The sequence below is a fragment of the Heteronotia binoei genome, chromosome 17 (assembly GCF_032191835.1).
Source record: "Heteronotia binoei isolate CCM8104 ecotype False Entrance Well chromosome 17, APGP_CSIRO_Hbin_v1, whole genome shotgun sequence".
In the NCBI taxonomy this organism is placed as follows: domain Eukaryota; kingdom Metazoa; phylum Chordata; class Lepidosauria; order Squamata; family Gekkonidae; genus Heteronotia; species Heteronotia binoei.
The window spans coordinates 10,625,324-10,769,502 of NC_083239.1; the positions used below are offsets into that span (position 1 = coordinate 10,625,324).

The window sequence follows — 144,179 nt, forward strand, 5'->3', positions numbered from 1 at the left end:
TTACAAAAGAGCTGTTTGGCCAGAAGTGCCCTAACCCTGGGTATGCTTAAATCAAGACCAAAGGAACTTGAGGATCTACACAAGTCATAGACAATGGGAAATGTGCTGTATGGTGGCAGGACGCTTCACCATTATCTGGCAGTGTGTTGGTGCTGGTTGGTGGGGGGAAGCACACACCCCTCCTCAATCCAGGAACTCTTCCTTTGTTTGGTAGATGAGTTGCAGCACCAGCACTGCTAACTGTCAAGGAGTGTTCCAAAACACTCTCCCCTCTCCTCTGCCGCAAATACATCAACAGAGATACCAGGAAGCCGCCTGAGAATTCTATCCAGAGAGCAAGCACAGAAACAGCAGAACAGACTGACAGAAAAGAAGAATAAGATTTGGATTTATATCCCGCCCTCCACTCCGAAAAGACCCACAAATGCCTCTCATAACAATCGGGGGGGGGGGGGGCGGGGGAAGAGATAGAAAATAAACTTTAAGCAACTCAAATGTCCAGATCAAAAGCGCTGTTCCAGTATTCCTGGGAGCCAGTTTGGTGGAGTGGTTAAGAGCATGGCCTTTAATCTGGTAGAACCAGGTTTGATTCCCACTCCTCCACATGCAGCTGTGGGGTAACCCTGGACAAGCCACAGTTCTCTCAGAGCTGTTCTCTTAAGAGCAATTCTCTCAGAGCTCTCCCAGAGTTCTTTCAGCCCCACCGACCTCACATGGTGCCTGTTGTGGGGAGGGGAAGGGAAGCCGCTCTGAGACTCTAGGATGAAGGATGGGGTATAAATCTAACTCTTCTTCTTCTGGGACTGCAGGGCATGGGTAGGTGGGTAGGGTTGCCAGTCCGAGACTGGCAACTGGCAGGCCATATACAATAAACTAAACTGAACTGAATGTAACGTTATCATATCACTTCCAGGTAAAACTTGAAAGTCACAAAAGGTAGCTCTAGGAACCACCAGATAGAGTTTTCAGGAATTCTTAGAGCTGCTCTTGCTCACTAGCCTGGAAGTGATGTAACATTTGTGATGTTCCTGTTGTTGTTTTTCTTGGAGCAAAAGTGGGCGTCAGGGCTTGCTGGAAGGCTCCATAGCAGGAGGGCTAGCAAGCTTACTTGGGGGAGACTGTACTTTGGTCTGCCCTAGTTCTTTATTAACAAGTGGATGGGTAGAGGGCACAAGTATTGGAAACTGTCCCCCCTATGTTTACAGCTACCTGGATAAGCCACATCTGATTCCACAGCAGGGAACTGCCACCAACGGGCCCTTGGGAGTAGCCAATGGGTTACAGAGACAAGGGACAGAGAGTCACACATACGCTACCCCTTTTCTTTCCTCTCATAATGAAGCTACACATGGTAGCCCAAGCCTTCCCTCCCCAACTGAAACCAGTCAGGGAGTCACCAGCCTGGCTTCTCTATACCACCCCAGGATTTGTTACTCTCTTCTCGGAAAAAGAAAAGAGCATATTTCAGATGACTTTGGTCTCCCTCACAAGACACAGGTGCCATCTGCTGAGGATATTCCAATGGGAAAGGCAACTTAATACTGTAATGTTGTGTTAAGATGGAGCTACAGAATTTCCACAATATATGTAAACCAAAAAGGGTTCTTGAATAAATATATTCAAGGAACATTTTGTGACATAGATAAAAGACAAAAAAACCACCCAGTTATATATATATATATATATATATATATTTTAAAAGGATGTATTAAGTGTTGGAAGCTTTGGTCTGAAAAGTTGCTGGGTGTCACAAAAGAATCCAGTGGCACCAAGCATACTGCTTCTCCCCCAAGGGAACCCTCTCCAGTTAAATCACCCAGAATGCAGTGCATACAAAAGTCCACTTATGTTTAGTGGTTATTTAAACCCGAAAGCTCATTAGGAAAAAAGACAGAGGTCATCAGAAGCCAAAGAGGTTGTCGTCTTTTTCGGCCGTCGTGGAATCGACTTTGTTCCAGTCGGTGGGGGAGAGAATTTCAGTGGTCTGGATGTCCTGAGCGGTCAAGCCGATGTCAAGGACGTGAGGGTTCGTTCGAGACTCAGCCAACCTGAAAACGAAAAGGAAAGAAAAAAAAGAGAATTCGGAGGTGACTTGGTACAAAAGGAAAGGAAGAAGTGAGAAACAGACTCAAGACTGCTACTACATCCAAAAGTGGAAGAACATTGATTCTCTCCAAAAGGAGATGTGGACCCAGTAAAAAGAGAAAGACAGGGTGTGAACCCCAGGGGAAGGGGAAAGAAAAGAGACCAAATTTGGAAACGTACATTAGGTCTGGGAACTGAGGCCATGAAGGCCCAAAGAGCATCCTTGACATTTGGTTCTTTAAAAAAAGAACTTCTACTATTTCCTTTGTTTTTTGTTTCTTAAGGGAGTGTTGTAAGCCTGATGCTATAGCTCAGCCATGCATCTGCCAAAGAGGGCTTTTGCCTTCTCATAATCAGGGTCCCAGAAACATCTGGATGGCCACTGCTGAAAACAAGAGGGAGGATTGGAAGGACCCTCAATCTGATCCAATGTAACTCATGGCTGAGACAAAAATTTCAGTCTTAAACTCATTCTAAACCCATTTGGGAACATATTAATTTATAGTAAGGACATTTCTAGGGTGCTTTTCTAAGCGTTCAAAGTAATTCACATATTCTTGTGTTTGGGCTGAGGTACAAACTAGGAGATGCTCACAGTTATATTTGATGGTCTTCACTGTTAGCTCAAAGGAAGGTGTAACTGCTGAGCAGTTTTGCTCAATTACCAGCAGCCTGGTTCATGTCTTGGTTCATATACTGTAATCAGAGATTGGTTTGTTTGCCCATGCTGTTTGAATGCATCCAAATGAATTCAGTGGTGTATGTTTTTATAATTAGACTGCTTCCTTACAGCTGCCTCCCTTCTACCCATCTGCCCTGCCCTCCCACTGTTAAAAGACATACAATTAAAAGGGAGGGGGGAAACTGAGTTGAAACTTTCTACTTAGATGTCTCTGTGTGCCTTCAGTGTATGTCTGCCTGTGAACCTACCTATTCTTGCAATTGATTGTTGCGTTCGCCAACAGATGCCCTGCACTGCATAGGGGCAATGCAATATATCCAATTTTGCTCATTTAAAAGATGTACTACCCTGCACAGGCAAAAAGAGGGGATTCTATTCTTGATAAGTAGATCAAGATTGATAAACCCCAGCAGGTGAGAAAAATACAGGCAATGTGGCTGAGTTTATGCTGCCCTGAGCCCGCTTTGGCGGGGGAAGGCGGGATATAAGAATAAATTTATTATTATTATTATTATGCTCATTGAGATTAATATCAGCTTGGGGGAGATTCCTATGTCGAAAACAGCATGGGGGGAAGGGTTAAATGCTTCTCCCACCGTGGAAGTCCAAATTCCCCAACTCCACAGCTGCTTTTTAACATTAAAAAAAGAAAAGAAAATGCAGGAATGCTGATCACACATAGTTCAGCCTTGACATAGCAACTCTCCAGAGCATGGCTGAACAAATGGGCCAGTTCTAGGGAATTCTTAACAGCATCTCTCTGCTCGTTGTTATGATTAGAAAGAGACAGGAAGGTTATGTTAGTAGTGCCCCAAACACCAGAGAGTGGGGGAAATAAGTTATCTGTGCAAAATGGTACATTCCCCGCCCCCCCAGAGGAGGCTCCAAAGGCCACAGTGCATTTGTAGCACTTAAGCAACAAAAGGTTTGGCCCTGGGGGCTTCCAGGACAGAAGGCCTTCTGGGATATACATGTTAGAACACTGAGTGGAGTCTTGTGTTGAAAACTGCAGTGTCAACTGAAGCTACACTGTTTGTTTGGTGGGGGGGGGGGGTTTGCAGCAAACCCAGTGAGGAAAATAAATCACCTACTTGCTTCTTTAACACCCCAGCACACATGCCTAGGAAACCCCACCAACCCAGGGGAGGCTGCACATATGCAGCTACAGCAAAACCACATCCAAGCTATCTCCTGCTTTGGATTTCAAAGCTCTTTTCCACATCTCAATTAAGTCCCTGGACTGAAAGGGAGGGAGAAGGGTTCATATTTGCTGTTTGCCAATATTTGACGCCTGCTTTCCCAGGCCATTTATCAGGGTTTTCCAGGCAGGCAATACAGCCTGCTCATTCTGAAATCAGTCCCTCCTTTTACCAGCTGGTGGGCAAAATGCTGGCTTTTGCTAAAACAAAACTTCAAAATCCTTCATACGAATGTGTGTCAGGTACATCATTAGCAGCAGCCTGATATTACTGGCCTGCCCAAAAGCGGACCCTAGGGTGGGGGAGCAGATAGAGTGCCACATTGGAACATCTTAATTTTCCTTGACGGGACAACTCATGTAGACAAGCAGCTATGACTGCTCTTCACCACTGTCTGCATGAAAAGCTGGCTGCTCACAGCAGCACACAATGTTCCCAAAGACGCCTGGGATTTAACTCTTTAGGACAGCAGGGCAGTGGCACGGGGATTGGTGATGGCAGCAGCCTTCCTAATCGCTTAGCATCTAACAAGGTCATCCCAGACTTCAGTATTACCAGTGTTTTTCAGGAAACGTTCTCTTGTAGAGTCTTCAAGATTCCTTCATGGCAGTCCTGCTAACCGTAAGCCATGAAAATGCAGTAAGTGCTGAATGCAAACCAGAGGGAATTTAACTCTCTTGTGCCCAGGTGAGAGTCTTGTTTGAGTCAGAACACAGGCTGGATCCTGTCAATCCATTTGGCTAACAGCAGTATTTCCCTCCCTAGTGCAAACATCCTTCTCCAGATGCATGAGGCTTTTGGACAGCTGTTATTCCACTGGAGGAGCAGATCCGCAGGATACATTTGAGAGGAAGTTCAAATGAACCCAAGGAAGAGCCAAGGCTCAGAGCCAAACTGGATGCAATGGCAACGTATCTGGTGACCACCCCCCCCCCCCCCTTGCTATGTTTGGATTTAGGCCATGCAGGCCTTTCTTCATGAGCCATTTTTGCAGTCTGAACTGCCCTCTCGGGCTGCTATTTTTCCTGTAGCTGAGTGGGTGGGTGGGAGATAACTCAGGTGTCCATGCGGTATTTGTATTTTCCCTACCATGGGGAAAATGCCGGTGAATATTGCAAAAACAAGGTGTCAAATCCTTTTCCTACACACTACAGTCCTGATTGGAAGCAGAGCCCCACATGACTGCGGCTGAAAGTTCAAAAGCAGTGGGAGAAACTATACAGTTTGGGCCTCATTAGCAGAGAGAACCCTTTTCTTGGAAAAGGCCCCAGATTCAGTCGCAACATCTCTAGGTAAAAAGTTCCCCAGAAGGTGCTGCTGCAAAAAGACAATAAAGAAACCAGGATTGGACCACGTCAAGCTGGATGAGTCACTGATCCCACCTCTGCATCAACCCAGGATTACTGTTTAACGTCGTATAATGTAAGGGCCAAACCAGCGGTCATTTTGTAGAAAAAATAGGCGGTGGAGCTCATCCAGGAATTGTTATGCAGCTGCAACACTATTCAATGGACAAGGAGGTGGAGCTCTCAGAATGAGGAGGTGGAACTCTCAGAAAGGTTCAGGAGTTGCGCTCCCGTGAGCTCCCATTGAATCTGAGGCCTGGGTCAAACTATACATTGGGGTTATTGATGCGTTGTTCCTCAGATCCAATTGGGGCTTCCCACAGCCACACAGCAGCTGCAGGGAATGGCTCTTAAAAAATAAAGGGCAGTCGAAAAGGTTTGGAAAGTCACAGGAAGGGGAAGAGGCTCCTGCAAGCTTCCCCCCATTTCTGCTGCTCCACATGCACAGAAAACGCCACAGGGCACAGCAGAAACAAAGAAACGGTTCCCTCCCAGTGTCATTTTGGCACAGGAAATGGCTGGTCCTTAACACCTGTGTGAATTGTGCAAGCGTAACTGGAGGTGGGGGCAGAAGTGACACTTGGGTAGAAATAGAATCCCAAAGGGGAGAGTTGTCTTGGTATGGGAGGAGGCCATGAGGGTGGATGACTCACAGAGACTTTGTGGGGGTGAGGGGGGGGGGCTCATAAAATGCCACAGCCAGCTCTAAAGTTGTACACAAGCTCCTGTCAAAACCATCCCTTAAAACCTAACGACCACATTTTATAATACTGGAAAAGAGAATTCTGAAAGTTGAGCATCTAGTGAATTTCTGCCTGTCCTGTTTGCTGGGAAGACGGATGGTTTGTTCCACTGGGATTCATCTTGCGTATGTTTTTAATTTTATGCCACTGAGGAAGACTAGATAGATGTCCGGCAATCAACCTTCTCTAAAACAACAACAAAAACCACAAAAGCATAGCCAGCTTTAAGAGGGGATTGGATAAAAATATGGAGCAGAGGTCCATCAGTGGCTATTAGCCACAGTATATATGTGTGTGTGTATATGTGTGTATATGTATGTATGTGTGTGTGTGTATGTATATATACACACACACACACACACACATATATTGGCCACTGTGTGACACAGAGTGTTGGACTGGATGGGCCATTGGCCTGATCCAACATGGCTTCTCTTCTGTTCTTATGTGACAAAGACTGTTGGACTGGAGGGGCCATTAGCCTGATCCAACATGGCTTTTCTTATGTTCTTATGTGACACAGAGTGTTCGACTGGATGGGCCACTGGCTTGATCCAACATGGCTTCTCTTCTGTTCTTATGTGACACAGAGTGTTCGAATGGATGGGCCATTGGCCTGATCCAACATGGCTTCTCTTCTGTTCTTATGCGACACAGAGTGTTGGACTGGATGGGCCACTGGCTTGATCCAACAGGGCTTCTCTTATGTTCTTATGTGACACAGAGTGTTGGACTGGATGGGCCATTGGCCTGAACCAACATGGCTTCTCTTCTGTTCTTATGTGACACAGAGTGTTGGACTGGATGGGCCATTGGCTTGATCCAACATGGCTTCTCTTATGATCTTATGTTCAAAAACATGTTGATGATAAACACCATACTTTGAAAATGGATATCTGTACTGTCTAAAAAATGTTCATCATTACTTTGGCTTCAACAGAGGTTCTGAGCTTTAATTCAACACACTTGCCAACACTGTTAAAAACAAATATTTATAAAAATTGTTTTTAACAGCTCATTGTGGCTTTTAAATAAACTCCTATGTATGCAAACTTCTGAATTTCTTCCTTTAGGGTCTGGTTCTCTTACCTACATACAGTAATTAATATTTTAACACCCTCAAGACTAGACTACTGACAAATGCTCTTCATGTGGGAACCCTTGAAAAGTGTCTGAGAACAAAAATGGGTTCTGAAAATGGCTGCGCATGGATTGGAGTGGGGCCCTTTCAGTACAACAGTTAATTGTGCAACGACATTATTGGCTTCAAGTGAGTTTCCAGATCCAGTTTCCAAATGCTGGTTTGTACTCTGAAAAGCCCTAACAAAGGAATGGGTTCCCAGAATATCTAAGGGACTGCCAGCCCCTATAGAAACCACCTATGCCTCTGCTGAGAGTGCCAATACAGTGTACAGATACATCATTCAGGGGAGGGATGGTGGCTCAGTGGTAGAGCATATGCTTGGGAAGCAGAAGGTCCCAGGTTCAATCCCCGGCATCTCCAAAAAAGGGTCCAGGCAAAGAGGTGTGAAAAACCTCAGCTTGAGACCCTGGAGAGCCGCTGCCAGTCTGAGCAGACAAGACTGACTTTGATGGACCAAGTGTCTGATTCAGTATAAGGCAGCTTCATATGTTCATCATGGGGAGATCTCACATGAGATCTCGCCGTATGAACCCCAGAGAGCGCTGAGGTCAGCAGGGAAGAACCTGCTGACTATCCCCGGGCCAAAAGAGGTAAAACTCCAGAGTACCCGTACTTGGGCTTTCTCTGTTATGGCTCCACAGCTGTGGAATCAGCTCCCAGAAGAAATGCGGGCCCTTCGGGACTTCGAACAGTTCCACAGGGCCTGCAAGACCACCTTGTTCCGAATGGCCTTCACCAGCTGAAACTGCTAAACTGCTAAGCAAACTTGTTAGCAATCATAGCACCAAATACATTAATGTCTTTTTAGAATTTTAATAGATTTTAATCAATTGTAATTAAATTGTTATTTATTATTATTATTATTGTACAATGTATGCATTAAGTTTTGTTGTTAGCCGCCCTGAGCCGCTTCGGCGGGGAGGGCGGGATACAAATAAAATGTGACTGACTGACTGACTGAGTTTCACTTAAATCCCACTGCCACAATTACTGAAGTATCGACATGCACTAGCCGTCTTCCCACCCCACCCCTCAAGAGGAGGGAGCCTGTCCATCACTAAGCATCCAGAAATGACAACCTTGCAGATCAACAGTATTTTCACTTGTGAAAATGCCACGCAGTGCAGCACAAACACACAGTCTTTAAGAGCCGTCACCTTCCAAACAGATATTATAACAGTCTGCCATTCCCACTGGAAAATTTAATCAGCAAGGTAATCATTATCATCTTCTGGGGGGTTCTTTTGGAGAAAAGATATATCTGTGCAATTATTATTTTTTTTTTTAAAAAACGCTAGAAGGGATATTTTCAAGTTATCTGTATGGCAAGAAGCGCAACTGAAACATGACAACGGGGACAGCTCGAGTGAGAAAGTGACAGATTCTCAGCGCCTGAACGGAGAGTAATAAGAGGCTGCAGAGAAGAGATCCCAGATCTGAAAGTCATCTTAACATGCTTGAATGACGGACTCACATAGCATTGGAGGTGACAGCACCATTTTAAAGGAACATCCTTTGGGATCATGAGCTCGTCCTAATTCATGTTCACCTGCCTGCCATTTCGTTTCTGAATGGAATCTTTTTTTCAGGTCACAGCTAGCTGACCAGTCTGAAGGAGCAGGGTGTCCAAAATAATGCTCTTGAGGGTCCCCAGTATGGCCTACGGCAGCCTTGCTATACTATATTACTTAGGAACATACAAAGAGCCCTGCTGGATGAGACCAGTGGTTCATTTAGTCATAGCTGGTCTTGAGGACAAAAGGAGATTGAGGAAGAATCGCACTGCTACAGCACCAACCCCAAATCAGACTTTTCCCTGCAGCCACTGTGGCCGGATCTGCCTGTCCCGCATTGGTCTTGTCAGCCACCAGCGAGCCTGCAGCAGACGTGGACTACTGCATCCTTCTTAAATCTTCGTTCGCGAAGTCAAGCCGAGAGAGAGAGAGAGAGAGGAGGATCAACTAACAGGGCAGGGAGGCCAAAGTCTACCTCCTTGTCCTATAGATGTCAATCCCTTCCTTCTTCCATGGCGATCAGGAGGACAGCATACAAAGTTCTTCCCTCCTTCATTTTCCCTTCACACCCCTTCCTATCTTGTGAAGTACGTTAGGCTGAGAATGTGTGACCCAGGATGACCTAGTGAGCTTCACTAAACAGAACTGGAACCCAGGTCTTTCCGGACCTAGTCTGATGCCCTAATCACTGCTACACACTTCTTCTCACTGTCCAGTCAAGGTGCCATACGCAACTCGTAAGAGATCCACTACTGGAACAGCCTCCCTTTGCCAAGTATATCACCTCACGTGCTTACAGAAAGATTGTGTTTGCAGCAGGGAATCTCATCTATCGAGAAACGGACTCTGGTTCACTAACGGCTTCCCCCCACTTGTTATACCCTGTTCTCCCATCAACCCTTGCTTTGGGAACATGGTGCCCATTCTTTCCTTGCCTTCAAAATCACCTGCCTGGCTTGGTAAGAAGGCAGGCTCAAGTGATCCTTTCCTTACCAAGGTCAGAAGAAGAAGATATTGGATTTATATCCCGCCCTCCACTCCGAAGAGTCTCAGAGCGGCTCACAATCTCCTTTCCCTTCCTCCCCCACAACAGACACCCTGTGAGGTAGATGAAGATATTGGATTTATATCCCGCACTCCACTCTGAAGAGTCTCAGAGCGGCTCACAATCTCCTTTCCCTTCCCCCCCCCCCCCCCCCGCACAACAGACACCCTGTGAGGTAGATGAAGATATTGGATTTATATCCGGCCCTCCACTCCAAAGAGTCTCAGAGCGGCTCACAATCTCCTTTCCCTTCCTCCCCCACAACAGACACCCTGTGAGGTGGGTGGGGCTGGAGAGGGCTCTCACAGCAGCTGCCCTTTCAAGGACAACCTCTGCCAGAGCTATGGCTGACCCAAGGCCATGCTAGCAGGTGCAAGTGGAGGAGTGGGGAATCAAACCCGGTTCTCCCAGATAAGAGTCCGCACACTTAACCACTACACCAAACTGGCTCTCCACACCAAACTGGCTCAAGCATGCACTGCAGAGTTATGAGGGCCCAGGCGGTTGGAAGAGTTGGGTGGGGGGGGGCAAAGCGCAAACATTGGACAAGTTGTTACTCTATCTGCAGGTCCTCTAGCTGACCTCATTAAGAAAGAAGGAAGAGGCGTCGTGGCCTTCACTTCTTTCTCAGAGTGCGAGTGACCGCTGCTTGGATTTTCTGCAAAATGCCTCCCCCTGCAGGTGGGGAGATGAATATGCAAGAGGATAGTTTGGGGTGTCTGTAGTAAAAGCACCACATTTGAACCCAGTATTACCTTAAAGACCACCAAAAACCTTCCCCAGCTTTCATGAATCAAAGCTCATTTCATCAGATACCAAGACACTATCCGATGAAGTGAGCTTTGGCTCATGAAAGCTTATACCCTGGGAAACGTTCACGGTTTAAAGCGCTGCTAGACTTGAATTTTGTTCTAAAGTGCACCAAATGGTTCAAGCACACTGCAGAATAGCATTCCTTCCACCTATACCTGAGCACTGCCACACACAGGGATTGCTTCTACTGCCACTCGCTATTGCCCTGAGGTGACATTTTCAGCCAGCCTGCATTGTTTAGGGAGTTTAACTCCCCACCGTACACACAAATTAGATTCTGCCCTAAGAAGTTATCAAAATATTTGACTTCGTTGGGGCGGCTGCAAATCCCACCGTTCCATTAGCCAAACAGAGCAGCACTGACCAGGGATCAGGCTGCAGGAGCTGATTTAGATTAGAAGTAATTTTTTCCTTAAAATACACACACAAAACAAAAGCCCTCACTAATCAACTCTGGTTTCCTGGGGCAGGCCTCTAGCGGGAAGAAACTCGCGAAACAAATGATCATAATTACCTTGAAAAGGCTTCATCCAGTCCGTCGTCCATTGCCTTTAAAACAAAAGAATGGGGAGGGGGGGAACCAAGAGGCAATGAATGAGAGAGCTATGTAGTCAGCACACAAGCATTAAACAGCTTGCTTGCATTGATAACAAAGGGGGACCCTGAGCTTGCAAAACAGACTCATGGAGACCTTGGAGTTACTCAAAAGTTTTTGGGCCATCCCCTGAGATACGTACCAGAATAAAGTTCTCCCAGACAAACAGGCTGTCTGCTGCCAACATTCCTCTGCAATGTGCTAGGAGTGGTGGTGGGTATGTTTTAGGGCTCGCTAATTCAGGGCAATGGGAAAAAAAACCAATAGGCTTGGCCAGCCACCAGCACGAGCTGAGAGTATGCTAAAATATTCCCCAGAATCCCTTGCAAGGCACAGGGGAATCCTCGGCTGGTAATTTGGCTTTTCTTTTTAGAAAGGAAATTGGAAAGCTGCCAACCGGGAAGAGCACTTGCTTCCTAACTGGATTCAAAAATTGAGGAAATTGGAAACTTCTTTCAGCGTTTCCAAGGAACAGGGAATGGGGACGTGAGCACCAAACAAGTCTCCAAAGTTAGTCAAGAGTACCCTCCATGAAACATGTCCAAAGACCACAGTAAAGTGCTCTTTGTGGCTGATCACAGCTGTGAAACAATCCCACCCAGGTGGCATGGCATAATGGATAGACTAGAGTGTCAGACTGGGATCCTAGGAAAGCAGAGTTTGAATCCACATTCCACCATAGAAGCTGGCTGGGTGGCCTTGTACCATTTACATTCTCTCAGCCTAACCTATCTCACAGGCTACTGTGAGAAAAGAGAGGAAGGGAGAACAATCTTCTTAGCCGCTCTGAATCTCCACTGCAGAGAAAAGGAGGACATAAAACATATCCAAATGTATGCATCCACCCCAGGAGGCACATCAAAGTACTCATGACTATGTATTTTTCTTTTAAGACTTTCAAGTCCTTTTAATACCTTCATCTGGTTGCTTGAATTGAGGCAGCAGAGGGGGTGAAAGATCTGGGTACATCAAGTTGCAGTATCAACCAGAATTTTAAATGGAAAGCCACCTTGTACTGGAACTATTTGAACGTACTTATTTGCAGAAAGGATGCAACTAGGGGGCCACTCCCGCCTGCAACCTCTCCACCAAGGCCCTGGTCTTTGGAAGAAGAGGTGGCCGCTGCTCCAGTGCTGAGGTCAGTGCCTGGTCCAGCCCCGCCCCCACCCTCCTTCATGCACAGAGGGGTGCTGACAATTAGGAGAGAGGGCGGGTATTCAGCTGAGGAACCCACTAGATTAGCCCCTCTGTCAGGCCGTAGCAGAGAGATAGGTTGTATGGGTCAGAGTCCACCCCATCAGACACCTTCTCAGCCCAGACAGCTGTCCTGCCCACCCCCCAGTGAGCAGGTGTGCTCCCACCTAAGAGACATCCTCAGCCCCCACTGCTCATACCTGGATTCAGCCTTGGTCAACCTCCCCCTGCTAGGCTATCCCACTCTGGACCTTGGGCAGTAAAGGGACCTCTGTCTCCCTCTCTGTCCTGAATGTTTTATTTATTTATTTATTTCTCAGCGATATATCCCGCCCTCCCCGCCGAAGCAGGCTCGGGGCGGCTCACAACAGTCAAACTAAAACAATATAACAGTAAATAAATAATTAAAGTTTTAACAATTAATTAATACCGATTAGATCATTTTAAAACCGTTTAAAATGATTTAAAAACAATTTTGGTGCTAGTGTTGATTTCATTAAGTTCAGCGAGGTTGGCCATCTACTTATACTATAATTCCGCTAAAGGCAAGTTGAAATAGGACTGTTTTACAGGCCTTGCGGAACTGAGCAAGGTCCCGCAAGGCCCTTACTTCTTCTGGAAGTTGGTTCCACCAGCGGGGGGGGAGGGGGGCGCAATTGAGAAGGCTCTTTCTCTTTTGGGTTTCCGGGGGTGGGCTCCAGGGGTACCTGAGCCACCACTTGTCCTCCTTCTAAAGCCAGGCATGAGGTCTCACTAGGAGCTGGTTTCCTTAGCTGAAGAACCTCAACCCCCGCTGTGGGATATTTTAACACCCATGGGACTGAGGGGAAGGGTTGGCCACTCCCAGAATCCATCTTCACAACTGGGTGATCATCTCCTGGGCACAAAGGAGAGTGCCACCCTCTGAACCCGAGTCACCAGAGGGAGGCGAGTGGGTGGCTACCTTCCGAGCCAGAGGAGAAGGGTCAACTGTGATTCCCCAGAGAGCACTTTCCTGGAACTACCTGCCAATCCTCACCAAACTTAGAGGGCAGGAAGAGTGACGGCACAGGGAGATTCTCTGCAAATCTGATGCCTCTATCTTGTCGAGGGGTGTGTGTGTTCTGTTTGACACAGTCCTGAACTTGCAGCTGTCATTTCCCCAGAGTGTGCTTTCCTGGGGCACCCGCTTTTGGAGGGGCACAACTTGGCCGTCCCACAGCCAATCCTCACCAAACATGGAGGCATGTAGAAGAGCATCCCATGGAGGTACTCTGTGAGTTTGATGCCTCTCACTTGCAGGGAGTCTGTTTGACACAGTCATAAACCTGCGGCTGTGATTTCCCCAGAGAGTGCTTTTCTGGGTCACCTGCTTTGGGGGCAGAAATACTCAAAGCTTCCTATAGTCAATCTTCACCAAGCTTGGAGGACAGGTAGAGAGGCATCCCTGTGAGTTTGATGTCTCTAGTTTGCAGGGGATCCATCTGACACACTCCTAAATGAGCACTTTCCTGGGGGCATATGCTTTGGGTGGCTCCCTAAATCTAATTTTCACCAAACTTGAACAGCAGGTAGAAGAGAGTTGGCTAGATGCGCACTGCGAGTTTGGCATCTCTCGCCCGCAGGAGGGCCATTCTACCACATCCTGAAGTCACAAACCAGTTCGTTAAACTGAAAGGTTTGTGGAACCACCACTAACCACCGTTTTCCTGGTTCATGCCCATCCCTACTCAAAGCCACCACCGAGAACAACTTATGTCTCATTTAAACATCAAGTGAGAAACAATCATATGGATTGGGCCCAGCAGCTCACCAGCAACTGTCAGGGGAGGGACGGTAGCTCAGTGGTAGAGCATCTGCTTGGGAAGCAGAAGGTCCCAGGTTCAATCCCTGGCATTTCCAACTAAAAGGGTCCAGGCAAATAAGTGTGAAAAACCTCAGCTTGAGACGCTGGAGAGCCGCTGCCAGTCTGAGTAGACTAGACTGATTTTAGGGAGGGACGGTGGCTCAGTGGTAGAGCATCTGCTTGGGAAGCAGAAGGTCCCAGGTTCAATCCCTGGCATTTCCAACTAAAAAGGGTCCAGGCAAGTAGGTGTGAAAAACCTCAGCTTGAGACCCTGGAGAGCCGCTGCTAGTTTGAGTAGACAATACTGACTTTAGGGAGGGACAGTGGCTCAGCGGTAGAGCATCTGCTTGGGAAGCAGAAGGTCCCAGGTTCAATCCCTGGCATTTCCAACTAAAAAGGGTCCAGGCAAATAGGTGTGGAAAAAACCCCTCAGCTTGAGACCCTGGAGAGCCGCTGCCAGTCTGAGTAGACAAGACTGACTTTGATGGACCAAGGGTCTGATTCAGTGAAGGCAGCTTCATATGTAGGAGGGATGGTGGCTCAGTGGTAGAGCATCTGCTTGGGAAGCAGAAGGTCCCAGGTTCAATCCCTGGCATCTCCAAAAAAGGGTCCAGGCAAATAGGTGTGAAAAACCTCAGCTTGAGACCCTGGAGAACCGCTGCCAGTCTGAGAAGACAATACTGACTTTGATGGACCAAAGGTCTGATTCAGTAGAAGGCAGCTTCATATGTTCATATATGTTCACATGTGGCATTTTGCAAGAGATGTATCCAGCACACACTTACCCACACTATGTTGTTGTTTTTCAATGAAGGTGGCTGGAAGATGCCGTCATCTGAAGGCACAGAATTTGTGTTCACAGTCAAAGGAGTTTTAGCAACGTTCTCCAGGTCTAGCAGGTTCCCTGTGGTGACCACTGTGAATGGATGAAAGTCGGTTAGAATATTTATTGAGGCTCCTTTTCTTCTTAACAGAACGTGAAGCAGCTTATAAGAAGTAAAAATGCAGTCAAATACTATAACAGAAATCCAATTTAAATATCCAGGGGGGAAAAAGACAACAAAAACAAACCTTACCTTGGGGATAGTCTAGAATCCAATGGGCCAGTTTTCTGGGGCCGCGAGCCACAGGCTAAGAGCCAAAAGTGTCCTCACCAGCCATTCCCAGTATATATACTTTAAAAAATGAGGATGAAGTTAAATGAATTTTTATGGGCTGCAAGAGGAGCTGGCACAGAGCAGGGGGAGGTGGATGTTAATGAGATATGAGGTTACAGAGGCCAGCTTGCTAGGGTGCATGGTTGTAGCAGGAGAGAAGGAAGCAAGCAGGCAGGGATTCAAAACTGTGTTTGTCAGCTCACTACTGGTGAGCACAGTTTTTCAAGCTGGTGAGCCCTCACTGAGCTCTGAACAAGGTGAAGCCAAATCCAGACAAGAGAAAGGTGATGCTGGTCACCAAGACCAGCATGCTAGAACAGCCTGGCTCTTTGCTGCTCTTCATCATTTTCTCAAGTTGCCTTCCACCTCATAGAAACTTAATATTAGCATAAATGCCTTAAATAAATGCATGTAGCACTGGGATTTTGTAATTGTAACTCCCCCCAAAACAGTTAGAGGGAAGGCCAGTACAGATTGGAACACACTGCTAAGGAAAATAACTCTTCCCCTCCAGCCTCCTTTGCTAATCAAAAATATCCCTTTCAGCAGCTTTAAGCCTGGGGTGGGGGGAAGAGAGGCATATCCCCTCACAATTTTGGTCCACATAGCTTCAACCAAAGGTGTCATGACTGAAACATAATTTATTTTTATTTTTCGTGATGAATAAGAAATCCCTAAGAGTCATATTAGGACAACACATTTTTGCATTCAAGTCTCGAAAACGGCCTACTTTTTTCTTTTCTTCAATAAGCATACATTTGAATTGTAGAAATCCTCCGCAATGCAAGGAAGCTGAGAATTTTCACAGACAAGCAGAGGGGTTTATAGAAGCAACTTGATCAGAAACAGGAGGGGCATCTGGCTGCCCACCTTAGTCACCAAATTATCCTTAGTGAGCTCTACAGCCTTATTCTCAAGGTTTGAACTATCAAAAATTTGGGCAATTTTTAATCTTCTAACCTAAACCCAGAGAGAGAAAGTGGAGTTCCTAATCTTCAAATAGGAGACTAAAGCCACATTGCAAGTCTACGCTTGACCCTGGATTTGAATCCGGATCTTTCCGTGATCACCACACAGTCAACTGGCTCAGGGATCCTTAAAAATCAAAGCTGGCTTATACCGGAGGTGCAAGTGGAGACAGTGATGGGGAATAAGCAAAAAATCTGGCAGGCATGCTTTTCCTAAAGTACCTGAGCAGATGCTTTTTTTTTTGAAAATTTGTTACCCATTGCTGATGACCCAAATACTGTTTGGCAAAAAAGATACTCTACTGATGGATGTTTACCTCTTCCATGCTTCAAAAAATACAGATGTAGGATTTCTAAGAACCAAAAAAGCCAACACTTGAACATGGTCAAAACACACAAGTAAATTGCTGTTAATGATATCTGTGTGCCATAAACCATAAACCCCGGGACCATAGAGTTTTCAAGGCACGAGAGGAGCAGAGGTGGCTTGCCATTGCCTTCTCCCGCATAGCAACCCTAGTCTTCCTTGGTGGTCTCCCATCTCTCTGTAGCCAACCCTGCTTCACTTCCAAGCACTGATGAGAGTGGATTATTCAAGCTGCCAGGTTACTAAAAAGGTAAAGGTACATGTAGTTCCCTGCGCAAGCATCAGTCATTTCCAACTTTGGGGTGATGTTGCTTTCACAACATTTTCACGGCAGACTTTTTTTTTACGGGGTGGTTTGCTATTGCCTTTCCCAGTCATCTACGCTTTCCCCCCCCCAGCAAGCTGTGTACTCATTTTACCGACCTCGGAAGAATGGAAGGTTGAGTCAACCTTGAGCCAGCTATCTGAACCCCACTTCTGCCGGGATCGAACTCAGGTCGTGAGCAGAGTTTGGACTGCAGTACTGCAGCTTTACCACTCTGTGCCATGGGGCTCTTATTGCCAGGTTATTACTAGGGCTCAAACTGGATGAGAAGTAGTCATGGATCTCCTACTGCCTGTATTTTATATATCTGTGTACTTAATTTATAGTGCACCGTTCTCACTAAAATTCAAGGCACATTACAGGATATAAAGCAGTGCAATCAAACACCATAAGACAACCAAAGAACAATGTAGTAGGGCTAGGATTACAGAATCAGAGGACTACACAAGCAACAAACTTTCAGTGAGGCAAGGCATGCTACAAACAATACAGAAAGGAGATTAACATGGAAGACGACGATGCAGTTTCAGGTACATCTGCCCCAAATACAGATCGAGTGTGGGTCAGCATGGGACTGGGGAGACCAAGGTTCAAATTCTCACTGTGCCATGAATTTCATTGGGTGATCTTGGGCCAGTCACATACCCTCAGCTTCACCTGCCTCAAAAGGGTGTTGTGAGGATACAGAATAGAAGAGGGGAGAACAACGTATGCCATCCTGAACTCCTTGGAGGAAAAATGGAACAAAAACGTACAAGAAAAAAAGACTGGAGATGCAGAGGGAGTGGAGAGGGGGATCCATCCTTCCACCCCAGCACTGTTTTCCCATCAAAATTGCCTCCCCCCACTACTCACTCAGAAAAAAAGGGGGGGGGGGAAGGACAACATCTATTGCTTTCCAACCAGAGCTAACAGGAAGATGTAGGTGTGGTGAAAGGATGAGGCCATGGGAGGATTAAGTCTGCCTTTTCTTTGCAGTTCCAGCCCAAAATCAACACTATGCCTACCGCGTTGGAACACACAACAGTAAATTTCTTAGCACCTTACCTGCCTCGACCCCAAAGAATGATTTAATGGTCTCCTCCAAAAGAGGCTGGGTTTACAAGCCTGATATGGATGAGAAGGTTATTGGTCCTGGGCTTAAATTGATTATCAACTAAAGGTTTTTGTTGCGTCTATCCATAACTCCCCCGCCCCGCTTTCCTCCCAATCGGTGGACCTCAGCAAAAGAGGCACCGTTGTTTGGTTTTTTGGAGGGTATTTTCATTCTGGAGTGTTTCTGGAAGACTGGCCGTCCCTCCCAACGACAAATGGGAAGCATCGCTTTTTAATCTACAACTGTCAGTCTGCATTTGCAGAATCACATTCCGAGATCTCCGCCAGAGGCTGCTTACAGTCTATCTCCCTCCATAAATTTTAAGCAGCACGTATTTAGGCTTTTGTAACACGCATGTTTATTGCACTTGTTAATTACTAGGACAGGTTAATTATAAAGACAGATAATGGCCTCAGACCCTTATATCTGTAAGACTGTCTCTCTCTCATAAGCTACCGCGACAGCTTCGCTCTGAGCAGGGCCTTCTGCAGGTGCCACCCAAGATCAACAACTAGCCCCTACACGCACCACCTTCTCTGTAGCGGCCCCGCCCTGTGGTACGGCCTGCCCGACAAGTCAGGAAGCCTCCCATTTCTCAAACTGCATAAAACAGAATTGTTCAGGAGGGCATTTTTATGATGGAAATAGAGCTACAATGTAATAGATGGGCCCAGCAGCATTCTGTGCACTGTTTAACATGTCACGTTTAAGATCTATGCTTTGTTCAGATGACGGCTGTTTCAAGAAGAAGAAGATGAAGAAGATATTGGATTTATATCCCGCCTTCCACTCCGAAGAGTCTCAGAGCGGCTCACAATCTCCTTTCCCTTCCTCCCCCCCTCACAACAGGCACCCTGTGAGGTGGGTGGGGCTGGAGAGCGCTCTCAACAGCTGCCCTTTCAAGGACAACCTCTGCCAGAGCTATGGCTGACCCAAGGCCATTCCAGCAGGTGCAAGTGGAGGAGTGGGGAATCAAACCCGGTTCTCCCAGATAAGAGTCCGCACACTTAACCACTACACCAAACTGGCTCTCCTACACCAAACTGGCTCTCCTCCAAGATTCTGCAATTCCTGTCCCGTTGCATTCCTTATTAGTTGGATCATCCTGTGGACAGCATAGATTTACACTGTGTAGTCCACCTTGAGTCACATTGAAAAAGGCTTGTGATAACAATGTAAATAAAATAAAATAAATACAAACATTTTTTATAAATCTGTTAGCAGCTCTAGGGGGGAAAAATGGGATGAATATAAAAAGCGACTGCGAACTAGTATTTGGGGCTGTGGCACCATTTCTCTGTCCCAGATGTCTGTTACCTCATGAAGCCTTTTGGAATCAAGCAAGGCTTTGTTTGTTTACTTCATTTATACCATGCCTTTCTCTCCAACGGTGACCCAAAGTGGCTTACATCCTTCTCCCCACCTCCACTTTATCCTCACAACCGCCCAGTGAGGTTGGGTAGGCTGAGAGTGTATGACTTGACCCAAGGCCCCCCCAGCCAGCCTCCGTGGCAGAGTGGGGATTTGAACCTGAGTTTCCCAAATCCTGATCCAACACTCTAACCACTGCACCACATTGCTTACAGAGGATTCCTTTGCTATTATACCCCTGCATAACTCTATACGATCCAGCTTGGACAGGAGATTTATACGTAGAAACTTTCTTCTGTGCCATTTTCCAGGACTGTAATGGCTAGGAAAGTCCCCCCTCCCCCCCGCACCTTGTTCATTAAAGGCTATAGTATGTGCAATTATTACAGATCATTACTAAGAAGATATCACTTAAACAATACTCAGAAGGCTTGACCCCTTCCACACTCCTGATCGTTAAAAGAATTTTAATGGGCCCTGGTAGAGATCTTTGAGAAAACTGCTCTTGGGGAGCTTGCCGCATTTCCCCCTTCCTTCCTCCCAGAGGAATAGCCGGCAAATAGGATTCATTCCAAGGGAGCCGCGGAGGTCAAAAGGACAGTTAAGATCTTGATGGATTTCAATCAAGGGTCAACAACCTCTGTATACATGACATGCGGCTGAATTTCAGTAATAAGTAACTCTCACCTCCCTGGAAAGAAGGGGCTTCAGTGATTTGATAACCGAGAGTGTGCCTCCCATTTTGTTTCTAAGAGGCTTCTGCAGGCATGGGGATAACGGCAGCCGTGTGGGAATTGCACCCAAGTGGACGGCATTAGAAAGGCACTGCATATTTTTAGAGATACACACACTGCAGTCTCCCAGGCATATGCTTGTAATAGTACACAGAACCCTGCCCCAAGGTTAGTTGCACTCTTGTGTTTTTAAAGAAAGAGACCCTTCCCCTGGGGCATGCGCTGCCAGATTCTCCTCATTCATTTCCTCTCCAGAGAAGCATGCCTTTCAGTGCCGCTGCCATGGGTTACAAGCATGCTGCGTCCTCCAAACAGGGATTTGGGCTGGGCAGGGGGAGGTGTTACCTCCCTGTACTTATACTCTCTCTACTGCTTTAGGATCTAAAAATATTCTTTTATAAAAAGGGTAGGAAAAGGTAAGAAGCACAGGATCCTAGAATTTTACAGCAAGTTCCATGCTTGAAGGATAAAATCAGCCTTGCTCACACTACCTTGCTCACACTTTGGGGAGGGACGGTGGCTCAGTGGTAGAGCATCTGCTTGGGAAGCAGAAGGTCCCAGGTTCAATCCCTGGCATCTCCAAAACAGGGTCCAGGGCAAATAGGTGTGAAAAACCTCAGCTTGAGACCCTGGAGAGCCATGAATGGGGCTGTGGCTCCGTGGTAGAGCATCTGCTTGGGAAGCAGAAGGTCCCAGGTTCAATCCCTGGCATCTCCAAAAAAGGGTCCAGGCAAATAGGTGTGAGAAACCTCCGCTTGAGACCCTGGAGAGCCGCTGCCAGTCTGAGAAGACAATACTGACTTTGATGGACCCAGGGTCTGATTCAGTAGAAGGTAGCTTCATATGTAGGAGGGATGGTGGCTCAGTGGTAGAGCATCTGCTTGGGAAGCAGAAGGTCCCAGGGTTCAATCCCTGGCATCTCCAAAAAACGGTCCAGGCAAATAGGTGTGAAAAACCTCAGCTTGAGACCTTGGAGAGCCGCTGCCAGTCTGAGAAGACAATACTGACTTTGATGGACCAAGTGTCTGATTCAGTATAAGGTAGCTTCATATGTTCATATGTGCCCAATCAAGTGCCATGGAGTTCAGCCCAGGTTAGCCCCCTGCTGGTCCATATAGCTGCGGGTGAGGGAGGCACTCACTGAGACTTTGAACACTCCAGAAGTGCAATGGAAATGCTAAGTATTGTTATTAGCAGACACTTTGAATACAGAAGATCTCCTGTTCAGTCCCTGGACACGCCATTGAAAGGAGTCTCTGGAAGAAGGGCTGCGAATGATGTCCGAGTGCTACCTTGGGCAGCGATTCCCAGTTTTAGCAGACAGAATGTAGACTAGGATGGCCAAAGGTCTGACTCAGGGTGGCAGCTTCACAGATGAACCTACAAAGACCCCCTTTAACAGTCCCACGTGCTTGATCACTTACAGCCTTTCGGGGAGGCAGAGTGCTCTGAGTTTGGGCTGCTGGCCCCTTCTCCTTCCAACATGGCTCTTTCCCTCTTCTCCTTGTCTGCAACAGAGAGAGTCAGACAAATGTTGTTAGTTTACGGATTCCTGGGAAAAGTTAGTGCCAGTGTTCATTTCCCTAAGCCAGCAAACTTGCTGTGTAGCTTACAGTATCTCACTTAGAAATGAAAGCATTAGTTCTACGTAATTCTTGCTTTCTAGACAATTGCTTCCCGAAGAGGCTCATGTCAATCAAGAAAGACAGGTGCCACGCACAAGAGAAGTGGAGAGAAGGAGAAGGAAAAAAAGAGACCGACAAGCCTGACAATGCTGGTATAGCAAGCAGAGTGCTGAATTCAGATACGGGAGACCCTAGTTTGTACCTCCACTCTGACACGAAAGCTCCCTGGGTGACCCCACACCAGGGTCCAGGCACCATGAAGCCCACCAACACTTCTCCTGCTGCCTACTAAGTGCTTTACTTTGTGACCAACACTGAAGTCCTCAAGCGGGCGGAGGTTACAAGCATCGAGGCACTACTGTTGAAGACGCAGCTGCGCTGGGCAGGGCATATTTCCAGGATGGAAAACCACCGCCTTCCCAAGATTGCCCTGTATGGCGAACTTTCCACCGGCCATCGAAATAGAGGGGCACCAAAGAGGAGGTACAAGGACTCCTTGAAGAAATCCCTTGGCACCTGTCGCATCAACCATCACCAGTGGTCTGACCTAGCCTCAGATCGCAAAGCATGGAGGCACACCATCCGCCAGGCTGTCTCTTCCTTTGAGAACGCACGCATAGCTGGTCTTGAGGACAAAAGGAGATTGAGGAAGAATCGCCCTGCTACAGCACCAATCCCAAATCAGACTTTTCCCTGCAGCCACTGTGGCCGGATCTGCCTGTCCCTCATTGGTCTTGTCAGCTACCAGTGAGCCTGCAGCAGACGTGGACTACTGCACCCTTCTTAAATCTTCGTTCGCGAAGTCAAGCCGAGAGAGAGAGAGAGAGACTAAGTGCTTTTAGAAAGTGGGTGAGGCCAGGTGGGGCTTTTCCCAATAAAGCTTCTGACTGGAAATTTGACTGGCTTTGCAGATTTTTTTTTTAAATGCTGCTTTGGGAGCAGCTGACGCTGCAGCATGAGGATCTTCACTGTGTGACTGAAGGGAAGCTGTGTCGAAAAGATTCGAGAACCCCTGCCCCTAGATCATTCTCTCAGGCCAAACCACTTCCCAGGATTTTTGCTGTAAGGATAAAATGAAGAAGAAGAGGACAATGATGCAAGGTGCTTTGGAGAGAAGAGAGGGGTAGAAAGATCCAAAACAAGCAAAAAATGTATTCATATACAACTTGGGTCAAGCTACCTATGTATCCTGTCCTTCCTCAAAAAAAAATCAGGGCAGTGTGCCTGGCTATTTTGTTCCCTGCAACAACCCTGTAAGATAGCACAGAGCACAGAGGAAGCTTGATAACATAGTGGGGGCTTGAAACTTGGAACTTTACTGGTATTCTGGGCTCTATATAAAGAGCACAACCTCCTGGTAGATCTTCAGCCAGTGAAAGAGACCTCAGCATCCTTTCCCCCTGATTTCTGCAGTCTTGGGACACCTGGCATGAAATCAATCCCGATGTGAGAAACATGCACAACATCTGAGTACGTATGTTGGGAATCCAAAAGGCACAAAGGCCAACTGGGCAATAAGTAACGCCCCCCCCCCCCATCACAAGGCACCACAAAGGTGGCCCTTTTCCTACCTAGAAGCTGATCTCCACATAGCAAACTACAATGTTGGAAGGGTCCCAAGCTTTCGCAGCCCCTACACACCCAACATCTATTGCCTCATTTGGCCTGATGGCCCAAATGACAAAATGTACTCGTTCACATTAATGTTTTTTTAAACCCTCTCTTTTAGCCACGGAAAACAGTCCCTCCAAGATGGCTGACAGCACTTAACATGCAAAATTACAATACAGCTGAAATAAATAAAAAAACCCAGTTAAGTAAATAAGACCAGATCATTCCCCACCTACCAGATGCTGGTATCAAGGCAGCTGACAGTTTCTGATACGAGGTCTTTAAGTGTCCTTGATCCTTCACCAAGCACAGAGGCCATAAACTCACGGCAGTTTGTTTCTGCCAGCCTTCAGAATGGAAGGGGGGCAGAGGGGAAAAAGGGGGGCTCCCAGGCAGATCTATCTGCTCAACCTTTCACTGCTGCCAACAGCAGAACAGTTGTGGCAAACAGAAAAGGGCCTTCCATTTTGGCATGACCCCAAGACTTGCAAAGACCATCCAATCAAGCCTAAAGTCTGTTTTGGAATGCTGCCCAACCAGATGGCTGCTGCGCCTACCAGGCTGCCACTGACAAAAAGACAGATGGTCTCTTGCTGTCAATGTACCCTCCATTGGCACCTCACAGCTGGCTAGGGCTGGAAGATGCCTCTCGAAGCATTGGCTCAGGGATGGTGTGTGAGGAGAATGGATCACAGGGGGCAGAAGAAAGCACTTGGGTGGTCACTTAGCAACCAGACACACCCCTCAAAGTGCCAAAAGGCAGGAGTGGTTGCCATCCGACTGCCTGCATACTTCTGTTGGACAGACCTCCACTTCTTTCTGCCTCCCACTGGGGAGGATTATTATTTATGCAATGCTACCAATGTACTTAGAGCTTGTCAGAGTTGCCTAAGTAAAGACTCCAGCCCTCTGCAAACTGGAGATTATTATTTAAATTTAAAGCCGTGAGGGAGACAGCAAAGACATGGTATTGTCATCTTTATTTGCCGGCTGTGCTCCTAGAGTCGCTTGCAGAATTTCAGAGCAGGAGAAGGGCCTGGGGGAAAAAAGCTGGAAACCCAACTGGGATGACCACCAGAGAGAGAGGACATGGGTAGGGAAAAGGGCACCCTGGGCCTTCACTGCAATAGGGGGAAGAAGAATAGAAGGAAATTGGGTTTATACCCCACCCCTCACTTGGAGTCTCAGAGTGGCTTACCATCTCCTTCACTTTCTCTCCCCACAACAGACACAGGTTTCCTCAAAACGAAAGATGGCTTGGAAAAGGGATTTGGAGAGCAGCAGGCTGTCAGCCAGGGGTAAGATGGTGCTGCTCAGTTTAGCCCTGACCAGTGGCAACAGATGGAGTAATGTTCTCCAGAGCTGCTGTTAGTGGGCTCAGAGCCAGGGGCTCGGCCAGGCCAGGCGTAGTGTGGGAGGAAGTGATGGGAAACCTACACTGTTGCCATTGTTGCCTTGGCCCCCATCTGTGCAGAGTCTTTTTCTGATAGGGTCAAATTGGCTCAGCTTGTTCCTGGACGCTTTTAATGCCCCATTCCATTTTGTCTGCCATTTCTGCCAGCAGCTCCACAATTCATTATAAGACCGTCAGCTTCCACCAACAGTGACAACAAAAAGTGACCCCGAGCATCAAACACTGGCAAAAACAAAGGGAAAAGAAACACTTGGAGGGGGTCGGGGAGGCGGGGATGGAAGAGTTGCCTGGTACTCCATCACGAACTGGCTCCACTGCCTGCTGTCAGAGCCATTAGAAGCCTGTGGTTAGATTAGTAATGCAATCAGAATTTCATTCACTGTTCCTTCCTTCTTCTTTTTTTTATAAAGTTCTCCCTGTGGAGAAAGTGGGGAAGAAAAGAACTACACCCAAATTATTTGGAAAACCGAACAGGCACTGAGAGCCAGGCTCACACACTCACCTTCTTTGGATGCCTGCCAGAATTCAAACGCCACTTTGAACGCCTGAGCGACTGTGAGGGTGACGGCTTGGGCCTGGGGGAAAAAAAGGGAAAGATAGCGATTAAAAACGGTGCATGTTCCTCGTGTAGATTTAAATCATTTGGAGGTTCTGCTCAGCTGAGATATGTTAAACCAAGAAACTCGTTACTCCTTCTACGGTTTGACGAAGTCCCACACTGCTGGTCCAAGAATTAATTCAATATTCATGCCGGCATGCGCTGGTACAGAGAGACAGCTGGGTGAACTCCAGGGGTGAACTCACGCAATTCATTTTGAGGGTGCCTATACTCAATCTGTTATGAATGACCCTGTAACAAAGGAGTCATCTGAATGCTCCAGTGGGTACAAGCTTACACCCTGATGAACCGTACTTGTACAGATGGCCAATATGACGAATTTTCAACAACACAGAAAACCAATAGTGATGTACTGTGGACTAAATATTAATGTGCACATGGGGTAAAGAAGGCACAGACCACTAATTCCCCCCTCCCCTGCTATTACGCCGGTTCTGGAAGAAGACCAAGATCTCTTAAGGAAAAACTCTTAAGCCACCACAGGGTACCTTGACTTCAGGAGCACCGTGCTATTTCAGCACCGAAATGCTGAATTCATTATCTTCATGGGTGCAGCCTTAACTGAGTACAGAAGTGCTTATACGCTACCAGGTTTCCAAGATGTGCTGTCAACTGAGTTTGCCCCCCAACCCACAATATCATTCTCCTTTGGAGTGTCAAGAGCAGGGCTGACCCCACCCAGCAGGCCAACGTGCATTTGTCCGTGCACTTATTAATCTCTCAGAAGGGACATACGTCCTCTTTGTTTTATTTCTTATTTGGAATAATAGATTAGAATAGTAGATTGTAATGCATCATAGTGAATAGGAGAATGTAATGTAATTTGGAATAATAGATTGAATCGTATTTCTCTGGTCTGGGGACAGGGGAGATAACTCTACACAGGTAATCATCCCACTTCGATACTGTAAGGTTGCCTCCATGCTTGAGAGGAGCTGGATGGAGCTTAATGGCAGGGTCTCAGTTAATTACTCTCAGCATTCCACAATTAAGGATACATCTGCCCATCAATCTCCAATTTTGACATATTTATTTCCTTCACTGATTTCAGGTTTTCACGGCTGGTAACATCATTAGGGTTTGTAGAAACTTTCGGGCTCAAGTGCCGTGTTCTACTGTTCTACTGTTCGTTCTCGGCTGCGGAAAACATCCTCAGTGGCATTGCAGCCGGAGCAGGCGCTCTGACCTTCTTGGCTGCTCAATGCACAGCAGCCAAGAAGGTCAGAGCGCCTGCTCCGGCTGCAACGCCACTGAGAACGAAACGTCTGGAAGAAAAACTTTCTCCAGTAGAACACGGCACTTGAGCCCAAAAGATTCTACAAACCCTAATATTTCCCTCACTGTTTTCCCTCCCTGGAATTAAACCTATACAAATGGTAACCATGTAAATTAAGTTTCTATATGTGTGGACTGGTAATTTCCATTTCATTGTATCTGAAGAAGTGCACACAAAAGCTTATACCTTGAATAAAACTTTGTTAGTCTTAAAGGTGCCACGGGACTCAAACTTAGTTTTGCATTTGCCAAGGGAAATGGAGGGGACACATGTTAATATAGGAGCTTCTGTCTCAATCTTCATGCCCCAAACGTCAAAGCTGTCTCTCCTTGGAGTAGCGGAGTTGGTAGGGGTCTTGACATTGCCACCTTCTCCAAAGGAAATACACACAATGGGCATTTTCCCACAGAGCTTACCTCAGAGCGACGTCCCTCTTCACCGCGCAGCATCTGCGCGGATTTCCCACCAACTGCTCCGCATAACCAGGAAGAGCCGCGGCTTTTGCGTCGCTAACATAAACTGGTTTTTAGCGGTTTACATCTGCGACGCAATAGGTCTGGCACTTCCTGGTTATGCGGAGCAGTTGGTGGGAAATCTGCGCAGACGCTGCGCGGTGAAGAGGGACGTCGCTCCGAGGTAAGCTCTGTGGGAAAACGCCCAATGTGTTTCTTTGCTTTTGAGCCACAATGCAACAGGAAACAAAGACGAAGAAGATGACGATGAAGAAGAACTAGTAGTAGTAGTGAGGAAGGTGGGGCTGAGAGACCTCTGAGAAAACAGCGAGAGAAGTATGACTGACCCAAGGTCATCCAACTTGCTTCATGTGGAGGAGTGGGGAATCAAATCCAGTTCTCCAGCTTAGAGTCCACCAGTCATAACCACTACACCAAACAGACTCTCAGTTACAGCTACCTTGTCCTCATGAACATAAATATTTCTCCTAAGAACTCAAAATGCCTCATACAATTATCTCCAATCATCTTCACAACCACTTTACCAAGGTGGGGTTCTTCCTGTATAGCAAAAGATGATGCTCGCCCAAGGCTTGGCCAACTGGTCACTCACCAAACCAAATAAAGCTGGGCAGGTGAGGCCTGCCAGGTGCTTGGATACCCCTCCCCTAATTTTTCGCTGTGCAAGGTTGGTAGGAAGATGTCTCATTTTCCCAAGCTCCGGGCCACCATAAAAGGGCTGATTAGCTCACCTGGGCTAAAACCACAGGTGGGCAGAGACTCCTTGTGAGTTCTTGACTGAACTGAGCGTATATGAATACCATATATAGAAACACACCCACCACATTTCTACTGTGCTTCCATGTGTACATAAGAAGATTCCTGCCGGATCACAGCAGCCAAACAGTTACCCTGGATGGCCAACAAACAAGGCACAGAAGTTGCTTTCTCCAGATACTGCCTCCTAGCATGGGGTTTCAGAAGTTTATTGCCTCTGAATATGGAAGTTCCTTTTACTCACTATGGCTAGTAGCCATTGATAAATCTTTCCTCCTTAACTTTACCTCTCTTTTGAAGCCATCTATGATTGTAGCCATCACTGTGGCCGCTGGCAGTGAACCCCACAATTAAATTACCATATTTTTTGGACCATAAGACTCACTTTTTCCTCCCAAAAAAGTGGGGGGGAAGTGTGTGCGTCTTATGGAGCGAAGGTACCATACGTACCTTCCTCGGGGGGGGGGGGGTGATCCGCTGCCTCCGTCCTGGCGCTTCCCGCCCCTGCCTGCCTGGCTCCAGCTCTGACGCTTACAGCAAGCGCCAGGATCGCTCCCACCGCCCTCCGATCCCAGCGCTTGCTTTAAGCATCAGCGCTGAAGCCAGGCAGGCAAGCAGGGAGAAAGCACGCCGCCCCCTCCACAGCCAGGGCTTGCGAAGCGCTGGGTTTGCGGAGGGGGCGGGTGCTTCCTCTGTCCCTGTCTGCGTGGCTTCAGCTTGTGCTGATAGCAAGGGCTGGGTTCAGAGGCAGCTAAGCCTCGGATCCCAGCCCTTGCTATCAGCAGAAGCTGAAGCAAGGCAAAGAGGAAGCCCCCCCCCTCCGCAAACGCAGCGCTTTGCGAAGCACTGGGTTTGTGGAGGGGGGGGCTTCCTCTGTGCCTGTCTGCCAGGCTTCAGCTGCTGCTTCTAGCAAGGGCTGGGATCGGAGGCAGGATTGAGAGGGGGAAGGTGCCCAGATCTGGATGCACAGCTTCAAAAATTTTTTTCCTGTTTTCCTCCTCTAAAAACTAGATGCGTCTTATGGTCCGGTGCGTCTAATGGTCCGAAAAATAATATATTTAAAACACTGTTATCTATTTAGCACATTTCTATCCTGGCCTCCCTCTTCGAGGACCTCGGGCTGGCATTCGTGGCCCCCCCTCCCCTATTTTGTTCTCATAACAACCCCGTAAGGAAGTTAGACTGAAAGAAAGACACTGGCCCAAAGTCACCCGGCAAGCTTCACAAAAACTTCTACCTGACTAACATAAACAGTCCTGTAAGATAGACCAGTATTATTATACCCATACTGCTGATGGCAGGGAAGGGACTAAAGCCAAATGACAATATTATGTTTTCTCGCTTTTCTTAAATGTTGAAGAGACATACACAAGTTTGCAAAAATCATCACTGTCCTAAATATGAGATGAGGTTGAAAATGATGCTGCCTTAATAGCCTGCATACCATACCAGATGACACCCACCCATGGCTGGTTCCAGCATTCGTGATTGGGTGTTTAAATGTGATGCTGCAACAAACAGGCAGTCCATTTCCCCATGCTTCAAACTGATTTAAAGGGACCATGCTAGAAGAAGATGAAGAAGAAGATATTGGATTTATATCCCGCCCTCCACTCCGAAGAGTCTCAGAGCGGCTCACAATCTCCTTTACCTTCCTCCCCCACGACAGACACCCTGTGAGGTGGGCGGGGCTGGAGAGGGCTCTCACAGCAGCTGCCCTTTCAAGGACAACCTCTGCCAGGGCTATGGCTGACCCAAGGCCATGCTAGCAGGTGCAAGTGGAGGAGTGGGGAATCAAACCCGGTTCTCCCAGATAAGAGTCCGCACACTTAACCACTACACCAAACTGGCTCTCCTACCTGGTTAATACCTTCCTCTATAACCTCAGAATACCCTTTACTTCAATGCAGTTTCAAACCATCCCAACGGCTTTGCTAGCTGGATATTACTCCCAAATACCGCTGGCTTCTCTGCAGAGCTTCAGTTTCAGAGGACCTATCACACTGCATTTTATCCTGTCCTCCTTACATAGAACTCAGAACTAAATTTCTTACAGAGCTTTTAATGGGCTTAAAATTTTCATCAGACTCAGAGAAGTTGCTTTTTCTTCTCTCAAATTCTGATTGGTTTCTCTCCTATCCAGAGTCACTCTTTGCTTTAGCAGCCAAGAAAATTTGGGCTAGAGTTGCATCCAAAGAGGGCAATGTTTTTATTTGATCAGTTCTTTTTAGTAAGATCGTTTTAGTGTTGATATTTGCAATTACATGTGTCAGTCCATAGCAGTCTTTGGACACAGACAATAAACTTTTATCGTATCATATTGTAAATATAAACTCTTGCAAATACCCAAATGAGGCATTACCCATTTTTCTCCTTTCCAGAATGCATCCTGGCTTTTCCAAGACTTTTTACACAAGCTTGTGCATTTTAATTTTTCATTAACTGGTCTACAGATTAAATTTCACATAATTAAAACGATAAACCACAGTTGCCTAGCTCTTAGTCTTTAACTATTATGCTACGCCAGCCTGATGACACAGCTTGGCACTCTAGCATGGAGCCAATGCAGCTCAGCTCAGACACCAAATCAAGCCAACATCAGACTTGAACCAAATCCCTACTCTTTTGGAGAAGCTCACTGGATGATTCTTGGCCATTGCCATCGCAATCTCTCACTCTCTTCCCCCTCTCCCCTTTCTCCAAATTCACAGGGTGGTAGTTGAAAATCCAAAGCATGGAGGAGGGGACAGCCAAATTACATGCACTTATTTCAGGTAACTGGAAGTAAGTTTCAAGCCTGCTTTCCACACAACATTTTAAACCAACTCTCCCCAATTAAATAAGGTTTGCTTTTTAAAATCAAGGGAGTCCTCTTCACTCTATTTAACATCAGGAAGCGCTGCAGGGGAAGGTGACGTTCGACTGATTTGAGAACTATAATCCCCTCCAACTTAGAAACTCTCCTTGGTAAAATCAGCCTTGCATATGAATATAAATAATTACTAGTCTTCTCTCCGTACCGCCCCCCAAGCCCCATTACATTAGACAACACAAGTAGCTGTGCCGTTCATCTTCGGCACTGAAAGAAGCATCTTCCTTCCCAATTACTTTACAGAAGTCTTGTTGGGTAGGGCTGAGGGCAATTCTAATTGCTGAAGGGAAGTGGCATTTCTTAAGCCTGGGCCAAATTTCCCTTGCCCGTTCAACCTCACCAGGAAGGCAATCTGATCTGAACATCTGAGCTATTCCCATCTTTGGTGAAAGAATGCATGCTTTTTAAATGGGGTGTGTGTGTGGGGGGGGGGGTACACACACACAACCCCCCTGCCAGGCCTCCTTAAATATGGTAATTAAGTATGAAACTCTTTCCAGCTGTTTACAATTTAACTGTCACATCCCAATCAAGTTTAATCGAGCACACAGATACTGGTGAGAATTGCCCAGGCGCTAAAAATATAGACTAATTATACGCTGGGGAATGGAAGACAGGCAGTCAAGGTCCATGGCCCACCCCTAAGATAGGATGTGCCCCCCCCCCAAGTTTCTGTAATGTTAGGTTGGCATCCATGCATTCTTGCCCATGGATCAATCAAAAGCAAAGGCAAGACACGCAGTTCTTTTGTGTGACGAAAGGCCATTTTGAAAACGACAAGAGAGGCAGAAGCACATTGGGAGGGGCTTCCTCACAGGCAGAAGGGCAGGAGGGGCAGGAAGGAGGGGGTGCTTAGTTTTGCTCCCACCTACTGCTTTCCCCCTGCAAAAATCCGGATTCCCTGATCATCCACCTTCCCCACCCCAAGACGGGTTCTGAAACTGAAGTAAGCCTAGCAGGGAGAAAACCTGCGGAGAGGGAAGTGTTCGCAGAGGGGGGAAAGAATCAGCATGGCGCAGGGAATGGTCTTCCCATCAGTTCTCCCCTACAAATCCCAACCTCTGCATGAGTTCAGCAAATGTGGGATGTTTGGGAACCTGGAAGGAGAAAGGCTTTCAACGTTGATGGGAAGAGAGTGCTTTGCCGTATATTTATTTGTCGGAAGCCACCCTGAGCCCTGCACAGCTCGGAACGGAGCGAGATATAAATTGCATAAAATAAATAAGTTTATCAAGGCAGCAAGAAGAATACCTGCTCTACAAAAAAGAAGAAGTGACCACAGCTGCTTATGTGCCCTGATTCCAGTCCATCTGACATTTTGGAAAAAGGAGCAGAACTTTATCACCACAGTATAGTTGTTAGAGTGCTGGACTTGAGACTATGGAGACCAGGGTTCAAATCCCCACTCAGCCATGAAACTTGCTGGGTGACCCTGCACTGGTTATCCTCCCTTGACAGATGTAGTGATTGAAGTTTTGGAGTCAGATTTGGAAGACCCACATTCAGACCCACCCATTCTGCCATGGAAGCTTGTTAGTTTATCTTGGGCTAATCACACACACCCAGCCTAGGGTTGTTGTGAGGATGCAATGGAGGAGGGGAGAAAATTGTAAGCCACTTTGGATCCCCTGTTGCAGATAAAAAGAGGGGTACATAAAACAGTGTGGTTGCCAGCTTTCTGGAGGAAGGGCAGGGCTGCAGTGTAATAGAACTACAGGTTCAAGAGCTGTCTCCCTCTAGGTTGAGCACCCACCTTCCCAGGGTGAAACCCTTTAGGTTGGTTAATGACACCTCCCCATTCCAAGGGGCTCAGATCTTCCATCTTAGATGGAGAGCCAGTTTGGTGTAGTAGTTAAGTGTGCGGACTCTTATCCGGGAGAACCGGGTTTGATTCCCCACTCCTCCACTTGCACCTGCTAGCATGGCCTTGGGTCAGCCATAGCTCTGGCAGAGGTTGTCTTTGAAAGGGCAGCTGCTGTGAGAGCCCTCTCCAGCCCCACCCACTTCACAGGGTGTCTGCTATGGGGGAGGAAGGGAAAGGAGATTGTGAGCCACTCTCAGACTCTTCGGAGTGGAGGGCGGGATATAAATCCAATATCTTCATCTACCTCACAGGGTGTCTGTTGTGGGGGAGGAAGGTAAAGGAGATTGTGAACCGCTCTGAGACTCTTCGGAGTGGAGGGCGGGATATAAATCCAATATCTTCATCTACCTCACAGGGTATCTGTTGTGGGGGAGGAAGGGAAAGGAGATTGTGAGCCGCTCTGAGACTCTTCGGAGTGGAGGGCGGGATATAAATCCAATATCTTCATTTACCTCACAGGGTGTCTGTTGTGGGGGAGGAAGGGAAAAGAGATTGTGAGCCGCTCTGAGACTCTTCGGAGTGGAGAGCGGGATATGAATCCAATATCATCATCTTCTTACTGGAGACGTGGGTCAAACAGGGCAAGGAGAATCCCTGGCAGAATTGCTGAGGATGCTGTCCAGCCAGGGCAGGGAGAAATTCAAGCCAGTTGCTCAAGCTGCAGAGGTGTTGTCCAGCCAGGTAACCAGGACTAATGAGAGTTGTCTTGAAATGGTGCAGCAGCGAAGATCAGAGAGCTACTGAAAAGCTTTGCAGCAGACCCTAGAGTGTCCCTACTTTCCCAGTGTGTTTGCAGAGATGATCCTGGTCATAAGATAAATGAAGGATTCTTCCTCATGTGCACTCCCCATGGGAAGAATGAAGCCTCATACTACCACATGAATGTTCCACCTTCCAGTACAGGCTTCAGATTGGTTCTGCTACCTTTCTATTTTTAGGGTTTGGGGGATCCTGTGGACGGTCCTAAGCTCCTGCTAGAAGCCAAAGGGCATGACTCCTTCTCCCAGGAGTCAGCATGGTCCAAAGATGCTGCTTCTCTGGCTGCAGCGGGCGTACTCCTTCTGCACCCTGTTCCAGAACAGGAGTTTGGCATGGGGATACAAGAGGCCCTGCTCCTCTGCTGCCTACCAGGAGGAGAATCCCTCTCAGTCAGGGTGCAGGCAGTCATGGGACTCAACATCCATTTCTGTTACATATTGAGAGTTTCAGATTTTAAATGTACACCAGATGTTGGGTGAGAATATCACATGTATTTGCATAGGTTTTTTTAAAAAGAATTCAAACCTCTCAAGAGATGCAGATTTTGAGGGAGGACGCACAAAGTTGCCCATAATGTCAAAGAAGAAAAGCTCTAGTTTTATCTTACTCTGAATTCGGTACTCTTTTTTTAAAAAAACAAACAACTACAGCAACGATCTCTTTCCCATAATGGACTCAAGAGCCAATCAGTTCACGGACACCCACCCACAGATTATTTCCAGTCACCTATTTCCTTTCCTTTTGTACCTTGTACCAATAATTCCCCAGTGCAGAATTTCCATTTGCTGTGATTTAGGAACACTTATGATGAAAAGAAAACAAAACCATAATCAAACACAACAGACTTCTAGGTCTCAGACAGCATCTATGCTTCCCCAGGAGTAAGCACCAATGTACACAGTGGCACTTATCTAAGTAGACATGTCCAGGGTTATGGTTTAACAGTGTAACCCTCTAAGAGTCACTTTAGTCTAAGCCCACTGGATGAGATCCCACCATGCAGTAGTGGAAGAGAAGTGTTACTTAATGCAGTTCCATTGGAGAAAGACAGTGCACAAGAGCTAGCTTGAGCTACTGTAAGATAAAGTGCCAGTCTTACATTTCCAATTGATGTTGCTGTGTAGAAATGGTTCAGACTGGAGTAAATCTACCTACAATTGCACTGCAGTACAACCCTAGGCAGTTACTCCAGTTTGAGCCATTGGATCCTGTTGGATATTTCCACTTATTTTATTTATTTTATTTCATTCGATTTATATCCTGCCCTACCCCACCGAAGCGGGCTCAGGGCAGCTCACAACACAAAATTCTAACAATAAAAACAACATTTAAAATACATTAATAATTTACACAATAAAATAAACACAATTGTCAGCGTGCTATGCTACAGTCTTTCTTAAAATTCAGATATTCAGATATACAGATGCCGGTCAGTTGTATGCCAATCGGAAGAGGACTGTCTTTCAGGCCCTGCGGAACTGCCCAAGGTCCCGCAGGGCCCTCACCTCCTCCGGCAGTTGGTTCCACCAGCAAGGGGCTGTGATCGAAAAAGCCCTGTCCCTAGTTGACTTCAGATGGGCCTCCTTTGGCCCAGGGATTGTAAGGAGATTCTTGTAAGGAGACTTGCATAAGAGGTCTTGCTTAAGCAGACATGTAAGAAAGTCATTGAGCGTTTTCGCACTAGCGTTTACTCCAGCGTAGCACCCCATTTACCTCCGGATCTTTTCCTGGATTTCGCACCTGTTGCTCCGGCGCTGCGGTTTGCTCCGGCGCTTCAGGGGTTTCACGCCGGAGTATGTTTTTCAACATGCTTCCTGAGTTTTTGAAAACCTCCGGATCCACTCCGCGGAGTTTGCTGTGGGAAATCCATCCACGCCGGATCGACTGCTTTGTGGGCGTCACCCTCTCCCTTTCCGTCCTCCCATCCACCCCCTTGGCCAATCATAAGCCGTTCGCGGCGCTTCCCAAAAGTGCCCGCACGGCCATTTTTTTTTTAAACTTCATATTTCTTGCGTAATAGCGATATTTCGAAATTAACAAATTTTCGCTGTTGCGTTATTTCGCAACTACGGAATTGCATTATACATTTATATACATTATACATTATACATTGTTGGGGGGGGGGGAAATCTAGTGCCGGCGCAGGCAAAAGCGTTCATGTGTGTGTGTTTTAAAAAGGCAATGCCTCCCTCAGCTGTGCCACCAGCATTTCTGGACCTGCACAAAATCGCCATGTATAAAATGGGAAGTTGGAGTCCTGCATTCTCCTCCCTGGCTACATTCCGCTCGGTTAGAAACTAGACGCGAGCTCGCTCTTCACACGCGCCACAGAAGGGGAAGGAGAGAATGGGGTGGGGGGGGGGAGCTCTGGCAGCAGGAGTCGGTCAGGTCCCCGTTGCAGCTGCAAGCGCCAGCCGGGGAGGGGGAAGAGCGCGGAGGAAATCCCAGCTTCGCCACCCGGGAGGGAGCGAGGCTGGGAAAGGAAGAAGCTGCCACACACACACACACACAAACCCCTCGATTTCTCTCTCTTCGTTATTGCGATATTTCGCAACTCCGGAATTTGTGTGTGTGGTGGGGGGGAATATAGTGCTGGGATTCTCCACTGTGAATGCTTCTGTTAATACATAAAGGGCTGTGGAGGATACTACAGCTGCAGCCAATCCATAAGCAGAAGCGGCACACGTGATGCGGTTTCTCCACGAAAAGAAGGGGGAAGAACAGCTGTGACTGTTACGTTGTTACATTGTTACGTGGTTACGCAACCAGACTTGCGCTTAAAAAAAAAATGATTGACAGGGCATCGAACTCAAGTCGATGCCAGTGCGAAAACGATTTGAGCCGGGGCTTCATGGAAAGCGACTCCACTAAAGAGGCAATGTGCGAAAACGAGGAAAATGATCCGGACATAATTGCGCCGAGGAATAAGGGGAGCAAACGCTAAGTGCGAAAACGACCATTGTGAGTAGCCTCCACTTGACTGTATCCCATCTTGCATTTCTGTCTGTGTAAGATTTAGCACAAGTGTCACGTCTCAGAGCACAGGAAGGAGGGAGTCTAAAGTTGGTCTGAAGTCAAAGCTCAAGGAGTCAGTCAGAAGCCACCACAGCAAAATTGCAAACCAGAAGGAGAGGTCAGTGTCCAAAGCCAAAGGGTCAGGGTGCCAAGGAATTCAAACCGGTCAGGAACTGGAATCAGGAAGGAGTGTGGATGCAAGCCAGGGAATCGACTTGTTGCTTCCACAAGGTTGCCAAGTCCTGGGTTTGAGTTATACGGGAGCCTCAATCCGCTGGCTCCTTGGGTGACCGTAGTTCTCCTAGTATTCAGGGCTCATAGATCGGAAGCTTGGCGTGCTGCACGTCTGCGCTCTGCCAGTGTCCGTTGAAGATGGGTGCGCATTCTTGAGATGGGAGGGGAAGAGCCTGGAGGAGACTGATTGTCAACAGCTGGCGAGGGTGCCTGGAATGAGGAGGGTGTGATTGATGGGCCAGCTGCCGGCTCTTCCTGATCTGCTAACCCTTCCAGCTCCCCCTCCTCAGGGCTCATGACAACAAGGTATATTCCAGAAACACCCCCCCGGATCAAATCATACCATACATCCAAATTAGATGGCATCAAATAGCCTTTTCTATACAGCAATTGGAAATGTAAGACTGGCACTTCATCTTACAGTAGCTTCCAGTTACAATCAGTAATAATGGCATGTTACATTTGCAGGTGTACACCTTAAGGTTCTTCTTCCAGTGTACACCTGGAAAGTAAAAACATTTGAAAATGCATGTGCTGGGACTTCCGGAGTTGGAGCATGGAGAATTGAGCCGCTGTTCTGGGCAGAGAAGGCGATCCCAATGCCTGCTGCCTACTTTTCTCACTGAGGGAAAAGGCCAAGACATGCATAGGAGAATTCTGAGGGGATTTACTTTGGCTGACGAGGAGTCCCTGTGGGGTTCCTTTTAGGCTTTGAAGAGTCCCTGGTGAAGAATCACATTCCAGCGTCTACAGAGGATTCCAAGGTCATTAAATTGACTTAAATTCATCATGGTTCAAGCTTTCTTTGGACTATTTTAATATAATAAAAATAAACATCTGTCTCTGGAAAGAACGGTGCTAATGAGGATATATTGGGTCGCAAGGGAAGAAGATCTTTATCCATCATTCCGGAACTAAAATCAATCTTATTTGAGATAAAGATCAAGATTTGAACTTAACTACAATATTCTAAAGTTGTAAAGAAGAGAAGGGGGTAGTTTCGGGACTTCTTAGAATTTAAGAAGCAAAGTTAAAGGACGAAAAACAATTATTGTTTGGAATACTTGCGGTTTCTGCAAAAAACCCCCATCATCACTGAGTTGCTGAACTGGAAGACGCCACAGGAAGTGGCGTCATAAAGCTATCAGGAGATCTCTCAACCATCGAAAACGTGAGTTTGTGGCAAGAAAAGCAGGAAGGAGTCACTGGAAGAAGGGAATTTTTAAACCTTCTGGCCTTCTCTAGGATTTTAAAACCATAGAAAAATTGTGGTGGCCATTAAAGGAAGGTAAAAAAAAAAACCTTAAAAGTTTTAGAAAAAGAATGGGACTGTAAAAATCAGTGGAGCCGGCAGATATTACAATTACAGAGTGAAACATTTTGAATTATATAACTGGAACTAATTTTGGAGGTCTTTTGGAGAAAAAGGAGAAATTCAAAAGGGTTAGAAAAATCATGGACGCCATTTTGTGCATTTTAAAAACTTTAAAAATTAATATCTTGAGTTAGGGAGCCCTGAGAACGGCGATTTTGGGCTCATTGAAAAGGGAATTTTCTAATCTACAAGACCCTGTGGTTTAATTCTAATTTGGAGAGATCAACTTAAGAGCCTATTTCTGCAATGGGAAGACAGTGATGTCTGAACACAAGCCGGGACTGAAATTGACGCGTGCAAGGACCAGCTCATTGGAGGAAGGAAAAATGTCTAAAATACAAGATCAATTGGATGCCATGGAGGCAAGACTGGTTAAAGTGATGAAAGACTTAATAACTGATAATAAGAAGCAATTAATTGAAGAATTAAAAAAAGATATAGAATCAAGTGCAGAAGTGGTGAAGACAGAAATTAAAAAAAGAAACTGAGGATCTCAGGAAGGACTCACAATCAACATTAAATAAAGTACATGTGGTTGAAAATAAAGTGAAAGATCAAGATTCCATTATTAATAAATTGCAGGAGAAAGTAGTTTTGCAGGACTGTAAGTTAATGGAAAACCAGATACGTCTGAGAGGAGTACCTGAGGATGAAGGTTCATATTTAAGGACACATATAATAAGAATCATTGCTGAGTTTCTGGAGATGGACCCTGATGAATCTATGGTAACTATATATACAGAGTCAATTCATTGTATGCCAAGAAAAATAAATTACCAAGAGATGTGGTAATAAGATTTATGTCAAGAGACATGGTGGGAAAGATCTTAAGTAAACAATTTGAAAAAAACATTGGAAGTGGAGGGAAGCAGAGTAAGAATCATGAAAGAGTTGCCAAGAAAGGTTATAAATGATAGAAGACTGTACAAAAAACTGACTGACAAGCTGAGGGAGAATACAGATGGATATTGCCAGAGGGTCTAAGTTTTGAATATGGAGGAAAGAGGATTAAAATTACAAATGTACAAGAACTGAGGAGATTTTTGGAAGAAAATAGGGGTTTTGGGGATACAGAATGAAAAGAAGAATCGCTATGGATTACAAATTAATATCTTGGAACGTAAATGGACTAAATTCACCGCAAAAAAGAAAGACTACATTTCATTGGCTCAAGAAACAAAAATGGAGTATAATTTGTTTACAAGAAGTACATATTAAACAAGTGGATTACAAATTTTTATGGAATAAACAATTAGGTAAAGAATTTTTTCATTGGCTAAAGCGAAAAAAAGGGGAGTGATGTTCTATATTAAACAAGAATTAGATCCAAAATTGATTTTTAAGGACGATGATGGAAGATATCTAGCTGTGGAAGTGATGTTGAATGACAAAAAGACGTTGTTATTGGGACTGTATGCCCCAAAAGGGGCAAAAGTCTCTTTCTTCAAAGATATTGGTCAACAACTAGACCAAGTGACTTATGAACAAATAATGGTAATGGGAGACTTCAATGGAACAATCATAAATACTTTGGATAGATCAGGAAAAAGAAATAATGAGGGGAAATTACCAAAGTCATTTTTTGATTTAGTGAAACAAGAAAATTTGGAAGATATATGGAGGAAATTTAATCCCAAGGTGCGTGATTATACCTTCTTTTCAGCTAGGCATAACTCTTTCTCAAGAATTGATATGCTACGGGCTACAAAAGATCTTGGACTTACGACGAAAAAAATAAGAGATTCTTCCTAAAGTTGGGACTGACCACAATCCATTGATGTGGTCGGCAAAAAGTGTGAAAAAGACTAGGAGATGGAGAATAAATGAAGATTTGCTACAGAAAACAGAGATAGTGACGTCTCTAGAAAAAGAAACTAAAGCTTTCTTTCAGTTAAATGAAAAAGAGAACACCGGGTCCAGACGGTTTTACAGCAAAATTTTATAAAGTCCTCGTAGAGATGTTGGTACCAAAACTTCAGAAATTGATGAATACTATAAGGATTGATGGGAAAGTACCAAATACATGGAAGGAAGCAGTAATTTCGTTGATACCAAAAGAAGATAGAGACACTACAAATGTCAAAAACTATAGACCAATTTCATTACTTAACAATGACTATAAAATATATGCTAGGATACTAGCAGAACGACTCAAACAGCATTTGAATAACTTTATTAAAGAGGAGAAAGCAGGATTTCTTCCCATTTCAAACAATTCCAATCGTGAAGGACAATAAATTTAGTAAATGGCAAAGGAAGATCTCAGAATTTGTATGGGCTGGGAAAAAACCAAGAATTAAAATGAAAATTTTAACTGATGCAAAAGAAAGAGGAGGTTTTCAATTGCTGAATTTAAAATTGTATCATGATGCAGTATGTTTGGTGTAAATCAAAGAATGGATAACATTATTAAATAAGAAATTATTGGTTCTAGAAGGTCATGGAAATGTTTTTGGTTGGCATGCTTATATTTATTATGGGAAAAATAAGATGGGTGGGTTTTTTCACATCACTATATAAGAAGAAACTTGTTAAATACTTGGTCAAAATATAAAAAATATGGAGATGAGAGAAAGCCATTATGGATTGTGCCAACGGAAGTAATAAAGCTATCATTAGATACCGAAGATGAGATGCGGTTAACATTTAAACAATTATTAAAAATAAATGGAGGAAAAGTAGAATTAAAATCGGCTGAAGAACTACAGTATAAATATAATTGGTTTCAACTGCAACAAATTAAGAGTTTGGTTGAACAGGACATCAAAAATGAAGGTATAAGACAGGAGCAAACAGAATTGGAAAGAATGCTGTTGGGTGGTAATGAAAAGTTGATTTCAAGAATGTATAAATTATTATTGAAATGGTCTATGGAAGGCGAAGTAGTGAAATCTCAAATGATAAAATGGGCAATCAATTTTAATAAAGAAATAAAGATGGAATTATGGGAGTATCTATGGAAGAACTCTATGAGAATATCGACATGTTACAATATTAAAGAAAATTGCTTTAAAATGCTATATAGGTGGTATATGACACCTAAGAAACTGGCAAAAATGAATAATCAGGTGTCAGACAGATGTTGGAAATGTAAAAAACATGAAGGTTCTTTCTACCATATGTGGTGGACTTGTGAAAAGGCAAGACAATTTTGGCAAATGATTCAGAAAGAAATGTCAATAATTTTAGGGTATGACGTTCAGAAGTCTCCAGATATCTTTTTGTTGGGATTACAAATGGAAAATTTTCCGAAAAACGACAGAACAATTGTGTGGTACCAGCTTTCAGCTGCAAGGACATTATATGCGCAGTTATAGAAGCAAAATAAAATACCAGAAAAATGGGACTGGATTTTGAAAGTTTTGTCTTGGAGTGAAATGGACAAACTTAAAAGAATCTTAAAAGACTATGATTTGGAGAAATTTAAAAGTGAATGGAACAAATTCCAAAAATATGTGGAAAAATACTGGAAAGTAAAGGGACATTTAGTGATTTTTGACAGCTGCTGAAATCCTGTGGACTAACGGATAAAAAATACAAAGGAATACTTTTCTTTGGGTTTTTTTCTTTTTACTGTGTGATTTGTATTTTTTCCTATTTTTTTTTATAAGGGTTAAAATATAGAGTAAGGATGGACTATAATGAATCTATAGGGTTTGGTTTTTTCTTTAGTTTTCATTTTTTTTATGTTGGTTTTAAGGTTTTTTAATATGAAGATTCTAGGATTAGAATTACGGTACCTTAGTTTTTTTTAGTAAATAAACACTGGCGGGGGTCTGGAAAGGATGGGAGGAGAGGAGGGAAGGGAAAAGAAATGTAATGTATTGGTGTTAATTTCATATTAATTTTTTTAAGAGTATAATAACAATATATTGCAAAAATAAAATTGTTTTACACGAAAATGCATGTGCTATAACAATGTACACAAGTCAGAGCCAGGATGACCTGCTGCTCCCTCGTGAGCATTCTCTTGGAGGCAAACCTGGATTTGCAGAACAGAACAGCCTGCCATGGTTTTTTTGGCTCTTGCTGGGCAAAGGTTTGGTGCTTGACAGAAGTGTCATTAGGTAGCTTGTTCCAGGAAAATCCAGTGTTCAGCTTTAGCAAACAGCTTCTTCAAACAGAACTGCAAATGCGGTATGACCCTGCGGTGGTTCATGTCCAGTGCCCCCAGCATGCTAGCAACATATTATTTCTACGCCGAAGACCTTCAAGATGATGGAACTCAATTGCACCGCCTGCTTCATCACAATATGTGCCATTCCTGAGCCCAGGGCAGTCTCTCTTGTTCTGCACTCTCCTTCCTGCTCTAGGGAGGCAGGCCAAATTAAGTGCAGTGGTGGATCTTTAAAGGTGCTGCTGGTACAATTCCAGCTCTCTGCTGCTCAGACAGTGTTGGCTCTGAAGCACGCGCGCGCGTGTGTGCGCGTGCGTATCATTGTTAGTGGATGTTATCAAGTGTGGTTAGTGCCACAGGGAGATTTCCTTTAGTTCTCCCTCAAATGGCAACAATGGTTTTTTGGAGTTTCCATAAACTGTCATTCCCCCACCTGGGTTTTAACCAGTGTTGCTGTGAGTTTTCTCATACCTGAACATATGAACATATGAAGCTGCCTTATACTGAACCAGACCCTTGGTCCATCAAAGTCAGTATTGTCTTCTTAGACTGGCAGCGGCTCTCCAGGATCTCAAGCTGAGGTTTTTCACACCTCTTTGCCTGGACCCTTTTTTGGAGATGCCAGGGATTGAACCTGGGACCTTCTGCTTCCCAAGCAGATTCTCTACCACTGAGCCACCATCCCTCCTACATATGAAGCTGCCTTATACTGAATCAGACCTTTGGTCCATCAAAGTCAGTATTGTCTTCTCAGACCGGCAGCGGCTCTCCAGGATCTCAAGCTGAGATTTTTCACACCTATTTGCCTGGACCCTTTTTTGGAGATGCCAGGGATTGAACCTGGGACCTTCTGCTTCCCAAGCAGATGCTCTTCCACTGAGCCACCGTCCCTCCCTCACCATCCTTCCACTGTCCCTCCCTGTCTACCTGACAGGAAGACATGGATTTCTGCACCTCCCTGCCCACATCCAGTGTCATTGCTTATTACAGCAACCACTGGCAGCCTTTTTAAAAAGATTATCATTAGTAGGTATATCATTATAGTATTAAACATTCTAGTAATATACGTTCTATAGATTATACCCCCCCCCAAAAGCCCATTAAAAAGCCTGACTGGGGGCAGGCATGGTAGGTGCAAAGCGAAAGACTGGGGGCTCACTTCTTACGTTGCCTCCTTTGCATTTGAAGTAGCTGTAAGACCAAAATGGGGGAATTGTCAGTGTGGAACCAACCTGTCTAATGTACATTGTTCACTGGTCCCACTAGCCACGTTAAATGGCTAAATTCACTATGTCACATTGGGATACAGGCACTGGACTGATAAAACGCTGCAGTGGTGTCACTCCACCCGGCCTGCTGCCCTAACTAAGGGCATCTGCCTTTCCATCTATCATCTCGAGAAAATTCTAGCAATACAACAGGGGGGAAAAGGCAGACATGGAGGCTGCTGCCTCCAAATCCAACGCCTGAAGACGCCACCCCATCTTGACAGAGCTGGCCTTGGACTGGTGCCTCTATCTAAACACTCTAGTTAGACTGCCGCAAACACAGTTCAACTTGCAGTTTGGTAGCTTCAAATGAAGAAAAGTTCCGTTTCATACTGACCATTTTCCGTTTTGTGCAGAGAAAGGCGTGGCACTCCAGGTTCTCATTCTGCTGACTCTGGGCGATGTAGGCAAACACTTTGTCATGTGCCTTATCAGCCGTGCAGTAGGATATCCTGTGGAAATGGGCAAACAAGAAGTCTGCAAACAACAGACTATGGCACCCAATCCCCAGCTTCCCCCATGGTGAGTCCTGGATATCCTGAATTAGGTAGATCTTACACAAACCTGCTTACCTTGCATAAACTGGCCATTTATTCCTATCTTTTTTTGTTTCTGTTTGTTTCTATCTCTTCTTCTCCTCCTCCTCCTCCATTCCAATAAAATGGACTTTTGAACTAAAAAGCATTAAGCAACTTAATATGTAGGGACAACTAGATACCCCAAATACTGTCCTTTTGGGAGGTGTCTAAGTTGAAACTAGCTGGCTATGGCGGGGAGGGGGGGAAGAATGGCTTTTCAGACTAAGTGGTGCCTTAACCCTTTCCTCTCTGCATGGTTTCCCCTTCACAGATTCCTCCTTCCCCAACTGCATCTCACTTCCATGAGGGAAATGACGCTGAGGTATCCCCTGCAGGCGTGCTGTTTTCAAGGGAAGTTGCAGCGAGTGGGAAAATGGCTGGAAGTGCAAATAATGAAAACTGGGAATTCATATTGTCATATGAAGATATTGCTATACTATACTATTCAATTGCTGCAACAGCTAAACCTTGTGGCAGTCCAGAAGCCCCCTTGCCTGCCTGCCTGCCGTTTTCTGGCTGTGGGGCAGGCTCTACTGTCTCCAGCAGGGACGATGCTGGCATATTGAGTCTGGGGCTGGCTCTCTGTCTTTCCCTCCTGGCCCCTACTGGGGTATGTGTGTAGGGGGCGGGGGCTGGATCGACAAAAATAATGGTCCCAATTTTTTGGGATCCAGAAAACATCTTGACTTAGTGACACTTCCCAAAAACCCTCCGATAATGAAAACAGTGCCCTGCCCAAAATCTAGATCTGAAAGTATTATGAACAGTACCGAAGTGCACACCCCTGTAGCTGGCTGCTCCCTCCCCTCCTTCCAATGGTGCACGGGTTCAAAGAGAACCAGATCAGGTCAGGAGGTGGTATGTTGTTACAAAATAGTACTAGAAGGCACAGCAGTCCAAAAGGTCGGCGTGCAACCTTACTCTGCAAACCATAAAAACGAAACACACACACACACTGTGGCTAATAGCCACTGATGGACCTCTGCTCCATATTTTTATCTAAACCCCTCTTGAAGGTGGCCATGTTTGTGGCCGCCACCACCTCCTGTGGCAGTGAATTCCACATGTTAATTACCCTTTGGGTGAAGAAGTACTTCCTTTTATCCGTTTTAACCTGTCTGCTCAGCAATTTCATCGAATGCCCACAAGTTCTTGTATTGTGAGAAAGGGAGAAAAGTACTTCTTTCTCTACTTTCTCCATCCCATGCATTATCTTGTAAACCTTTATCATGTCACCCCTCAGTCGACGTTTCTCCAAGCTAAAGAGCCCTAAGCGTTTCAACCTTTCTTCATAGGGAAGGTGTTCCAGCCCTTTAATCATTCTAGTTGCCCTTTTCTGAACTTTCTCCAATGCTCAGATATTAACAAAGAGGCCTGCACAACAGAGATTTGAGTCAACTGTTTTAGGTAGATGGTTTGAGACAGTTTGAGTCGAATTAACCAGGCTTGAGAGCTGGAGGGGCTGATTCTATTAGTCATCCACTGCCTCAACTAAAAGCCTGGCAGAATAGCTCCATTTTACAGGCCCTGTAGAACTGTAACAGGCCCTGATCTCTAGGGGGAACTCATTCCACCAGGCCAGGGCTGAAAAAGCCCCGGCCCCAGTTGAGGCTAGATGGATGTTTACTTTGCTCTTGACATTTTTGTACAAAGGCCAGAATAAAATCATATAAATAAAAAGACACTCTTCTCCCCAACAAGGATGATATTCTTAGATGGCATCCTACACACAAGAGAGTTGCAAGGGTGGCCATTACTTCTTTAGGGTGTGGCTGAAGCGTCTTCTTTTGGAAAGCTCTCCCTGCATGAAAGGATATGCTAGACACTCTAGCGCCTGTGGAGAGCATTCCAAAGATATTTCTAAAGGTTGGAAAGAAAGGAGAAGACACAAAGGACACAAGAAGGAAAGGCTGTCAATTGTCCTCCTGCAAAAGCCCATTTTCTTCCTCTTGTGAGCTGCTGTTACTTAGTACCTGCCTCCCCTTCTTCTGTGACCCTTACTGCCTCTCCAGCACTAACTTGTGCGATGACTGCACCGCCTTTAAAAAAAAACAACTACAAAGAGCAACAGCTGGATTCACTCTTGAGAAGACAGCACTGAAGCCAGGGCTGGTTCTATCACCAGTTGAGGTGAGACAGAGGACAGGTGGATTTGGGAAGGTGGTGACCTCTGCCTTGCCCTCACATCCTCTTTCTCACCCCTCGAAAAGTCACAGACATCAATGTTCTTCCCATCTTCATTTCTCACAATACAAGAACTTGTGGGCATTCCATGAAATTGCTGAGCAGACAGGTTAAAACGGATAAAAGGAAGTACTTCTTCACCCAAAGGGTGATTAACATGTGGAATTCACTGCCACAGGAGGTGGTGGCGGCCACAAGTATAGCCAACTTCAAGAGGGGTTTAGATAAAAATATGGAGCCGAGGTCCATCAGTGGCTATTAGCCACAGTGTGTGTGCATATATAACATTTTTTGGCCACTGTGTGACACAGTGTTGGACTGGATGGGCCATTGGCCTGATCCAACATGGCTTCTCTTATGTTCTTATTTCCCCTGGCGTCTCATGAGAGTTCAGAAAGCCTTACTGTGAAAGCCTTACTTACATGTGCTGTGTGAAAGATGTCTGGAGAGAGCTAGGCAGGAAGGGAAATCAGCAACTTCCTGATCACCCACAGATATCTTCTACAGCCCTCTTGCCAAGCCTTTTGCTCATTATGAATTGCAGCAAACTTCTGCCTACTTATAGCAAACACTTCCCTCAAATAAATGACACCTTCCACTCTTAAATCATCCTACTATGGTCAAAGTCAAGGCAGCTAAGGGGAAGGGCTCTCCCCCCCGCAAAAAAAAAATTAAGAATATAAAGGTGACTGTACTCTTAAAAAATCCATGTTGAGCTGGGGAAAACTTTGGTTATTAAAGCTGCACTGGTCAAAGGGACGAAATTTGTAGCACTACTGCTTTTGGGATGCATCAGCTGCCACTGATCAACCAGTGATCTTCTTATTTTAAAAACAAGGTCTTGATCTTTACGTGAAGGATGTAATATCATACTTTTCTTTTTAACTAAGTTGTTTCCTACAAGGTGAGGTGAAACAGTGCTCTAGATAGGGGGACCACCCGCTGCCCCAATCCATCCTACCCTGCCGACAGCCCTGTCCAAAGAGCCTGTATCTTTTATGCATGAAGGCTTATTCTTCCCTAGAAAAACTGCCGCCTGGTCCCCCAGTGGAGTTCCTTGACTTAAAAAGCTACATTCAAAATTCATTTACATTGCATTAGGTTCTTGTTGTACTGCAACATGGCCTACATCCGTCCAATGTGGCGCTTCGCTTTTTAAAAAAAATAAAAGGCACTTGCATTCCCTCCCACCATCGTTTTGTATCATTTGTTTTCTAAGCTGTTAAATGTTGGGATTTTTTTGTAACAGCAGTACAGACTCCAAAACATAATTGGAGGCCCCCTCCCCAAAGCGTTCCAGAAGGACATATTTTTGTGCCAAACAACATGTCTCATCTTTATTAATCTTTAAAAGGAAATGCCACTCCCAGCAGCCTCTGGAACTAATGAGTTTTCCAACACTGTCTATGCAAGAGGTCATAGCAAAGATAGCCACAGATGTTGCACAGAATGGCTTTCAACTAATGGGTAAGGACCCACAGCCAAAGAGAACAATATGTGTGTTAAACTTTTCTGGCAGCATTCCAAACCTGCAGAAAGAAGTGGTTGTTTCAACATTTACCTCATTGATCCTCAAAAACAACACCCTTATTCTTCCCATTTTAGAGAACAGAGGAAACATCGAAAGCAACAAGTAGCAATTTGCCCAAGACAGCCGAGAAAGTTTATGTCAGGCACAAAAATATAAAATGTGTTAAGCTAAGCTGACTCTCAATGGTCTCTTTAACAAATAGGTCTGAGTAACTGTAAGAACTTCACTAGTAGAACTTTAATCTAGTATCACAACAAGCCTGATGGATGGAGGACAGAATAAAATCTTCTGTAATTAAGCCTGTCCAAGTGTGAGGGATCTTCTGAACTCACCAGCGAAGGGAGGTATTACTCTAGGGTGGAGGGAAGTTCATTTTGGAAGCCTGCCTCTAGAAATGCCACTGCTGCAACAGAGGATCTCTGGTTTAGCACCAAATAACTGGATGTAAGCTTGTGAAGTCTTATTTTCATTGCAAAATTGTATTCTTTGTTTTATTTTACAAAATGTATACCCCGCTTTTCAAATATGGGGAGAGGGGGAAAAGAGAGTAAAAGGGACCTCAAAGAACTCAATGATTCACTCTTCCAAATACTTTCTGAGCTGGATTCACATATCACCCCCTTGCTAGTGGGTTTCAGAGGGGGAGAGCTCTCTCACACAATTACCAAGGTAGGGGCAGGACTTTTTAAAAACTGGAGGCAGCTGCAGAATGTACCCACCCATTTGGGGTCGGTCAAACAGATGTACCATTTTTAGACCTTATTTTTATTCTGTGACCCCATCCTCCCCACACACACACATTTTAACCATGTTTTCGTAGTGTGTCTCGAACCCTATTTTTAATTTTTAAATTATGATCTCCTCCCAACTTTAACTATGTATTTTTATAATTCTGCTTTAAAATCATAAAAGGCAGCAATGAATTTCCAAAGTTTATTAAATGCTGCAAGAAAGAAATCCTCCTTTGGAAAGTCACAAACCTCCTGCCAATTAGCCCTAAAAGATCCTGTCGTTCACAGCTTGCGAGGCTGGTTCCCTGAACGTTTGATGCAGCTCCTTCTCCTGCCCGGATTCCTGCCCTTGCTAAAGCAGTCCCGGATTTTGCAGGCAGGAGCAAAAAAAAAAAAAGATCAATGCAAATGAATCCGCAGCAGCCATCACACTGATCTGATGGATTTGCATTGCATATTTTTAGCACAGCCAGTTTCCCTGGTGTAAGAACTAAAGGGCTTCCTAGAGAAGGTTCACAAGAAAGGGGAATGACAGAAGTGCACCATCGTCAGGGATTCCTAACCGCCAGGGCAAATTTATGCCAAAGCACTAAACAATGATCCAGAAGCTGCAGCTAGTGAAAATGCAGCAGCCCATCTGTTATCTAGAACTAACTGGTGAGGCAGGGTTGACAGCCACGAGGTGCAGCCTAGAGCTCTCCTGGAATTACAACTGATCTACAGACCACAGATCAGATGCCCTGGAGAAAATGGCTGTTGTGGAGGGTGAGTTCCCTCCCATGTAGGGTTGTCAGTCCCACCACCAGGCCCTGCCCCCTGTCACTGGCCAGCAGGGGGATTTACCAGGAGAGAGGAAGGCCCAGACAATGTCATCAGGGACATGGTAATGTCACTGCTGGCATGCACAAGAAGTGATGTCATCACACCGGCAATGTCTGGGTGACACTCTGGTATTTGGGCAAAAATTCTATTGTAGAAGCCGTTTTTACCATAGAGTTTCCCCCCAAATACCAGAGCATCGCTGCAATGCCGCAGTGTCATGATGTCACTTCCGGTGCACACTGGAAGTGACATAGCCACATCACTGGCAACAGTGCCTGGGCCTCCCTCCTGCTCCTGGTAAGTCCCCCTCCCATCCCCTGGAGAGACCTGGCCACTCTGCTCCCATGCCCAAACCCTGCTCTCCCCAGGCTCTAGCTCCAAACCTCCAGGAATTCCTCAGCATAAAATTGACACCCCTATGGAATTTCCTTGGATGCATTTTATCTATCCTCTGCTTCTGCGGTATTTCAATCCATCAAACGTAGACTACTAGATATCCAGTTGCAAAGTCTAACTGAGGCAGCTCGGAAAACTTGCTCCCCAAGCTATCTGGGTTTATCCCAGATTCTTGGGCTTTTAGCTCCCTATTTCCTCTTTTTAACTGATCCTCCCCAAAGAAGAGCATTCATGCTGGCTAGATTTAATGCATTACCATCGGCCATCCTTTTCGGAAGATACCACAGAATCCCCCGCAATCTTAGACGATGCCCTTGTAGTCAAGGAGTCATCGAAACGGTCCCTCATGTTCTTTTGGACTGCCCTTTTTATAGCAGTCCACGTGCAAGGTATCTAGATGCACTGCTTTCTGACCATCAAGGCCTTTCTGACAATGCCAAGGTTCGTTTTTTACTCCACGGGAAACACAACTTGTCACTACTCACGTTGCTTGCTTTTTACAGGTTGCGATCCAAATCAGAGAGGCTTTGACTCATAGCCTACTGCTATTTTATGTCATTTAACTTTTGCTGGTTTTTTAAGGTTTTATTATATTCTATAGTGTCACTGTTGGTTTTAAGGTATACTGTATTCTTGTATTAATGCCAATAAAGGTCTATGGTATGGTATGGTAACACCCCTATGGTGGGGGCCTGTTACTCTTATTCTAAGGTCCCTTCACTGGATGTTGATTAGTTCCAGGGTCTGACTCGAGGTGCTGGTGCTTGCTTTTAAAGCCCTTCATGATGTGGGATTTCCATGCCTAAAAGACCACTTCTCCCTCCACGATTCTGCGTGGAAGCTTTGCTATTCCCAGCAGGACCTGACAGTACTTCCCTCTCCTCTTAACTAAAGCTCCTTGGCAACATCTGGACTTGAGCCTTTCCACTGGCTGCCCCATCCCTCTGGAAGAGCCTTCCTGACACAGTCAGACAGGCTGTTACCCTCCTGGCTTTGTGGTGAGGTTGAAAATTTGGAAGTATGCAAAAGGGGAATATTTGCTAGTGGGTAAGTAGCTGATATTTTTAGATTGGCTTTAATGCTGTTATATCTGATTGTTTGATAAACTTACGTTACCAGCTTTGGGTCCAAAGATGCTCAGGAGAAAGGCGGACATAAATATTTTAAATAAATACATAAAATTATCATGCAGGGAGCTCCTGAATGTATTTGTTACTTATTGTGAGACCTTTTTGCATGCCACTTCTAAATAAAGGACTCACAACAGCCACTGTTTGTCCAGCAGAAACTTTGTGGCTTATTAATCACACATTAATGTGAAATAATGTCAAGTTGTATATTTTCAGTAATGCAAATGAGCGTTCTTGCGCTGGCTTTTTCGGTGATTCCGTGCTCTGCATTTTGATGTACTCTGGCTCTTGAATTGTAAAAGGCTGATGACCCCTGCCTTAGTGGTTTTCAGCGGAACAACAGCATAAGGCTCGACAGACAGGAAGGAGGTTGGGTCAGGAACGTACCAGCATACTGCGTATAAGGATGCAACAAAGTTAACAGAAGCTCTTCAGGACAATGAAAATGTCACACGTGTATTGCAGAAGTGCCTAAGGCTAATTGCTTAGCCATAGTTTTGGTTTAGAGTGCAAATTCTCACCAGCAGATGTCCTCAGCCTCCCCAAGATGCACCATTTTGACTTGACTGTATGGATGGCAGCAGAGGTTTATTTTGAAAACAAAACACCACCAAGTCAATGGGAAGGGAAAGTTGCCTGGGCCCCTTTATGAAACAAGATTCTCAGAATGGAGCAGCCTTCTCAATCTCTTTTGAAGGGAGATGTGTTAGCAAGATGTTGCCTCTTAAGACAGCTCCTCCTTAGGGAGAAACAACATAAGAGACCAACCAGGAACTCTTTGTTTTGTTTTAAAGCTGTCATAAGAGCCAGATTCTGCTCAGGACTATCACATAAGGACAGAATACATCCTTCCCCAAAAGCACATTGTTTCCCCTAATGCAATTTGGGAAAAACTGTTTTTTCCCCAAAGCAAATTGCTCCTTTGGAGATACTTACTTTGCAGAGAAAAATTTGCAGCTACTTAATTTGGGGAAATGTTCTTTATTTTAAATGTCCTCTTTAATAAAATAAGATCATGGATTTCCTGCAATACTCCAGTAATATTGCTACACACTCTTGAAAAGACAGACAAGTAAATGTGTGATGTCTTGCCTGAACTCTCAAACTCAATCTAGACAAATGATGTTTCCTTGCAAAGTAAACCTGCTCTTGAACTGTAACATCACAAACTGTAGGTGAAGGACTGTATGTTCATTCACTGTGGGTGGGGGGAAATCCCTACATATTATAGACCAGCAAGTTAGGGATAATACTAGGTTTGAACCTTCCCCTGATGTACTAGAGATACTCTTTGTACAGGGAAGTTTGATTTTATTAAATAACAAGGAGTTTAACACTATGTGATCCCCCTCCAACTGTCAGAAGAGGTCCAGGCAAATGGGTAGACCAGGCCTAACACAATGAACAGTGATTCTGTGTTCTCCAAATGCCACAGGAATCAATGCATTTCCCGATTATTAAGAAGATCATCTGTTTAGAAAGATTCATCGATTCATCCCAAATTTGCTTTGCATCTTTAAATCTACCGGTATGACTCACCTGTATATTGAGATGTTTTCAATCGGCTCATTCGTTATGCTGTCACTTAGGATTATCCCTCTGGGAGACACTTTCAAGGTGACCTTCTGGAGTTTCTTCCCACTGGCTTTTGCCTTAGGACATAGAAAAGGTGTTTAGCATCCAGGTGTTTAGGAAGTCTGCTTGAGAAAAGCAGATAAGTCAACTCAGAAAGTGACTGCCTGCTAGGCCGTTAGCTGAGTATGTGACAGGCTTTACTGCACCAGTTAAGAGGGCACAATGGCTTCCCCTGAAGTTTTTGCTTTGCTTTCATGTTTTTTACAGTTGGTAGACACCTTGTTGATCCAAACTGGGTAGAAAAGCTGGACTGAAGTGCATTAAAACATTTTTTTTTAAAACTACACCAGAGGTTAATAGTGATGTCTCCTTATTCCTAGGGAGAAGGGGTATTTTGGAGGGCTCTCCACAGCTGAAAGGTCATGTTTCTCAAATAGAAGATAAAAGAAGAAGATATTGGATTTCTATCCCGCCCTCCACTCCGAAGAGTCTCAGAGCGGCTCACAATCTCCTTTACCTTCCTCCCCCACAACAGACACCCTGTGAGGTGGGTGGGGCTGGAGAGGGCTCTCCCAGCAGCTGCCCTTTTCAAGGACAACCTCTGCCAGAGCTATGGCGGACCCAAGGCCATGCTAGCAGGTGCAAGTGGAGGAGTGGGGAATCAAACCCGGTTCTCCCAGATAAGAGTCCGCACACTTAACCATTACACCAAACTGGTGTAATAGTATGTTTCCTTCCTTCTGACAGGGCTTTTCCTGACCTAGCAGAGCAGATGAAGAGAAGGTAGGCTGGCATATTTGCTGATGAGAGCTGTTATCACAGAACAGTCTTCTTAAGTGGTAGCCATGACCTTGCCTGCAAGTGATATCCTTCAGTTTAGAGCCTCTGGCTTGGCAAAAGCAAGGGCATTTTACATCATGATCACCTACAGAGCTTGGGAAAGTCACAGCAACAAATTTAGACACAGGAGAGGGTAGCGTGCAATCTCTCAGATAATCTGTATGGCCCAAAATGTGTAAATTCTGAAAAATGTCAGCTAAGTTCCCCACTTCCCCCAAGAAATAAGTTGCTAGTCCTCATCATGATCACAAGCTAAGTTTGCATGACAGTGATACAGCGAAAGGGTTTGAAACAGGAGGCAGATAAAATATTCAGATTCATTATGAAGCAGAATACTTATTTGACCCTGCAAAGTGAAACAAAAAGAAACAAAAAGGAAACACAGAAAATGGCATTGAACTGACATTTTTAAGCATACCTTTTTACTGTTTGCATCCCAGATCACCCACCAAAGGAGACTTGTCAAAATATAACCTCATAGAATTTTCGGAGATGTAAAATGTCCTTCAATTCAAGCAAGCGTTTAGCAACTTGTTATATACCATGATCATTTTATGTTCCCTAATTTCCTGTAATGGCAGACACAGCATGTATTTTATGCAGTGTGTTCCATTTTATGAACTGATTTCTTAATGGGACTTTTATGTTACTGGAGTGAATGTTTTTTTAGTGCTCTTGTCATGACTTATAGAGCATAGCTAGATGACAATTAAGCAGGCAAAAGGGACAAAATGGGACATACACACAAAGTGAGCTTTCAAATTACACAGGACTCATCTTTTGAGTTTAAGCATTCAGAGCAAAATAATATCTCCACTGCATGCCCAGTGGATGTTAATCCAGTTGAGTGCTCTATAAAACAAAGGAAGGGTATGGTTTAGAACAGAAAATATGTTAATTGGATTACCAAGACTTTGACCTCAGCACTGTGATGAAGCTATACAGGCCTCTCCACAAACAGGGTGACCCCCCCAACCCCCCTCCCTCCTGATAAAATATTGTTTAAAAAATGTCAGCAGAGCTATTAGATCACAGTTTTAATCAGAGCTACAACACAAACTTGCGATGGACGAGTGCATTTGGCAAAGAGGTGTTTTTCTTTGGGAGGACCAGAATGTCTCTGAAATCCTCCTCCAAAGCTTGCTCTTGCTTAGAAGCAGCTCACTAGCGTTCAGCAGGCCAACTGGCTCCTTCATCACAGCTCTCTTCTTTTTTTTTCCAGGTTTTTTCATTGGCCTTCTTTTTCCTGTACTACCACTGAGATCTGAAGCTCACACAGGATAAATCTCACTGGTCACATGGTAATTTTAATGCTTCCAAGAAGAGGAAACAGATTCCCCCCCCCCCCCTTTAAAAATGGTATCAACACTGCAGACAAATTATGGCTGTAAAGAAATACTGCTTGCTGCAGGGGATGTGACTGCCAATGCAAAATGGTTCAACTCAGCTGTATTGAGAGGTTAGTCAATGATTATTAAAGATGACTAACCCTTCCAAAAACAAATGACAGCTTTCATTTATCAAATTGCATATTATCTTTAAAACACACACACACACGTATGAAAGATTTGGTAAGAAGCACATTTTTAAAATCAATTTTAAAAGGCAGATGATGCACCTACTACAAGTTCTTTAATTAGCTGAACACACAGCCTTAATCCAAATGAGTACCTTTCAAGATATAACTACCATATTTATTCAAAAGGAACATGACCCTGAATATAAGGCAATGCCTTAAAAATGTTATACACACAAAAAAACTATTATGGCACATAACTGTCACTTGTATGTGAATGTAAAATGGCCCTTTCTTTTTTCATGATATATACCTGTGAAAAAACCCCTAGTTTTGCATTTGAATAAATGCTGTATTTCACATTAAGGCTGCAATACTGAATATATTTCCCAGACAGCAGGTCCCAGAGGACTCAGTGGGACCAGCCTCCACAAAAATATCGGGTCAGTCGTACCCTCTTAGAATGATCTACTGCCAAACAGAGTTGTTGTGAGGATAAAGTGGAGGAAAAGAGAATCATGTATACCACCCTTAGATGCTTAGAGAAACAGGGGATACAAGTGTGATTGGTTTAGGCCATGAGAATACTGCAGCAGAAAGGACTTCCCATATGGCTTGAAGTCACACAGAAAGATCTTCTGGGATATCCCTTCTGCTGGCTGACCCTGAGTGGCACCTATTCAAAAAGGCAATCTTCCCCCTCGAACTGTTGACAAGCCTTCCTTTGAAACAAGACAAAGCAGAATGAAAAGAGGATATGAGAGTCATTCACATTTCCTAATCCACCCACAATTTCAAAACTACCTGAGACCGGGCGGGAGATTGAGTTACACACTCAGATTTTACAGCACCACTCTGGATTTACATGGCAGGGCCATGTTGCTCCACCTGTGGAAAGGGCTGCCAGGCCTCCTGTTTGCAGACCTCTTTGCTTACCACTGGAGAAAAATTAAAATGGAACAACAGGGGCATTGCTATGTCACTATGTCACTTTCAGGAAGAACACAGGAACAACATAAGGTACCTCTAGAAATTGTAGGAAACTCTATAGCAAAACCATAGAGTTTATGGAAGTTCCTAGAGCTACCTCACATCATATCCAGGTTTTACCCAGAAGTATCATAGTGATGTCAGTGACACTATGTGTCTCCCTGCCTGCAGTGACAAGAAGAAGAATTGCGGATTTATACCCTGCCCTTCTCCCTGAATCAGAGACTCAGAGCGGCTTACAATCTCCTATATCTTCTCCCCCCACAACAGTCACCCTGTGAGGTGGGTGGGGCTGAGAGGGCTCTCCCAGCAGCTGCCCTTTCAAGGACAACCTCTGCCAGAGCTATAGCTAACCCAAGGCCATGCCAGCAGGTGCAAGTGGAGGAGTGGGGAATCAAACCTGGTTCTCCCAGATAAGAGTCCGCACACTTAACCACTACACCAAACTGGCTCTCCAACCCTACAACAATGAGGGGATCACCTAGTGCTGGGTACAAGGGACATGCATTTTTTCCACAGGAAACCAGGAACTGCCATCAAAACAAGATCATGTGGCTCACCGTTGCAACAATTCTTTTGACTGCAGCAGCTGATAAGTCTTCTCCTTTGGGTTGTTCAACCAGCGTCATACCTAGGTACTTCAGGTTGAAGAGCATGCCCTCCAGCAGTGTTTCCCTGGTGTCTGTCCAGTTTTCTGGAAGCTCTATCAAATTAAGAATGTTTGTTAAGAATATTTGGGATAGCATGAAGGGGGAAAATAAACAAAAACCTTCCTAGGAGATGTAATACTCCATACTTTTCAGCCAATGCTATGATTGCACCGAATGTTATAGCGTCTTGAGGCCAAAACTCCAAATGGTATCACCTTTACTGATTAACATAGTAGTTGCAAACAATCCAATTTCACAATTTTAAGAACAATCCACGCTGGAAAGACTGCATTGGAAATCTAGAAGAAGAAGATATTGGATTTATATCCCGCCCTCCACTCCGAAGAGTCTCAGAGCTGCTCACAATCTCCTTTACCTTCCTCCCCCACAACAGACACCCTGTGAGGTAGATGAAGATATTGGATTTATATCCCGCCCTCCACTCCGAAGAGTCTCAGAGCGGCTGACAATCTCCTTTCCCTTCCTCCCCCACAACAGACACCCTGTGAGGTAGATGAAGATATTGGATTTATATCCCGCCCTCCACTCCGAAGAGTCTCAGAGCAGCTCACAATCTCCTTTCCCTTCCTCCCCCACAACAGACACCCTGCGAGGTAGATGAAGATACTGGATTTATATCCCACCTTCCACTCTGAAGAGTCTCAGAGTTGCTCACAATCTCCTTTACCTTCCTCCCCCACAACAGACACCCTGTGAGGTGGGTGGGGTTGAGAGGGCTCTCACAGCAGCTGCCCTTTCAAAGACAACCTCTGCCAGAGCTATGGCTGACCCAAAGCCATTCCAGCAGCTGCAAGTGGAGGAGTGGGGAATCAAACCCGGTTCTCCCAGATAAGAGTCTGCACACTTAACCACTACACCAAACTGCCTCTCTATTTTATCCTGCCTTTCCTCCAAGGAACTCAAGATGGCACCAATGTCCCAACCTCTACGCTATGCTCACACAACCTGTGGGGCTGAGAATGTATGCCTGGCCCAAGACCACCCACTGAACTTAGTGGCAAAGTATTTCATTTGTCTCCACCTCCTGAGGCAGCCATTTTGGGTTTTGTCTCCATCTCCCAGGAAAACCAATTTGGGGAGGTGCTCAAAATTCCAAAGGTACCTCAAAAAGGTTGAGGATGGTTCAGTTTATGCAGGTAGATGTATATCACATTGTGGAGGGGTTATCTTTACAACATGCTTCCACATCAGTCCTAAGAAGGCCAGCGTTATAGCCTCGTCCCTCCATGTTATAAACTGCAAAGCAGCCTTCCTGAGGGGGTGGGAGCAAATGGTTGCAACGCCATCTCATGGCTCATTCCTTATTGTTAAAGGCCAAGATATATGTTTGTGGTGGGAGATCACACATCAATTCTCCACCCTGGATATCCCTTAGTGCAAAAAATGAACATCAGGGTTTCCAAATACTAGCAATTGCAATTCTGTATCCATCTGCAGCTCACACCTCATGGGTTTTCCCATGTATCCGTTTGTTTCCACTTGTTGATTCCTTGTCCTTAAAGACTGGCACAATTTATCACCACCAGCAGCAACAACTAAAGTCACTGATAACAAAATGTTAAAACTACTCCAGGTGCTTGCGGCAACATGGGCCACAAATGAAGTACTAAATAAGCATTTCACACTTCCCTCTCTCCCTATTCAAATTTGGGTCCTGCCAGTTCTGACTCTTCAACCAGTTTCTCAAAGCATCAAGTAAAAAAACAAACAAAAAGCACCCATCACTACCGTGTTACATTCTGCATGAACCAGAAGAAAATGTACAGCGTTGAAAGTTCATGGTGGGAAATTATCCCATAATTTATTGATTGACAGTGCCAAAAGTCGATATGTGTCCGAATGCAATTTAAAAGTAGCTTAGAACTCTGCTTTGAGGATTCTCCTATATATCCTGCATGTTTCAAGATCAAGGAGAGCCAGTTTGGTGTAGTGGTTAAGTGTGCGGACTCTTATCTGGGAGAACCGGGTTTGATTCCCCACTCCTCCACTTGCACCTGCTGGAATGGCCTTGGGTCAGCCATAGCTCTGGCAGAGGTTGTCCTTGAAAGCGCAGCTGCTGTGAGAGCCGTCTCCAGCCCCACCCACCTCACAGGGTGTCTGTTGTGGGGGAGGAAGGTAAAGGAGATTGTGAGCCGTTCTGAGACTCTTCGGAGTGGAGGGCGGGATATAAATCCAATATCTTCTTCTTCTTCTTCTTCTTCATTCTCTTCAAACAAAGATCGGGGCAAGTTTAATTCAATCTTGTCACGTATGAAGATTTACGTAGTTGGCTGGTCATGTCACAAGACAGGCTTGGTCCACTGCCAGCATGACCTTAGTTCAACATCATCCACAGCTGATTTCAGATCACTAAGAACTAGCTACTCAACAAGGGTCTTGAACTGAAAACCCCAGGGAAATTTGTCTGTCCTCCTCGACCTTTGCCCACCAGTGGGTGAAGCCTTTTCTTTTGCATCTGGCATATCGTTACTGACCCCTCCCTTCTTGTTCATTTTTAACAACCACTTTTATATATGTGCATTGTTTTAATAGTTGATTTTTAATCTCTTTTAATGGTTCAGTGCCCTGACATCCCTAGGTGAACAGGTGTTGCAGTGCAATTTATGATTTCTGGCTCAAAAAGAGAGATGCAAGACATTTGTATGACTATGATGCAAACTGAGGTGTACCATGATCCACTGCAAAGGTTTCCATTTTGGGTGTTGTTGTTTTTCTTTAAAGGCACCTCCTTAAATGTGCAGAAGCTGCTCTAAGAGCAGAAACAGAGCTTCCTGCTGCCTTGGAACCCACAAGTCAGACCTGCATGCTCTCACTTTTCCACACTGAAAGGGTCATCTTAAGGCAGGGTTTCCCAGCACAGTGCCTGTGGAAACCATAGTACCTGCCAGTACTTCCCTTGGCACTTGCTGAGGTCTTCAGGAAGTAGGTGGGGCTAGTGTAAATTAGGGCCTGTTATTGGCTGCCCTGATTCAAATTAAAGGGTTGTCTAGGACGACTAGTAAGCACTTGGGCTTTCCTTAAATTTGTGTGGTTCCATTCCCTCTTCAGGATTTCCTTCTTCCCAGGTGTGAGGAGGGAGGTATTCCATTTGTCTCCACCTCCTGAGGCAACCATTTTGGGTTTGTCTCCATCTCCCAGGAAAACCAATTTGGGGAGGTGCTCAAAATTCCAAAAGTACCTCAAAAAGGTTGAGGATGGTTCAGTTTATGCAGGTAGATGTATATCACATTGTGGAAGGGTTATCTTTACAACATGCTTCCACATCGGTCCTAACAAGGCCAGCGTTATAGCCTCGTCCCTCCATGTTATAAACAGCAAAGCAGCCTTCCTGAGAGGGTGGGAGAAAATGGTTGCATGCCATCTCATGGCTCATTCCTTATTGTTAAAGGCCAAGATATATGTTTGTGGTGGGAGATCACACATCAATTCTCCACCCTGGATATCCCTTAGTGCAAAAAATGAACATTGGGGGTTTTCAAATACTAGCAATTGCAATTCTGTATCCATCTACAGCTCACACCTCCCCTTGGGTTTCCCATGTATCTGTTTGTTTCCACTTGTTGATTCCTTGTCCTTACAGACTGGCATAATTTATCACCACCAGCAGCAACAACTAAAGTCACTGATAACAAAATGTTAAAACCACTCCAGGTGCTTGCAGCAACATGGGCCACAAATGAAGTACTAAATAAGCATTTCACACTTCCTCTCGCCGCAAAAGAAAAAAAAAATCTAAACCTAGATTACAGCTATGTCAGCCTCGGCACCCAATGATGCCAAGCTTCCTTTCACATATGACATAACCCTAGCTTAGGGCACTAGAGGCTAAAACATACATGATGTGTTAGCTGTCCTTAAAAAGCAGTTATGACCACCACCACCCTGTTTGGATCAGGCCTACAGCGCTGATCCACCTCAGATGCCAGACACCACCCATGTCCCTGTCCACATGTGTATCAGAGAGATGAAATAATTGTACAGGCTTAGATCGGTTTCCCTCTATTAGCATTTCACAGCCTCGAGGTCTTAAATGGCATCCAGGGTTGCCAGTCACTCATCCAGGATGCTACCCTTCTGGTTAACTGCCAGATTCAGGGGAAGCGTAGCTGGAAAGTTTCCAGCTGAGCCGCTGCACGTGCTCACCAACCAAGCTGAAAGGTGAGGAGTCTGAATTTGTAATATTCCATACTCACTGCCTGCCCAGTCCCCTCTCATGCGACACAGGACCTTTACTCATCTGGCTATGGCCTTAAACACACACACACACGCACCTCATTATGTTACTGGATAAAGGCTCAAACATGTCATAGAAGAAAGAGCCATCTGAGAAGCTTTACATCCTTGCATAACGGCTGCAAAACCTCTTGAAAAATAGATGCTGAACAAGAAAACTCCTTTGGACACAGGAAGCCCCCTCCCAACAGGAAGTCTACACAATAGGACTCTAAATGATTCCTCCCACCCCCACCCCAACTGTAGCACAGCTATGATGGATCACAGTGACTGAAGCCCCATTCTAAACAAGGAAGGAAGGAAGGACACTGAAAGAGGCAGAGACAAAAATAGATGCTGGTTCAGATTCTCTGGTTGGACACCAACCTGAAGCCAAGATGGAAGAGTTTGGTGGGATTTTTGTTCTCTTCCAAAGGCCCAGGGATATTGCAAATGTCCTCTGACTATTTGAGTTGGTAACTATATAAGACTTCGTAGGTTTCCAACTATTGCATCCCCGCCCCCAGTGAGAAAGACCAATCTGAAGCCAAACACTGAGCTACTGGTTTTGGAAAGGAGGTCCAAACACAAAGAAAGGTAATTAGGATGGGAATTTCCAATTGGGTTGGGGCAGCTCTTTCATTACTGGCGCTGGCTGCCATCGGCTGCCCTATCCCGAAACTGGTCAGCAATAGTATTGAGCTGCTAGAAAGTCAAGATTTTGGGCACCATTTCTATCCCATAGAAGATGCTCAGAGCTAGGAGCCCAAGGGCAGATCTAAGACAACACTGGTCAAATTACTTGGGCAAGGAATCCTCATTTTCAGGGTAATGGGATTCCCCCCCCCCCAAACAAACTCACAAAATGGCAACCACTGAGGTCAGACTCTATAATCAGACTACAGACAATGGGGACCTTAAGAAGCCAAGTTTCTTAGCGCTTAAGATGCAAAAATAGGCCTCACAGTTTGAGAATAATATCTAGTGAAATCTCCAAACGCAAAGAGGTGCTGAGCAGGATTCCCACGATCCTCAGCACAAGTACTCAAATTATGCAAATCTGCTTAACTTGTAATTTACACAGATGGAAAGCTCATTTTTTTAAAAAACATAACAAACTGTTTTTAAACTGAGTATACAGAGTACTAAGAGTAGGCCTCAGATTCAGTGGGAGCTCACAGGAGCACAGCTCCTGAACCTTTCTGAGAGTTCCACCTCCACCTTCTGAGAGTTCCACCTCCTTGTCCATTGAATAATATGTACAGCTGCATAACAATCCCTGGATGAACTCCACCACCTATTTTTCTACAAAACGACCCCTGACTAAGAGGATATGCATCGAGGGATACCAGATCAAATGTAAGAGCCTTGCTGGATCAAACAAAGGGGTTGTTTAGACCAGAGGTGTCAAATGTGAGTCCCTCAGGCCTAATCCGTCCCTCCAGAGGGCTCCATCAAGCCCACCAGCAACTGTTTATCATCAGCTTCCTTCTCTTTCTCCTGCCTCCTTCTGTTTCACCTGTATTTCTCCTGTGCAATGCAGCCCAGCAAAGCAGCCTTTTGCTCTTTCCCTCTTTCCCCCTCCCTCTTCCCCAAGGGAGGGGGAGAAAGGAGAAGCCTCAGCCAGTGGAGAAGCTTGGCTTTGTAGCTCTGCTGTGTGACTGAGAGAACCCGGCACAGCTAGAGCTCTCTCAATCAAAGCTAGAGCTGGCTCCCTCAATCACACTGCAGAGCTACAGAATCAAGCTTCTCCGTTGGCTGAGGCTCCTCCACCCTCCCCCTCCCTTGGAGAAGAGGGAGGGGAGATGGAATGAGTGGGAGGCTACCTTTGCTCAGCTGCATAGCATGGAAGAAATACAAGAAGTACCTTTAAATAAAGTTTTACTCAAGGTAAGAGGTTTTTGCCTTGCTACTCTCTCTGTGTGTATGTGTATTTTGTTAAGCTGGTTTTGCCAAGGTGCAAATGGGTTTCCTCCTCTTGATCCAATCTTTCTTAGTAGGAAAGCAATGTGGACTATTTCTTTTGCACTGTGTTCATGACCTCCTGATTCAGTCTCTCTATTCTTGCACTGCCTCATAGGAGTTGAAGTTACTTCTCTGGAGAAGACTATAGTATTGTAGATAAACACATAGCCCTCAGTCTGCTGCCTTATCATGTTCTTGACTAGCACACAAAGCAATTTATGTACGAACTCTCACAATGCCAATCCATTTCATGTTTTCCCCTGAGTCCTAGGGCACTGAGCACTGACCATGAGATTTCTGTAATGAATGTCAATAAATCAAAAGTAAGTTTGTAACTTACGGATAAACACTGAAAAACACCTGAACAGCATACTCAAGATTGCTGCAGCACAGACAGTTGTCTCCAGATTTTGATGCTACGGAGGGGGCAAAGTGAAAGGGCTTCTAGTCCCACTTGTGAACCTCCTTTCTTTTTTGGCCACTGTGTGACATAGAGTGTTGGACTGGATGGGCCATTGGCCTGATCCAGCTTGGCTTCTCTTATGTTCTTATGATGCAATAATTCAGAGCAAGAGGTGTCAGTTATCAGAAACTGTTAAAAACCAAAATATTGCAAGTATGCTAATATTTTAAGCATGTTTTATTTTAAGTCGAAAAAAATATTTGATTGTGTTTGCGCCCTTTATAAAGTTTGACCGTTTTCGCACACAGCTTACCACGGGGTCACATTCCTGTTGTCTCCGCAGTGTTTGTCGGATTTCCCATTATCTGCGTTGGAGTTACAGGAAGTGCTGCACAGCAAGTGTAAACTGGGTTTTAGCAGTTTACGTTTGGTACGCAAAAGCCACAGCACTTTCTGTAACTTCGGCGCAGATAATGGGAAATCCGACGGACACTGTGGAGAGAACAGGAATGTGACCCCATGGTAAGCTGTGTGAGAAAACGGTCTTTATATCTCTGCTACCTGGCATTACATTTTATGGCACACTTGGCCTGGCCCAACGAAGTCTCATTTGCATCAGATCTGGCTCTCATAACAAATGAGTCTGACACCCTTGGTCTAGACCACTGTCCAGCTTCCAACAGTGAGCAGCAAAATGTTCCCAGTAAGCTTACAAGCAAGAGCTGAATACAGCAGCCCCCACCTGCTCCTTTTTATTTATGTATTTATTTGTTCTTTTTATATCCCGCCCTACCCCACCAAAGCGGGCTCAGGGTGGCTTACAATACAGAATGCTAACAGTAAATCAGTTTAAAATACATTAATGATTATACAGTAAAATACATAAAAATATATAAAACACACATCAATATACTATGCTACCTCTTCCTTAAGTCGGTTCTTCAAGTATTCCAGTGTTCAAATATTCTGATGTTCATAAGTTTAAATATTCAGGCATCCCGGTATCGGTCAATTGTATGCCAACTGGAAGAGGGCTGTTTTACAGGCCCTGCGGAACTGTTCAAGATTCCACAGAGCCCTCACCTCCTCCGGGAGCTGGTTCCACCAACAGGGGGCTGCAATCGAAAAGGCCCTGTCTCTGGTCGCTTTCAGATGGGCCTCCTTTGGCCCAGGGATTATAAGGAGGTTCTGAGATCCCAATCTCAGCACTCTCTGAGGAACATGTGGGGAGAGGCGGTCCCTAAGGTAGGCAGGTCCCAGGCCATAAAGGGCTTTAAAGGTCATAACCAGCACCTTGTACCGAACTCGGTATGTTATTGGCAGCCAGTGCAGTCCCCGAAGCCCCGGCTGAATGTGCTCCCATCTAGGGAGCCCTAACAACAGTCGGGCGGCAGCATTCTGCACTAGCTGCAACTTCCAGGTTCGGCACAGGGGCAGCCCCATGTAGAGGGCATTGCAGTAGTCCAGCCTCAAGGTGACCGTTGCGTGGATCACTGTTGCCAGATCGCCGTTCTCCAGGAAAGGGGCCAACTGCCTTGCCCGCCTAAGGTGAAAAAATGCGGACTTGGCAGTGGCTGCTATCTGGGCCTCCATAGTTAGAGTAGGCTCCAATAGCACCCCCAGGCTCCTAACCCTGTGCGCCGCTGTCAGAGGCACACCATCGAGGGAATCTCCCTCCCCGGACCACAGCAAAAACTAAGGTACTCTTTTAAGCAGCATGCCTAATAGCTCTGACTTTCCTCCATGACTAATTTGCTTTTAAAATCATTGAAGGCAAAGGCTAGCAGCACTTAAAATAGCAGTGCATTCCACAAGTCAACTCCACACCACACAAAGTACTTCATTTTAGGTCTCCTAAACCCGCTGTCAGTCCATTTCAGCCCATCTCCATGTTTGAGTGTTATGGGGGGAAAAGAAGAAAAAAAATCCCTTCTACCCACTTTCTCAAAGCCATGCACAACTTTTAAAAACCTCTATCAAGCTGCCTTTTTAGTCACCTCCTCCCAACCTAAAAAGCCTCAAACTTTTAACTTCTCCTTGGGGCGTGGAGAGAACAAAAGATAAGCAGGAACTTAGTCACCATGGGCTGAACAAGGAAGACGGGATATGTTTTAAACAAAGAGAAGAATACATCCTGGAGCACTGACTAGATCACAGGAGATGGCTACTTTCTGTATTCCAATCTTGGAAGGGTCTGTGAATCCTGAGACACACCACCAAATCTGTCAATCAGCTGCAAATGCTGTCCCCGCCGCCCCTGTGCCACAGTTGTAGGGAGTGGGGATCTTCACATCACCTACTGCCTCATTCTGGCAATAGTAGGGATGGAACCTGGGACCTTCCACATGCAAAGCAGACGCTGTGCCACCGAGCCACGGCCCCCTTCCAAGGACACAAAAGGGACGAGTGGTTCCCTCCACTTGTTCTGATCATCAATGCTATCAGCACCAGCGGCAAGCTTTGCAAAGGAAGTTTGTCCTCTGCTAAACATTAGCTCAACATCCACTTATATTTAAAGAAACGCCAGCCCTATGCCCAAGACAAGCACTTTGGCACCTCAGCATTGCCTTGATCTTGGCTTAGGGCTGCCAAGTCCAATTCCAGAAATATCTGGGGACTTTGAGGGTGGAGCCAGGAGACTTTGGGGGTGGAGCCAGGAGACACTGGGGTGGAGCTAGGAGCAAGGGTGTGACAAGCACAATTGAACTCCTTCCCTCCACCCTCCCCTTCTCCGATTCCACCCCAGAGGCGGAGCAGAGCGGGCGACGCCGCCGCGCTGCTGCTGCCTCTTCCCCGCCCCACCGCAGCCGCTCCTCCAAGATGGGCCCAGCCTGAGCCCATCCCGGAGGAGCAGCCACGGAGCAGCCGAGGCAAAACCAGAGAAGGGAAGGGGAGGGTGGAGGCAGGCCAGGAGCACGGCGAGCCACGAGTCCGGGTCCTAGAAGGACCCGGACTCGCGGCCCGCCGCTCTCCTGGCCCGTCCCATTCCAGCTGCTCCTCTGAGATGGGCCCAGCCTGAGCCCTTCTCGGAGGAGCAGCCACGGTGAAGCGGAGAAGAGGCAGCAGCAACACAGCGGCGTCGCCCGCTCCGAGATGGGGCAGCTCGCCACGCTCCTTGGTGCCATTTCCCCCTCCCCCCGCTTCCGTTTTTTGGGGAGCGGGGGAAGAGGCTGGAAATCCTGGGGTCCCCCGCCAGGGCGGGAGGGTTGGGAAGCCTACCTTGGCTGCTTCTCTGCTCTCCATGTGTGGGGTTCTCTGCTCACTCCACGAGATACGGACAATGTATGACAACTCAAGCAACAAAAGAATGACTTCACAGCCACCCATGTAAGGCCTTTGAGTTAAAATGCTGAAGCCCAGGATTCAGTGACAGTGTCTCTACTGCTGGATTCCAGATCAAGGCGTGGTTCTGAGGAAGAGATTACTTAGCAGCCAATTACTGTTTGCAATGGTGCTAAAATGAGTAAGAAAGCATTCCCCCCACTTCACACACCCTGCAAGGTAATCCTAGATGACGAAGAATTCTGCCCAGAACATGGAATGCAGGGCAAATCAGAAGAACAATATGCAGAATGATTCAGGAGAAAGCATTGTGTAAACTGGCAGGAACAGGCTGTAAAGAAAAATAAGCACATTTCTTTCACCTGCATCAGTTCCTCCAGCTGTTAGACCAGAACCCCTTAGATCTGATCTATCTTACTCTGAACAAGTCGGTGAAATTGTAGCCTGCATTAAAACCCACCCCAGAAACACGGCAGGACGGGAGAAAACCAGGTTGTCCTTACAAACATGATGCCCACCGGGTTACCCTGGGCCTCTTGTTTTCTTTCAACTTGACAAGATTGTTCAGAGGATAAAACGGGGGGAAGGTAAACCATCCCCCCCCGCCCCCTGCTGCCAGTTCCTAGCAGGATGGGTGGGATAAACAGAACCAAGTCTCTTGTGGTATTTTCATAACTACTATTAACAACTTTGTTCTATAAGCATGAATCAGAAAGGATGGGGGAAAGTCGGAAGGTTGGCTCCAGCAGCCTATCAGCAGAAGATGCTACAGATGAGGATTTCTGCTGTACTCCCCCCTTCCCAATGCTCCTTTCTGATCCCTGGACTGTTGAATCTCAGGGTTGAGGGGATCTATAGGGGTCCAGGAAGCTGCAGGGAACAGGTGGTGAAGTTGCCTCCCCTTCTATCAGCACAGTTGCTCTTGTGAAAGAGGGAGAAGTGGGCTGTTTTTGCCATGTTTCCCCTCCTCACTACAGCCCCCCACGGCCAATCGACATGGTTGCTAGTCCACACAATACCCAAGACCTCTTGAATATACTTTCTAGAGGTTGAAAGTTGACTAAAGCAAACATCTGCATTGTTCAGGCTGATGACTCATCAGATCCAAGCTAGTTATTCTGAAGGCCAGTTCACACATCATGTTTTAAAGATGTATTCCTGACGTGTTCTAAAAATGTCACATGTGGACATCAGGCACCTGATTTGTACAAATACGTTGCCAGGAAGAAACAAAGAGCCACAACAGCTCCCTTCTGAGCGTTCATCAGAGGCAAACAAAAGCTTGCCTCCACATTACATGTGAAATGACTCAACCGTAAGCCTGCCACTGACTAAGAGGCCTTAAGGACCAAATAAATCCTGGTTGACCACTGCTGGAAAGAGATGCTGCTGTGTAGCCTTCCTACACTGTTTGTCCCCCACCAATTGGTATTCAGAGGTACACTGAATATGGAAGTTCCGACTGAACATGGCAGGAGAACCAGAATCAAGGATAGGTTGTTGCACAGGGTAGGGGAAATATAAACATGGAAAAATCACCCATACATGTTCTTTGTAGGTTTGGACCTGATGGCTCCATAAACATAATGTATACAATGGTCATCTGTTGAGAATGAGCACAAGATCTAGCCAGGGTTTTTTTGAGCAGGAACACACAGGAACGCGGTTCTGGCTGGCTTGGTGTCAGGCGGTGTGGCCTAAAATGCAAATGAGTTCCTGCTGGGTTTTTTTCCCTACAAAAAAAGCCCTGGATCTACTACTGTAACAGCCCACAGCTTGAAAAATCCCAGGGCACCATGGCAGAGTAATTTTATTGAGGCGCCTAGTGTTGTCATCAGTCATTTACTGGGCATGTGTCCAGGTGTTTTTCAGTAGAAATACAAAGCTTATTTAGATGAGGGACAGAAATTAGTGTTTTGTTGTGATCACAACCAGTGTTACCCCACATTTATTTATACATCCAGATGCTTTTGAACTCTGACAAGTTTTGAACTCTGAACAAGCAACTCTGAACAGTTTAGGATTAGGTTTTGCGGTAGCAATAATTAGAATACAAGATCACTGAAATATAAATCCCTGAAGCCTGAATCTGGTTCCTAAATTTCTGGGGTGGCTCCTAAAACAGAAGGAAATTTTTTCAATGCCAACTATAGCCTATTCATCAAGTGCTTATGAAAAAGTTACAATTCCCCTGGGTAAGGTGGACATGCTAGTGGTGCAGTGTGTTGAGCTATGGTCTGTTTTCTAGCACCATTTAATTGTTTTGTTGTTAAGCAATGCACCTTTCAAGCAAGGTGGCATTCATACCATTTCCAAGGCAGAGTCTGTATTCTGGAGCTGTCAAAACCTAAACAGCTGGAACGTGGCAAGAGATAATTATATTTGCAAGACAGATATTTTAGAAAGCAGAAAACAACATGCACCGTTTGTGCCATTACACTTTCAAATCTGCTGCTTCATCAAGATAAGCAAAGTACAGTAGTTTAGAGGACACACTGCTAGTTGGATCAAGCTCGTTAAGCTGGTTGGGTCAAGATGGTTAAGTGACACATGTTAACAACTTAGTATTACAACCACAGATAACAACAACAACAACAACAACAAAAGGGACGGTGGCTCAGTGGTAGAAGGGGAGAGACGGTGGCTCAGTGGTAGAGCATCTGCTTGGTAAGCTGGAGGTCCCAGGTTCAATCCCTGGCATCTCCAAAAAGGGTCCAGGCAAGTAGGCATGAAAATCCTCAGCTTGAGACCCTGGAGAGCCGCTGCCAGTCTGAGAAGACAATACTGACTTTGATGGACCTTTGAGGGTCTGATTCAGTATAAGGCAGCTTCATATGTTCATATGTTCAAAAATCTGCTTATTTGCTCTGTCCTTCCCTACCTTGCTGTGGTTTCTTGTGAAAAATTGTTTCATAGAGTAACCTTCACAAAGAGACAGATTTTTCAGCTCAGTTGTAAAGCATCTGTTTTGCATACAGAAGGCCCCAAGTTCAATCCCTGGCATCTCCAATGAAAAGAATGAAGTCACAAGTGGCGTGAAAGTCACCTGAGACTCTAGAGAGCTACTATCAATCAGAATAGAGTAGACCACAATATTTTTGACAGACCAGTGGTCTGGCTCAGTAGATAGCAGCTAGGAAGGGGGAAGTGGTTCGGTGGCACAGCATCTGCATCTGTGAAAAGCCCTGGGTTCAATCCCCAGCCTCTTCAGTCCAAAGGATCAGGTTGTAGATGGCGCAAAGACCCCAGAGAGCAGCTGCCAGTCAGAGTACACAAAACTGACCTTCATAGACCCATGGTCTGACTTTGTATAAGGCAGCTTCATGTCTAGAATGCCTTTTTCAGAACAGAAAGCCCTCACTGGGTTGTTTTCAGAAGATCCCTACATCTCAGCCTAACCCAAATAATGTTGCTGGCAGGGCCCAAAATGAAAGAAGGAACTAACGTAACCTGCCTCGGGCCTTTAGGAGAAAAGGAAGCTATCTAAAGCAATAAGGCAGTACAATGCCATCTGCTATTTTCAGCTAGGCATGGTTTAAACCAAACAAAAGCTTCCCCCATACAGGCATACTGATAGTCTAGTTCCTAATATTGACCTGGCAATGTGCTTTGCTCAACTAGGTTACCAACTTTTAATTTAACGTAATGGCAGGACTTTTTTTGTAGCAGGAACTCCTTTGCATATTAGGCCGCACTGGACCTTACAGTAGGCCCTGTAAGAAGAGCCCTGTAAGCTCCAGGAGGATTGGTTACATCAGGGGGGTGCGGCCTAATATGCAAAGGTGTTTCTGCTACAAAAAAAGCCCTGCATAATAGGACTATGATGGGGGGGCAGTTGGGGGGGGGGAGGTTTTCCTCAGGAGTCAAAGCATCCTCAGGTTTTGTGGATGGCTCCCAGTTAAAGAACAAGGCAGAGCCTGTCTGAGGGGAAAGCTAAGTATGTAGGAATCAATTGTTTGCATTCATACAAAGAATAAAACGCTACTCAACAACAGCAGGAAAGACAACACACTGGGTGACTCCTGAGAAAAATTCCTGGCTTTTGACCTTGGGCAGAAGCCAAAGCAGTGCCCTTTAGTAGGCTGGAAAAATAACTCAAGCCGAGGGACTGAGTTCTGTACAGAGCTGCAGAAATATTCAGAATTCTTGGGTGTCAGCAGCAAATACCTAGACACTTAGGTGACAAGCCTCTCATTTTGGACAGCTGCCAAAACGTGCCTGTCTCATGTGAAGTAGTGCAGAGATCAGAAACCTATACAGCCCTCAAGTTGGGAGGCTGATGTTTCCTTCCAGGAAGTAATGCCCTGAACAAAGGAAAGTAGCACGTAATGGGGAAAGTAGGACCCCTTCCTGAAAAGCTAGTTTTCTACATGGAACAGTTTTTCAAGTAATTTAAGCTCCCATGCCTGGTCTGCAGTGGTAAGTCTCACAGGCAGGTGTGTGTGGCGGGGGGATGGTAGTGACAAAGAGAATTAGTCCAGGTATATACTTCATACGGCTTGTAGGCAAACCATGTTTGCTACAGTGTGTGGTGTCACGATTACAGCATAGGACTAAAATGTGGGAAACATCAACTCCCTCCTCTGCCAGGAGAGCTTGCTGGGTCTGATACACACACTCAGCCTAACCTACCTCATAAGGCTGTTGTGAAGATAAAAGTGGTGCAAAGAAAAATAATATAAGCTGCTTTGAGTCACCATTAGGTAGGCAGGTGGGGCATAAATGTGGCAAATAATACTTTATGGTCCCACAGCTAAGCAACTGGTTACAGAAGGTTTCACAGAGTAAAACTGTTACATTTCCTTGCAATTATTAGTCATCTCACACATTTTTCTTATGTGTGGAAGCAGTGTCTGTACGAGGAAATTAGTGTACACTAGGACTTGTAGAGCTACAGAATGAGTATTTCTGTACCCAAACTACAATACTCAAGAAGTTGAACTCCCGCCCCCCTAGGGTTGCCAAATCCAATTAAAGAAAAATCTGGGGACTTTGGGGGTGGAGCCAGGAGACTTTGGGGGTGGAGCCAGGAGACATTGGGGGTGGAGCCAAGAACAAGGATGCGACAAGCATAATTGAACTCCAAGGGAGTTCTGGCCATCACATTTAAAGGGACAGCACACCTTTTAAAATGCCTTTCTTCCATAGGAAATAATGAAGGATAGGGGCACCATCTTTTGGGGCTCATAGAATTGGACCCTCTGGTCCAATCGGTTTGAAACTTGGGGGGTATTTTGGGGAGAGGCACTAGATGCTATACTAAAAATTTGGTGCCTCTACCTCAAAAAATAGACCCCCCCCCAGAGCCCCCAATACCCCAATAATGAATTCCCTATTATTCCCTATGGGAATCGTTCTCCATAGGGAATAATAGAGTGCCCAGTAGACATTTCCCTCCCCCCCACGCTTTCTAAAGGGGGGGAGGGCCTCCAAACCAGGGAATCCCCTGCCCCCTCCCTCTCACACACACAAATACTTACCAGATCTTCTTCCGGAGAACTCTTGCTGTGAAAACGAAAGCAAAAGAAAGGGAGGGGCCGTTCTCCCAAGCCCTTCCTGCTTCCTGCCCAGCCTTAAAGGGGCATACATTTTACAAACTGCTCAGGAGCTCTATAATAACATGAAGCCTACAGGAGAGCTGGTTTGGTGTAGTGGTTAAGTGTGCGGACTCTTATCTGGGAGAACCGGGTTTGATTCCCCACTCCTCCACTTGCACCTGCTGGCATGGCCTTGGGTCAGCCATAGCTCTGGCAGAGGTTGTCCTTGAAAGGGCAGCTGCTGTGAGAGCCCTCTCCAGCCCCACCCACCTCACAGGGTGTCTGTTGTGGGGGAGGAAGGGAAAGGAGATTGTGAGCCGCTCTGAGACTCTTCGGAGTGGAGGGCGGGATATAAATCCAATATCTCCATCTACCTCACAGGGTGTCTGTTGTGGGGGAGGAAGGGAAAGGAGATTGTGAGCCGCTCTGAGACTCTTCGGAGTGGAGGGCGGGGTATAAATCCAATATCTTCATCTACCTCACAGGGTGTCTGTTGTGGGGGAGGAAGGGAAAGGAGATTGTGAGCCGCTCTGAGACTCTTCGGAGTGGAGGGCGGGATATAAATCCAATATCTTCTTCTTCTTCTTCTTCTTCTATGTTCTCCCCCCCCTCCACCCCCCGCTTCCCGATTTTTGAAGAGCGGGAGATGAGGCTGCGAACCCAGGGGTCTCCTGCCAGAGCGGGAGGGTTGGGAAGCCTACGCGCCCCCCTCACAATTCACAAGTAACGGTATACATTTTTCCATCGCAAGGATCATGCTCATCAAGAGGCCTAGAGATGACTCTCTGCTGCCAGTCAGCACATACACCCACATAAACTCCATTGCTTGTGAACTGTGGTGTGCCTGCTAAAGCACAGCACAAAGGATAACAGCCAGTCACAGAGTGGGCAATGACAGCCATATTACCACATTTCCCCCCAAAGTATGGTTAAATTCTGTAGACTGCCAAGCGGATTGACACAAGGAGCCGATAAGACAGCATTTTCAATCACACCCGTCCATCAGAGGCATCCTTTCTCCCTTTTGCTTGATTGTGTGTAGTGTTTGTCTGTAGTGCTTATCCTGGGGGCAGGCTGGATATGGGTAAGTAAATATTTAGCAGTCTCCATTGTAAAAAAGATTGCTCATCTTGGTCTCTGAAGCAGCTTGACTCCCATAGAGATACTAACAGGATTCTGTGCTCCTGATTAGCAATCTTCTGGACAGTTTTCACAAATAAAAGACAGATTTCTGTTAACCTAAAGACACCAGATGAAAGCGGGCAACAGTCAAACGAGAGGTCTAATGCTGAGCTGCCGCAGCATCGCGTTGCAGGGTGGACTCTAAATCTAGTGAATAAAACAGCCGGTGACCCTCTGCACAGATCAAACAGCCCTGTGATGCTTCCTCCAAGCTTCAAAAGCACTTGACAAGCCTGGGAGGCGGTGGGAGCCACACAGAAACAAGTGCCAGGACTTGAAGTCTGAAGCGCCTCCTTTCGATTTCTGCTTTCGACAATTACTGCAGGCTCCCCAAAAGCCACTTAACCTTTGTGCCTCTTCCACTCAACCCCTGAGTGCAAAAACATGAACACAGATGACCCAGACATCACAAGGGCAGCTGGGATGATTGGTGACGAGCATTTGCAAGTCCCTCGACTGCAAGCCCAGCCAGAAACACAGACCACAGAAAGCAAAGAGTCTTTTGAATGTATAAGAACTAACACCCTTGGTTCCATCTGATGGCAGCCGGGACACCCCAGGAGGCCGGAAGGTTCCAAGCCCACCGCTGTCACGGACTTAGTACCACCATTTTGGCAAGTTACTCTCTCATCCCATCTGGAAAAACAGGAGCAATGACCTTCTTTACACGGTTACTGTGAAGGCAAAAGCACATTCCAGAGTATCACCTGTTCTGTAAGGTCAGAAGAAGCTGCCTCATGCCAAGTCTGAACGACGGTCCATCTCACAATCAGCCACCAGCATTTGAACATATGAACATATGAAGCTGCCTTCTACTGAATCAGACCCTTGGTCCATCAAAGTCAGTATTGTCTTCTCAGACTGGCAGCGGCTCTCCAGGGTCTCAAGCTGAGGTTTTTCACACCTATTTGCCTGGACCCTTATTTGGAGATGCCAGGGATTGAACCTGGGACCTTCTGCTTCCCAAGCAGATGCTCCACCACTGAGCCACCGTCCCTCCCCAATATCACTGAAGGCAACAATTTGCACTTGTGTGCAGATTTACTGGAGAAGGGGCAGGCGATCTTTTTTGGTTTGAATGCTGGGGAGGGGAGAGGGACATCTACCAGTGAAGATATTTGTGCTTAAACAATTTTATTGATAACATATGGTAACAATATCTAATTATATCATTACTATCTCTAACCCATATGATATTTTCCAATCCCCCCTCCCTCCGTTACTAGACTCCCGCCGAGGTTATATACTTAAGTTCGATTATAAAGGTACCCTTAACCAATCAAAGTTCAATATCTTTCTTTTCTCATATTCAAAAAATTGTCCAATGTCTTTTTACATTCCACTCTTTCTCTATATATCCTCTACATTTCTTCCACTCCTTCTTAAACACATCCAAATCATAGTCTCTTAAAGTTCTTGTTAATTTGTCCATCTCACTCCGCGATAAAACTTTCACAATCCAATCCCATTTCTCTGGAAGGGAGCCATCGAAAGAAGAGGATGACCTCGCCAAAGAGCTGAGGTAAAATACCCAACGAATCAGGTGCGAGACTTTTCTCCCTCGCAGCGAAGGAACCGAAAGGCCTGAAGGAAGGAGACCAGTGAAGATATTTGTGCGGCCGCAAACAATAGTAGAGGGAAGAGACTGGAGTTTGATTCCTCCCAGAGTGTCTGGCCAAGCACAAGAGTCGGCAGTGCTGGCAGGGACTCAGGGGCTGCCTCATGCCCAGCTTACAGCCACCAATCTGGGGGACTGGACATGTGCATCAGACAAGGCATCCTGTTGCCTTTTCCCATGCAGTTGACCCTAGAAGTGCCACCAGGGGTTCGTGTCGGTTGCTCGGGTAGCAACGTCACAACAAAGTGGACAAAACAAGAGTAGGAATATTTGTTGTTTCCTTGTCTTTTTGTTATCATTGATCTCTTAAAATGCAATAAAATAATTAAAAAAAACAAACAAAAACAGAGTAGTAATAGAGCAAAATCCAAAACAAGGAGGTGTTCAATCATAATCCATGTGAAAAGGAAGTACTTCTTCACCCAAAGGGTGATTAACATGTGGAATTCACTGCCACAGGAGGTGGTGGCGGCCACAAGCATGGCCACCTTCAAGAGGGGTTTAGATAAAAATACGGAGCAGAGGTCCATCAGTGGCTATTAGCCACAGTGTATGTGTGTGTGTGTGTGTGTGTGTGTGTATATATATATATATATATATATATATATATATATATATATATATATATATATATATATATATATATATATATATATATATATATATATATATATATATAAATTTTTGCCACTGTGTGACGCAGAGTGTTGGACTGGATGGGCCATTGGCCTGATCTAACTTGGCTTCTCTTATATTCTTACGTGACACAGAGTGTTGGACTGGATGGGCCATTGGCCTGATCCAACACGGATCCTCTTATGTTCTTATGTGACACAGAGTGTTGGACTGGAGGGGCCATTGGCCTGATCCAACATGGCTTCTCTTATGTTCTTATGTGACACAGAGTGTTGGACTGGAGGGGCCATTGGCCTGATCCAACACGGATCCTCTTATGTTCTTATGTGACACAGAGTGTTGGACTGGAGGGGCCACTGGCCTGATCCAACATGGCTTCTCTTATGTTCTTATGTGACACAGAGTGTTGGACTGGAGGGGCCATTGGCCTGATCCAACACGGATCCTCTTATGTTCTTATGTGACACAGAGTGTTGGACTGGAGGGGCCATTGGCCTGATCCAACATGGCTTCTCTTATGTTCTTACGTGACACAGAGTGTTGGACTGGATGGGCCACTGGCCTGATCTAACATGGCTTCTCTTATGTTCTTACGTGACACAGAGTGTTGGACTGGATGGGCCATTGGCCTGATCCAACATGGCTTCTCTTATATTCTTACGTGACACAGAGTGTTGGACTGGATGGGCCATTGGCCTGATCCAACACGGCTCCTCTTATGTTCTTATGTGACACAGAGTGTTGGACTGGATGGGCCATTGGCCTGATCCAACACGGCTCCTCTTATGTTCTTATGTGACACAGAGTGTTGGACTGGAGGGGCCATTGGCCTGATCCAACACGGATCCTCTTATGTTCTTATGTGACACAGAGTGTTGGACTGGAGGGGCCATTGGCCTGATCCAACATGGCTTCTCTTATGTTCTTACGTGACACAGAGTGTTGGACTGGATGGGCCACTGGTCCGATCCAACATGGCTTCTCTTATGTTCTTACGTGACACAGAGTGTTGGACTGGATGGGCCATTGGCCTGATCCAACACGGCTCCTCTTATGTTCTTATGTGACACAGAGTGTTGGACTGGATGGGCCATTGGCCTGATCCAACATGGCTTCTCTTATGTTCTTATGTGTAGGCAGGAGGAAGGCATGCATGAGTGTTCAATGTGTTCTTGCCAGTCACAGACAAATGAAGGTTTGTCCTCGTATCTGAATGTGACCACCGACTTCTATCAAATTCACTATCAGAGAGGAGGAGGAGTTGTTGCTGTTGTTGATGGATTTATACCCTGTCCCTTCATTCACAGTGGTTTACAATCTTCTTCCCTTCTTCTCTCCACAACAGACATCATGTGAGGTAGGTGGGGCTGAGAGCTCTTTGAGAACCACTCTTGAGAGAACAGCTCCGAGAGAACTGTGATTAACCCAAGGTCACCCAGCTGGCTGCATCTGGAGGAGTGGGGAATCAAACCCAGTTCTCAGGGTCAGAGTCTGCCATTCTTAACCACTACACCAAACAGGTAGAGAGTAAATTTTATCCCAGCTGCTTCATCCAAAACTGCTTCTATCTGGGCTCTGTCTCTTAGTCACACTATACCACTTGCTAGAATGCCAAGAACTGGCTTTGACATTGACTTAATAAATTTATATACACCAGTCTTTGATTTACAGGGGTGGGGGGGAACTCTAAACAAACCAGAATCCGCATCACTAAAATACAGGTTTAAAATTTATAATTATTCCTTTGCAAATCAATAAACACAGCTGTGCCGGATCAAGTCAAATCCTGCAGCAATAAAAATTACACAGAATGAGAAGTTGCAATAAAGAAACAGAACCACTAGGATAAAGCAGCAAGGACATAACACATTTTCACAAACCACGCAAACACACCTCAGCTAATGAGAAAAGCCTGAGCAACCAGTCAACTGTTTATCTTTGCCAAGCAGAGGGAAGGAGGAGTAAACCGTACAGCAGAGGCAGCGTTACAGAGAAGGCCATGTCCTGTTCAGTTTGCTGGTGAAATAAAACAGAAAAGATTAAGGGCCCACGCTACACGTCATGTTTTTCTGGGGGATGTCTTCTGATGAGCGATTTCCACAGCAGGGCAAATCAGTACCCTTGGGGCTGTTTGAGGTCAGGAAAATGGCACGGGGAAGGGAACTAACTTGTTTATCCACACATCAATGTCCTCATCCAAACTGGACCTGCACATGTCCAAGAAATGCAGAACGCAGCAGCTCTCTACCAGATGCACCTGGGGAAAATGTAAAGCAGGGGTCCTCAAACTTTTTAAATAGGGGGCCAGTTCACTGTCCCTCAGACTGTTGGAGGGCCGGACTGCCGTTACTGTACAAGGCCGCGGGCCGTCAGTTCTCCGTCTTCTGCATCTCTCTCCCTTCCCCACACCACACTCCCCGGCCTGGGAACTCACCTCACCTCGGTATCACCTCACACTCTGTCTCCGCCGCCTCAGCCCAGTGCCGGAAGTGTGCGTTGCTAACGCGAGTTTAGGTCGAATGTCACTTCCGGTCTGATTTTGCTGTAACCCGGCGGGCCGCATAAACGTCCTCAGCGGGCCGCATCTGGCCCGCGGGCCGTAGTTTGAGGACCCCTAATGCAAAGTGTTGCTAAGCCCTAAGGGAAAGTATTACAATATGCCTCCAACAGAGCAAACTTCATGAATTAAAACAACAACAAAGCAAACAGGCTCACAACCACTTGCTGCAATCACAGCTGTTCATTTACTCAAGCCCGCAGCAGCGAACTAATGCAGCTAGCTTGCACTGAGGTAGCCTGAGCCCAAGGCACTTCGCAGACGGGTCTGGGTATCCATTAAGTATTCCGTTCATTACGACATGTTGAGATGCAACTCCCAAACTTGCACTTTTTAGTTCAGGCAGAATGATTAGCAAGCAATACAGATGCCAAGACTTGACATGTTATGTAGGATGCATTTGAAGGATGACAGCGCTGTCCTTTGTAAGAGTCAGTTACCGTAAAGATACGAGGCCCCTAAGTTGCTTCCATCTGTGATTTGTTTACACACTGAAGCAGTCAAGTGAGTTGAAGAAAAGAGTCAACAACCCCACTCCACCGGCAAACCACAGCCTCCCCTGGCCTCCTGATCCATCTTTTCTAGATCCTGGGAAGTGATCTTCCTAAACAATGGCAGGGTTGTTATCTCGTCTGGTGGGAGGAGTTTTTCCCTCCTACAGAAAGGCCAGCAGGGAAAAGGAACTGAAGCACCCCGCCATTCTTTGTTCACCTAAAGAAAGGATAACCACCCACGATACCATACAGCAAACCAAGATGTAAAGTTTAATTCTGAATGCATGAACAACCCCGCTGAGGATTTATCCCTTCCCCTTGCCTTTTTAAAGCAAGAAACAAAGTTCAGATAGAGCTAAACTGCAAAATGGAGTTAATCCTAGGAGTTATATATTCTGAGTGTGTGGAGACTTTCTAAACGACAACTTCTGGAATGTCTTCGGAGCGGCGTTTGTATGTGGAAAAAACTTTATCAGAAATATGCAAGATAAAAAACATTCAGGCAATATTTTTAAGAGTGCAACGCTCTCTATCCAGCAACTTTAATTAATAACAGTCCAATTTACCACCAGTCTGCTTTCTGTATAAATCAGGAACGTGGGACTAGACTGACATTTACTTCCAGTTTCCCCAAATCAAGGCACATGCTTTTGATGCTTGATGTGGAAAACCATAACGGTACTCTCAAACGCACCCAAGAGGCAGTCCACCAGAAAATTCTGAACAAGTCCCACTGAAGGGGATTTGTATAGTAGAGCATCCCAAGAGTTCATATACATCCAAACCCACCTTCCACCCAAAATCAACCAGCCTGAGGGTGCGGTCACACTCACTACTAAATCCATCTGCCTCTATTATAATCCGCACAACCAATTTTCCGATCAGACAACAGCCAGGCTCCCGTTCTATCCCATGTGGGTCCCATCACTGGTCGATCAGAGACGTTCAACAGCTTCTATGCTCAGTTTCTGAACTGTACATCACCTCTGGTGCTTTCCAAAAAGGGGGCCCCTGGAAAATACAAATAACTCCCGATTCATCCTTCTGAAAGCATGAGTCAGGCCTAAGGTTACCAACAGGGCTACCAGTTGCCTATCTGTGTGAGCAACCTCCCATCCCTGCCAGCTCTTGGGAAACTGAGCACCAGGAGAAAACGGAAGGAGGATCCCGGCAACATGGTGATGCCACTTCTGATTGCCAAGTCAACAATGCTCTAGGAATTTTCCCAATCTCTATGCAGGGGTATTATTTGTTATGAGGGCCAAATCTTGCTGGGCCATATTGGGCCAGGCCAGGTCATATCAGACTGAGCCATGTGTATACCTATTTAAGATTAGGTAGCAGAGACATAAACGTTACAAAGGACACAGACAAACACATTTAAAGGGTTTTAAAACGACAACACTCATTGGTCTTAAAAGTGCTTTCTTTATAGCTCTCCCATGGGATCCAGGGAATTGGGCAAAGGAAGCTCTGGCTCTTTCCTTCCTTCCGTACAGGATGAGGAGGGGGAGGAGCCTCAGCCAGTAGCAGGAAGAGAGGCTTGGCTCAGTAGCTCTGCTGTGCGATTGAGAGAGCCTGACAAAGCAAGCTATCCCTCCTCCCCAAGGGAGGAGTCTCAGTCAATTGAGAAGAGATTTTGCTGTAGTTCCTGTGTGACTGAGCAAGTTTTGCAAAGCAAGCTGTTATGCAGATGCAAGCAAGAGAGAGGGAGAAGGAAGCAGATGACAGCCAGTTGCTCGAGGGCCTAATAGGAGCCCTCTGGGGGCCTGATTTGGTACACGGGCTGCATGTTTGACACCCCCTGCTCTATGGTTTTTACCACTGAGACTGGGGGAATTCCAGGAGCATTGCTGACACAGTGACATTTCTGGGTGATCCTCTTGAAGTCACATCAGTTCATCATCAACGCTCCCTTTCCCCACATTCTGCTCCCTGAAAGCACTCAGGGGAAGCCAGCTCTGGGCTGGCAACCCAAGGAACAAACTCTTCTTTCCACTTTGCTTCTCCTCTGTATAAGCAGGGCTTTTTTTCTGGAAAAAGAGGAGCTGGAACTCTCAAGATGGACTTTTAAACTTTTTTGTGTGTGTGTGAATTTTGTTTTCATTAAGAGGTTACAGAACTCCATTCCAACACGTTTCCCCAGGGAAAAAAGCCCTGTGTATAAGGTTGCCAATGTTTTTAAATTACTCCTGTGCCTTTAACAGCAACTTTCACTCCAGTTAACACCTCCAGCTCACATCCTCCCCAATCATGCTATAGCCCCTCCATTTAGGTGTTTTCTTTTTTAAGTTCAAGAGGCCCATCATAGCTCTCCCAGTATAACAAACCACTTGGACCCAGTCCAGACCAGAATTTTACATTGCAGCATTTTTGTAAGGATTACCAAGTTTCACAAAATATTTCTGAACTCTCAAGAAAAGCACTCTATATATTATTCTTCTTATATTATGCTTCTCTTCCTTTGCCTACTGACTGTGATCCTTCCCCGAAAGCCAAAAGAATGCCATGAGCCAAACAGACTGTCCTGTTTTGTTTTGTTTAGACATGTGGAGATTTAATGACATTTTTATATTGTTAAGAGAGGAGTAGAGCAGCAACTCAGCATTTGAGAAACGAACATTCATCTGACCACGCTGAACTGCTACTTAAAATTCCTTCTACAAGTGCTGACACCGCATTCCAGACGCAGCACTATAATTTCCAAATTCAGAGTTCGGAGCCACTTAATCCTTTAAAAAACCTATGGAGTTCAGACTCAAACAAAGATTAGTTCTAAGCCAAGCGTTTTGATATATTACCTGCTTGGAAAAATAGGTTCTGACAAATCTGAAAAGATGGGGGGGGGGTGTTAAAAAAGGGAAATTGGTAAGACAGCAACAAAATCTACACATCTTTGCAACTTGCTATAACATATTTGGAATCCTGCCCCAAGAATCCCTTTGCACTTAATGATGATAGTTGAACCAGATATTTTAATTCTGTGGATTTACAAGCATCTAATGCCACCTTTCTTAAACCAAATTAGACAGACATTTATTGAAGACCCTAGAGGCACTTCTTCCAGGAAGTTAAGCAAGACCACAGACTGCTGACAAATGGTCCTTGCACAGTAGGCAGCCTATCATAATCCTTTTAACTGGTGATGCTAGAAATCGAATTTGGGATGCAAAGTAGCTACTCTGCCACTGAGGCACAACCCCCCTCTCCCATCACATCCCCCTCTTCTGGCAAGGGAAGCAGAGCAATGCATGGTCCAGCAGGTGGTCTGGGATGTTGGCTGTCACTGGAACAGATGATGCAAACACCCCTTTACAGCTCCATAAACCTCTGACCAACCTCCAGAAGTCACCATAAAAGCAGTTTGTGGCTTTAGATAATGGCTGCTATACAAAGTTTGTTAACACAGTAATGCTTTTATTACCAAGCCAGGTTGTGCAAAACAGGTGGAGGGAAGAGGTATGGACTTGTCCTGAATTGCTCCTGCATACATTTGATGAGGAAGGGGATGTGGCAAGCCTGTGCTACTTGGTCCACGCAGGGATGGTGGCTCAGTGGTAGAGCATCTGCTTGGGAAGCAGAAGGTTCCAGGTTCAATCCCTGGCATCTCCAAAAAAGGGTCCAGGCAAATAGGTGTGAAAAACCTCAGCTTGAGACCCTGGAGAGCAGGGGAGGGACGGTGGCTCAGTGGTAGAGTATCTGCTTGGGAAGCAGAAGGTCCCAGGTTCAATCCCTGGCATCTCCCAAAAAGGGTCCAGGCAAATAGGTGTGAAAAACCTCAGCTTGAGACCCTGGAGAGCCGCTGCCAGTCTGAGAAGACAATACTGACTGATTCAGTAGAAGGCAGCTTCATATGTTCTTCATATGTTCAAGATGCCTTCAGTGCCTGTAGCACTATTGTTGGCAGAAGAGGGTGCCAATTGTTAAGAGTTACACAGAATTCTTCATTGGGCAGAATGGGAGTTAGGTTGTTCGGCTACATAAAGAGAACGGTCTATTTTAAACAATTTGAGTCTTCTGCATTTTCAAAACAAACTTTCCCCTTACGCCTTCTTGTCTTGCACGAGGAAGATTCAGTCTCACTCAACGGCTATAACATAATGTAGCATAATAGGGCTGTTATATAATGGAACCGTTCAGGAGGGAGCTTTTATAAGGGAACGGGACTGCAGCTGATTGCCCTGTTTAGCATGTGTTTCATCTGGCTCTTACTGCATTTGCTACCTTCAGTAATCCATTGCCTGCATTGTTCATTGTATATCATTTGAAGCTGCATTATACTAAATTGGACCTGGGACCTTCCACATGCCAAGCAAAGGTTTTTCCTACTGAGCCACAGTCCTTCCATAGACTTCTTAAGACTTTTAAAAAACTTCATGTCATATTCTAATTTTGTAATCCTAGTTCTATTGAATTGTTTATTGTCTGTCATGTGCCAGCTGAATTTATTATGTGCCGCAGCCCACCTTGAGTCTCAGCAAGGCTATAAAGGAAAAATGCACTCCATTACCAAGTGACTATATATAGCTATTAAAAGTTTTTGCTTCTTTACCCTGAGAATCTTCTGGAACGAACAAGGAGAAGACTATTTAAAGAAGCACACAAGAACAGCAAGGAACAAACATATAGGAATCAAAAGGTTTCTGAGCCAATTAGATTTTATCCCACTTTGCAGTCAAGAATCCCAAAGCGGTACATTTATCGAAACACGACATGCAGAACTGCCAGGGAAGGCGATTCTCAGCTGGTTCTGTGTCCAAGCACAGCAGAGAGATGCCCGAACGCTGCCTCCCTCCCTCCCTTCCAATACTGGGCAGTGGAGAGGATGCTTGACTGGGATCACCTGGGTTCAGTTCTCCTGAGTAACACACCATGTCTTTGCCCAACTTCCCTTGGTGTGCCAACTACAGGGTTCAACGACGGTCACCCACACTTTGATCATTTCCCAGTTAGATCGCACAGGAACACACTCGACATGGATGGAGTGGATTCACAGATGTTGCAGATTTCACAATGACGTTGCTTGACAATCAAGCTTCCTTTGTTCGTCCATGACGATCAGTTGTGAGCCAATCGCTGGGTCTGTTTGGGTAGACATGGAATGTCTACAATGCCTGCTGAACAGGTTCACATCATGTTTTTTTTCCAAAACCGGGAGAGAGCAAAAACACTACTGATCCAAACAGACTGGCGGCAATTAACATCATGAAAGACTACTCAAACACCAAACTGTCGGGACACAGAGCATTGATTTATGACTGAATTGTACAATTCATGATTGATTTAACTTCTGTAAACAATTGCCTGCAAGCAGCGACACAGCAAAGACAGAGAAGGGAGGAGAACATGAGGCTGTGTAAAGTTATGTACGTGAAAAGTCAGTGGTGCTGTCCTGCACTGCCAGGAAGTGGTAAGGTGAAGCAACCAGACGAACAGTCACAAAGAGGCTGATGAACATGCAGTCTGTTGAAAAGCCAGCTGTTTGCAGAGGGTGAACAGGACGTGAACTTAATCAGTGTGGTTTTTTGACCACCACTGTTTTTCAAGCACCAGGTGAAAAATGTCCTGCTCATCCAGACACGAGGTTGACTATGGGCGTTTTCGCACAGGGCTTACCCCGGAGCGACGTCCCTCTTCACCGCGCAGCGTCTGCGCGGATTTCGCACCAACTGCTCTGCAGAACCCGGAAGAGCCGCAAAGTCCCACGGCTTTTGCGTCGCAAATGTAAACTGGTTTTTGGCGGTTTACATTTGCGACGCAAAAGCAGCGGGACTTTGCGGCTCTTTTAGGCTATGCGGAGCAGTTGGTGCGAAATCCGCGCAGACGCTGCGTGGTGAAGAGGGACGTCGCTCTGGGGTAAGCCCTGTGCGAAAATGCCCTCTGTTTAAATCTGGTTGCTCTCCTTTCACCATTGATGGATACTGCATTCTGCTGGCTGCTCTCTGTTACTGTATGTACCCATTTTATGTGCTTTTAGCTAGTTTTATGTTAAGCCACCTTGGAAGCTTCAGCTGAGAATCTACCATATATTTGGTTCCCCCACCCCACCCCACCCCCCAAAAAACAAGTTCACAACTCAGCCACAAATTTCATAAAGCAGTCTTCAGCAAGTTACCCAGGCTACGTCTCATCTGCAATATTAACTTGAAAGGACGACAAACCTGAGCAAAAGACCACTCTCTGAAATATGCAACACAGAGACAAATCATTACTGGACATAACTGTAACTTGCACACAATGTTAAGATCACCCCCTCTCTTTTATGGCATACGGGGCGGGGGGGGAGCCTAGTTTTGCATTTGAGTAAATACTATAACTTGCAGGGTTTGTGAGGGCAGAACTGGATACCCCTATGTACTTTGGAAGGAAAGCGGAATAAAGAAGCAGTGACAGAATTTTTCAGTTCAGAAGCTGCAGCTTTGAGAAGGATGGACCCCCTGATGGGAATGTAGCAATTTGAAGGGCTTGTACAAACCACCATGCCAAGTGGGAAGGGAAAAAAAAAACACTGTGAACTGCAATTGGAGAGAAGAGGGGGGGTTTTAGACAAACAAAGAAACTTGGGCGTGTCGCTCCTTTTGGATCTTAGCAGGAAAGAGACCTCAAGCTGGTCTGGCTTTTCCCCAGCTTCCCTCGGCCTCTTGCTGTGAACATGGGCTGCCTGCCTCATGCGCTCTAAGCCCGAGGCTTGTGGATCTAAGCCTGTGTACTTAAATTAACACATCCCATTGCTCTGACGCCCGAGCCAGTAGGGTAATGAGGCCACTCAATACACAGGCCGCCAAGCAATTTGCATTCCATTCTCACCTTTTACTACACAAGAGGCGATTTTAAAGCCTGTCTGCAACCAGAGAAGAAAGGAAGCAACAGGGGCTTACTAGCAAAACTCCAAGTAAGCAGAAAGCTCCCAGGAACTCACATGAGGTTGCCTTATACCAAGTCAGACCAAGGGTCTATCGGGGCCAGTCTTGCCCATTCTGACTGGCAGTGACTCTTCGGGGTCTTTCCCATTACCTACTACTTTGAACCTTTTAGCTGGAGATGCCAGTGACTGAACTCAGAGCCTTCTGCATGCAGAGCAAATGTTCTACCACTGAACCACAACCCCTCTGCCGACTAATCCAGAATACAAGGAACCCTGGCTTAAATCAGGGACCATACTTTGTGATTCAGTTTCATTCTAGATTCCTTCACAGATCACAGTTCAACACTCCATCGTGGTGGCAAGCCATCAACCAAAAAGTCTCCGATTCATCTCTCACCTCTGCCACAAAACACACGCCACTCCTCCCCATACTGATCCACTCTGTGGAAATAACAACAGTGTCCTGCCTTACGGAGTGGTTGTATGTGAAGCTTAATTCAGGTCTAGAACAAAGTTTGAATCCGGTGGCGCTTTGAAGACCAGCAAAGTTTAATTCCGAGTATAAGCTTTCATGTGGATGCACACGAACGCTTATACTCAGAATTAAACTTTGTTAGTCTTAAAGATGCTACTGGACTCAAATTTTGTTCTGCTGCTTCAGACCAATATGGCTACCCGCCTGAATCTTAATTCTGCTCTGCAATCCTTACAATTATTTATGGGATTAATTACTGCAAGAAACAGCAGTGGTGGCAGCCATTGGCTTAGATGGCTTCAGAAAGGGATTAGCCAAATTCATAATGTGTTGGTTTGTCATGGAGGATATGTCTATCGACAGCCAACAACCAGGATCTCTATAAAGAACTTCCCTGTTCAGAGGCAGTATACCTCTGAGCACCAGATAAAGAGGAAAGGGCGAAAGCTGTTGATTTCCAGCTCCTGCTTCTAGGCTTCTCCAAGCACACTGAAGAAGAAGATGATGATATTGGATTTATATCCTGCCCTCCACTCCAAAGAGTCTCAGAGCGGCTCACAATCTCCTTTACCTTCCTCTCCCACAACGGACACCCTGTGAGGTAGTTGAAGATATTGGATTTATATCCCGCCCTCCACTCCGAAGAGTCTCAGAGCGGCTCACAATCTCCTTTACCTTCCACCCCCACAACAGACACTCTGTGAGGTGGGTGGGGCTGGAGAGGGCTCTCCCAGAAGCTGCCCCTTCAAGGACAACCTCTGCCAGAGCTATGGCTGACCCAAGGCCATGCCAGCAGCTGCTAGTGGAGGAGTGGGGAATCAAACCTGGTTCTCCCAGATAAGAGTCCGCACACTTAACCACTACACCAAACTGGCTCTCTCTCACTGGGAGCAAAATGCTGGAGTAGATCGACTACTGATCCAATATTCTTAAGTACCCTGGACAATCCAAGTGCACTATTTAAAGCTAAGTACTGTTCTTACTGTTTCATTGACACAGGCTATTTACAGCTGAATGCAAGACGGCCAATGATCTCACAGAGAATGGCATGCATTAAGGAAAGGGACAGCAAACGTAAGACAATTTCTTCTTGCACACAGCATACAGCCCTAACTAGTGAGAAGAGCATTATGGGTTATCTAGTGCAACTTGACGCTCAGTGCAAAAAATCCAGAGCTGGATTCCCAACAGATGGCTGCCCACTCTTGGTGTGAAGACTTGCAATGAGGGAGAGCTTGTGTAATGGGATTATTTCAGGACTGCTCTTACCTGTACAGATCAACCAATGTCAAATGCTCTTGTAACTTAAGCCCTCTAGACCCGCTATTGCTATCTGCAGAACAGCCCATCTTTGCCTTGTTTAATAAGATAGCTCTTCAAGTGTTCATTTCTTCTTTTCTCCAGAATAAACACTCCCTGACCATCTTCACAGCTCTTGTAAGGAAATGCCCCTGATTTCCAGAACATCGTAGTCACCCGTCTGGTTGCCAGAGCGCCTGGAGACAGAGCTCTCACACATCTGCCAGAAGGAGGTGGGTTTGCCTACCAGACTGGAAAGGACTTATGAGTACTAACAGCCACAACACTAAAGCAGCGCTCCGTGTCCCTGGAAGAGCGCCAGCAAGGAGAACGGATGGTTTCCAGTCGCTTCGGGCGAATACCATCTCTGTCTTGGAGCGGAAGAAAGTGTGCCGTTAGTTGCTATCCAGGCCATGCGGTTTTCAGCCTTGACCATAGAATCCACTTTGGGAGGCTAATACCTGCTATCTTCCAGCAGTGCCAAGACTCCATTTTAGCACAACGGGAAGCACACGTACGCAACAGATGTTACCCACCCATAGAGCCATCAAGCTTATCCAGGTGTGGACCCTGCCGAACCACCCAAGCATTTGTCCAACGGAACCCAGAACAAAGACTGGTGGCAAGAAGAACACTGAAGAGGAAGACCATCTTCAGCCAGAGCCAAGTTCCTTTGTGCAAACCGGGTGTTACCTAGGTAGTAATTTGGCCATCTATTGTCACCTTTTTAAATAAGTATAATAAGTACCCCTCCACCCAGTAATTTCTCCCATTCTTCTCCCCAACTGTCAAGTCTGGAGCCTCCCCTTTAACCCTTGGTTACCTGTACAGCCAATCAGGTAACCCGGGCCCAAGCTTGTTCATTGGTCAGTTATGGGCACTCAATTAGGTGCCACCAATTAACCTGCTATTGGCTACTGCAGAAGTCCAGCCCTTATGGTCACTGCAGAGCCTCCCCTTTTTCCTCCTCCGTACTTCCCATCCCCCGAGGGTCTAAGTTAGTCTATTTAACCTCTGACCCAACTCCACTCAGATGTGAATCTAGCAGTACCCTATCTCCGCTGTCTAGATCCATCCCTGATTCTTGGCCAGTTGAGGGTCCCATTTCCCCCATCCTCTTTCGTCGCCATTGGAGCCTTCCTTGAAGACTACAATTGGTAATTATCACCCTGTTTGTCTACCCATGTGTTCTCTCTATATCTCTCTCTATTTTTCTTAGGACCGTATTATGATTTTATGAGTATTTTATCTTGTATGTAAGCCTATATTTTCCGGAATAAATTTTAATTGTTTCCTTAATTAGAGTCCCTAATATTTTAAGCATTAATTTCTGGACGTGGAATCCTGTATACACAGGTAAAAGATCCTGATTAAGCCAGGTGCCCACCTGACAATTCCCCATCCTCATTTTGAGGGCATTTTGGGTTACACCCTCCTCCAAACCTGTTCCAATTTGTCAGCCTCTTTCCTAAGTTCTGGTAGTGTCCAGAACTGGACATGAGACTTCACACAAGATCTACTGGCACAGATCAGAGTACAACTATTAATTTATCACGGGTTTGTATCCTCTGCTCTTATTAACCTAGACTAAAATCCCATTTGTCTTTTTTGAAGCAGCACTGCATTACTGGCTTGCATTCAGCTTGAAAGCAGAAGAGACCGATTTCCTGTAACACATCTCACTGCAGGTGAAGCTCAACTGAATGAATGAAACAAATAAACAACAAAAACCCACATATGCAGAAAACAGACCAATCAGGGAGAAGGCGAGGCCAGTAGCTTTCCCCTGCTGTGCTAGTTTTCTAGGTGCAAGGACTTCGTGTCCAGAGCAGCATTCGATCCCATGAACCCACCAACCTACAGTTTTATTACCTCACCTGTGGTATGTGAGATTTAGGCTCTTTGTCTGAGGCATGGAAGAGGAGTCTACTTGAAATGCAATGTCACACCCATGTTGGCTTCTATAAGATGTCATTCAGTACATGGACAGGTGATACAAAACAAAAATATAGTGCCAAATTGTTCCATTTACTTATTCTTGTTCTAGCTATTCATCTTCCCAGTAAGTTTCTTGGCATACAACATACGGAGTAGCATATTAGAAGCGGCACTGTATTCACAATTTACTTTGGGACAATGTTGGTTCTGGACTCATTTCCCACTAGCATTGCTCCGCCCCCAGGAATCTGTTTTCCTCAGACCAAGCCATAGACTTCCCACTAGAAGAAGATGATATTGGATTTATATCCCGCCCTCCACTCCGAAGAGTCTCAGAGCGGCTCACAATCTCCTTTACCTTCCTCCCCCACAACAGACACCCTGTGAGGTAGGTGAAGATATTGGATTTATATCCCGCCCTGCACTCCGAAGAGTCTCAGAGCGGCTCACAATCTCCTTTCCCTTCCTCCCCCACAACAGACGCCCTGTGAGGTAGATGGAGATATTGGATTTATATCCCGCCCTCCACTCCGAAGAGTTTCAGAGCGGCTCACAATCTCCTTTCCCTTCCTCCCCCTCAACAGACACCCTGTGAGGTAGATGAAGATATTGGATTTATATCCCGCCCTCCACTCCGAAGAGTCTCAGAACGGCTCTCAATCTCCTTTACCTTCCTCCCCCACAACAGACACCCTGTGAGGTGGGTGGGGCTGGAGAGGGCTCTCACAGCAGCTGCCCTTTCAAGGACAACCTCTGCCAGAGCTATGGCTGACCCAAGGCCATTCCAGCAGGTGCAAGTGGAGGAGTGGGGAATCAAACCCGGTTCTCCCAGATAAGAGTCCGCACACTTAACCACTACACCAAACTGGCTCTCCTTGGGTGCATTCTGAGGTGCGACAATCACCAATTCTCCATGCGGCAATGTAATCCTGAAAAGACAGCATCTAAAAACCATGCAGGGAACTGGAGGTTGTCATGGCTCAAAATGGGACCATGGAACAACTTAGAGGCAATTGATCACTTGAGCTGGGCGGTGGGGTGGGGTGGACAGAAGCCTTGGGGAGGAGCAACGCTAGTAGGAAATCAGTCCTAGGTTTGAGTGATGGATTGTGTCAAAAGGGGGGGGGGAGAAGTTAAAATTGTAAAATCCTATCTTTTAAAACAGACAGCAGGTGTTGGATGCAGAGTTTCTCCCACTCAGCATAGGCCAGGGGTCCTCAAACTTTAAACAGGGGGCCAGTTCACTGTCCCTCAGACTGTTGGAGGGCCGGACTATAGTAAAAACAAAAACTGTCTGTTGTGGTGGCTGCCGTTACTGTACAAGGATGCAGGCCGTCAGTTCTCCGTCTTCTGCATCTCTCTCCCTTCCCAACACCACACACCCTGGCCTGGGAACTCACCTCACCTCGGTATCGCCTCACACTCTGTCTCCGCCGCCTCAGCCCAGTGCCGGAAGTGTGTGTTGCTAACGCGAGTTTAGGTCGAACGTCACTTCCGGTCTGATTTTGCCATAACCCGGCGGGCCGCATAAACATCCTCAATGGGCCACATCTGGCCCGCGGGCCGTAGTTTGAGGACCCCTGGCATAGGCTATAACAAAACTAGAATTTAAGTGCACGCACCCCTGCCTTAGGAAGAGAAAGACACTCTAGCCCAGGGATATGACTGGCAGAAGTTCTCCTAGTCTCTCTCCCAGAGATCCTTTTCACTGAGGATGTCCAGAAGGAGGGCTCAGGAAGTTTTTCAGGCCAAGCCCCTGCTGTAGCCCATCCCTATATGGGCAATGAGGTTTTCCTTCACTGAAACCAGCAGCACAGGCATGAATCCAAAACCAAAAATGTTCTGAGAAACAAGAGCATGTTAATAAGCCCGCCACATTTATTTACATATTCTCATTCATTCCAGACTTCCCAGCCACAAAACTATCCCAGGATGCTGAGTCTGATAACATCTTAAAGACCAACACAATTTCCAAGGCATGAGTTTTTGAGAGTCAAAGGTCCCTCTGTCAGATATTAGAAAGCTTGTGCTCTGGAAATCTTGTTGGTCTTTATGGTGCTATTGGATTCAGATCTTGCTCTTCTACTGCAGACCAACACAGCTACCCACCTGAAACTATCCCAGGGTACTACAACAACTGAAACAATCTCCCTACTAACTCCAACTACAAACTATCTCGCACTGTCTGCAGACACGTGCTGCAAAACCAAGATCCATGTTCTGCTTTTGCTGGAAACACAACAGCAGCCCTATTTCCAGCAAAGATAGTCAACAATTGTGTGCTAGGCCTGCCTACAGCTAGCCCTGCCCAAATTTCATCTTTACAGCTGCTGGATGCTGAGGTGAAAAAGTTAAAGGAAGGAGAAAAAACATTTCTGATCATAAGACCCCTTGGACGCATTCTGTGTATCGATTGTTAAGAATATAAGAGAAGCCCTGTTGGATCAGGCCAATGGCCCCTCCAGTCCAACACTCTGTGTCACATAAGAACATAAGAGAAGCCATGTTGGATCAGGCCAATGGCCCCTCCAGTCCAACACTCTGTGTCACATAAGAACATAAGAGAAGCCCTGTTGTATCAGGCCAATGGCCCCTCGTCCAACACTCTGTGTCACATAAGAGAAGCCATGTTGGATCAGGCCAATGGCCCCTCCATTCCAACACTCTGTGTCACATAAGAGAAGCCCTGTTGGATCAGGCCAATGGCCCATCCAGTCCAACACTCTGTGTCACACAGTGGCCAAAATTTATATATATATATATACACACACACACACATACATATACACTTTGGCTAATAGCCACTGATGGACCTCTGCTCCATATTTTTATCTAACCCCCTCTTGAAGCTGTCTATGCTTGTAGCTGCTACCACCTCCTGTGGCAGTGAATTCCACATGTTAATCACCCTTTGGGTGAAGAAGTCCTTCCTTTTATCCATTTGAACTTGTCTGCTCAGCAATTTCATCGAATGCCCACGAGTTCTTGTATTGTGAGAAAGGGAGAAAAGTACTTATTTCTCTACTTTCTCCATCTCATGCATTAAGAACATAAGAGAAGCCATGTTAGATCAGGCCAATGGCCCATCCAGTCCAACATTCTGTGTCACACAGCGGCCAAATATATATACACACACACACACACACACACACACACTGTGGCTAATAGCCACTGATGGACCTCTGCTCCATATTTTTATCTAACCCCTTCTTGAAGGTGGCTATGCTTGTGGACGCCACCACCTCCTGTGGCAGTGAATTCCACATGTTAATCACCCTTTGGGTGAAGAAGTACTTCCTTTTATCCGTTTTAACCTGTCTTGTAAACCTCTATCATGTCACCCTGCAGTCATCGTTTCTCCAAGAGCCCCAAGCGTTTTAACCTTTCTTCATAGGGAAAGTGTTCCAACCCTTTAATCATTCTAGTTGCCCTTTTCTGGACTTTTTCCAATGCTATAATATCCTTTTTGAGGTGCGGTGACCAGAATTGCACACAGTATTCCAAATGAGACCGCACCATTGATTTATACAGGGGCATTATGATAGTGGCTGATTTGTTTTCAGTTCCCTTCCTAATAATACCCAGCATGGCGTTGGCCTTTTTTATTGCAATCGCACACTGTCTTGACATTTTCAGTGAGTTATCTACCACGACCCCAAGATCTCTCTCTTGGTCAGTCTCTGCCAGTTCACACCCCATCAACTTGTATTTGAAGCTGGGATTCTTGGCCCCAATGTGCATTACTTTGCACTTGGCCACACTGAACCTCATCTGCCACGTTGACGCCCACTCACCCAGCCTCAACAGATCCCTATGGAGTGCCTCACAATCCTCTCTGGTTCTCACACCCTGAACAATTTAGTGTCATCTGCAAACTTGGCCACTTCACTGCTCACTCCCAACTCCAAATCATTTACGAACAAGTTAAAGAGCATGGGACCCATGTTCTGCACATTCGTGTGGACTGACTTGGATTTCATACATTTAAAGCTGCAGCAAAGCCTTCTGGGGAAAACAAAATGGCAGCCTCCATTTGAGAACATGAAGGCCAGAGGTTAATGAAACATATCTCCAGCATCAAACAAAACCCAAAGGTCCCTAAATGTGATATTAACAAAAGTGGAGGTTTATGTAGTTTGTGGAAATCAAACTGGTTAGTGCAACCTAATGTGGGAAGAGTATGAAAACTAATAAGCACAGTTACATCCATCCCTTCCATTTGAAAGTAGTGGTTATCATCATTAGGTGTCCCTGCTTTGTGCCATGGCTGAAAAATGTTGCATACACCTGAAGCCAGGTCACTTACTCTCCTTTCTACAGGTACAAGAATGAGCCCTGCCAGGTCCTATCATGCAATGGAAGTTCTAAGGCAGAAGAGTTACTGCATAAAAGGTTCTCTTAAAGTCCAAAATGCACTGTTCTTGCTGAATATTGAAGGCTGGATCACCAATATCTCAAGGCCTTCACCCTCACTGCAATCCATGTAACACAAGTCACAACATCACAAAGAGTTTGCAGGAACACGCCTGATGCCTTTGAGCAAAAAACAATGTGTGACTTTAGAAACCACCAATATTACAAAATCTAGGAGACAGCCAACAACTCTCTGGCACGCACCTGACCTCCCCTTTGCATCACTACTCAAAGCAATCAAGGTAACTTTCTTTCCCAACTATAGTCCTGCATGAACTCACCTGTAAGAAGCCCTGTATCAGTTCCTCTAATTAACTCTTTATTGTGGTTTATTCCCCCCTCCCATGATCTTCCTCAGGTTTCCTGGGCTACCCCACCGCTTTAGTAGAACAATCTTGTCCCAGGAGAAGAGGGCTTCTCCGCAACAGATAGAGAAGCAGCATATGTGTGGTATAGGGCGGCATCCTTTTTTAGGATGGATTAAGCGGTACAGGACACTCCACAGAAACTTCTTTCTTGCTCTGGATACAATCAGGTATTCTTGGATAAGCCACCTTCAGTCCTTTGGAGGACAAGTTGGGGTATACAAATTATAAATGAATGAATGAGAGATAGTCACACACTGGGTGTCCCTGAGAGATGCTTTAAGGGGGCACTTCCATGGCACCCAACATTCTTATGATTTCTCCTCCTATCTGTCTGGCCTTCAATGGACTCCAACAACACATGCATTTGAGGCACAAAGGCCATTTGCACCACCAGAATGGGTAGGATCCTAGTATCTGCATTTCTGTCTGAATACCCACTTGCTATTCAAAGGAATGCCTATCAAATAAAACTTTTGTGATCATTGAACTTGCCCGGCTTACCACATTACTGGGAGGAAAGCCCCTTTCCCCAACCAAATTAATTCCAACATGATCACTGATTTATTAAAACAAACAAACCCAAATTCCTGCCAGAAAAAAACGTGTTAGCCTTGAAGGAGCCATGGGACTCCTTGGTTTATTTTGCTGCTACCCACCTGGAATAATCCATTCCCAAATGAATACCCCACTTTGCATAGAAACGGGCTACCCGTCACCTTTAGGGTGAGGCCCTGGTTCAGCAGTAGATAGCCTGTCTCAGTGGACCACAGAAAATTAGAACTGACAACACAACAGGCATAAAAACACATTGCAAAACTTATCAAATGCCCCCCAAATTAAGAAGTGTCTAAATCTGAGCATCCTCTCCTCTAAGTTTGAGGTCCAGGCCAAACGGTAGCCCTTCCCTCCTGCCTGGCTGTAGAACGTCTTTCTTGACCCGGGGTTCGAGCCCCGATATCCCAAGCAGCAAGAAAGGCACTTCTTTGCCTCAGGCCCTGAAGAGCTTCTGCCCAGCAGTGCAGCCCAGTGAATCGCCACCGACTAACGGTGCCATCCTAAGATGAAAAAGATATTGGATTTATATCCCGCCCTCCACTCCGAAGAGTCTCAGAGCGGCTCACAATCTCCTTTACCTCCCCCCCCCCCCACAACAGACACCCTGTGAGGTAGAAGAAGATATTGGATTTATATCCTGTCCTCCACTCCGAAGAGTCTCAGAGCGGCTCACAATCTCCTTTCCCTTCCTCCCCCACAACAGACACCCTGTGAGGTAGATGAAGATATTGGATTTATATCCCGCCCTCCACTCCGAAGAGTCTCAGAGTGGCTCACAATCTCCTTTCCCTTCCTCTCCCACAACAGACGCCCTGTGAGGTAGAAGAAGATATTGGATTTATATCCCGCCCTCCACTCCGAAGAGTCTCAGAGCGGCTCACAATCTCCTTTCCCTTCCTCCCCCCCACAACAGACACCCTGTGAGGTAGATGAAGATATTGGATTTATATCCTACCCTCCACTCCGAAGAGTCTCAGAGCAGCTCACAATCTCGTTTCCCTTCCTCTCCCACAACAGACGCCCTGTGAGGTAGATGGAGATATTGGATTTATATCCCGCCCTCCACTCCGAAGAGTCTCAGAGCAGCTCACAATCTCCTTTCCCTTCCTCCCCCACAACAGACACCCTGTGAGGTGGGTGGGGCTGGAGAGGGCTCTCCCAGCAGCTGCCCTTTCAAGGACAACCTCTGCCAGAGCTCTGGCTGACCCAAGGCCATGCTAGCAGCAGGTGCAAGTGGAGGAGTGGGGAATCAAACCCGGTTCTCCCAGATAAGAACTTTCCTGGGAGGGCGCAGCCCCATGGAAGAGACACTTGACTTTAGGAGGATTCCTCCGCAAGAGTCTGACTCAGTAGAAGGTCGCTTCCAAGCACCGCCCGCGGAGATCCTCTCAAAAACTCTCAAGCCAGATTTCCCCCCCCCCCCCCATCCTTCTTCGTTTCGCTCAACAAGTCCGAAGAAAACAAGTCGGCCCCTTTAAGAACTTTGCTGACCTCGCCGTTTCCTGCATTCTTTCCTGAAGTGCCCAAACTTTTGCTGTCCTTTGCAGCACGCGGCTCTCCCCTCCCCTCCCCAGCCCTGCAGCGGAGCTCCTGCCGGCCCGGGGCCCTTGCCAGGAATAAGCGCGCGCGGGGCGCTGGGAAAGGAGCTGGGGAAAGAGCGAGGGGAGCAGAGCTGCGCGGGGAGGAAGGGAGGCAGGCGCCGTCGCCTCCGCGCCACTTACTCTTGTGCCTGCCGCTGCCCCAGTTCTGTTTGGCTATGCTGGGGCTTCGGATGATGGCTCGCCCGGCGGACTTGAGGGCGTCCATGCCGCCGCCAGCCACCCAGCGCCGCCTCCAGAACGCAAAGCGACGCGAGCCAGAGGAACTCTCTGCAAACTTTTTCCCTGCCTCGTCCGGGCCCGCCTCTCCTTCCTGCCTGCCTCCCTTCTGCCCGCCCTCCCGCTGCAGGGAAGCCGATGGGCCGGCGGGGCGGTCGGAGGGGAGGGAGCGACGAAGACGGCAGGCCTCCTCTCCAAGTGGATGCCCGGCCGCCCCTCCTCGGGCTGCCTGCGCTAGGCGGTGGAAGGCACCCCGCGCGTCGCGTCTAGCCAAGCGGCGCTGGCGGGGAAGCTTCTGGGGAGGCGACGGGAGCCTTTGGGGCCTCTTTGCACATAGTAAGAAAGTCAAGCAAAGCCAAATTTTATTTGTATGCCGCCCTCCCCGCCTAGGCAGGCTCAGGGCGGCTAACAGCGTTTCATGCATATACAATAATAAATATACAACTTTAACCATAAACGCTTTTAAATTTAACATCATTTCAAAACCAGTTAATGTACTTAAGTTCATGCAATTTGAATTGATCTGGCAGCAGTGGTGGCGTGCTGACGCTAGTTTCTGCCGGTTTGAATGGTGCCGTGATGGCGTAGGTCCTTAGACAGGACCGTGTTGGCGGATCCTGGATTAACAACAATCCGGCAGTCGATATGTGCTCGTTTAAAGAGGGTAGTCTTGCAGGCCCTGCGGAACTGATCAAGGTTCCGCAGGGCCCGCACCTAAGAGAAGCCATGTTGGATCAGGCCAGTGGCCCATCCAGTCCAACACTTTGTGTCACACAGTGGCCCAAAAAATTATATGTGTGTGTGTGTATATATATATATATATATACACACACACACACACACACATATATATACACACTGTGGGTAATAGCCACTGATGGACCTCTGCTCCATATTTTTATCCAATCCCCTCTTAAAGCTGGCTATGCTTGCAGCTGCCACCACGTCCTGTGGCAGTGAATTCCACGTATTAATCACCCTTTGGGTGAAGAAGTACCTCCTTTTATCCGTTTTAACCTGTCTGCTCAGCAATTTCATCGAATGCCCACGAGTTCTTGTGTTGTGAGAAAGGGAGAAAAGGACTTCTTTCTCGGATCCGGATCCTTGCCTGAGTTTCGGCTGCATTGGCGCTTCTGGATGCGGTTAGGCCTTTTTTTGTTTGTTTGTTTTTAAATTTTCAAAAACTTTTTATTGCACTTAATAAACATTTATACGAAGCCATCAGTGACTGTATCGCCAGTCATCCTTTTTGAGCGATCAAAAACATAAAAAAGGATAAAAGGCACCAAATACAAACAAACAAAACACAAAATGACATAATTGGCAGCTAAATTAGAGAATGAACTACTTTGTCCATAGCTTAATTACATTCAGTGGATAATGTCATAGTATCTGGCTAGGCCTTTTTTTTTTAAAAGGCCCTATCTTATTTCTTTTAGATGAAGATGAAGAAGATATTGGATTTATATCCCGCCCTCCACTCCGAAGAGTCTCAGAGCGGCTCACAATCTCCTTTACCTTCCTCCCCCACAACAGACACCCTGTGAGGTAGATGAAGATATTGGATTTATATCCCGCCCTCCACTCCGAAGAGTCTCAGAGCGGCCCACAATCTCCTTTACTTTCCTCCCCCACAACAGACACCCTGTGAGGTAGATGGAGATATTGGATTTATATCCCGCCCTCCACTCTGAAGAGTCTCAGAGCGGCTCACAATCTCCTTTCCCTTCCTCCCCCACAACAGATACCCTGTGAGGTGGGTGGGGCTGGAGAGGGCTCTCACAGCAGCTGCCCTTTCAAGGACAACCTCTGCCAGAGCTCTGACTGACCCAAGGCCATGCTAGCAGGTGCAAGTGGAGGAGTGGGGAATCAAAGCCAGTTCTCCCAGATAAGAGTCCGCACACTTAACCACTACACCAAACTGGCTCTCCTTTAAGCAGAAAAGGAAAAGCAACCAAACCGCAAAGCAGTTTGCCTGTTAACAGTTGTTGGATTTTGCAGAGCACGGGTGGGATTTGATCGGGACCTTGCATTTATATCCTATTGGAAGTGGGAAGCCAGGGCTGGACAGCTCGCAACGACTGAGAACACCAACAGATTGAAGCCTCTTGCTTTGTCGGTTACCCGTGAAGTGTATTTTCAGCAGGATGCTTAGAGGAATGGAAAATCGTGAACAACAGGTTGGGAGGAGGCCTAGCTTGTGACACTTCTGTCAACAAAGCTCAAGCGTATATAGATAAAGCTTGTATCTCAGAGTCGGGGCCCCTTTCTGAAGTGCTTTTTGTGCAAGCCGAAGCGCTGCTTTTTAGAAAAGAAGTTTGCACTAAGCTGCTTCCATTGTATGCAAACCTTCCCTTTGTGAGAAGCCAAGCGTAAACACTACAATAGGACCCGTTAAGACCTATTTCACGGATCGCTGTTCATCGGTATCTGCACGGTTCTTTTCAGAAGACTTAAAAAAAAAACCCAAACAAGTTTATTAACTCGAAAGTACAATACAAAGCCGTGCCAAATAGTGCAATATGTTTGTGCAATCTGGCTAGTGTTTGCTTGAGCAATACTAATTGCCTGAGTGGAATGCAATGTTTCCATAGATCATTTAGGGTTACCAACCTCCAGGTGGCAGCTGGATACTTCCCAGAATTACAACTGGTTTCCAGACTAGTAAGATCAATCCCCTTGGAGAACACAACTGCTGTGAAGGGTGGACTCTGTGGCATTATACTCAGCTAAGGTTCCCAAACCCCACCCTCCCCAGGCTGGGCCCCCAAATTTCCAGAAATTTCCCAGTCCAGCATTGGCATTTCCAGATCTGCTGACATTTTATCTGAGATGTTGGCCACTGGTTGTGTTTTTGCTCAGATGTGTAACAAGCAAGGCCTTTTAACCTGGGGCTCACCATTTCTTTTTATTAGCAAGATTCCCACAGTGGAATGCTTACAAAACTGGCAACTGATGTTGGGAACAGAGTTGCCAACTCTGTTGCCAACTCTGGTTTGGGAAATTTCTAGAGATTAGGGACTGTACATAGAAATTTCCATTCAATTCTATGGAATATACAGTCTGCCCTCAAAACCTTTCATTTTTTTCCCCTGGGAAATTGATTTTTGTAGTCTGAAAGTCAGTTGTAATTCCAGGAGAACTGCAGAACTCTGCCTGGAGATTGGTGGCCTTCGCTGGAGAGAGGTTATTCCATTCTTTCCTCGTACACTTTTTCGTTTTTGCATAGAGGTGTCACGGGCCGTACTTTTTGTTCCCGCTATTAATTTCTAGTGACTCTCTCTATGTGCTTGTTACCTGACAACACCGCATGCATCTAGCCAAGTGTGCTGTAGTTTATGAGAGTTTATGCCTCAACACTCTTGCAGTCATTAATTATAATAGTGTACTCTCAAGTTGCAACTGATTGACAGCAGCCTTCTCAAGACCAAAGGGTTGCCAAAACAAGAGATGAGCAAAGGTGGTTTGCCGTTGCCTTCCTCTGCAAAGCAGCCCTGGTCTTCCATGGTGGCCTCCCACCCAAATACTATCTGTGGCCAACTCTATCTGTCTGTCTGTCTATCGAATGATCGATCGATCGATCATATGGCAGAGCTACACACAGTAAGCATATCCTTTAGTCATAAAACCCAAGCCGTGGTGGCAAATCCCCACGTCCAGATTCGTTGGAATCGCCAGGAATGCACTGCACCAACTATTGGCTGACACTCTGTCACAACTTCCCACTACCATTGGGTAGCTTCTCTGTCACCGGCCCACTGTAGCCTTCCCCACATTCTTGCAGGATTGGCTCACAATGCGCCTCTGCCTTGCCATTGGCTGATTCTGCTCTCGCCCACCCATCGCTGGCCCTCAGGCAAGACAGCCACTGGCCTCTGAGGGAGACAGTTCTCTGCCGAAAGGTTCTCCTGGGGGCTTACTGATCACTACCGCCTCTCCTCAGGGTCCTGTCTATCTTCCTTCTTCTCATTTTTCTCACTCCTTTTTTTCTTCTCTTTTTTCTACCTCCTCCTGTTCTTTCTTTGTATCTCTGTCTTTCAGTCTTTTTATTTCATTCTGTTTGTCTACCTTCCTACATCTCTTCAACGGACGAAAAAAGGAATGTGCATTCACGGCAGGGAGGGGCCACTTCGACACCAGCAGATAAACAGAGGGAGGCTTGCAATGGCTCCCTGCTTCTTACAGCCGCCAGCGGAGCAGGTCCGCTTGTCAGCTGCTTGATGCTACCAGCCATTTCCTCCCAGGGAACCCCTGTTGCCAACCTCAAGGTGCAGATGCGTCGTCTCCCCCTTCCTGTGAAGAAAGACTGTCTTTCCTCCATGTAGATGTTGCAGGGTTGCCAACCCCAGTTAGGAAATTTCAGATGGCAGAGATCACCTACTCGTGATGTGGGGGGAGGATTAATGCCTTCACTTGGGTGGGTGGGAAGACAGCAAGGCTGTGAGAACACTCGCCCATAGGCTTTTAGTGGTACCTTTCCAGGTTGGTGGGAAATTCCTAAGGTATCACTACTAGGGTTGCCAAGTCCAATTCAAGAAATATCTGGGGACTTTGGGGGTGGAGCCAGGAGACATTGGGGGTGGAGCCAGGAGACATTGGGGGGTGGGGCCAAGATCAAGGCTGTGACAAGTATAATTGAACTCCAAAGGGAGTTCTGGCCATCACATTGAAAGGGACAGCACACCTTTTCAATGCCTTCCTTCCACAGAAAATAATGAAGGATAGAGGCACCTTCTTTTGGGGCTCATAGAATTGGACCCCCTGGTCCAATCCTTTTGAAACTTGGGAGGTACTTTGGGGAGAGGCACTAGATGCTATATTGAAAATGTGGTGCCTCTATCTCAAAAAACAGCCCCCCCCGAGCCCCCGATATCCGCAGATCAATTCTCCATCATTCCCTATGGGAATCGTTCATGGAGGTGCATAATGGCTGTGGGGGGCTGGGCTTCCCCCGCCGGCCAGCTGGCTGGGGGAGGGGGGAAGCCTGTAAAACCGGGGGATCCCCCTCTGGGACCTGGGGATTGGGAAGCCTATTCACTACAGGCCTCTGAGGGAGAGGCTTTTCCTCCTGGGGAACCACCGTCGCCAACCACTGGAGATCACTCAGATTTACAACTGCTCTCTAGATGGCAGAGATCAGCTCTCCTTGAGGGGGGGGGGGAAGACTCAATGCCTTCACTTGGGTGGGTGGGAAGACAGCAAGGGTGGCGGGCACTTGCCCAGAACCTCCTTCTAGAACCCATTGTATTTTTCTTCACAACGGGCCTTACTTCTAGTAATATATAAAATAGGTAACTAAGTTGATATATGTTGGAATACATAGCTTGCTGCGTTAATTCTCTTCATCTTCCACCGTGGTTCCAATTCTCTTAAGCTCTGAAACCACCTCCATCATTTTATTCAGATGAGTAGCCATTGAATCTGTTTCATTCATCTTAAAACTGTACAATATAACAGGTAGGCAGATAGATTGGGCAGTCTCCTCTAAATACTAACATCTACATTTTCAGTCCACTCCATCACAGCTGGGGAGAGTTCCGAAAGCTCCATCACATCTCTCTGGCAAGCACAAAGCTCACATTCCTATGCCAGATGGAAGACAGTTTGGTGGGCTGCACGACAATCGCATTCAGGTCCTGGTGTCTTAGCCCGTTTAAACAACAGGTCTGCACAACTGCCAAAGCCTGTTTGTATTTTATTAGCTGTCTCTTTTTGGTGTTTATCTGGTGATGGATATTGGGTGAAATTGACTGCACCCACATTCACAACTATTTATTCCCTAGAATGAAATTTTTGTGATTGCAGGATTTGTGCAGATTTTATTGCTTGGTGTTGGGATTTTAGGCTGGATAGGTCCATGACAGCCATGTCTTTGTGGATGGGCAGCTCTCTGTTTTCAATTATCTTTCTGCATTTATGAAGAGCATCTTGTCTGCAGAGATTTGGGGGAGCAATGTCTCCAACTCTGCTTAGCTTCCAGGCTCCGATGAGACCAATGAATACCAAGTAATAATAATAATACTAATACTTTTTATTTGTATCCCGCCCTCCCCGCACAAGCAGGCTCAGGGCGGCTCACAACATATAATGCAATACAATACAATAAAATCATACATAGCAATAAAATCATCTTAAATCAATATACAGTTACATTAAAATTAACATTAAGGTGCTAAATAGATCTTCTTAAGTTCAGTGGAAAGAAAAGAAAACATACACAGCGACATTATCTTAGCTCGGTATGGGCGAAGGCTATTTTGAAGAGGTAGGTCTTACAGGCCCTGCGAAATTGGTCTAAACATCGCAGGGCCTGTACCTCCTCCGGGAGTTGATTCCACAGCAGTGGGGCCGCAATGGAGAAGGCCCGATCCCGGGTGGTCTTTAATCTGGCCTTCCTTGGCCCAGGGATATTCAGCTGGTGCTTACCAGCTGATCTCAGTGCTCTCTGGGGCTCATATGGGGAGAGACGGTCCCTCAGGTAGACAGGCCCTCGGCCATATAGGGCTTTAAAGATCATGACCAGCACCTTGTAACGAACTCGGTAGACAACTGGCAGCCAGTGCAGTTCGCGCAGCCCTGGCCGCATGTGCTCCCATCTTGGGAGCCCCAATAGCAGCCTAGCCGCCGCGTTCTGCACCAATGAATACCTACATTACCTGGACCTACATTTTAATAGCCCATTTTGGCACAGTGTATCACCAAATCCTCCAGCAATTGACTGGCCCATATGATTTGCCTACATATATAGTATGAAATTGTGTGTGTATGTATAAGATCACTATGATTATTTTCAAACTATACATATTGTTGCAATCTACAGAAGCACATTTCCAAATTTAGACAGTGTGCTCTTATACTTTTCTGTTGTCCAATAACAATTCACTCCTAAAAAATACTGACATTTGCAGAATCTCAAAATAGACAAGTGCTAAGTTTCACTTACTAAGTAAGGCTAAAAAAAACCCCAGGTACAGACTAACTTCCAGATTCAGCGACTTGTAGTTAATTCAGTGATTACATCAATCCTTTAAAACATTTTTGGTTAAAAATCTTCCCCAGTTGAACGGCCAGATTTGAATTTTTTAAAAAATTATTTTAATACGACTTATAAAAATGGTCGATGGCATTCACGGTCACAGAAGATGCATTCCCTCCCTTGGGTGGGAGAGAAGGAGAATGCCGCGTCTGTGGGTGGCATGCACTTTCATAGAAGGCATTCTTTTTTTGTGAAGCGTTTGGTTAATGTAGTCATTTCTGGGTTGCTAGGGTTTTATATGACTGTGTGGTTTTTAAATATAGCATATGGCAAAATGACCTTATCCATATTTGAAACAAGCAAGCAAACAAAAAGAATCCAAGATACCATGAGATTCTTTGATGTTTTTGTAACAGCAGACTAACAAGGCGGTTAGTATTCACAGAGGCAATGGAGGGTCCATGCCATGGTATACTTCACGTTTTCCTCCATTATCCTCATTGTATCTGCCATTCCCCTCCCCCATACTGATAAAAGACTTTAAAAAATCAGCAGCGGCTATATTGATGCAATGTTAAAATCAGCAGTCATTTTGTAGAAAAATAAGTGGTGGAGCTCATTAGCATAACTCATTAACATATGTCACCCCCCCCACACCAGCCAAAAGCAACCCAATGCAAGAAAGGAGAGCCCCAGGTGAGCAAGACTTGCTTGGGCTGGCTAGAGACCCAGCCAGCCCAAGCAGGCCTTGCTCACCTGGGACTCTCCTTGGCCGCCCACCCTCTCAGTCAAGAGGCCAGCAAGCCATCTGCCACCCAAAATCACATAAGAAGTGGAGAAAGGGTGGTGTCGGCTTCTCCAGGGGTTAATGAGGGCTGCTGGGAGCATGGCAAAGTTCCTGGTGGCTGGCTGGCTGGCTGCCCGCTCTCCTAATCCAGGGATTGTTATGCAGCTGCACCTGCTATTCAGTGGGCAAGGTAGGTGGGGAGGAAGAGGGGGAACCCTCAGAAAGGTTCAGGAGCTGTGCTCCTGTGAGCTCCTGCTGAATTCAAGGCCTGGTTACAATGTTAGAGCAATGTATAGCTACTACTGGGTTTGTTCATTTTTTAAAGCCAGCAGTAACTCTGGCAGCATGGGTTGTGTATGTGAAATGGTAGGCATGAGGGAATACTGAGGGAAATGGCAGTGATCTGGGCAGGGAAGTTTGGAAATCCACACTTTCCCATCCACACAGTGAACCAATCTGCTTTAACTGTAGGCTTTCCTGAAAGAGCGGAGCAAAGCAGATCAGAGCAAAACATCAACGTATACCTGGGAAGCCATGGAAAGTGAATAATTAGAGGAAGATTTTATTTATCAAAGATTTCAGGTTTTCACGGCTGGTAACATCATTAGGGTTTGTAGAATCTTTCGGGATCAAGTGCTGTGACTGACTTTCCAAATTATTAGGGTTTGTAGAGTCTTTCGGGATCAAGTGCCATGTTCTACTGGAGAAAGTTTTCCTTCCAGACGTTTCGTTCTCAGCTGCGGAGAACATCCTCAGTGGCGTTGCAGCCGGAGCAGGCGCTCAGACCTTCTTGGCTGCTGTGCATTGAGTGGGGCCAGGGCTGCTGGAGAGCTGCTATTTATTTGCCCTTTCATCACACCCCCTCCAGCCTATAAATAGCAGCTCTCCAGCAGCCCTGGCCCCACTCAATGCACAGCAGCCAAGAAGGTCAGAGCGCCTGCTCCGGCTGCAACGCCACTGAGGATGTTCTCCGCAGCTGAGAACGAAACGTCTGGAAGGAAAACTTTCTCCAGTAGAACACGGCACTTGAGCCCGAAAGATTCTACAAACCCTAAAGATTTTATTTGTTTATTTTCTTCATTTATATCCCACTTTCCCCCAAGTGTTGACCCAAAATGGCTTACAACATTATCTCATTCTCCATTTAATCCTTACAAAAAAAAAGGCTGAGAGCGTGTGACAGGCCCAAGGTCACCTGGTGAGTTTATGTGGCAGAGTGAGGATTTGAATCTGGGTCTCTCAGGCCATCGTTTGACATTCTAAGCACTACATCATGCTGGATATCACTGGCTGGACTGAATCGGGAAGATTTCTGCTGCCCAAGTGCTCTACTACTGAGCTACAGCCCCTCCTGAAATGTATAATCCCTGCCCCCCAAAAGAGCTCCAAGCAGCTGAATTAAGGTTCCCACAGTGTCTCCCATTAACCGCTTCACTTCAGCATAGTCTTGCATCATGCACCTTCGGGTGTCAAGCAGTCAGATCACAGGCCAGACTCCTGCTGAAGCATGTCTAAACAATTCTCAGGAGTGTGTACAGAGTGAGCCTCATGGTTATGAGACAATTACAACATGCTACAACCCTGTCCTTCTCCCTGATATTGGTTAGGGAGGGAGTGTAGTATAGCAGTGTTTGGACTCTTCAGGTGAGGAGGTGTATATAAGGGCTGCCAGCCTCCAGGTGGGAGCCTGGAGATCTCCCAGAATTACAGCTGATCTGATCTCCAAACTACAGAGATCTGTTCCCTTGGATAGAAGGGCTGCTTTGGAGGATGGAATCTATGGCACTATACTGAGGTGCCTCCCTCCTCAAACCCAGCTGTCCTCAGGCTCCATCCCCAAATCTCCAGCGATCCCCCAGCCTGGAGTTGTCAACCTTAGGCATGTATAGGGCAGAGGCAACAAGGCCTGCCCCCTACCAGCTGAGCCACTGTTATGTCTTGAAACGTAAGCTAATGTACCACGTGGCGATAGCTACAGAGGCGACCAAGGGAAACTCACGGGTCCCCGGATGTAGCTCGCCAGACGCCCCGCCCATCAAGATCTGTGGCGGGAAGTTTAACTGGCAAGGATTGGACTGGTCAGACTGGGGGGCAGTTCCGGGAAATGTATATAAGCGGGGCCCGGCCCGCGTGTTCCCTCTCTTGTAATGTACCACCGAATAAAGCATGTTGCCTTCAACCCGTCTCTCAACTCAGTACATTACAGCCACACAGGCAGGTTAGGTAGCAGCCAGGAGTGGCACCCTTAGGGGTCCAGAAGAAGAAATAAAACCCACAAAATACCTTTTGTTAGGGCCAGCCAAAACGATGCAACACATTGTGCCAGCTTTCCAGTTAATCAAAACTCTTCACCAGACAACATGTTACAAGCAGGGGTCGTTTTGTAGAAAAATAGGTGGTGGAGCTCATTAGCATAACTCAGGGGTCCTCGAACTTTTTAAATAGGGGGCCAGTTCACTGTCCCTCAGACTGTTGGAGGGCTGGACTGCCGTTACTGTACAAGGCCGCGGGCCGTCAGTTCTCCGTCTTCTGCATCTCTCTCCCTTCCCCACACCACACACCCCGGCCTGGGAACTCACCTCACCTCACACTCTGTCTCCGCCGCCTCAGCCCAAGTGCCGGAACTGTGTGTTGCTAACGCGAGTTTAGGTCAAATGTCACTTCCGGTCTGATTTTGCCATAACCTGGCGGGCCGCATAAACGTCCTCAGTGGGCCACATCTGGCCCGCGGGCCGTAGTTTGAGGACCCCTGGCATAACTTATTAGCATAGGACACCGTCCCCCCCTCCCCCAGCCAAAAGCAACCCGATGCAAGAAAGGAGAGCCCTGGGTGAGTGAGACCTACTTGGGCTGGGTAGAGATCCAGCCAGCCCAAGCATCCCTCACTCACCTAGACCACACACACCCCAGTCAAAAGCCCAGCAAGCCACCCGCTGCCCAAAATCACATAAGAAGTGGAGAAAGGGTGGCGTGGGCTTCTCCAGGGGTTAGTGAGGGCTGCTGGGGGTGTGGCAAAGCTCCTGGTGGGTGGCTGGCTGCCCGCTCTCCTAATCCAGGGATTGTTATGCAGCTGCACCTACTGTTCAATGGACAAGGTAGGTAGAGAGGAAGAGGGGAAACCCTCAGAAAGGTTCAGGAGCTGTGCTCCTGTGAGCTCCTGCTGAATCTGAGGCCTGGTTACCATAAATGTATAAGGAAGGAGGGGAAAAAGCTGATTTTCTAGATCTTCAGCCCCTGTCTTGTCAGCCTTCAGTGTCAGATGCTCACTAAGTGCTGTGTTAGATTACAGCAGTTGCATTTTGGGAAGAAGCAGCAAAGAATGGAGGGTCATCTCACTTTAAAAAAAAAAAACACAGTCCAGCAATGCCCAAAGGTGACTCAAAAATCCACACGAGAAACACGATTCTCTTTGCACAACAGGTCCCCCCGACCACTGGCAGGGGATGCAGGGGTTAGATCCAGGTTGGGAAATTCCTGGAAACTTAGGGACAGAGCCTAGGGAGGCCGGGGACCTCAGTGGGGCACAATGCCATAGAGTCCACCCTCTAAAGCATCTATTTTCTCCATGGGAACTGATTTCTATAGTCTGGAGACGAGCTGTATTTCTGGGGGATCCCCAGGTCCCATCTGGAGGCTGGCTGGCATCCCTACATGCAGCCTGAGAACAGATGGAATCCTTTGGTCGTCTATAGTCAGGACTTTTTTTGTAGCAGGAACTCCTTTGCAACACCTCCCTGATGTAACCAATCCACCAACAGCTTACAGGGCTCTTATTCCAGGGCCTACTGTAAGCTCCAGGAGGATTGGCTACATCAGGAGTGTGTGGCCCAATATGCAAAGGAGTTCCTGCTACCAAAAAAAAAGCCCTGTCTATATTTTAACTATATTTTAGTGGTGGAGATAAATGTATGATGGTGGTTCATAGGATATACAATCGTGCCCACTATGGCCGAGCCAGGATGCCATTCCAGGCTCTCCCACAGTAACAGAGCCAGCTCTTCAAGCGTGCTGGTCAAATGATCCAGAATCCTTTGGAGCACCATGGGAGGTTCTGAAATACACTCTCGGCTGCTTCTGGGAGCTGGACCTGGCTGCTCTCCTGCCTGAAACTTTGCCTTGGAGCATAATGACTAAGAAAGCTGCCCACGCTCAAAAGCAACAAACATTTCTCATTACTTTTCAAAACACCCTCATAGAATAACATCTGGCAAGGCATGCACCTGCCCTCTTGAAACCCAATTGATTCAGGGTTGCTGCTTTTATAGGTTACAAAATTGGGTGTCTTAAGATTGTGTTTATTGGATTTTCTGAGTGGGGGGGTTGGGGGAGCACATCAAATGATAATTGATCAGTCATTTCATGGTTGCCAACAGACCACACAAATTCAGAAAGTGGCTTTCTCATTCTTTGGCAAACAGCCACTGTTCCTCTTTATGAAGACCAATCTAATCCCTATTTCTGCATCCCTGATAAACCTTTTAATGTTTTTTGGAGACACATTGGGTGTGATCACATGAGAGATTTGGGCCAACCTACCCACGCCTCCCATCCAGATTTAATGTGCTCAATCACACAGGCACATCTGCCTCTCAAGTCCTGCCGGTACCCACCTTGTCTGAGGATGGGCTAGGACTGGATTAAATAGCTACTGGGAACTTCCTGGTAGCAAACCTCTAAACTGTATGTATGGTGCATATGGTGCATGTATGGCTGTCTGAATGGCCAGGCATGCAGCTGCAACCACTCGGCATGCGCATGAGCAGTCTCAACGCTCCTCTTGTGCATATTTGGCCTGTGCTTCTCCCAGCAGCAGGGCGGGGCTGTATGAATGCTGGGGCATGGATAAAAAGGAACTGGCTTTTTCAGAGCCAGGATACTGCCAGACTAAATCTCTCGTGTGATCACACCCATTGTTAAAATTGTGTTCAAGTGAGTCCCTAGCGCTGTCCGTCTTCAGAATTCACCTCTCTCCCCTGAGCACCTACAAGTAAACAAGCCAGAGTCTAGTGGAACCTTTAAAACGAATAAGATTTTATTTCAACACAAGTTTTTGTGGATTAGAGTCCAAAAAAAGCTGCTGTCGAAATAAGATCTTACTAGTGTTCAAGGTACTACAGCAAACTATCTGTTATGAGAATTCAGTGTTTATATTGCTGAGTAGGAATGGATTAATCTCATCTGTAATGTACATCCACATCCATGTAATACACATGAACACTAAGCTGCCACACTGTAAGGAATCTGCCATTTCATGACCTGTGCCTACTGGTGTACATTTTGATTTGTTGATGGCCCATTGTAGGCCTATAGTGGTGTACCGAGTTCGCTACAAAGTGCTGGTTATTATCTTTAAAACCCTATATGGCCGAGGACCTGTCTACTTGAGGGACCGTCTCTCCCCATATGAACCCCAGAGGGCATTGAGGTCAGCTGGAAAGAACCAGCTGAATATCCCTGGGCCATGGGAGGCCATATTGAAGACCACCCGGGATCGGGCCTTCTCCATAGCAGCTCCCCGACTGTGGAACCAACTCCCGGAGGAGGTGCGGGCCCTGCGATGCCTAGACCAATTCCGCAGGGCCTGCAAGACCTACCTCTTTAAAATAGCCTTCACTTAATACCGAGCCAAGAAAGTCTTGCTGGATATGTTTTTATGTTTTAGTCACTGGATTCTACAGAAGACCTTAGACATAGCACCATAATGTTAATTTTAATACAAGTTGTTTTGTCGTTTTAAGGATGATTTTATAATTGTAATTGTAACTATCGTATATGGTTTTACTGTACATTGTGTTTACGTGTTGTGAGCCGCCCTGAGCCTGCCTCGGCGGGGAGGGCGGCATGTAAATAAAAAGTATTATTATTATTATTAACTACATTTTTCTAGAATGTCTTGACCACAAGCCTTCCTTTAAACTGACAGAGGTGAGGCCGCTGCAGGATAAATCAATTCAGCAAACCGTGGGCGGAGCAGGACCTTCCACATTGTGTCCCTGGGTAGGGTTGTAAGCCATGGAGTGTGAAGGGGTGTGTGTGTGTCTCCCACATGTCCCACTTCTTGTCAGTGAAATGTTGGAGTGTCTGAAGCACCCTGATAAATCTCCACACCGTTGCCATTTTGTGCATTTATGATTTATGCTCCCCAGTCCCGTCCCATCCCACTCTTAGATGCTCCTTATTTGTCATTAGCTAAATATATCACCACACTGTTTACTTATGGCAGGAGGTGGTTTACTTCTTTCTTGCAGTTTCCTCTCTCTGCTTATTTCTTTCTGCCCTCCCTTCCTCCTCTGTAAAACTTCAAACAAAAAAAAGGGGGGGGGACTGGTTAGAGTATCAAGCAGGGTGGCAAAGCTTCTTCTTTGCTTCCTGGCACACATTAAAAAAAAAAAAAGTCCACACCTACTGAAGCATCCAAATTACTCTTCATTGCCCTTCCTGCCAAGAGTAGGGTTATTTAGTACCCTGTTTTTCTCTACTTTAAGCAGTCTCAAAGCAACTTGCAATTGCCTTGTGAGGCAGGTGGGGCTGAGGAAGTTCTGAGAAAACTGTGACTGGCTTCATGTGGAGGAGGAGTGGGGGATCAAACCAGGTTCTCCAGATTACAGTCTACCACTCTTAACCCCTTCACCACACTGGCTCTCAGTAAGAGAAACAGGTTGATCTTGCGATTATATAGACTGGCTTCTGATAGAATGCCATGTTGAAATTGAATGTATTAACTCTATAACTATAAAAAAATTGTTTCTTAGTGGTTTTCTATATCAGACTATTTTCAACACTAAGACCCCTAGTTTATGCATTTGCCTGCTATTGGCAGGCAACCGTCTACTGTTGCTTCCCATCTCCCCGACCCTTTCTCACAGCAGGCAAAATGGAGGGAGCGTGCACATTGGGCACAACATCAACCATTGTGTCAAGGTCACTTCTGGGTGAAGATCTAGAAGAGATATCACCATACTGAATGATGTAGGGTTGCCAAGTCCAATTTAAGAAATATCTGGGGACTTTGGGGGTGGAGCCAGGAGACTTTGGGGGTGGAGCCAGGAGACATTGGGGGTGGAGCCAAGAGCAAGGGTGTGACAAGCATCATTGAACTCCAAAGGGAGTTCTGGCCATCACATTTAAAGGGACGGCACACCTTTTCAATTCCTTCCTTCCATAGGAAATAATGAAGGATAGGGGCACATTCTTTTGGGGCTCATAGAATTGGACCCCCTGGTCCAATCTTTTTGAAACTTGGGGGGTATTTTGGGGAGAGGCACTAGATGCTGTACTGAAAATTCGGTGCCTCTACCCCGAAAAACAGCCCCCCCAGAGCCCCAGATACCCTCAGATCAATTCTCCATGATTTTCTATGGGAATAAATCTCCAAGTTCCCAGAAGACATTTCCCTCCCCTCCCCCCGCTTTCTGACAACCCTGATGCGGGGGGAGGGCCTCCAAACCGGGGGACCCCCTGCCCCCACCTGGGGATTGGCAACCCTAGAATGATGCTTTAAGAATTCCCTGAGTTGGGAAAATTCCTAGAGTGTCACTTGACATGGTGACATCACTTTAGGCTCTTCACCCAAACATGATATTAACGCATAACATGATGTTACTTTCCCCGTGCCCTGTCCCTGCAACTTCTGGCCTAGCAACTCTACCTGAAAGGTTTTCAGCTATCTTTCAGAACTTGGTATAAATCTCTTTCTGCACTCTGATACAGACTGCTCTTATTCTGCACTCCTTGTGAGAGCTACCCTCTTGCCAGACGATAAGTTCTCCCCAGGCTGCAATCACAATGCCAGCTCTGTGTGGGTGTTGCAAAGCATATTTCTCCAAAGCGTCATAGCAGTTTGAAGTTGGAGGACCGTAACAAAGCAGCAAAAGGCTTGGAGTAAGGAGAAATAAATCGAGACCAATCCTATCTCCCTCCATGCCAGCCTCTTCTCACAAGAATTAGCATTTAAAAGAGAAACCATGCTGAGATAAGACCCCAGCGCTGGAATAAAAAAAGATGTACACTGCAGATTAGTCTGGACTAAAAATGGCACCTCCACCCATATTCCTCATATCTTGTAAGAAGGACCTCCTTCTCCCATTTGACCCTCCAACCCACTCTAGTCACCTTTGCAAGCTCTACTTCGGGTGCCTCTGCCATCTGAGGCTAGACGAGTGGTAACATAAGAAAGGGCTGTCTCAAATAGGGTTGCCAATCCCCAGGTGGGGGCAGGGGATCCCCTGGTTTGGAGGCCCTCCCCCCGCTTCAGGGTCGTCAAAAAGCAGGGGGAGGGGAGGGAAATGTCTCCTGGGAACTCTGTTATTCCCTATGGAGATTTATTCCCATAGAAAATCATGGAGAATTGATCCATGGGTATCTGGGGCTCTGGGGGGGGGCTGTTTTTTAAGGTAGAGGCACCAAATTTTCAGCACAGCATCTAGTGCCTCTCCCCAAAATATCCCCCAAGTTTCAAAACGATTGGACCAGGGGGTCCAATTCTATGAGCCCCAAAAGAAGGTGCCCCTATCCTTCATGATTTCCTATGGAAGGAAGGCATTGAAAAGGTGTGCCGTCCCTTTAAATGTGATGGCCAGAACTCCCTTTGGAGTTCAACGATGCTTGTCACAGCCTTGATCTTGGCCCCACCCCTAATGTCTCCTGGCTCCACCCCCAAGGTCTCCTGGCTCCACCCCCAAAGTCCCAAGATATTTCTTAAATTGGACTTGGCAACCCTAGTCTCAAATCATAGTGCCAACTTGGGAACACTCTCATCAGGGACATTTGTCTGCTTCCCTCAATTGTTGTTTTCCACCAGGGTTGCCAATCCCCAGTTGGGGGCAGGGAATCCCCCAGTTTGGAGGCCCACTCCCCAGTTCAGGGTCGTCAGGAAGTGGGGATGGGGAGGGAAACATCTGCTGGGCACTCCATTGTTCCCTATGGAGACCAGTTCTGTTGGTATTGGGGGCTCCGGAGGGTTCTTTTTTGAGGTAGAGACACCAAATTTCAGCATAGCATCTGGTGCTTCTTCTCAAAACACCTCCCAAGTTTCAAAAAGATTGAACCAGGGGGTCTAATTCTATGACCCCTGAAAGAAGGTGCCCCTATCTTTCATTTTTCCAAATGGAGGAAAGGCATTTAAAAGGTGTGTGGTGTTCAATTATGCTTATCACAGCTTTGTTCCTGGCTCCACCCCCAATGTCTCCTGGCTCCACCCTCAGAGTCCCCAGATTTTTCTTGAGTCGAACCTGGCTACCTTATTTTGCTCTGTTTGGCACACCCCCAATAATTGTTATTAGCCTTCCACCCTGGTTTTAATGTTGTGTCTGTTTATATGTTCTTATTGAATTAGTGGAGATAAAAATAAGGCCAAGGCAGATGGTGCAAAATCTGGTAAATATATATTTTATTACTCAGTCAAGTTTCCAAAAATTCCTTACACATTTTGCCAACAGGCTTCTTCAGGGGAATCCGTCTTGCAGTTGGTCTTCAAAAAAGAGTAAAAGACCAGTGGCTGAGTTATTGTAATTGTTGGGTTTTCTGATGCAATTTCACTTCCTGTTGCCATGAGTTAATTAAGTGAATGTATATGCATGCTGATGTTTAGCCAGTGAGAGATATAGCCAATGAGAATGTTTGCACGTACTTCCCGCTCAGGCTAGGTGTCAATATGCATAGTGACCATTGAAGCAAAGCCCTAATAGGCTAATCCATATATTTGGGAGGTGGTCTGGGGGACCAGTTCTTATTGCCCTTTGTGTAAAGCCCTCAGATCTCTTCTTATTGCCCTTTGTGTAAAGCCCTCAGATCTCTTCTTATTGCCCTTTGTGTAAAGCCCTCAGATCTCCATGCAGTTAGGTTTTGGACTCAAGAGAGTCAAGATGTAGTCTAGAGACTAGATAGGATAATGAATCCTTCTTTTGTTTTCTAGTAATCCCAGTCTACCCTTTCCCCATAGTAAAAGTAAACTACTTTATTCTTAAGCTAAAACGTCTGCCTGGCTTGTTTTTGTGGTTCTCTTCACACAATTCTGCTAAAGGTATCTCTAAACCCTAACAGTAATATATATTTTTTAAAATGTGAAATGTTTTAATGTTTGATGTTTGCCACCTTGGAAACCCTATTTGAGTGGAAAGGCAGTATATAAATGTTTAAAATAAAATAAATAAAAAGTCTGTGTTTTCTGATACCAGCTTCCATGCCACTGGTTGATGTTGATAGGAGACCAGTGAGTTCTCTATGCTGCCTCAGAAAGTTGCTTGAGGTGGCTTAAAATTATGAAGAGGACAGGACTGAACATATAGATCCCCCAAGTTTCAAAAAGATTGGACCAGGGGGTCCAATTCTATGAGCCCCAAAAGAAGGTGCCCCTATCCTTCATTATTTCCTATGGAAGGAAGGCATTGAAAAGGTGTGCCGTCCCTTTAAATGTGATGGCCAGAACTCCCTTTGGAATTCAATTATGCTTGTCACAGCCTTGATCTTGGCTCCACCCCTAATGTCTCCTGGCTCCACCCCCAAAGTCCCCATATATTTCTTAAATTGGACTTGGCAACCCTACCCCTCTTGCACCCATGCACATAAATTAGTGTGCATGAACACTAAGGCAGTGTGCTACCTGCTGTTTCACATACTGGCACTGCAGTCCTAAAGAAGAGCTGCACCCTTCTATGGCCACTGAAGTCAATGAGCTTCAATAGCAACTCTGTTTAGGACTGCTGCATAAATGTTTATGTGTGCGTAGGGGGGAGCGTTTGCAATATTTATTCTGGTTTTTCATCTTGCTGTTTTTAATGTTATTTATCGTACTTGTACAGCTGCCTTGAGAATACTGACATGGAGGGGTAGGGTACAAATAAATTGTTAGATTACCTGGTTTGGTAGAGCCAAGAATGATAAATAATTTGGCAGAGTGCACAATTGCTTACCACACAGCAGAAGTATCTTTAGTGTGGGGATGTATAAGTTACAAAAGTAACTTGGAGCCTCTTTAACTGTTCAAACTATTAAGAGTCCTTTTATTTGAGGAACTCTTGATAGAATAGAGTAGAAACAGGACAGAAGTCTAATCTAGCTAACTGGGGGTGCAGTATGCTTGTCCTGCATCCATGATGCCAAGATGGAGAGATCTGGCAACGTGTGTAAGGAAAGAAGGAAATAGTTCCTGAGATTGGCAATCTAAACTTCAAAGGGATAGTATCAGATAACAGATAGAAAGGATGCTCTGTGCCCTGACCTCTCTATCTTTCTGACTCCCTTGTAGTCTTCCTCTGAAGTCTGAGGCAGGAGACAGTGTAAAGTACCTCTCCCCTAACATAAATAACATGGGGGCAAGCAGGGTTTTTTTGGTAGAAAAAGCCCAGCAAGAACTTATTTGCATATTAGGCACACACCCCTGGTGCCACCATTGTTTCACATAGGGCTTTTTTTGCAGAAAAAGCCAGAAGGAACTCATTTGCATATTAGATCACACCCCTTGGCGCCAAGCCAGCTGGAATTGTGTTCCTGTACGTTCCTGCTAAAAAAAAAAAAGCCCTGGGGAGGCAATGTTCCCTCTAAGCTGCAGAGTCTTGCGAGCAAAAATTCTACTTTGTGAGCTACCGCAGAAATTAGTGTGCTCTGGGGTCATCCTTCCTGAGCTAAGACAAAAATCTGTGAGCTGGAGGCTAAAAATCTGTGAGCTAGATCACGCTGATTCAGCTTAGAGGGAACACTGCTAGGGGCGGAAAAGGAATGCTGGCTTTCATTTTGAACAATTTATAGGACAATTATATTTTTCACTCCATAAGACGCACCCCTTTTTTGCCCGCCGGTGTGCGATCTCCGGCTTTTTTTTTTTTTTGGAACGTTGGGCTATAGCGACGTCTCAGAGACGTCGCCATAGCACTATAACGCTATAGCCCGACATTAAAAAAACAAAACAAAAAAACGGAGATTGCGTGCCGGTGGGCGAAAACGGCTGGCGCTGGTGGAAGCGAGATAACGTGCACTCTTTTTTGCAGTATTCGCTCCATAAGACGCACACACTTCCCCCCCCACTTTTTGGGGGGAGAGAAGTGTGTCTTATGGAGTGAAAAATACGGTATGTGCTTCCCTCACTTCCAAATGTTTCTTTACACCATCAAACACCCTCTCAACTTTTTGATCAGCCAAAGACAGGCTACTGTAGAACTAGAAAAATGATAGCATGACTGTACCATAGAACCATGGAGTGGAATCTGAAACAATGAGCCGTTGAGAAAGGGTTTGGGTCACAATTTTTTTGCACTAGAAATACAGGTCTTAGCACACATGCTCCTGCTTTAACCTGTGAATTGCTGGTAGGGCCTGCTTTTCTTACTCCACACTAAATGTTTCAAAGGTAGTCGCAGCTCTCCTCATGGGCTTGATCCAAACAAGGGAACGAGGGCACACGAAAATTAAATATTTTTTAAAAAAACACCACTAGTCATTCCAAGCATGGAGCTCCCAGTGCACGTTTGGTTTGTTTCTCAGCGGCATAACCTGTGTTTTGCATACCAGTTATCTTTTAGATTCTCAGGTATCTGGCATTGTGACAAACCTGTCTTTGCTAAGAACTCTGGGAAGCAGATAATAGTGTGCTTGGGGGGCCAACAGTCTGACTCAGCCAAATGCAGCAGCATCCTGTGAGCAGGGAGGATTCCAGCATGCACTGTCCAACATCTCACAGAGGAACATTGAGACTCCTATGCCAAAGCGACCCTTTCCCGCCAACTCTGCACGAAGACTCTCTGCCTGAGCCCTTGCAGCACTGTTTCATATAACTTTTCTCCTCTTCTTGTGGCATGCTCCCTTCATGTCTTTTGTAGTGGCTTACCCTGTGCTGATTTAAATGCAGAATGGGTGCCGGTTCTTTTGGCTAAAGATGTGCTAGAGCAATGATTCCCCAATGTGGCGCCTGTGGATGCATTTTCTGGCACCTGCTTGCAAGTCTGAACCTTGGTCATGAAATCTTAAATGGTGCTACTACCAGTAATAGAACAGGGAGTCGCAGGTCACTCACTACCAGCTGAGTGACTAGCAAAGCACTAAATTAATATTGGCCTTGTGTGTTACCACTGCACACCATAGACACAAGTTTGCTTATGTCTCTGGGCTTGGTACCTGTGCCTTATGGGCATGCAGGAAGAAAACTTTACCCTTTCTTTGGACACTAGCAGCAAACAACATCTCTTCCCTAAGCAAAGAGCCAATACTGGTGTTCCTTTGAATTCACAATGCAGGAGATGCATCAGAGAATCACTGGAGGCACTGCCTTTGGGTCTTCAAAGAGTTTCCACTTGGAAATGGCTGCCTCCATAGTAGGGCGGCACTTGGCTTGGAAGTGCCCAACATTTTTTTAAAAATTCCTGATGCTTCATGATTGGCCATTTTGTGGTGGTTCCCCCTACATTTTTTTTTCAAATGCTAGAGCCAGAATGCTAGAGCATATCGATAAGCTCAACAGATCAAAAAGAACTTGAACTTTGCAGTATGCGCAACAGAAGGCTGTGCTCTATACGGTGCTCACTATTCAAGTGTGTTACCTTAATATGTACGTGCAACAGAGATTTGTCGGCTCCTCTCTTAGATTCTAGAGACTATGAAGAAGAGGCTGGAACTCCAGACCTGGCAACTGTAGCACACATCTGTGCATACTAAGAGCATGCTTCAAAAGCCTCTCCTAAAGATAATTCAAATGTAAAAGACATGCAAAAAGTGATTTCTCATGCAGTTCTGGCAAGCAGGGACAATAAATCGTACACTAGCAGGCACAAGTACTAAGGCATAGGCTTCATATTTCATTACAGTCAAGTCACCATCTCTTCCTCTTCTTTTCTCAGTGTTGGTAGCTTAATTGCTTTATGGTTGCCAAGGCCCAAGTGGCCAGTTTTCCATTTGCATGACCAGTTTCCCCCATTCTGACCAGTTGCCCAATCACTTATTTTTTTTTTTTTTTTTTTAATATTTATATATTTATTGCTTATAAATTATATACAAACATATTGTTAACAAATAAGTAATTTCAGTCACTTAGTGCACAGGTAATAAATGTATAATTAATCTTATATAGGATTAACAGCATCCTATTACCTATCATGTAATCTAATGAGGTGAAACCCATGGTATTGAAACAGTACCGCTACACATTATCACCGACTCTCTTTATCTAATAAAAATAGATTAATAACAAATAACAAATAAACATTTAAGTTTAATTATTTTCTAACCACAGATATATTTTTTCCCATCTTCTCGAAAGGAAATCGGGATTTCAAAGGGCTAGGAAAATAAAATATCTGGGATTAGTAATATCCGAAAAATGTAGCACTATATATGAAGATAATTACGTGCCTGTACTGAAGGAAATAGCGTCCTCCTTTAAAAAATGGGAAAATCTGAAATTATCATTTATGGGGAGAGTATCTTTGCTTAAAATGGTTATTCTTCCTAAAGTTTTATTTCTGTTTCAGACAGCAGGGTTTGTTGTAAAAGATTCGTTTTTTGTAGACCTTAACCAGCTTTCGAAAAAATTTATATGGCAGGGGAAAAAACCAAGAATTAGTTGGAAAATTCTTACAGATAGAAAAGAAAATGGAGGTCTTGGTCTTCCTGATTATAAGATATATCATACTGCTTGTTTAATTTTATGGCTCAAAGATTGGATTATGTTAGAAGATTTCCGACTTCTTGCGATAGAAGGCTCGGATCTACAAGCTGGATGGCATGCCAATATGTGGTACATTCAAAAACCTCAAAAGTATTTCAAAAACCATCTTATTCGCAAATCTTTATTACAAGTCTGGACAAAAATAAGGAGGAAAATATATAACAAAACACCTAGGTGGCTGTCCCCTGTGGAGGCTTCAAAACGACCCCAATCGCAGCCCTTAGAGACGATAATAAGATACAAAGACCTATTAGATGAAAATGATAAATTAAAACAGAAGGAGGACATAGAAGCAAGAGGAATTTTAATAGACTGGTGGACAATGACGCAAATCATAGCTAAATATAATAAAGACAAGACACAAGGGTTTACAAGAGCAAATTTTGATTTTGATATATTATTAGCCACGAAAACTGATAAAATGATTAAGAAAGTTTACAATTATTTTTTACATATTAAATTGGAGGACGAAACTGTCAAAAATGTGATGCTCAAATGGGCTGAGAATTTGAAGATTACCATTACACTGGATCAATGGGAGACGCTTTGGAAGAACAATTATAAGATCATAAAACCGGTAAACCTTCGTGAAAACTTTTTGAAACTTTTTTATAGATGGCATATTACACCAGTTTTATTGAATAAAATTAATAAAGATATTCCACCTATCTGTTGGAAATGTAATACTAAAGCAGGAACCTATTTCCACTTATGGTGGTCTTGTAAAATGTCTAAAAAATATTGGCAGGGAATTCATAAAATCTTGGTTGAAATACTTAAAACTAATTTTGCCCTCAAACCAGAAATTATGTTGTTATCTTTAGTTAAAGAGGAGGTTCCACGTGAGGATGAATTTATTATGATATATATTATAACCGTGGCCAGAATTCTATTCGCCCAAAACTGGAAGTCTAAAACATTCCCTAAGAAGGAGGAAATTATCCAAAAAATTTTGAGGGTGGCTGAAATGGATATCCTAGCTAGTATGATGAAAGGAAATACGAAGGAAGAAGCAATCACTTATTTTTTGTATATAGTTGAGAAGATGGGGAGGTGAGCAGGGCTGATTTTTAACTCTTCAGTGCCTTTTAAGGCAAAGGAGTTTACAATGCTGCACCTTTAAGACCTTCACAGTAGGGTTGCCAGGTCCAATTCAAGAAATATCTGGGGACTTTGGGGGTGGGGCCAGGAGACTTTGGGGGTGGGGCCAGGAGCAAGGCTGTGACAAGCATAATTGAACTCCAAAGCGAGTTTTCTTAGTTTTCTCCCTAGTTTTCTTAGTTTTGGCCCAGGCTTTTCTATGTCCTTTCACTAAATGCTGCAGCTGTAGGCTTCCCAAACCCCCTGCCCTGCCGGGGGACCCCTGGATTAGCAGCCTTTTCTCCCGCTCTCCAAAAACGTGGAAGCGGGGGTGGGGGGGGGTGAAGAAACAGTGCGGCCTCTCTTCGCGAGGTGCATGCTGGGACTCGTAGTCCTTGCGTCCTCTCCGGCTGTTACAGGTGTCTCCTCGGGGAGTCTGGCCGGCGGGGGGGGGGGGGGGGGAGCTCCGCCCCCAGAGGACCATGTGCGTTTCTACCTCTGGAGGCTTCAGTCGCTGATTGAAAGGCTTCCTCTTGGGATGGGGTGTCTGTGTTACTTTGAAGAAGTTGGCAGCAACTTGCGAGTAGAGAGGCCAGAAATGCGGGGGGGGGAGTCTGCTGAGTACTTCATTATTCTCTATGTGGAGATCGATTCTCATAGGGTATAATGGGGAATTGATCTGGAGGTTTCGGGGGCTCTGGGGGCGCTGTTTTTTGAGGTAGAGGCACCAGATTTTCAGTATAGTATCTAGTGACTCTCCCCAAAGTATCCCCCAAGTTTCAAAACGATTGGACCATGGGGTCCAATTCTATGAGCCCCAAAAGAAGGTGCCCCTATCCTTCATTATTTCCTATGGAAGGAAGACATTTAAAAAGGTGTGCCGTCCCTTTCAATGTGATGGCCAGAACTCCCTTGGAGTTCAATTATGCTTGTCACACCCTTGCTCCTGGCTCCGCCCCGATGTCTCCTGGCTCCACCCCCAAAGTCTCCTGGCTCCACCCCCAATGTCCCCAGATATTTCTTGAATTGGACTTGGTAACGCTATGCAGCTGTCTTTGGCTGCATTTTCGGCTGCTTTTCCCCTCCTGATACCTCTTCAACCAGGCATGTTAGAAAAACATTTTCTAGTGGCTGTGCATTGTGATGTATTGGCTCTGACCCCGGTGAGCTCCAGCCCCTGACCTCAGTTGTCCCCTTCCCCCATATGGGTGGGATCTGCTCCGGGGTGGGGGCTGCCTAGGCCTGCCAGGCTCATTCCTGGAAACCCCAGGAGGTTTGGAAGGGCACCATTGTCACTTCCAGGTGAAATCCCAGAAATGACCTCACTGTGGGCTTTTCTGCATGGTTTCCACCCTCCCATCAGTTCTGGACTCAAACTGCTTCCATTTATCCTAATTTCCACACACATTTTTGTGCCTTTAGTTTTTGTTTGTTTATTTCTCCTTTCCCCTCTTGTTCTTTCGTGGTCACGTTTTTCCTCATCTTTTTCTGCGAGCTGATTCTGAGTCGCCCTTTTCCTCATGTGTAATGTTTATGTTGGTTTTCTTGGTCCCACCTGCTCTCACCTACCTTCAGCCCACATTTAATGAGTAGACTGTTGTCATTGTCAAACCACTCCCTCTCCTCCCTCCCCATCCTAAAGCCAAGTGGTTTCATTGAGGGCTTTTTTTTGTAGCAGGAACTCCTTTGCATATTAGGCCACACACCCCTGATGTAGCCAATCCTCCTGGAGCTTACTGTAGACCCTATACTAAGAGCCCTGTAAGCTCTTGGAGGATTGGCTACATCAGGGGTGTGTGGCCTAATATGCAAAGGAGTTCCTGCTACAAAAAAAAGCCCTTGTTTCATTTTTTATTTTCTTTTAAAAGGCACAAAGATATTGGTATACCATTGTAATGATAGTTTAAGCAGGTTCTCTGAATTACCATCTTTCATTTCATTTCATTTCATTTACTAGGGTTCCCAGCACAAGGCTGACAGCCTGCAGGAGAATTACCATCGGGGGGGGGGGGGGGGGACCTCATCAATTTATTTTTTTTTATAATTTTTATTGACAACCCCCCCCCTCGTTTTACATAGTATTATATCATTGTAACAAACCCATCTTAATACATAATCAAATTCTTCTAAATTATCTTCATCCTAATTATACACCATGAACCTTAAACTAAACTATCTTATATAAGCAACATAAAATAGAGAATGGAAGTGGCTTTCAACATCAAAATTTAACAACCTGATTTTATAAATCAATCCTATTATCATATCATTAATTCATCCCTCCCAGTGACTTCAAATCTTCCATTATCATTTACTTTTGTCTTTTTTATTAAGCCACATATACAATTTCTCCCATTTATTACTTGCTACAGATTTAGCCTCCTCTTTCAAAAGGGCTGAAAGTATATCTGCTTCAGCAGCTTGGAGTACTTTCTCAACCAATTCCTCTAGATTTGGACAATTCAGTTGTCTCCAATATTTAGCAAGTAGAATTCTAGCGGCTGTAAGGATATAAATCACCAAATGCTCATTGTCCTTTGGTATCTCCTTTCTAACCATAGATAGTAACATAACCTCCGGTTTGAATTGCAAATCCATACATAATACTTCCTTCAAAAATTCAAAAACTTTCACCCAATACTTTTTTACAGCATCACAAGTCCACCATAAATGATAAAACATACCTATTTTAATTCCACATTTCCAACATTTAGGTGACAAACTAGGATTAATCTTTGATGACTGAACTGGCATTATGTACCACCTATGAAACATTTTTTAAAAATTTTCTCTGTAACTTACTGGTTTGATGATCTTATAATTATTTTTCCACAGTTGCGACCATTGTTCTAAATCAATGGTCTTACCCAAGTTTTGCAACCATATGATCATTGATTCTTTCACCAGTTCATCCTCTAATTTTATCTGCATCATATAATTATAAACTTTTTAAATTGTTTTATCCTCCTTTGCTAATAATATTTTATCAAAATCGAAGTTTCCTTTTGTAAAACCAATTAATTTATCTTTATTGAATTTAGCCGCAACCTGCATATTTGACCACCAGTCCATTTTTATCCCTCTCGATTCTAAGTCTTCCCTCTTTCTTAATTTATCTTCTTCATCCAACAACTCCTGATATCTCACGATGGTAGAGAAATCCCATAGTTGTGGTTGTATAGATGCTTCAGCTGGAGATATCCACCTAGGCGTCTTACTATATATCTTCTTTTTTATCTTTAACCAGACATTAGATAGAGCTTTGCGAATTAAATGATTGGTGAAATATTTGTGACCTTTCTCTATATACCACAAGTTTGCATGCCAGCCAGTCAAAAGATCAAACCCCTCTAATGCAAGAACTCTCTTATTCTCCAAATTTATCCAATCCTTCAACCAGACCGTCACATTAGCAATATAGTAGGTTTCCCAATCTGGCAAACCCAATCCACCATTTTCTTTTTTATCACTGAGAATTTTCCATTTAATCCTTGGCTTTTTTCCTTGCCAAATAAACGTCTTAACATTATTCAATTTGGTAATAAAATCTTTCCTAATTGCAAAATTAATTCTTTGAAATAAAAACATTACTTTCGGGAGAATAGTCATCTTAATGAGAGCAATCCTACCCATAAAAGACAATTGCATACTTTCCCATTTTTTCAATAAAATTTCAGGTTCTTTTAGCAGGGTCACAAAATTATTATCATATATACTACTACACTTATTTGTTAAATTTATTCCCAAATATTTCACTTTCTTTTCACTCTTAAAGCCAGCTCTTATTTCCAGATTTTTAACCTCCTGAGTTGTCATATTCTTTGTTAATATTTTAGATTTCTGTTTATTTACTTTCAAACCTGCAGGTTCTCTGAATTACCATCTTTCATTTCATTTATTATTTATTTTTAGGTCACCCCTCCCTGCAAGCACCTTACAACAGAGGTAAATGTAATAAATAGATTAAGGTAAAACTGACAATAAAATACATAAGTATATCAGCAATAAAACCACCCATTCCAAGATGGTGGAAATTTCAGCTTCCACAAGCTTCCCAGGGAATCGATTGGAGAATGGAGGGGATGAGAGTACCAGGCGACATGTTGTCCCGTTGCTGTCCTCAACCAAATGCCCTGTGGGATATCTCTGCCTTACATGCCCTGCCTTACATGCCCTCTCTCTCTTTCTCTCTCAACTAAGCCTCTGGTATCTTCCCTTGCAAAGACATAAAGGTAAAGGTAGTCCCTTGTGCAAGCACCAGTCGTTTCCGACTCTGGGGTGACATCGCATCACAACATTTTCACGCCAGAATTTTTACGGAGTGGTTTGCCATTGCCTTCCCCCGTTATCTACACTTTCCCCCCAGCAAGCCGGGTACTAATTTTACCATACCTTTTCTTATATGTGTTGAGTGATGCCATCTCCCTTCTTATTTTTGTTCCAGCAGGAGCATGGGGAGGGGGGAGGTTGCCCACCATAGTTTCTTGGCGGATTGACACAAGGTTTTACTAAGGAACATGCATCTCAAAGCTATTTATTCACATCTGTTTTAGACCAGAGTGGGCTTTTACAAAGGAGGAAATCCTCCCCAGACCCTTTGATGTATCCCCCCCTTTCATTCTTTTAACTGCCTTTTGTAACCCAATATAAAATCTAGCTTCATAATCCTGCCATATATATTAGTTGACCCAGCTGGGGTTGGAAAGCCAGCGGCAGGTTTATATTTGCTATTGCTACATAAAAGTTTGCAATTGAATTTCTTCCTCTTCTTTTTCATATTTTTGCCCACCAGGGAGTCTGCCTCAGCAGAAGGAGCATGTGACAACGGCCTCAGCTAACTAGAGGCGAGCTTTTAGCATTTGAGTAAGCTGCTCTCTCTGTCTGGTATTGGTGGGGGCTCTTGTGCTGAGCCACATAAAGCAGGATGAGTCCCACTTCCATTATTGCCTTCAGGACAGCAAAGAGGCCAAGAGAGCAAGGAGTGTCATGGGATCTGTAATGACTGCACACCTCTGATTACAGTTTTCTCCCAAGAAGACAAATGGGAAGCTGCCTCTTTTCCAGAGGAAGCATTATACAGAGACTCTGTCACATACCACTTCGCTTTCTCACAGCCATCTACAGCACCACTCAGCTACTGCACTCTTGCACTCCTCTCACAAAAATCCACATCGGTTTCCTTCCTCTTTCAGCACACCTCCCTTGCACACTCAGCTCACACTAGAACAATGTCTCCCAAGCCTTAGATACTTGGGCATAGTTTTTTCAGTGAATAAAACTGGAAGAACCCTGATCTACATGTGCAGCCGAACGAGGTGGTGCAATATATTTGAACAACCCCTCAAATTAAAAAGAGCACTCCCCGCAGTGAGAAACCTAGCCCAGCAGGGAGCAGACTGGATGAAAAGCCTGCCCTGAACAGAGGTTTTGCTTGTTGAGTCATTCTGTTCCAGCCTCTTCCTCTTGTAGAAGGATGATAACAGCATGGCATATCTCTCCAGGGTGGAAGACATCTGCCTTAGGACAAGCCAGACAGCTCTTCTCCGATACCTGCAGTCATGGGAAGGGGCCTGGGGCCAAAAAAGGGCTTGCTGTGGATGGGGGTCCTTTCCTAAGATTCCTCCAGCACTACACACCGCTCCTGCCCCTTTCAGCATGGCATAGACAAGGACCTTAATTGACTCCCACACTATTTCTGGGGCTTGAAAAGAGACAGCCCAAATCACCCTCTCTTTACTCCCCCCCAGCCCCAGCAATTGCCTCTTCAGTCAGGACACACTCTGTCATATGGCCAAATAGGAAGCATGAATGAGGGAGGGGGTGGTGAAAGGGGGAATGATAGCACACCATTGGGATCCTAGAGTGCCACACCAACATAATGAAAGCATTTTTGAGTTTATGCTAGAAGTGGCATCATCCATTGGTGCAACAATTCTCCCCCCCCCTCCCCATCCTATCCACTACCCACAGGGCAAGGCAAAGGATGAGAGGTCTCCCCCCACAATAGAAGACCTGATAAGCCTACATATGAACATGTGAAGCTGCCTTATACTGAATCAGACCCTTGGTCCATCAAAGTCAGTATTGTCTTCTCAGACTGGCAGCGGCTCTCCAGGGTCTCAAGCTGAGGTTTTTCACACCTATTTGCCTGGACCCTTTTTTGGAGATGCCGGGGATTGAACCTGGAACCTGCTGCTTCCCAAGCAGATGCTCTACCACTGAGCCACCGTCCCTCCCTGGAGCCTAGTCAAGGACCCACACAGAGTGAATAGAAAAAGTAATTCATTTACCAAACACACTGCAACAGTTAAGCAAGTAAGAGAACAGTTATATGGAGCAGAAGTAATGCAAGCTACACTACACCCACACAGGGCAGAACTCACACGGAAAACAAAGTCCTCTAACAGAACTGCCTTGCTGGTTTCTCATCTCTGTTGTCTCAAATGATCCCTTGCAGGTTGGATTCACCCCTACCTCTGGCTAGGGATCAGCTCCCTCCTCCCAGTGCGTTGTCTGATATGCTTTCTCTCTCCTCCTCCAAAATGGTAATTGTCTCCCGCTTTTTCTTTCCTTTCCTCAACTCCATTCTGGAGACATGGAAGGTGCCTGGGAAATGTAGCCTGCAAGACTGGCACCAAAGCCTGAGGCCTTTGTAGGGTTACCAAGTCCAATTCAAGAAATATCTGGGGACTTTGGGGATGGAGCCAGGAGATTTTGGGGGTGGAGCCAGGAGTAAGGTTGTGACAAGCATAATTGAACTCCAAAGGGAGTTCTGGACATCACATTTAAAGGGACTGCACAACTTTTAAATGCTTTCCCTCCCCTGGAAATAATGAAGGATAGGGGCACCTATTGGGGTTCATAGAATTGGACCCCCCTAGTCCAATCCTTGTGAAGCTTGGAGAGTGTTTTGGGGAGAGGCATCGGATGCTGTGCTGAAAATTTGGTGCTTCTACCTAAAAAAAACAGCCCCCCCCCAGAGGCCAAGATACACATGGATCAATTCTCCATTATACCCTATGGGAATCAGTCTCCATAGGGAATAATGGAGTGCCCAGCAGGCACTTCCCTCTCCCCCCACCCCCTGTTCTCTGATAGTGCCTGCTTTGAATAATTGACCAGTACAGAGCACTGGTTCCAGACTAATTACTATCAGTCTGCGGCTATCAGTTGCCAATGAGAACTGTTGCCTTGTGAAACTGATCTATACTTACGTTGAATCGAGCTGTGGTTCCAGAGAAATTAATCTCTTTTGTCGGATGAAGAATCTTATTCGAAACACGTACATTACCGGAAACGTGTCACAAACAATTCGTTTTCTGGATGAGAAACTCTGGCGCTTTTATATAAGTTTTCATGTATAGAATGTTATTTTTGTACCAGTGGACTATATGTGGAATTTATTGTAATTTGAATGTATCTTCAGACATGTAGTGTATACTTCTGTGTAACAGTTATGTGCGTTGGCAGATTTAACACTTCCAACACGGTTTTTCTCCTACCCACCTGGCAATTGGCAAACCTAGACCTGTGTGTGAGGGAAAGGGTGTCTTGAGGCCTACATGACGCTCCACTTCTCAAACTAGGGTTCCCAGCACAAGGCTGACAACCTGCAGGAGAATTACCATGTGACCTCATCAATGTATAGCCATTGAGTTTTGACCCAGTGGTGCACTGATGTCACTTCTGGTCATGCCGCAAGTGACACCAGTGAGTGTGTTGGGATATTAGTTGTCACCCACCATCTCACCCTTATTTTTCTCTTGCTGCCCAGCCGAGTGACAGCAGAACTCGCCCGCTGGGGGTGGGAGATCCCCCACATCCAGCAGCAACGTGACAACCTTACCTCAGCTTTTGACCTAGGATCGTGACACCTGCTGAGACGCTTACCTGGGAGACACCAAGAATTAAGCCTGCATGCAAAGCACTGAGCCACAAAAGCGCAGTGTGTAGTGTAATAAGTCTGAGACTTGTGAACAGTTCCATCCTGTACTCTAGGCCTCTCTGATCACTCGTTCAGTCTGTTTTACATGACGAAGAGAAAGGTAAGTATCTAGAAGTTTCTTCTGATAGGTCTAGCATTAGGAAACAGTTTTTGGCCAAGAGCCCATCCAGGCTGGAAGAAGTGGCTTTCTAGCCTAGTAGGAGGGAAGCAGCAAATGGGGTGTGTCTCTGAAAAGGAAGGGCAGCTTTAGATTGGTGTCACGCCTCTGCCGCCCCCTGGGGGGTCCCCTTGCAGCCAGCCCTCCTGGTGGCTCCTCGTAGCCAGCTGTGGAGGTCTCAGAATTGGGTAGGGGCGGGGTCACATCACCCAGCCTCCTATCCCCAGTGGTGTTCAGGGCTCCTTGCGACTCTCTGGATGGGCAGCCCTTCTTTCACAGCCACCTCCTTCCTCCCTGACCTCCCAGCATGGCTGCTTTTATTCCCCTTCTCTCCCCACCCCCCTTTTCCTGCCCCCTCCCCAGGCTGGCCCCGCCCCTCCTTATAAGCCCCGATGCCGATCCGTGGCGTCCTGGGGCGCTTCCTTCTTTGGGCTCCTGGGCCGGCTCCCTGGTGGGCTGAGCCGCTGGCACTGCCACGGCCCGGGGAAGGCCTCTCTGACTCGCCGTGGGCCAGCCCCGGCTCTTCCCGAGCAGTAGGCTGGCCTCCTCCACATCAGGCGGCCGCAGGGCCTGGTGCAGCTGCCGTCCAGCTCTCAAGGCTCCTTGAGCCTCGTTGGGGTGAGTGGAGGTGTCGGGAGGGCTCTTTGCCGGCGGGGCTCAGCTGGGGGGTTGACCGCAGGGAAGGCGACCTTGGCTGTGGGGGGTGGCTGTGGGGGAGCTGACCCCCCCTTGGCCGAGTTCCGAGGCAGGACACACACCTCCCGGCCTCCTGCCATTTGGAGTCTTCTTCAAAGAGTCGGGAGAGGTAGTTGGCGACTTTGTGATCCACTCCGGCCTGGTGGTGTATTGTGAAACAAAAAAGGCGAAGGGATAAGTACCACCGCAGGACCTGGTCATTATTATTTTTCATCCGGTGTATCCACAGGAGGGGAGCATGGTCGACCACTAAGTGAAAGGGGTTATTAGCCAGGTAGAATTGCAGGGCCCCCATGACCCACTTCACAGCTAGGGCTTCTTTCTCTACTGTGGAATGGGTTCTCTCGGCCGGCAACGACTTGCAGCTAATGAACACGACTGGCCGTTCCATGCCCGGGACTCCCTGGGACAGGGCTGCTCCGATCCCGGTCCCTGAAGTGTCTGTGTGCAGGGTGAAGGGTTGCGAGAAGTCCGGATTTTGCAAGACCAGCTCTCTAGACAGGCTGGTGCAGAAGCGTTCGAACGCGGCCTCTTGGTTGGGTCCCCACCACAGGACGTTGGGGCTGGCCTTTTGCAGGCTGTCTGTCAGAGGGGTGGTGAGGGCTGCAAAGTTGAGTATAAACTTGCTATAATACCCTGCGAATCCCAGGAAGCGTCGCAGCTGTTTTTTGGTGCGGGGGCAAGCGGTCACTCAAGGATTACAATCTTTTTGGGCAGGGGATGGAGCTGGCCTTTCTCAACTAGGAAACCTAAGCACTTGAGCTCCTAGAACCCCAGAAGACTTTTCTGGGGGTTGGCTTGTAACCCCGCAGCCCATAAGGCTCGTAGTACCCATCGCAGGTGGTCTAAGTGAGCATCCCACGAGGGGCTGCAGATGATAATATCGATGTAGGCCCGGGCAAAGCCTGAGCCAAGGTACGGTCCATGAGCCGCTGGAGCGTGGCAACTGTCCCGTTGAGGCCGAATGGCATTCTTTTTAACTAGAAGAGGCCCTGTTGTGTGGCAAACGCCTTCTTCTCCCAGTCTGCGGGGTGCATGGGCACCTGCCAGTAGCCTTTTGTCAGGTCTATCGCGGAGAGGTATTGAGCCTTCCCGAGTTGGTCAATGAGGATGTCTGCCTGGAGCATCGGGTAGGCGTCAAACTTAGACAACTTATTCACCTCCCGGTAATCTTTGCAAAAGCGCACGCTGCCATCTGGCTTTGGCACCAGGACCACGGGGCTCTGCCAGTCGCTTTGGGAGGGCTTGATGATGTCGAGGTGGCACATCTCGTCCACCTCGCATTCAATGGCATCCCACCGTTTCTGCGGTACAGTTCGCTACTGGGCCCTTGCCACGCGCCCCGGGGGTATCAGGATCTGGTGTTGGACCAGTGGTGTCAAGCCAGGTTTTGTCGAGAACACCAAAGGGCATTCTCTCAAGACCCTGCGAAGGTCTTCCTGCTGGGTGGGGGTGAGGGCCCCATCAAACACCAGGAGTTCTGGCATGTCTGTGGAAGTGGTCCAGGGGAGTGTGCCGTCTCCCAGGTCACTGGGGTCTTCGGCTAGGAGGCCCGTTTCTTCGGTGGTGCCTCGCTGTCGCCACTCCTTCAGATCGTTAATGTGAATGGACTTTTTCTGACAGGGGCGGTGCCCACACTGGACTTCGTACATCAGAGGCCCCAGCACGGAAGGGCCCTCTGCAGGGGTCCCCTTGTTGCTGGTCCATTACTGTGCCCTATCTGGAACTTCCGGACCTTGGTGCTTTTGGTGTATCGCCTCTTTTGGGCCTCCTGGGCACTCCCCAGGTTTTCCCAGGCCTCCTGGTGGATGTGGGCCAATCGTTCTTGCAGTTGTCTAACATATTCGTCTGGGGCCTCAGCAGCCGGCCCCTCCCCCTGGACCCACTGCCCTTCCACCAGCCCCCAAATGTCCGAGATTGCTGCCCGTAGAGCAGCTCAAACGGGCAGTATCCCGTGAAGGCCTGGGGAGTCTCTCGCACTGCAAAGACCAGGGGGTCCAAGTAGAGATCCCACGATGTGGGATGGGCATAGGCCGTTTTCTTCAGCATGCACTTGAGTTTTTGATTCATCCGTTCCACCAACCCATCTGTCTGGGGGTAGTGGACGGATGTGAATAGTTGCTGAATATGCAATGTCCAGCATACCTGTCTCATGAGGTTGGCGGTAAAGGGGGTCCCCCTCTCCGTGAGGATCTCGCAAGGTAACCCCACATGGGCAAAGTAGTGCGGTAGGGCTCCGGCACTCTTCATGCTCGGCAAGGGTATGGCTTCTGGATATCGGGTAACATAGTCCATAAGCACCAATATGTAGCGGGCCCCCCGTGGGGTGCACAGCAGGGGGCTGACAAAGTCCATGGCCACCCTCTCAAAGGGGTCATCCACAATGGACAGAGGGGTCAAGGGCACCCGGGGGTTGGCCCACACCGTCATCCATTGACAGTCATCGCAGGACCGGTAATAGGCTTGAACCTCTCTGGAGACCGATGGCCAGAAGAAGTGGGCCAATACCCTGGCTAACGTGTTCTTTACCCCCTGGTGGGCCAAATTCAGTGGCAGAGGGTTGGCATCCATGGCGACACCGAGCTCCACCTCCACTATGGCGTCATTGCTGCTCTCGCTGGACGAGGTGCTACTGGAACTGGACCCATGCGGGCGGCGATGCGCGGCCGTCCACCCTGGCGGTGCCGAGATGTGCGGGCAGTGCCGGGATGTGTGGGCAGGGTGGTCCTAAAAGGGGGGTTTTGCCCGCATTCTCTGTCACATTGTTGCACCCCTGCCGCCCCCTGGGGGTTCCCCTTGCAGGCAGCCCTCCCGGTGGCTCCTCGTAGCTAGCTGTGGAGGTCTCAGAATTGGGTAGCGGCAGGGTTACATCACCCAGCCTCCTATCCCCATGGTGTTTGGGCCTCCTTGCGACTCTCTGGATGGGCAGCCCTTCTTCCACAGTCACCTCCTTCCTCCCTGACCTCCCAGTGTGTTCCCCTTCTTGTCCCACCCCCCTTTTCCTGCCCCCTCCCTGGGCTGGCCCTGCCCCTCCTTATAAGCCCTGATGCCGATCCCTGGCATCCTGGGGCGGTTCCTTCTTCTGGCTCCCGGGCCAGCTCCCTGGTGGGCTGGGCCGCTGGGCGTCACCGCAGCCCAGGGAAGGCCTCTCTCACTGTGGGCTGGCCCTGGCTCTTCCCGTGCAGTAGGCTGGCCTCCTCCACGTTGGGCGGCCACGGGGTCTCCGGGCTCGACGGGGTGAGTGGGGGTGTCGTGGGCGGACCCGGTGCCTGTCGGAAGGGCTCTTCGCTGGCAGGGGTTGGCTGCGGGGGAGGCGACCTTGGTTGGGGGAGGTGGCCATGGGGGAGCCAACCCCCCCCCCCATGGCCAAGTCCCGAGGCGGGACAATTGGAAAGAAACAGTTTCCATAAAGTGTGGATTTTCCATGTTGCTTTTTTCACTACTGCAAATGCAGAGCCATTCACATTGGTAACAGTTTCCACATACTGATGTTTTTAACCTTGAAAAAGCCATGTTCAGAAATTACAGTGCAAGCACACAGAATCCCTCTACAGTACCTGTACACTTTATTTTTAAAATACATGTATTCAGTAATTCTCACATTACATTCAACACATGTACAGCTAACCATGAATATAACCCCCTCACCCATTCATCCAGGTACAGGTCCCTAGTTTAATGTCTAAAATAAAAGTGTGTCGACTCTTTTTTACAAACAGATGCACACATGGCACAACATCTGATCAGGGCTACTGCTCTCAGATGGCACAGTGGGGAAAATGGCATCTGCAAAGGGTCTGATGGCAAGAAAAGGAGGCTAAAGGTTGGCTAGACCTTTGGTATGCACACTTTCCCATCTGGATGGCATGACCTGGAATCTGCTCTTTCCTAAAAGACCACAGTAGAACAGGTTGGGAACGAGCATAAGCGGGCAATTAGAGCAAGATATCATACGAATATTAATGTTGGGTTTTTTTAAGCTCTCCAGTTTGGAAGCAGCCAAAGGCAGATGGAAATAGCTACTGCTGTGAGTTCACCGAAGCACTTTAGGTGTGCAGAATTTCTTGCAGATGACCCAATGTGATGCAGCAGATGTGCTACCTGAGGAACCGTAAATAAAGCAAATATTACAAAAATGCTGAAAGTCTCCATTGCTCTCTCCTCTCCTCCAAAGGGGAGTCACACTGAGAAGTCACACTGAGAAGTGCGCGGACCATTTGAAAACACACTATCATTGCTAAGTAGAATTGCAGAATACCCGGCCATGTATGCCAGTCTGAACTGTTGTCACTGCTTTGATTTAACTGACAGAGGCAAAAAGGTAAGGTACCGTATTTTTTGGACCATAAGACGCACTTTCCCCCCCCCCCCCCCAAAAAAAAGCAAGCGCTGGGATCGCTCCCTCCACCCTCCGATCCCAGCGCTTGCTTTAAGCATCAGAGCTGGAGCCAGGCAGACAGGCAAGGAGGAAGCACGCTGCCCTCTCCACAGCCGGCGCTCGCGAAGCGCTGGGTTTGCGGTGGGGCCACGTGGAGCGATCCCAGCGCTTGCTGGAAGAAGCTGGAGCCAGGCAGGCAAGCACGGGGGAAGCGCCGGGATCGGAGGCGGAGGCAGCGGATCGCCCCCTAGGAGGAAGGTGCGTCCTATCGTCCGGAGCGCCTTATGGTGCGAAAAATACGTATGTTCAGTTTAAAGACCTTATATCTAAATGCTGGAGGCCTAAGTTCTCCTGCACAGAATGGAGAGTGCTGTCAACCAGGGTTGGATCCCACCAGCTTTCCCCCTCCATCTCACCCAGTTTCACTTCTTATAATCCTTATCCCATGTGGCTTTGGTCCAGCACTGCAGGTCCCATGATCTCCAGCGCAACCACTTTTTGGTTGTCATTGGGGGCCTCTCCTACCTTTCTCACCAGCAGAACAAATGGTTGGATCCAACTCACTGTCTCTTTTTGCTCTTCCACTCCAGAAGTTGACTGACATCAGCACCAACACCAACATCAGTCAAATGGAAAAGGTTCCTTTCAGAAAAACTAGGGCCGATTTCCTACTAACCTTGCTGCAGTCTCACACTGCTTTTTCCCCACAGTGCTTCTACCTGATTTTGCACATGCTGCTGCGAAGCTGTGATTTGCCCCACCTCTTTCCCAAGATCTCTCCATGGCTTCAAAATCCAGTTTTCAGAGAATCTTACAGCCGCAGAGAGAACTTGGGAAAGAGGCGGGGCAAGTCGCAACTTCGCCGCAGCGTGTGCAAAATCAGTAGGGTTGCCAATCCCTAGGTGGGGGCAGGGGATCCCCTGGTTTGGAGGCCCTCCCCCCGCTTCAGGGTCATCAGAAAATGGGTGGGTGGGGTGTCTGCTGGGCACTCCATTATTCCCTATGGAGACAGATTCCCATGGGGGATAATGGAGAATTGATCTGTTTGTATCTGGGGCTCTGGGGGGAGCTGTTTTTTTGTGGTAGAGGCACCAAATTTTCAGCATAGTATCCAATGCCTCTCCCCAAAATACCCACCAAGTTTCTAAAGGATTAGACCAGGGGGTTCAATTCTAAGGGCCCCAAAAGAAGGTGCCCCTATCGTTCATTAATTCCAATGGAAGGAAGGCATTTAAAAGGTGTGTGGTCCCTTTAAATGTGATGGCCAGAACTTCCTTTGGAGTTCAATTATGCTTGTCACAACCTTGCTCCTGGCTCCACCCCCAAAGTCCCCAGATATTTCTTGAATTGGGACTTGGCAATCCTAAAAATCAGGCAGAAGCACCACAGGAAAAAGGAGTGTGAGACTGCAGCAAGGCTAGGGGGGGCGGAATCGACCTAGGTCCCATTGGATATTCTCCTTGTCGTTTAATAGTTTTGGGTTATTCCAAAGCTAAATCTGAAATTAAGCAAAGGATTTGGGACACAACTTCAACACCATTTAGGTTCTACTGCAAAATACCGTCACTTCAGGAACAAGAGACCTCTGTTGTCAAACTCTTTAGCTAATTTATTGATACTCAAACACAAGATAGCTTTCATTCTGGCCAACCTCAGTGTTTATGTATTTGCAAAATTTATATCCTGTCTTTCTGCCTTTACAAGGGCCACCAAGGCCCAATGTTCTTCCGTTCGCTTTATTAGAAGTGAGATTCTTCAGGAGCATTTTATGTCTTTGTGCTATGGGGGAAATTGAAACAGTTGGACATATGCTGCTGCATTGCCTCTTCTTTAACGATCTCCGATACATATTTATTACACCTATCCTCTAAAAAATTAAGGGAAGATCAGAGGAATGTTATAGCTCCTTTTTTTTCCTTGCAGACACTGAATCTGAAACTTTGGGAAGAGCTGTCAGATTCTGTGCAGCTGCTAGAGTCTACCGAGGTTCAGGGTTGATTCAGTGACATGCATTTGCTTTTTAATATATATTTTAATGGAAGATTGTACGTATGTTCTTGTAGCCGCTCTGTTCATGTGTGTTCTAGTCTTCTGGTGTAAAAAAAATATTGTTTGTTGTTTACTGACACCTTCCCTTCTGAATCCCAGGTGAGTTTCTTTTTCTGTGGTTTGCCAACTGGCTCGGGGGTGGTTTCTGCTCTAATCCTTTACAGCAGCACAAACAATCCATTCGTTCTGCCAAAAGTACATGAGTCACTCCGCATTAGCTTCAGTCAGAACTGGAGCTGGAAGCTAATCTGAGCAATCTGAATCCAGCCGCCAGAAATCCAGACCCAACCCCTTCCTTGGTATGTGTCCGGAATACCCACATTGCGAGAGAATAAAAGGGAAATAAAGCCAAAGTCTCATGGGGTTTTTTTTTTTGGGGGGGGGGGGAGAATCCAAGGAATCTTTAATCCTGCAAAAGCGTTTGGCTTTTGACTGATAAGTATTAATAAGCATTTTACAAAACAACAATAATAAGCATTTTTAGGGTTGCCAAGTCCAATTCAAGAAATATCTGGGGACTTTGGGGTTGGAGCCAGGAGATTTTGGGGGTGGAGCCAAGATCAAGGCTGTGACAAGCATAATTGAACTCCAAAGGGAGTTCTGGCCATCACATTTAAAGGGACGGCACACCTTTTCAATTCATTCCTTACATAGGAAATAATGAAGGATAGGGGCACCTTCTTTTGGGGCTCATAGAAGTGGACTCCCTGGTCCAATCTTTTTGAAACTTGGTGGGTATTTTGGGGAGAGGCACTAGATGCTATACTGAAAATTTGGTGCCTCTACCCCAAAAAACAGGCCCCCCCAGAGCCCCAGATACCCATGGATCAATTCTCCATGATTTTCTATGGGAATAAATTTCCATAGGGAATCATGAGTTTCCAGCAGACATTTCCCTCCCCCCCCCCCCGCTTTCTGATGACCCTGAAGCGGGGGGAGGGTCTCCAAACCGGGGGATCCCCTGCCCCCACCTGGGGATTGGCAACCCTAAGCATTTTGCAAAATTTAGTTTTCATGAGGGTGAAAATTTAGGGTCCCCCCCTTCCTCAATTCTTTTCGCAACTTGAAAGTATTAAATAGTAAATGAAATTCATCTAGTCAATGTGCCCACTCTCTACTGCATTTAGTTGCACCACTCCAGGATCTTGGGCAGAAAAAGGTCTACTTCAGTATCTGCTTCCTGGGCTCTTTCGACTGGAACGGCACCTTCTGTGTACAAACCAACACAACAAGAAGCCGTATACAGACACAGATCAGAAAGCAAACACCCATGGCCACAAAAAGCTACAAACAATAATGAATTTTTTTTTGAAATTTTTTGAAAATTCATAAGAAAAACTGTCTACTTCAACCAACAGTAAAGTGTTCACATCGAGAGCCACATGTAATGCCCCATAAAAAGTTACATATTTAAACTCAATGCAGACTCGAAAAAAACATTTGTGCGTGCAATGAACACCTCAGTTGGCATATATCAAATTTTAGAGTCCCAAAAGGAACTCTAAAGTCCCAAAAGTCTGAAGAAGGCAATTCCTGTGGTCCCCACACAAAATCACGCGACGGATAGCTAGCGCGTACCAAGCCATTTCCCAGAAGCTTCATCAGGGAAGTGCGAGCCAGGGACAAAAAAGCACATCGGTGAAAACTCTCAAACACATCGATCGAGTCATGCAGGTTGGCCTGACGTCAGCTTTCCTGCATCTGTTGTGCTTCTTTTAAAAGTGATGGCCAGGACTCCATTTGGAGTTCAATTATGCTTGTCACAATCTTGCTCCTGGCTCCACCTCACAAAGTCTCCAGATATTTCTTGAATTGGACTTGGCAACCCTAGTTTGCCCCTCCATGACTGGAGCTCTTGCCCAGAATGGAAGAGTAGATGTTGCTGTCTCTTCCTTGATGACTCAAGTCAGATGTCTCCCACCATCCCTGTGGGCCAGTTGTTAGAACAGACTGGCAATATCTCTTGCTCAGTCCTCCAAGACTATAAACACCATAGAGCAAGCTAGATAGCTAAGACAATATCAGTATCCTTTCTGTCTGTTCTTTCACTCACCTTCTCTAACCAGTAGAATGTAATCTCAGAGAACTTCCTTCCTCCTTGTTCTCCTCCTCCTCTTCTTCTTCCCTGCATGCAACAAAAGGAACAGCATAGTGTTTCTCCTTCTGATCTGATCTAAGCAGAAGGCCTGCTATCAATCCAAAGTCATCCGTAGCTAGCTAGAACAGATAGTCATGCTTTCTCTCCACTGCACTTATATGTTATGTTTCTTTTAATAAATCCACCAGTATGGCTTTCTTAACTTAAAGCAAAGTCTCTTTATGCAATCTGTGAGATAGTGTGGTAACCATTAGAGAAGGCCACGCTGCTGCACTGAAGCTCAGAAAGAGCACTCTGCTAAGTGAAGGTAAGGATAGGGTTGCCAAGTCCAATTCAAGAAATATCTGGGGACTTTGGGAGCAGAGCCAGGAGACTTTGGGGGTGGAGCCAGGAGACATTGGGGATGGAGCCAGGAACAAGGGTGTGACAAGCATAATTGAACTCAAAGGGAGTTCTGGCCATCACATTTAAAGGGACAGCACACCTTTTTAAATGCCTTTCTTCCATAGGAAATAATGGATAGGGGCACCATCTTTTGGGGCTCATAGAATTGGACCCCCTGGTCCAATCGTTTTGAAACTTGGGGGGTATTTTGGGGAGAGGCACTAGATGCTACACTAAAATTTTGGTGCCTTTACCTCAAAATATAGCCCCCAGAGCCCCCAATACCCGCGGATCAATTCCCCATTATTCCCTATGGGAATCGTTCTCCATAGGGAATAATAGAGTGCCCAGTAGACATTTCCCTCCCCCCATGCTTTCTAAAGCGGGGGAGGGCCTCCAAACCAGGGAATCCCCTGCCCCCTCTCTCTCTCACACAAATACTTACTGGGTCTTATTCCTGCAGAACTTTACTTGCTCTGAAAACGAAAGCAAACGAAAGGGAGGGGCCGTTCTCCCACGAAAGTGTTACTGACCCTTTCCAATGAAGCCCTTCCCGTTTCCTGCTTCCTGCTCAGCCTTAAAGGCACACATTTTAAAAACAAACCTGTTTGCAGGTTTCTAAACCTGCAGGAGCTCTAAAACTACATAGTGACTGTGGGGGCAGGGCTTCCCCACCGGCCAGCTGGTTGGGGGCGGGGGGAAGCCTGTAAAAACAGAGGATCCCCCGCTGGGACCTGGGGATTGGGAAGCCTAGGTAAGGACAGCTGCCATCCTAAACCAGACCCAACACAAATAACAGTCTTTCAGCCTAACTTGGCTCAGAGGTTTGTTGTGAGGATAAAATAAAAGGGGAAAGATCTGGTATGCCTTCAGATGAAGAACAGGATAAATATGGATGAAACAAATAACTCAAAAAATTTTGATGCCAGAAAAATCAGCAGTAAAAAAAAAAACATGAAAGGGTTTTATATACAAGAGTGGGGGAAGAAAAAGCCTGAAAAGATTTGTTTTGAATTACTTGATGCCTAAACTGAATGATCTTGTGACTGGGAGGTCCTCCATAAATGAGGGGCTGAAATAGAGAAGGCCCTGTTTGGTGCTCTCTAATCTTGGGTTGGAGGATAAACAGTTCATCTGAACTGACGCACCGGTTCTGCTGAGAGCAGGTTCTATGCCAGAGGTGGCCTGACTTTTAATAAGTACAACCTTTTAAAATTCAGAAGATTGAAGTCTTTAGTTTCTTCAAGATCCCTTTGCCTTGTGAGTATGGACTCGAGTCATTTGCAATATTGGCCCTCTTTGGGGGTTTTCAGAATCACAACATCCACTTGGGAGGGGAATCAAATTTCTAGCCCTCAGGGCTAAAGCAAATACAGGGAGAAATGTTGTACTCTCCAACCTCTTGCTGAGATTGGTCTGCTAGACTGAGAAGTATCATGTAAACTCACACAAGATTGCACTGCAGTGCCCAAAAACACAAACTAAAGTTGTTCCTTCCATTGTTGTATAGTTCAGGCCGTTTTGTCCCATAGTAATTAGACACAGAAGTCTGCAAAAACTACTTAAAACTATTCAGTGTAGCTTAATTCTGCCAAACCTCTGGGTCATATTGTATACCAATCTGTCTAGTCTATTTTCATCTTCACATATACTGCATTTCTCCCAATGAAAGGGCAAAAAACCAGTGAGCATAAAGACCAGGCCAGATTCAAGATTCTCTAGTGAATGCAACCACAGATTCAATTATTTTTGAACAGTAACAAGCCGCCTAATATTGTTCAATTTGTGCACATTTTTAAGGGCAGATGTTCTCCATAGCAGCAAAAGATCCTTCTTTGCACCTGCCTTTTGCAGTAGCATCCACCTTTTCTAATGATGTCTCCTTCCTTCCTTGTGGTCAGCGGCTGCTGTTTTGGAACCCCCCACCCTCCATAAGCAACTGCCTGCCAGTCGCGGTTATTTCTGACTAACATGCTTGATAGAGCCTGCACTGTGAAAATCATTCTGGTTTTGCTTTAACGTCCCAGGTTGTGGCATAACATTAAATTTCATGCACAGCTGGCATGCACTCAGCCTTGGAGGCCACATGGTCGTAAAGCAACAGATGGACATTGACTGGCTGTTCTAGTCGGGAAGACTTTGAAGCTAATAGTAATTGTAAACATCCCTTTTCATCTTCTTTTAATCCTCATAATCTCCTTTCCTTGGCAGCCCAGGTTGTTTGTTGCTTTGCATGCTGGGATTCCTCCTTCTGACAAGACCAAGCTGGGCCCACCTGCACTCTGGAGATCTGCTTCATCTTCCACTGAAGAGGGCCAGGGCATTGTTGTGAGTCTTATTCTTTTTTTTTTTAACTCATATTTTGCTCAGTGCATCATCAAATTTAGATTTTTATTCTTTAAAACCACAACAACAACAACAACAAAAAGGGTTTGAGGCCTTATGGGCTATGGAGACACTTTGAAAATGCAATCTAAAATGGGGGTCGGGATCAAGTTTGTTCTGACTCAGGTGACAGGTATGTTTGTGTTCAGTTCAACAGGGCCTGGGCAGGAGATGGATTGTGTCACACATTGGTCACAGAGACCTTAGGGGGTGCCATTTTGGAATTTCTGCTGCGAACACCAACGTGCCTTGGGCTTGGAGCTGCATATATGGTGTTGGTTTGTATCATTTGTCTTTTATTTCTGTCACGTTCTCAGGGTGCAGGCAGGCAGGAGTCCAAAGCCAGTCAAAGTCCAGGAAGTCAAGCAGGAGCCAAGTCACCAATGCAGAATCACAAACCGGAATCAGAAGTCAATGTCCAAAAGCCAAAAAGTCAGGGTGCCAAGGAAATCAAGCAGGTCAGGATCAGGAATCAGGAAGGAGCGTGGATGCAAGCCAGAGAATAGACTTGTTGCTTCCACAAGGTTACCAGGTCCTGGGTGGGAGCTGTATGGGAGTCTCAATCAGCCTGCTCCCTGGGTGGCAGTGACTCTGCTAGAACTCAGGGTTGAGAGATCCGAAGCATCGGCATGCCTCATGTCTTCGCTCTGAAAGTTCTTTCCGGAGCCTGCTTCGAACTCCTGAGATGGGAGGAGGAGAGCTTGGAGGAGATTGATGTCAACAGCTGACACTGGTGCCTGGAGAGTGATTGATGGGCCAGCTGCTGTTTGTTCAGCTGAGGAACTGGCTGGCAACTCTTCCAGGTCTGTTAACCCTTCCAGCTCCTCCTCGTCAGGGCTCATGACAATTTCAGAACAGGTACTGGATGGAAAGACTAGGTCTAATTTGACTAACTGGCTTGTCTTCTGAGATTGTCTTTTAAGGTGCTGGGCTCTCTCCCCTTTTAGTCAAAATCTTCTCCTGTTTTTAAGCTGCTCTTCCATTTTGTATCATTATTGGTAAATGTTTAATGAATTTTAATGTATTGTTTTTATGTTTTGTTTTTTGTTTTTATCAGTGATCAGCAACATGATCTTCTGTTCGGAGCAAGGTGGCACAGACATTTGAAACTCAGAATTCAAGTGTTCTCAATGCTGAATCCACAAGGGTCTTGTTATTCTTCCAGCTGCACGGGATGAAAAATTTGGATCTTGTTCTCACTGAAGTGGTAAGCTTGAGTCTGAGCTGTACCACTTAGACTGCAGGTGGGGTTAACATGACCTCCACCCCAATAAACTCCAAACAAAGATGCATGAAGCTCCCTTGGTTGATCAAGATTAAAATAATCTCCTCTCGGGTTGAGGACTTTCACATCACTCTGCTACCTGATCCTTTTAATAGGGATTCATTAGGGGGACCTTTGACATGTGAAGCAGATGTTCTGTTGTGAAATTGTGGCCCCTTCTCCCAAAGATACTACCTTTTACTGAGTCAGACCATGGGTTGCTCAATGTCAGTCTTGTCTGTTCTGACTGGCAGCAGGTATCAAGTACTTCACCTGGGATCTTCTGCTGACCCTCTACCACTCAGCCATGGGACCTTGAGTCACAGCTTCTAGCCTCATCATGCTAGTTTTCTATGGACAGTGAAGGAAAAGAAGCATCACACAGCACATATTAAACAAGTGGCGGAGGCCTCCTCCAGGTGCAACACAGCATGAGCAAGTATCTTCCACTGTGTTCCACTCTTGCATTTGAGAAGGGAACCCCTAGTTTGAATTTCTCTGATTGATAGTTTAGTTTACTTGTCTTCCTGCAGTGCTATGCTGGCTCGTGGTGTAGGGTTGCCAACCTCCAGGTGGCACCTGGAGATCTCCCACTGTTACAGTTGATCGTCAAATGATCAAGATCAGTTCCCTTGGGGGGAAAAATACTGCTTTGGAGAGTGAACCCTATGGCATTATGCCATGCTGAGCTAAACTCCAACTTCTCCAGGCTCCACCCCCTGAGATCTCCAGGTGTTTCCCAACCCAGAGCTGGCAATCCTCTAACACCCAGCTACATGCATATGAACAGACTCCATATGACTGTTTAGTCCATGTGCTTGATCTTCAGTTCATTTCCCCATGCAAGTCACCTTCATTGACTTAATAAAGAATACATCTTGTGAACCAGCTCTCTATGTTATCATGCCAAGAGATAAGGAAAATTTTGCCACACCTCAGGTGCAGATGTGCGGTGAAACTATTGTCTCCATGGTACATACATCCTCTGAGTTCTTAAAATCCTGGGCACGATGATCAAAACCAGAAAGCATAATCCGTTTATGTATCTGCACCAGGCTTAAGGAGCAATGTGTGTATTATGGCACAATGAGGGACTGCATGCATGAGCCTAAGAAACTGGAAGCCAGGGTGAAGAGTTGCTGGGCTGAATGAAGTGAGAATCAGTATGGTTCAGTAGTCAGAGTGCAGGACTAGGATCTGCGGGGAGTGGGGGTGGGGGGTGGGGCTGGGTTTGAATGGAAGTTGTCTGGGTGACACTCTGCAATGGAAGTTGGCTGGGTGACCACAGGTCAGTCCCTCTCAGCATAAGCTACCTCACAAGATGATTGTTTTGAGGATAAAATGAGTGGAGAATGGTATTGTAAGTGGCTTTGGGTTGTCAATTGGGGGGGGGGGGGAAGTGGAGTATAATATAAATTAATACATGAGATGTTGAAGTTCTGAGACTGGAACTCCCAAAGTGTAATTTCACTCTGAAATTGTTCTGTTGGGAGTGAATTTTTTTACTGGAGAAATATTATGTGGGGGCATTAACACCCCTTTTTTTCAGTGCCAAATTACATGCTGGGAGTTTCAGTCAGGAATTTTAAACATCACCTGCTGTTTAGCTTACAGAGGAGAAAACCATGGCAGAGAACAGATAAAGCGGAGAACTGCTGAGGGAAGGAATTGAATCTTGGTTTGAAATATCTTTGGCTGTAGGCATCCCTGCAATCCATAAAAGCGTGAAGCAATGTACCTTTGGCAGGGTGGTTAGCTAATTCTTCTTTTCCACATTATCCGTCGCTCTGGATCTGTTTGTGTCAAATCAATCCAGCCCTTTGGAAATCTACCTGCTTTAAACCATCCAAGGGGACCTAAGGAATCAAGACTGAGAGAATATTGATAGCCTTGCCAAGCAAGAGACAACTGCCCTTGAACAAATGTTTGAAATGGAAAAGGAACTCCCATTCTCTTTCTTTGGAAAGGGGCCTACTTTAATAAATGCCAGGTACACATAGTGCAAACTTTACAACAGCAAATACATGTTTGAAACTGTGGGAGCTGGGGGTGGGGAGAAGTGGTTTGGAGGGGGCAATTTGGAGAAGGAAAGCAGTTGAAGGGAAGGAGGCACTGTGGCAGGTCCCAATTGCTGCTTCGGAACCAGACCTCCTTGCATTTCCAAGGCCCTTCAGCATGTCCTTTATATTCCTCTGAGACCCCAGAAGGGCAATGTGAAGATGCCGGAGGTGGAGCACTTTCACAGAGATCACATTTTGTGGGAGACTTTGGAGCCACAGCGTCGGCGCACGCAGACCGTGCAGTGGAAATTGGGGCGATCCTCACTCTGATCTCTGCTTATTCATGGAGCCCAGCTGGATCCCCATGGGAACAGCTCCCTGCAGTGCAATCTGAAAGCAGGCGTTACTGTCACAGCTGGGCACTGAAACAGAAATTGCCAATGCAGAGAAACTGCCAAGATCCAAAACATTTGTCTGGAATTAAGTATTAGGTGGAATTATTTAGGGAGGAAATCTAGGATCCAGGTGTGTGAGTTTTTAATCCCTATAAATTCTGCATGATAGAACCTTTCCTTTTAAATTAAGGGTTATTATCTGCTCCACCACAAGGATACTGGAGTAATCTTAAACTAGAAAGAAGCCCACTAGTATCTGAATTTTGCAGCATGTCCTGGTCAAGCTGGACATTTTCAAATATGCAGATGGGAGGGAGAGGATTGGTCAACTGGCTGCTGATGTCACAAACCCCCTCCTCACTAAGAGAGCCCTTTTGTCATGGGTGCTGGGGACCCTGCAGAAGAAGCTGAGCCTGCAGAAGAAACTGTGCCCCTGCCACCTGCACCAGTGCCCCTGCCTCCTGCTGGAGAAGATCCAAGCCCCCCTGCCTCGCCCTCTCGGGTGGCCCGTGTGCGTGACCGCCTTCGTCAGGACCTCAGGGATCGGAGGAGGGCGGCACGCTCACGAGCAAGACGCTCCCTGAGCCCTGAGTTTTAAAAGGATTCTGGCCCTTCTGGAGTGAGGATGCTTGAGTCTCAGCAGGATCCTGGCTGCCTCTCTGAGCCAGCAATTAGCCCAAATGGGCAACAGACAGCAGAGGGCTATATAGCTGTGGGCTTTGGAAGGAGGCTTTGTGGAAGCAACTAGTCACTTACCTGACGTTCTAGCATCCACTTTGGCTTTTGACTGGCTTCTGGACCCCCTGACTTTGGCTTTGACTTCTGGACCCCCTGACTTCGGCTTCTGAACCTCTGACCGGCGATACCTGGA

The 144,179-nt window shown here is 46.2% G+C and overlaps 1 protein-coding gene across 1 annotated transcript; it reads right to left on the reverse strand.

Annotated features, from left to right (window-relative positions):
* Positions 1-1,835: 1,835 nt before the first annotated feature.
* LDLRAP1 (low density lipoprotein receptor adaptor protein 1) lies at positions 1,836-96,132 on the reverse strand. Its single transcript, XM_060257551.1, has 9 exons — positions 95,966-96,132; positions 56,335-56,477; positions 52,393-52,505; positions 43,819-43,933; positions 25,356-25,428; positions 21,628-21,711; positions 14,971-15,101; positions 11,086-11,120; positions 1,836-2,048 (listed from the first exon to the last, which is right to left on the reverse strand). The coding sequence occupies exons 1-9, from the start codon at positions 96,048-96,050 to the stop codon at positions 1,901-1,903; spliced, it is 927 nt and encodes a 308-aa protein (XP_060113534.1). The 5' UTR covers positions 96,051-96,132; the 3' UTR covers positions 1,836-1,900.
* Positions 96,133-144,179: the final 48,047 nt, after the last annotated feature.

Bases quoted from the DNA above. Each gene is read 5' to 3' on its own strand.
- LDLRAP1 (XM_060257551.1), bottom strand. From the start codon at position 96,050: ATGGACGCCCTCAAGTCCGCCGGGCGAGCCATCATCCGAAGCCCCAGC. The intron at 43,934-52,392 runs GTGAGTCATACC...CCATTTCCACAG, and splicing joins GAAAACATCTCAATATACAG to GATATCCTACTGCACGGCTG. The intron at 15,102-21,627 runs GTAAGTGATCAA...ATCCATTCACAG, and splicing joins CTCTGCCTCCCCGAAAGGCT to TGGTCACCACAGGGAACCTG.